General features: G+C 40.9%; 1 protein-coding gene and 1 long non-coding RNA gene across 6 annotated transcripts; both read right to left on the reverse strand.

The window, feature by feature from the left end:
- Positions 1-36767: 36767 nt before the first annotated feature.
- On the reverse strand, positions 36768-47695 carry LOC309441777. 2 transcript variants are annotated; one of them, XR_014184470.1, is made up of 4 exons: positions 47577-47695; positions 46594-46726; positions 45137-45230; positions 44599-44717 (listed from the first exon to the last, which is right to left on the reverse strand). It is a non-coding gene; the product is annotated as an uncharacterized lncRNA (long non-coding RNA). The 2 variants fall into 2 exon arrangements; XR_014184469.1 differs by lacking the exons at positions 44599-44717; positions 45137-45230 and adding an exon at positions 36768-37223.
- A 6774-nt stretch (positions 47696-54469) lies between these two features.
- On the reverse strand, positions 54470-111204 carry UBE2E3 (ubiquitin conjugating enzyme E2 E3). Of its 4 annotated transcripts, XM_082055583.1 has the most exons (6): positions 110959-111204; positions 109561-109763; positions 107384-107434; positions 58124-58256; positions 56206-56353; positions 54470-55107 (listed from the first exon to the last, which is right to left on the reverse strand). In XM_082055583.1, the coding sequence occupies exons 2-6, from the start codon at positions 109752-109754 to the stop codon at positions 55010-55012; spliced, it is 624 nt and encodes a 207-aa protein (XP_081911709.1). In that variant the 5' UTR covers positions 109755-109763; positions 110959-111204; the 3' UTR covers positions 54470-55009. The 4 variants fall into 4 exon arrangements, with proteins under 4 accessions (XP_081911709.1, XP_081911711.1, XP_081911712.1 ...); XM_082055585.1 differs by lacking the exons at positions 54470-55107; positions 56206-56353 and adding an exon at positions 83857-83880 and having other exon boundaries at positions 58122-58256; positions 110959-111093; XM_082055586.1 differs by lacking the exons at positions 54470-55107; positions 56206-56353; positions 58124-58256 and adding exons at positions 82377-82588; positions 83857-83880 and having other exon boundaries at positions 110959-111093.
- Between the last annotated feature and the right edge of the window lie 32975 nt (positions 111205-144179).

Consider the following 144179-nt stretch of genomic DNA (forward strand, 5'->3'; position numbering starts at 1 on the left):
TTAAACCCAAAGTAATAAAGTTAATGAAGATTTACATAATGCTAAGGGCTTGCTTCCTGTTTTAACTTTCTCATCCTCTGAAGCGCATGCCTTTTCCACTGTGCTGATCATCTTTGAATTTCTAAAGGACCCATCACAAAGGCAGCCCTGAGTCAAAGGAGAGTGGCCTTCTCCTTTTTACAGGGTGCTATCTGAATGAAGAAGACACTTTGAAACGTGATCACTGCAGAAGTTTGCCCTGACAGCTCTTCAGGAAAGGGATTGATATCCATGGCCTCATACTGAAAAGATTGTGCAAATGCTGCCATTAAAAATATTAATCCTTCTTAGCAGCTGAATTTATATAGGGAAACAGCCTCTGTGGTAGCAGGATCTCTTACAGAGCTCACTCTTAGGTGAGGAATGCTGACAGGGGGTTTCATTATCACTGCAGTGCCTCTGCAGTGGAAGATCATGGTGTAAGGTAAAAGGCATTCCACTATATGCAGAATAAGTTGGATTTCTTCCTCTTTCTTCTGGTGTGTCTGGATATTGAGGTGAAGACAGACATGTTCATTCTAGCTGGCTCTTACTCCAAGAAGACAGCATTTCTTGGTGACTTAAGGAAAAGCAAGGAAAATTCCAGGGTATGAAAAAGCTCACTCATATAGTGCCAAATCAGTTGGATTTGAGCACATGCATTTACCTGACTCCTTTGAAAACCTCGTCTTAAACTCATGGAGTGATCTGCAATGTAAGAATATGTACAAGAAATTAAACAGAGTAAAGATGAATCCAAAACACTGAAAGACTGAGAGACTCTCATTTAGAGGACAGTAGTTCTGTGCTGACTACTAAGTCACACCCCATGTGGTTCGTTCCCGTTTAACCAGAATTTCTTGCTGACATGGACTTGATAACTTTTTTTGGTATTTATAGGCAACAAACAGAGCACATGAATATGGATTACATTAGATTAAGACACTGAATAAATTCCAAAAGATATTGGTCAATTATCTACTTTATTTTCATTCTAATGGAGCAGAAGAAAATCTACACTGTTCTAATAACAGCTATTTGCTCAGTGGGTTTACTTAATGGAATGATAAGAATTAAGAGAGAAAGTCCTGCTGCCTTAGCCCAGCAAGAAATAATTCCCATGGCTTGAAAAAGGAACTGAGAGGATAAGACTGCTAAATATGTCGATTTACTCAAATACAAGTTCCTAGAAAATCCGTATATTATCAGCTGAAGGCACTGAAGATACAATTACCAATTAAGAATACATATAGTCAGACACTTACAAACTATCTTCAGGGAGAGCACTTGTATTACAACACAAAAATAAAAACTGTGATGTTCGCTTTCTCCTCATCATAATGAGTATTTATCAGTACACACAGTTCTCTTTTATTTTCATGAAGACAACAGCTAAAAATAGTTGCATATAATTAGTAGTCAGTATTTGTGAATTAATTACAGAAGTATAAACTTATAAATGTTTTAGTACTATATTCAAACTCTTAAGGAATCCAGAGCTTAATTGCGCACTTATTCTAGGGGGAAAACAACAGGAATAACTTAATGAAATTTTTGGTTGCTCCGGTCCCCTGTCCCCTGTCCACAATAAACAATGTGGTACTTTGTCCATAGATTTTAAGTAAAGTTTATGGTTCTCTAGTATGAGAGTTTTGTTGTCTATGTACCTGTTAGTCTACAGTATAATTTTGGAGAGTATTATTCATAGCCTTCTTTAACTCCCTGCTGAAATGAAACTTCAGGACAGTGTGTCCATGATTTCTGTGCACTTTCACTGAAAGAAAATTGCAGTAGATATAAGACTGCATTCTGGTTTATCACAGGGAGTACTGTGCCCCAGAACAAAAAATAAACTGTAAAATATTAAAAATATTTACATTGTTGATGCAACTCACAGGGACACACTAAAGTGCCTAGGGCAAATGGTGCTAATGTTGAAGCCAGTGCATTTGAACTATGGAGACCTGAAAGCCAAAGAAGATGCCAAGGGTGAAGTCTGCAGCTCAAGCATGCACCCACAAGCACAAATAATCTAAATCCCAAACCAATGCCATGTGGGAGCTGAGCTGCTGACTCCCTTCGAGACACAACAGGGATTCTTTGGCCAGAAAACCTTGGTGGCTCCTGTTACACCCAGGCACGAGGACCTGAGCTGTCATCACCCAGTCAAATGAGCACTCCTCAGGAACTGTAGAGAAGCAGAAATTTTACATGAAAGAAATGGATGTCAATGTCCAATGATGTATACAAACCCAAGAATTTAATGTCATTGTTCGCCTGCAAAACCCAGGACTTATAATCCTTTCCCTGCAATCATTACAGTGAAGGCCAATGTAACTGATATCTTAGTGTAGGCAGAAAATGCTCTGCAGTGTATCAGGAAAGAATCCCGTAGGAACAGATTAGCAGCTGTTCTAGAAAACCAAACAAGCCTCTAAATTAAATGCAGCTTCACTTTGATGCTGGTGAAAAAAGCACTTTTGGTGCCCTTGAGATGCCTTTCTCTAAACAGAGGTTCCCATTGTGACATTCCTGTACAGACCAGTAACAACGTGGTTTTACTTTCTGTTTGATAAAGTTGCGTGCTTTAAGTCTGACAACATTCATGATGCCTTGCTGCCTATCAGCACTTTGAACAAAGCTCTTTCTTTCACTAGAAAACAGTGCTGATATATTATTAATTTAGGAATAAAATTGCAGGTTGTCAAATGGCATTTTAGAAGGTGTACTCAAACATTCATTTTTAGGATCCAAAATTGAGATTTTGTAACACTTAATAACCTAGTTAAACATTAAACATCATTAGCACAGTACCGCTATTGAGCAGTTGGTCACAAAGCAGTCTAAAGAATATCTAAATGAAAATTCTATTATCTCTGCTAGGCATTTCTCATTATTATACTTACTACTTCACTCTAATTTGTGGACCAAAGATCCAGCAATTTTACCTAACAAATATTAGCCAACAACGTAAGGTTTTCTCTGCAGGAGAGTGTGATAATGACTGACAGAGAGTATAATAATAGAATAATCATCCGTTGAATAGTCCATTCAAAATATTTTTCAAATTATTAATAGACCTTAACTGAGCCCTCTTATTGTAAATTTTCAGTGGTGTTGAAGCTGTCATCCTTGGCTGATAAAAGACATCACATATAAAACACTGACTTCAATGAGATTTTGTAAAAAGAACAGAAGAAAAAATTGGAAATATACTTAGGAACTTGATTTTACATACCCACTTTTTTAAATCCTGGCTTTTTTTGTGACCTACATGAATGCAACTTGCTGAAAATTAGAGTTTCTTAGATCTGCATTAGCTAATTTGATAGATTAGCTAAATCACACTCTGGACATGCCTCTCTCATCTATTAGCAATAGAGAGAGCCAAGGGCAACTCAAATCCTCATTGAAGTGCTTCCTGTAAAAGCCAGATGCTGCGTGGGATCGATCCCTGCCCCCGTCCATGGTGAGGTGGGCCTTCCAGGAGAGGCACAGCCAGATGAAAGATTGTTTTGATGTAACTGTGCTGCTGCTTCTTGACAACAGGCAGCCTCTGCCTCCCCTCTCAACTTCACAGCATTCATCCCTACAGCAGAGATAAGGAAACATTGGCAAGGTCCCCACTGACCCCAGTGAGACCAGCAGGCAGGTTAATGGCAGCAGCTGACAAGATCCAGGTTTGCTTTTGGCTGCAAATACAGTTTGTAATACCTCAAAGACCACAACACAGAAAAAGAAGTACAGTCTCATGGAAATTAGTGAAGTGCTGACTGTTGGCTTCACCAAGTCTCCATTTCATCCACCTCTACAGCCCAGGTTTCCCCACCAGCTGAGATATCTCCATACCTCAGAGAATTGCTCAGTGTAGATATCTCGCTTCAGAGCCTCACCTTGAACCGACCCCAGCACTTACCAAGCTGCTGCCACAGTCTGGGAAACAGCAGGGAGCCAGGGCTCTGATGCACACCAATTGTGGCAAAAACCATTTCTTTCCCTTTGTTTGATTTTTTAATACCCCACTGGAACTTGTTCCCAGATTAACATATTTCACTACATCCACATCCCCGAACAGAAGCTGCAGTGGTTAGTCAGCCTTGTGGGAGGGACATCAGTGTTGCCCTCTGACTTTGTGTCACTCAGTGGACTGAGTGATAGCTCCTCAATTCTCTACAAATGTAGTGATTATGTGCTATCATATATTACAGGTTTTATTATGCACCTTTTTTAATAGAAAGTGCTGAAAATATAGAAATCAGGTCACTTGAAATTGCAGCATGTCTTGTCTTTTCTGAAAGCACCTACCTTGTTAAAATAATAGTTTACTGCTGGTGGTTAAATGAAGCCCTCGTGTTATCTGTCAGCTCTACAGACTGCTGCAAATAAACACAACACCCCATCCTTCTGGAATTTGCTGTCTATATTTTCGGTCTTGGCAAAATTGGACACTTCTATATCTATTAAGCAAAGTTCCAGATGTGTCTGCTGACTCTTAAAAACTCGTAAGTAGAAAATATTTTGCTCATAATAATGTTTACATGATTAGATACATTTTTAATTAAAAGTAGCAGAAGACATTAGATCATAGAAATGAAATAACTGCCTCATTGACTGATTTATTGGAAAGATTTAACAAGAACATTTTACTCCAATAATGGTGATAGCACCAGTTTCCTGTTTAATGTATTTTTTCAGAAATATTTAGTGCACAAATATTTCAGAGCTATCTCAAACATAATATCAAGTTGTTACGGAAGAGCTGAAATAATCAGAAATACCAGATTTGAATTACAAATACATCTTTTTCCCCTTTGAATCTCAGTTAGGAAAGTTAAAAGAGCTCTCATTTTATTAAATGTTAAACATAAATTGGAAAATGCAAAGACTGAACAAATGAAATGGTTTTGAAGCAAAGGTGTTATAAATAAACATAATAAACAGAATAACAGCCTTAAGATATTACTTATGATTTAAAGTTAGCTGCAGCTCACGTCTTCATAATTTTTAAGGTAAAGACATATTTGAAGTGATAACAACAAATTCCAAGAAGAAAGGTTTTCAGTAAATATGAAGAATAGACTACTACTTCACAACTGACTTCCATGTCAGTCTTCTGCATGTATTTTATTCAGGCAAATTATTTAAGTAGCAAAACATACTAAGCAGAATCAAGTTTCTGTCATGATCAAAAGACTCACTAATGTATAAACTAATGCATTACTCGAGTTGAAGAGTTTTATTTTTAAAGGCTTTATCCTTGTGATATAGTTCCTGCTTTAACCTCCTGAATGGTGAATCCTTCAGCAATTACAAGCAGATTGTCCCCAGATGCCATGTAACTTTGTTAGGTTTATCTCAGTTTGCTTCATTTAACCTGCCCCACACATCATCATCTGATTCTGATCATTGATATAAAAAAAAAAAAACAACACGTAGAAAAGAGTGAAATCTTTCTCCCTTCCTTTGAATCACAAACTGACATGAATTCTAAGGTGTTTTGTTGCATTTCTCAGCAGCCCCTGTAAAGCAATGATGATCTTAATGCCAAATGGTTCTGTAACCAGCAGAATGTTGTACAGTCAGTGAATGAAATCACTTGGGCATTACTCATGCTTGTATTACCAGGGCTATTATCTCTTTGCAAGCATTCATTACTGCAGTGCTTCAAAAATAAAACCAACTTCACAGCCTTCTTTTAATTTAAAAGAGATTAAATAACTATCTGTATGAGGAACATGGCCTAGCTTCATAGCTATTTGTGCATACAAAACCAATTTAAAAGCAATAGAGCAAGCTGGCAGTGGTACGATATAATAGCTCCTCATTTTATAATACTACCCAGAAGTCTTGCTCAGGCAAACTAAACCTTCTGCAATGACTGTCAAGTGTTTGATTTTACCTGAACTATGAAAAATTTTGATTCAATATCTCCAGTAGACACTGCAGAGAAGATGGAATAGTTTGTAGTGCATGACAGCCCTATTCTGAGCCAATTCTTTTGACATTTCTACAGTTCCAGTGTGGACCTGACAAATTAATACCCGAGGCAGGTTGTAACTTTGAAGTTAAATGTGCAATTATTCCAGTTGAATGTAAAATGTTTTCATAACATGAAGTGCCTGTGAGGCAGCAATTCATTTACAATACTACAAGATAGAAGATTTAACATCAGTCATGCAAATGGCATTTTAATCTTTTCCCATCCTGAACAGAAATACTTTCAGGGCCTCTTGGAAATCAGTAATATGGCCATTCCCAAATGCTTTGCTTTTTTATAATTAGAAAATCTGATTCTCCTACATGGTTTAGGAATCCCCTAGTGACAATTTCCCTAGTGCTCAAGAAGAGAACAAATCTCTGTTTTAGGGGGTGTGTAGGATAAATAAAATGAATGTCATTTGTAGGCAAAGGGCTACATGTGAATGATGTGTGAATCCAATAGAGCTGGACTTCAGTGCACACAGACTTGACTGTTCTATTTTGCATGTAATATTACATTTGCACCATTACAGGCAACAGCAACAAAAGAGCCCAATACAGACATCTCTCAGCAAACAGAGCAGCTTGCAAAAGAAAGCTAATGATTGAGGCTGAGATTATGTACCAGGAATTTTTGACATGAATGTGAAGCTGATCACCTGTCATTTTTATAAGTCAGTGCCTGTATGTTTGTATACACACTGCATATAATTATATATCAAGATGTGAAACTATGAGCAGAGGGATCCATGCATTAGAGTCACACACATGGTAAGCAGAGCTAGCCCAAGAATTCTGTCATTCTTTCTGTTAAAAACAGTGTGAAATCTTTTCCTCAAAGAAAAGGGTTGGAGACACGTTCTGCTAAAAGAGGTTGTTTGCTTCACTGGGAGACAGGACTATCTTATTGTCTATCACTATTTTCGTAGCAGCATATCTAAATGGATGTTTCTGATTGTTTGGGGTTTGCTAAATTTAGACATTCAGTAAAAATGAATTAGTTGTGCTGTTCTGCATATATTGTGACTCTCTTGAAAAATAATTCTTTACACCCATATTTCTTTGCACAATATGAAATAGAATACTGATCCATTGAAATGAGAGGGAAGTTCCCAATATATACAGAATGTCACTAATAGTGCTAAAAACAGTGTGAAAGGCATCTCAATAAAGAACACTACTCAGATGTAAGGAATAAATATAAATGAAGCAAAAGCTCTTCTATTTCCTACTGTGAACAACAGTGTAGTTGTGCAAGTATGTCCGGGAGTAATAGATTTCAGTTCAAGTTCCCTGAGAGCCTTGCGTATAATTCTCACATGTATATGTTTGTGGCTTATAATTGACAATATCACCTATTTTATTTATTAACAAATTGGGCCTTTTATTACCTTAACATTCTACTTTTGAATTGACAAGGAACAGCAAACCATGCAATTCAGCTCTTGAGTCACAAACCGCACGTGTATCACAATTCTGTGGCCACAGATTCGTTCTTCAGTCAAGCAATATTTAGTATTGCCTGAAAACTCCCTGTGAGCCTCCTGGCTGCTGGCACCAGAGCCCTTTCCCAGGCTGCCGGTCGAGAAACACGGGGAGGAGGAAACCTCCACATCAGCAACCCTGTTCAAGAGTAACGCCAGATGTGAGGCTCTCATCAACACTGAGACCCTGGCCCTGAGGAAATCAGTGACCCCGAACAGATACAGTCCCTGAGACATGGTTTTAGCGCCAGTATGCTGCTAACCATGTTAGCATTGATGTGCATCTAGGGAACTGAAAGTCTACACCTATCAAGACAGTATAGACAAGGTATAGACTGGGGTGTCAAACTCATTTTCACTGGGGGCCACATCAGCCTTGCGGTTGCCTTCAAAGGGACAAATGTAATTTTAAGACTATATAAATGTAACTACTTCTACAGAGAAAATGAGTTTGACACCCCTGGTTTAGACAATACAGTATAACAAGACAGTAAGCTGCATCTTAAAACATATTTGAATCAATTGCTAATATGAATTAATATAAATCATTCCATATTCTGTTGTCAGTTAAGTCAGTGTCTTGAAAATGTTTGGCTGGGTATAGTAAATCAGACTGGCCCTAAATTTCTATTTTAAGAAAATATGTCGTGATCAATCCTATAGAATAATTTTAGAGCAATCTCTCCTTTTGCATGTAGAGTTATTTTTGGAGTTATTTTTTCTCGTTCATATTAATGAAGCAGATGAAAGTAATATTGAAGCAGATGGTTGTGGCAGAACACTGATTTCAGATAGGAAAGCGTGAGTCAGCCTGTATCAAAATGCAGACAGGGTAGATTAGGAAAGAACAGTGACCCTCCAAGCAGGAATTTAAAACTCACATGACAGGGGAGCCTGTGAATGCTTGTGGATATTTTGGACAAAGTGGGAACAGGTGAGGTTGCCCCTGGGAGCCTGAGTGGGCAGCGCTACCCAGAGGAAAGGAAACAGCCCATTTTTCTGGTGCTGGAGAGAGGCTGCAGTGCTGCCTCTTTCTCACTTCTGCTATTCCTCAAAAGGAAAGGCACATGTAAATCATGTCATTTTGTAAGAACAAGTATTGCAGCACCTGAAATGTGGAATGCAATAAATAATTTTGTTAAAATTCACAAATTTCAGAAGTAATACATAAATGCAGATAAGGGCTGCAACTCGAGGAAGAGTCTAAAATGAATCAGTGAGAATTCCTTACCATCTAGAGGTGTGTCTGTATGTATGGCAAACCAGAAAAATGCAGAATTAATCACTACAAAGTCCCACTTCCTGTATCGTTCCTCTGTAAAGAACTTGCAATGAAGTCTGGATCTGGACATGTGAGATTTTTTTTTCTGTGCTTACACATTTGTTATATATTCAGGTTCCTGCATGCTACTGTGTCACTGTCAAATATAATTTGGCCAGGTCAGTTAAGACACTCTGGGGAAAACACTTTAAAATGAAGCAGTTAAAAATTATTGGAAAATAGACTTTAAAAAGCAAGCCTCTGTGTTCAACTTTGTGCATATATTCATGGAGTTTGAAGCAGAAAGGACCACAAGATACTGCTGTCTCATGACCTGCTAAACACCTGTTAACCCAATGTTTTGGGACTTCCGAATATATGACTTGCATTTAATTAGAGCCTATCCTAATGAAGTTCATAGATTCTATATTTGAAGGAAATGTGCGACTGTAAGTACATGACCTCCAAAAGCACCTCATTCTAATAACATCTAATGTTCATCTAAGGTTCATCTAGCGTGCCTCATTTTTATTTTTCTGGCTTCAGCTTCCAGGCACTGGTTCTTTTTACAGCTTTTTCCACCAGTTTAAAGAATCTGCAATATGTGTTTCTTCTTTTTTGTGGTGGCTATTTGAGTATGGTAGTCAAATCACCTCTTTTCAGTGAATAGACTGAATTCTTTCTCTTTCTCGTTCAGAAACATTTCCTTTTTACATCCACTCGTGTGGGGGTTTTTGTACTTTCAATACCCCTTTAAAATGTGGATACCGTAATGGAATTGTTTCCATATCAGCCTTGTCAATGAGAGTCAATTAAAATTGTTTCTCTTTTTCACCCTACCCATGTGTATTTAGTAACAGCATAAGGGTTTGTTTAGTCAGAGCATAAGGGTTTGTTTAGTTGTCCACTTTGACCCTAATTCTTTTCTAAAGTCGCTGCTTTCCAAGATATAGTCCCTATGCCAGGCGTGCGATTTGCATTCATTGTCCCCAGAGGTATTTTGCATTTAGCTGTGTCTGAATCCACTTTGTTTCAACTAGCCCAGCCTGATTGTTGAGGTTCACTACTTGGCCCATATTTGAGTCATCTGTAAATGTTATTCACCATGGTTTTATGTGTACTTTCCGGTTCGTTTATGTGAATATTCAGTACTGGTAGAAATGGTTGCAAATCCTTGTAAACCTTGCATAAAACTCCTGCTTCAGTCCCAGCTGAAAAGTTAATGATACATTGTATCAATAAATCACAGATTATTTTATTAGACAAATCTAAACAAATATCTGTCAATAGGAACACTGTGCCAAATGTCTGACTGCAGCTTCTTACATTTATGCAGTTACTTTTACCAACCACATTTTAGAGATTTTCAGGGACTGAAATCAGGCTCTTGAAGTAATGAGACAACATGGAAAATTTCCAGAAGGCTGAAGAAAGCTACTTTTTTGCTTTGGGACTCTGCCTATGAGTATTGTAATGTTCCTTCCTGCTACTGGCTGGATGATTCCAACATTTTACTCTTAAAACTTCTGTGCAATTAGTGGGTCACTGTAACCAAAGAGATTCCCTGTGTAAATGATGACAAAAAGCCATCTGAAAAGGTGAGCTTTCAGATCAGAGAAGGTGGGAGAGACAAGGAAGAACTGAGCATCCTTCAGTAGGAGGCAGCATGACTGACTCACATGTTTGCTAACACTTACCAAGTTTAATCAGTACTGGTAAATGCCTGTTTCACTGGATTTAAACTATAAGCCTTGGTTACATTTAATGAGCAAAAGGAAAAAGAATGGGAAGCCCAATAGGGGTCTGCAAACTGTTTAAATCACTCAAGTTCCCTCTCATCCTAGCTACGGTGTCTGACTCACTTTCAAAGAAAGCAAGGCCTGAAGGGCACAATCCATGACTAATCATAGATCATCGAATAGTTTGGGTTGGAAGTGACCTTCAAAGGTCATCTAGTCCAAGCCCCCTGCAATGATCATGGACATCTTCAACTAGACCAGGTTGCTCAGAGCCCCATCCAGCCTGGCCTTGTATGTTTCCAGAGATGAGGCATCTACTACCTCTCTGTGCAACCTGCAGACCTATATGAGCACTGCATCTGGGATCCTTTTCTGTGGCACTTCATCTTGATTAATTGTTCAGTTTATTCCTCTAGTGATGCTGGCTAAGCAATTTTTGGAAATCAGCATCTGCAAGCCATGTGAGACACACACAATCCATGCATTGCAGTCCATTCCCTGCAGCAGTGTTTCTTGCGTAGCCCAGCAAAGGCTTGCGGTGATTCTCAACAAAGATGAAGCTGGAAGGAGGAGAGGGAAGGTCACTGGATTCCAACTGGCCACCACTGCTGAAAGACAGTAGTCTCAGTTTCTCTCCCTCCAAATCCCTTTCCTCCGCAATCCCATCTGCTTGCATTCATGATTCACATGGTGCCAGCTATGATATTCTTCTGAACTGCCATGAGATGCAGCAGCTCACTTGCAAAAAGACAAAGTAGCCAGTCTTTTGCTATGCTGTTGGAAGTTGCTTGTAGAAGGAGGTTGTGAGTGTTGGGAGCTGTGCAGAGCCGGGAGCCAGGCGCAGAGGCAGAGAAGAGCAGCAGGGCAGGAAGAGCAGGAGTGGGACCTCCCTCAATGGCTACTGGGTACCAGAGTTACCCCTTGGTCCTGGGCTGCTCCTGAGTCCTCCAGAGCCAGAATGTGCAGTGCAGCTCCTGCCCACCAGCCACCTCACAGGTGTGGGCAGCTAAACACCTGCTTGGAAAAACGTTTTTCCCCAGAGGTTATTTAGACTGGCTGGTTTCAAAATGTTTGTGTCTAAGATTTCTCTTAGCTATAGAAGGGCTGTACAAATGACATAAACCCAAATAGCTGCATACCAAGTCAATTAGTATTACTGTCTTTAACTAGGAATTTCCCAAGGTTATTCTCCTCTGTATTTGTTACAACCTTTGGGCTTTCAATTTAAGGATATGAAAGGGCATTAATTGTGAGATGAGACAGGGAAATATTTTATAAGTGGACATAAAATCTAAGCCTAATAATTTGGAAGGTTTCATTTTGTGATTTACTAAGCTTTTGTTGGAGTTTTGATTTATGCTCTTGTTGATTTAATTTGCAAAATTTCTTATTCTGACAATTACTAATATTATGTGGGTGGAGAACAAGACCTTGTTTCTTCAGTTCCCACAGGAAAACTACAAAGATTAAAGGACATCCATACAGGGAAACCCCTGTCTCCTGGGGTTCTTGTAAACTGGCACCCACTTAAACTTCCTTTAGGCTACTAGAGACCAATTAAACATTAAAACTTCTTTTTTTTTTTCTTTTTTTTTTTTTTTTTTCTTTTATCCTCTGTAAATAAAGGACCTTGCATAGATATTTGGGTTGAAACACTGAATATTCATTTTGTAACAGCTCTTTTATAGGCTACTGTGGATGATAATGATGTAATTACAATCCTTTAAAGCCTGTATTGTCTACATGAAAAACTAGCAATTACCTGATTAGAAAAATTCTGGAGACCAATATTAAGTATACAATAGACCACAAGTCTGGTCAGCCATGCAGTTATGGAACCAGAACTCATGCTGTTCCTAATCAAAATTTATCTAAAAGCAGTGCTTTGTGCATGTGCAAAACACAAGTTTAAAACCTGGCTGTCTTAGTTTCCTTTAATAATATTAAACAGTAGCAGATGTTAGTTTGAGTTGAAATTTGTTTTATTTTGTCCATTTATTTTAAAGTTCATTCTAGTTTTACACTGCCACAAATCTGTCTTAATTTTATAGTTGACACCATTGTGAAATGCCACTTTTAGCCCAACTCATTTGGAGGGATGGAAATGTATCCAGACTTCACAGATGACTTATTGCTGTGTGAAGTCAGAGTTCCCAGAAGGTAGTTCTTGAACAGAGTATGCAAGAAAGTTATTAACATGTTGATCTTTTTTCCATGTTATACAATCAAAAGCTATAAAAATATCAGTTTCACTGCAGCAAGAACATTCACTGTTAGAGAGAGATCATTGAAGTGTTGATAATGCTGAAACCAGTGAGAATGGCAGATGTGGTGAATAACAGAGACACAAATGAGCAGGAAGTTTCACATGCTTGATTGAAAAACATCTGGTAGGTTGGCCATACTTTGAGCAGTTCTGCCCTGCTTTTCCCATGACGAGGAGCAAGAGACAGGTGAGGGGAGACTGGAGAACTGGACAGACCCTGGCTCAGTGCCTTAAACACATGAACCTGCTCCATCAGATACAAAGGTTTGAGGTTGAAGTAACTTGAGGTAATTTCTGCAAAAGTGAAAAGATCTCAGACCACTAAGAACAAGCCTAGAAAAACAGTTACAGTTAACAAACAAACAAACAAACAAACAAAAGTTTCACTCAACTTCCCTGAAAATTAAACTCTCAGAAGAAGTACAGAAATAATTTGAATCACCTTTTGGATCCAATGTAAGCTTAACTGTTTCTATATTCTTCAGTGCCTCAAGGATTTGTTGGATGTGTAGTCACTAGCATCATGTGATTGAAACCTGCAGTAAAGCTTTCAGGACAGGAAGGTTTAAAAGCTGGAAGCTGGAAACAACATTAGACCCTCTCAGTGTGGGGAAAGGTTTAGGTAAATCATTTTAAGTATAATATAGGGGCAAAATAATCAATAAGGATGTAAGAACAGGGGAACTGAAGGAAGAAGTGACCCAAAATTGGAAACAGGGTAGATGTGTTAAAGGAAACAGGAAAGCAAAGCCATACCCACAGAAAGTGGAAAGCAGTAACTCAAGCATAGGATACTGCTTTAGAGTCTGGTATCTGTGGCATTAAAACTGAAGTAGCATGGGGCTTGCCTGAAGAGTCTGGCAGGGGAATAACTGCATGTCCTAGAGACTGGCATGCCCTGAAGAGGATGCAGGGTCTTGGGGAACATCTCCACCCTGGCAAAAGCAAGGCAGCTGTGCTACTGTTCAGACTGGGTATGTGTGGTTTCCCCATGGTGATGGAGCTGAGGATACCTAATGCTGATGGTGCTGGAAGTGGCAGGGAAAAGGTGGCTGGGCAGCTGGGGTAGGAGCATGACAGCTCCTGTCCAAGCATGTCTCTCATATACCTGTGGTAGAATCACCCACATATTTTGGAAAAGTTTCTGTGCAAACACACCTTACTAGAACAGAGATCATCTCTGTCTTTTTTTTTTTTTTTTAAGAGTAAGCAACATCTGTGGGAAGCATAATCATCTAATGCTTACAAATCAAGTATCAGCATCTGAGCTGATCTTACTCAGGCACTGTGTCACTGTTAACAGCTTGTCTTTGTGAAATCTCAGGTCACTGAGGATTATGCATAAGTGACCCCAGTATCCAAAAGGCAGTGTATGCAAAGATTTGGGAGGGAAGTCATTTTAAGTTCCTTTTCTGCACCTGAACTGTAATAATAATAAAAACTATAATAACCCTATAATCCGAGTTTTTAAAAAACACTGTTTCAGGCAGTTTAGTGATGTGTATATGAGAAACTGACATTTACACATACATTTTTGTAAATCAAAATCATACCAGCTTCAATGTCAATAAAAATATATGACCCTATATCTTGAAATTTGTCTGTGTCCTGGGAAGTGCCCCTAGAACTGTTCTTCAGTAACACAATTTCTGGCTTGGATCTCAAGCTGTATTTGATGGCAGTATTTCCCATTTGTGATGGCAACAGGCTACTCTCCTACCATACACATTTGTGAGTTCATGAACTATCAGAGGAAGTTTTCATATTGTGAACATCTGTTTTTTCACCATTCAGCTGAACAGCTACAGCTGGGAAAGACATGAACTGAGCTATTAGTCATTTCTGAAATAAAAATAGATATAGTCTATGACTTTATACTTTGGCTATGAGCCTGAGACAATCATTTAAGGCTTTCTATTCAACTACATTGAATTACATTGAACTATCTAATTACAGGATTCTCACTTAGAAAACATTTGAAAAGAACAGAAGAAAAAACACAATCTTTTCTGATAAATTAAAATGTCTTCCAAAGGCACATAGTTTTTGTAGTACTACTTTTCACTTGTTGACTCGCCAACACATCACGGGCAACATGTGTGGATCCAAACAGCTGAAAAACTGGCACGCTGGTTACTTTCCTGGAAGTAGTGACTTCTGAAAGGTCATTGCATGTAATTATGTAACAGTTCGGGTATTACCTGTGCTCTCTCCTGTAGATTTAGCACTGAGCAGTACGATAATATATAAGAAAAAATATTTAGGAATTGCTTATTATGACTAATTTTGTTCGAGAGCTAATTTCAACATGGTAAATAGAAGAGGTTCATGCATTCTTATGATGAAGTACTGGTATTGGGCAGGTTTATCCAGTGGAGACAAATGGAAAGGGTGCATTCCAACCCATCCACCTCTGCTGCATTACTGCTTCCCTGTTGGGGAGACCTGTGGGTCTCTCAAGTGGAAAAGGTATGAGACAGGACTGCGATAAAGGAGAATGAAATTTTTTCCCCATGAAACCAGCAGAAAATTTCAAGCAAGACTAATTGATTCTAGAATTTGTTAACATTCCTGTAAAAACTTTCAAATAGAGATGATTGCTAGAGCCTTGCTCTGGACTAATTTGACCGTGGTAGCCTGACTCTGCGAGACTGTGAGGGTCTTCTGCACAGAATGTCATAGATCGCACTGGTTTTCAGATGAAACCTCCCTGCTTCTGCCAAGAAAATCTTGCCACCCAACAAAACCATGTGAGGAGGCATGTAAAAGGTATGGAAGAGTCCTTAGAACTCTCCCACTTCCTAGTTGTCACCTGAATCCTTTACACACTCAAAAGAAGCAATTTGGCTAAAAGACAAACGTGAAGGCAGATGTGTGTTTCTGCAACCCACAACATGAAGACTCATCAATGAAAGGTGCTAGGCTAGAAGGGGGTGCCAGCTGAATCTTTGCTGAGAGCCCTACGTTGTTTCTAAATTAGGCAAACTGTAAGCAAGAACCATCCAGGACACCAGAGCAAAAACGCTATTTTTGCAAAGTAACCAAGGGAAATTAATACTCATCTTACTTGAAAGACAGCAACTGTCAACACTACAGATTATCTCAGTAGCATCTTGGGGTCAACATGGATCAACATGCAAAGGTGTCAAAATCTGAATTAATGAAAAATTGTTTTTCATTAATACAATTTTCAAAGCCATTGACATAGCTGATCCTTAGATTACAAGGAAAACCAAAATAACATTTCCAGATATGTAACTGCCTTTTATTTAGTAGTATTCAAGTTTCTAAAATACTTCACAGTTAATGGTTTTCCAAGGCTACATTCTATGCTCCACTTCTCTGTCAATAATCAACCCAATTTTTGATGACTGCGGGTAACATAGGTGTTGCTTTGTTTAGTATACTACTTACCCACCACTAACTCTAGCAGTATGAGTATTTTTACAAAGTTTTACACTGATTAGTGTGCTCTCTAGTGTGAAGCAACATCTTCAACCAGCAACTAAGCAAGCTCATGAGATGCCATGACAGCAAGCACTGGTAATATTCCTGTAAACACAATTTGACAAAAAGATATCATATACTCCTATATCAACAGTCAGTCTCAGTGTTTGGACAAGATCTGATAATAAGCAAAAAAATGGCTGCTTGAAAATGAACCTCAGAAAGAGACATGACACTGATCTGCGAAGGAAATACTTGAAGAATCTGCAGACGTAGCGTTGTCTTTTAATGGTACATGTGTACGAGTAAGTGGTTAAATCCATCATTGTAGAAGTCATTCAAGTAAAACTTTCTGCTGCTTTCTGGCTGGCAGGGGAAAGTGTCCCACCCTGGCAAGCGGTGGCCTCATCTTGGATATGTGTCTTTTCTAGAGGCATGGAAAATAGCAACACATCTGGCTATGAAACTGAGGCTGTAGGAGGCATTGACAAAGAGTGGAGGAGGGCGGTCCCCTGAGCACTGGTCTCCCAGTGAGCCTGTCCTCTTCTTTGCACTTTCCCTTCCTCGCTGTAAAACTCAGGAAGAGGTTTGAGGCTGACAGCAGAAATCCCTACCACGGGGCAAAAGTTCACATATGCAGAAGACAGAGCTGCTCTGGAGTAATCCCAGTTTAGAGAACAAATCCGCACCAAACAGAACTGCTACTGCTGACATCTCCCCCCCCCTCAAATGAAACAGCTCTGTTGCCTGTCTCCTCTCATACAGATGCAGTGGGACAGACCTGTTTTATTTAAAAGAAAAAAGAAAAAGAAAACTCCAAAGTACTCATTTATTCCATTAGGGGGAGAATGGAAAAAAACGAACAACGTATGGTAGATATTAGTCATGTTACTTAGTACACTGCTTACTCTAACTTTTCTATATACTGTGGTGGCAGGCATTGGTGTTAAAACTTGTATAATCTTTTGAAAATTCACTTCAAAGAAGAAAGTGGGGATCGGGCATTTTTTTCTTTGATGTTTTCCCGTAAGTGGGTTAAATGCTGTTTCTATTTACAAAATGGGTGACTAAAACACAGAGCATGTGAGAAGTCATCACAGGAGTGAAATGGGAACTTGGACAAGCTGAGGGTGTGGCAATCATTTCTACCCACTGGCAAAGATCAGCTGTCCTCCCTCCTCCAAATCTTCTTCCTTCTGCTCTTCCTACCCCACTTCCTACTCTCCTACTGTTCTCATGTGGTGAGTTCTTCCATATGCTTCTTGTTTTTACAATTCCTCCCTCTCCTGGAGGCTGGAGTTAACTTAAATCATCATCTTCAAATATCTTCTCTTGAAATACATTTTTTCTGCAATGCTTTCAAATGGGAAATAATGAGAAGTTGCATCAGCGTAAGAGGGCAGAATATTCTGACAATAGATAATTTTCATGAGTTATCCGTTAATGTAGATAAGAAAAGAAGAATTAATTGAGTCTTGCTCCAACAGGGAATTATATTTTGCTGATTATTTAATTGCTTCGTCTGCTTACAGGAAGGCAATAATACACCTATTAACTTCCTATGTTAAAGAAATTAATAGTCATTCATACGCACATTTCCCAGCCAATACATGCCACTGTTTAGATGTTCTTGATACTGATACATCTGCCCAGACCTATGAAACAAATCCAATCTATGTAATTTAGAAGAGACCTTTTTTCTTTCTGTTTCAGCAAGAACAAGCTGCTTCTGTGCTCCTTCCTCTGGCAAACCACAACACAGACCCCCAACCTCTGGCTGAGATATGAACCCAGTACAGAAGATAGTGGAACTGCTGGTGTCCTATTCACAGGAAGAAGTATTCATTAGCAAAATTCACTTTTTTGAAATATGTGGATGTATGTCAGCACTTCTACATTTCTGTACTGTGTTGCCAGCTAATAGAAGGGAGAAGCTGGGTGGTATTGCTGCACTACAGGAAACAGTGGTGAAAGAAAAGGATGATGGACAGAAAATTAGGTGCTACTGCAGCTGTGACTAGTGAGAAGAAAATATGCAAAACCATGTGTTGGTATTTCCTCCGATACATCTGCCTCTATGCCTCCCAAGACTGGAGCATCTGCACAAACTCTCTTGATTTTACTACCAAGATTAAAACAGCTGCTGTGGGAATTGCTTCATTTTCCTGCAGTACAAATAATTAATCTTTATTCAGCCCAGTTATTTCTACCAAGTATTACACAAGGTTCGAATGCCCACACAGATTAAACAGATAGAATTTCTCTGCATATTTATCAGCAGAGTGCACAATGGTATAATGAATGTGTTGAGCTTCATTTTGAACAACCACCCTACTGTTGCAACTTGAAGCACAACAAAGAGCTCAAACGTTTCCTGAGGTTTTGAAAAAGTCCAGATGTCTTCTGTCAAGTTGAACTGCTCCTTTTCTGCAGCCTTTATCACAGTCTTGATGAAAACTAAGGCAGTGGAATGGCAGAGGTAGCACTAGGTACTCTGTGTGAGCCACAAGGATCCAAATTGCTCTTCACGGCACAGTTTGAACAGGTCGTATCCCATATCTGACCCAAAGGGAAACACACAGGAACTGAACACAAACATGGCTTGACTTTTTCTGTTGATGTCATCTCTTCCATGTGCTGAATGTGGCTGTACCTCCTTTGGCCTCAGTGGCTCAGCTCCTGAAATCCTGTTTAGAAAAATATAACTGCAGCCTTTAGTTTATTTATTTATGTTAACAAAATAGGTATATTGAAAGCAAATTGCAAAGTATCTGCTTTTCCAAAGTGTTTCAATTCCTTAGCATCTGGGAGACACTAACAGGAATTGTAACTGGGAGGCTAAGGGATCCCAGACAACCATCTGCAGCCTAATCACACAAGAGGCCAAGAGCAGCCCAGGGCCACCAACAGAACTGCCTCAGGAATCTGTGGAGTAACCAGATGCTTCTACATGCAGGAGAAGTCTTTGCCATTTATGCCCCTGAGGCTTGCCTGTGCTTGGAGAAGAATCTGTACCGGGGCCAGTACACCTGCAGCATCTCTCCTTTAAAAAACACATATTATTAAAAGTCATCTCAAGTTCAAGATCAAAAAATAAATGAGTAAATGGATAAATGACTGAAAAAATATATTACTGTTTTTGGAGTTACTGCTCTCATTTTCTCAATGACTAGCTAAACAAAGAAGCGATAGGGATGACAGGCTCATCTTAAACTACAAAGCAGCATATGAAGCAGGCAAAGGTTCCAGGAAACATTTGGACATGATCTGATTCCTTCTAAAAGAGCAGAGATTGGTGAGAAGGTCTCTCCTTGATTAGTGGAGAACTTTATCTACAATTTAGTTTCAATGTATCAGTTATGCCCATCTAATTATTAGGGTTTGTGCTGGGTTTTTTTATGGCTGTGAATGTCTTATTCCATGAGGATGATTCTTACATTCTTGAAAAGAGCTCTGATGAAAGTAAGAGCTTGCTCCAAGTTTCAGTGTTGAAAAACACCTATTCTGCAGAGCCTTCTAATGTTAATTTTTATATTTGGGTTTACTTTGATTTTGGGTGTTCAAAATCCAATGCATATTTTTATAGCATGTGCCAGCCACTGGACTCCTGCAGCTGCCCAATGACAAACCATCTTTACAGCAATCATTCATCTTCATTTGTTTAAATGCCATCTCTTCCCCAGTATCCTTTGCTATCTCATTCTCTCATATGACTATCAAGAGGTGTCTGATGATGGCACTTACCCTAAGATCATTTGACCTCCATCACATCTTTCTGATTTCCACTGAATAAAGTGCCAAAGAGGGTCTGGGAGATATTGATTTTTTTTCATCTTGACAGCTGTGACACTGTTCATCAAAATATAAAAGTCTTTTCCTAAAATAGAGTCCCAGGAATAGCTCAGATCTGTTACCAAATTAGCAAATCTGATTTCAGCCCAGAACCTCTTCTTTTTGAATGAAGAGGATGTCTTTTTCATTTTATGAACTGCAACTGCACATCTTCTTATGTTTTCATTTTTTTCATGAGCATTTTTGCAGGTTTGTTCAAAATCATTACCAATTCAGATTAGATCTATAGATCAAGCTCAGTGCACTAGTTGTTTCATTTAAATTTGACAGGCATTGATTTCTTTTAACATCTTGTGAAGATCTTCTTCCTTGTGACTGAAGATTGTAATGTTCCTGTTCATGTTTCATCATTCAAAACATAGTTTTCTACAGAAATGTTCTACGATAAATTTCCTGCCAAAACCCCAAAGGTTGATATACTTTTGAAAGGACAACTTTCATAAAATTTCATTTATGAGCTCTGAAATATTTCCTTGAGTAATGTAGAAAAGACTTTAATCCAGAAAGAATTTGGTACAGTAAATTAAATGGAAATGCATTGGAAGCAAAGGAATACATTTGAGTTGTTAGATAAAAGTTCCCTTGAAGAATTTCACAAGACAGAAATGTATAAACATCCCATCTAACATTTGGCTGTGTTGTATCTGATATCCTGAATTGCTGCATGATCAGAGGCTCAAGAATTATCTCAGGACATATGGAAATCAGAATGCCTACAGATCCATATGGGAAACATCTCTGAGAACAGAGCAGAGATTTACAGGCTGATGTTACTTCCTCTGTAAAAAGAAAATCCTTTTAATAGGATTTGTCCTTGTCCTGGGTGTTTCCAAAACTTTGTTTCCAGAGTTTTATGTTGAGTTGCTTATGTTTTCTTGTGCCCACTGGTCATTCATCAGGCTTTCATGCTGATTATAGCATTACTATTGACTAGTTTTCTTTCTTCAGAGAAGAATTTGGTTTGAAAAAATTATCTTCAAAGCATGTAATTTTTATTTCCTTCCCCTGCAGTATCTTTGAAATGTTTAAGCATGTAGAATAAAACTGTTTACCTAGATCAAATCAACAGCAGACTAGAGGCAGTAGAATATGGAAATGACTGATGAAGATTCCCTATGCCTCTCCTCAAAGGTTATCTTAACCACATCAGGGCTTATTTTGAGCACACATAAATATGAGCGTATATAAACCTGCCTGTCCACATGTACAGCTCAGCTTAGCACCACAAGGTCTCAGGACAAGAGCATCACATCTCTGCCCTGCAACTCCAATACCCAAAGTGGAGCTGAGAACATCCAAGGGAAGTGCTCGGAGCCCATTAATCTTAGGATGACGTTCTTTGTTCAGGAGCAGGCAAACACAGTGCAGTGTTTGCTTACGCCAACACATGCATCTATGCACATGAACTCTTTCTTTCCCCAAACATGCAAAGACCAACCAGATCAAGTGACTTTTTGTTTAGAAGAAAAATATCAAAACCTGTTTGAGAGAACTGGTTAGGGTAACTAGCTGTCTTCTGTTCTGAATCACTGAGGTTTAATATTTGTACAGTAGTTCATTAAAAATCCAGGTTAAAAGCAAATTTACCTGAAAATCAGCCACGCAGGTAGCTCCCGGGAAAACAGAGCTTTAAAAACAAATAGCAAGATTTCCTATATAGAATAAAAGAAAGAAGAAAAGACTTCAAAAAAACTTTCAAGATCTCTAAGCTATTTGACATGAAGTAGTTTACAGCCCTCAGCTCTCAACCTGGAGTCACTACAACTCAGCATCTCAGCCCTAGTGAAAATCTTACCCTTTCTCTCTAGCTTAAGTGATTGATTCATTGCAGAAAAGAAAACTATAAAATTTAATGACAAATGGATCTGGGAATGCTGAATTCTCACTTCTTGCAGTAAAAAAAATCCCCTTATACTTGCACAGTTGAACAAATGTATTTCATTGTATAGCAATTAATATGTTTGCCCTTTTTCTGCCTTTAAAACAAAGCAAACAAGAACACCACCACCTACAAGAATTAATTTCCATATGATTCAGGCATAGTACCAGTCTTGTGAATGAAACTTTCATGTGTCTGCACCCACAGCAGGCAGCTGTAGGGTGGCATTGCTCAGGCAGCATTAGCAGGCAAATCTTCAGTCTGAAGAAACAGCCTTTATTATTGCACCTATACATATTTAAGTCAAAAGTGTGACAATTGTTGGCTTGCAAGGAAGGGGACTACAGAGATTCCTGGAGGGGACTGGAGGAGGCAAAGCGCTGCGGCAAGGTCCACTGGCCCACTGCGTTCTGCTCCAGGGCAGCTGTCTGACTAAGGACGAAAACTGTTAGTGTCACTTGCTGACAAATTCAGCTTTGTATCTCAGTACCCAGATGGAGAGAGGAAAGTAGAGTAAGTCATTTGGTTACCAGTCATGCTGTCAGTTGTGCTATCCGCCTTCAAAGCTGAAGTAGAAGCTCCTCCCCGCCCCCAAAACACTGCTGTGTTCAGTAAGAAACAAATACAGCAAATTTACCCTTTATAGTATGATTCGTTTCATATTGCCAGCACTTGTAAAGTCAGTAACCAGTTTCAAATGCTGACAATGGTTTATTTTGCCTCACTCTTTGTACTAAAGAAAATAATACTGCAGTGCACTTCTCACCTCTGTCTCTCAGCTTAAAGTAATGCTTGGTACCCGAAGGAAAAAAATGCTGAGAAGTTTTTCCATCTTAGCACACTCCTGTGGCTTTTTCTACACGTCAGGTAGCGATGCGTACTGCTGAGACTACATCTTTATTGCTTAGGGAAGCATAAACTGGAGAGCAAATAAGTTGTGCCTGCCCCATGCATCCTTCCCTCCCCTCATCCCAGGAACCTCCGAGAACCTCTGCCAGAACCACAGCCATGCCCCAAGGTGTCACTGCAGCCAGCAAGAGCAGCAGCAACTTCTCTGCCTGGTGCCAGCTGTAGCACTGCTGGCTTGGCCTTCCTGCAGGCATGGATGACTGCAGGGGGGAGCTGAACCTCAGGGCAGATGTGGCCTGTCTGACTTCTGTGTCAGGAGCACAAGGAAAGACTCAACCACCTGTGGATATTTACAAATCCATCAAGAAGGAGAAAACTTAAATGCCTCTGCTTTGCTTTATTTCTTGTGACATGTGCATCACATTACATCTGGATGTGTCAAAATGTATTCCGTCACATGATGCTCTGTAACCTGGTGGCACTGAGGGTGTGTGTCAGGCTGCAGAAGTAGTTTACTCGAGACAGACTTAAAATGAACAAAAGAAAAAAAATTAAACAGCAGTTTCCAAGCCAGGAGATCCAGCAGAACTTGCTCTCTTGTCTATGAAAGGTTGTTAGCCGGGACATCTCTGTTCACAGAAATGTGTCCTTAGCAAAACCACCAACTATATTGCCCCACTTGTATCTAATCTCTACAAAGTGATGAGCTGAAGTTTAGTAAGCAAGGGACAGAAAAGAAAAACAATCAAGCAGAAGTAATCCTTTGTTAATTCAGAAGATTTGGGATATCTGAGGTTTTCTACTGCAAACTGTTAATTTGGCTGCATTGCACATTGTACTTCACTTCTGCCACAGGGATGTTAAATTGATATAACCAAATGTACAGTTTCAAAACATTAACTTTTAATTTCATTTACTTTATGTTATGTGGATTTTAAAACATGAATTTTAAACATAGCCTGGTGGTTGTTTTTCCATTCAGCATTCCAAAGAGAACAAGTGTGAAAATTAAAAATATCTGAAGGGTCCCAGTTAACCGCAGAAGCTCATATCTCACTGAAGTAACTGGATATAGGACTACCCAAAACTGTTGCAAAAGACTGACCTAAATGACGGAAGTAAATAGTAATATATTGTGGTTGGGTTATATTTGTGACTGCAAATGGTAAAAACACACCCTTCTTTTAAAAAAGAAAGCCTACTATATCTTGTATATCATGTATATACTAGAAATGGGAAGGAACTCTTAAAATACACAGTGTATATTTTTTTCTCCACTCACAGCTTTATTTTGCAAAGCTTCATGTGGCAGCTTTTGCTTGCGCAGGCTCTCCTGTGTGGTTACGCTGGGAGTTTACAGGCTCCTGCACACAATCAGCTCAGCCTCACCCCACGGGCTTCCCACTCTGAGTGGGGAAAAAAGACACCCCAGTGCCACAGAAGGGACTTCACGGGCCTGTAATGAAACTCCTGTAGCAGTAATGGTGTTACAATCAGCCATGACAGTCTGATAATTCAGAAGCAGGGTTGGTTTGCAGACAGAGCCAGTATGTTTTGTTAGACCAACTAAAAATAGCAAGTGAGAAGGGAGCTGTGTTCAAGCACACAAGCATGAGGTGAAGCTGAACCAGAATACGTGTCCATTTTCATAGTTTTTACAGTTCCTTCAAGGTCTTCTAATAAGATGATAAACTTTCCAGTAAAAACCAAGGTGAAGTGCATACTCCAGTGATTTGAAAAACATTTAAAAAATTCTTTTTTACCAGGATCACTTGAGCTCTTTCAGGAGGCACATTACACAAAGGATCTATTTCTTTCAAGATGTGGGTGAAACAGCCCTTTTTAACTCCATAACAAAAGAAACTCTTGCTGTTCTTGCTGTGGAAATGGAAGAAAGGGTGTTCGTTTCATTCCAAAACAAATGTTCCCTTTCACTTGCAGCTAAACATCAAGAGTTTTACCTTGAAAGATTATTTTTTTCTGTCTCCATGCAAGTGAAAAGAGCATGGTAAGTGTGTAACTGAGTGTGTTGTGCTGGACTGTTTGTCTCTAAACTAGTGCAGATCAGAATATATGGGTTCTTATTGGATTCTAACCATTATTGACTGAGTTTTGATAATGTGAAGATATAGAAACAAAACCACACAAACTCATAAATTTCTTTTAGACTATTTCCATTATAATATTTAAAGAAAATGCAGAAGAAAATGTGATTCTGCTTCTCTTTTTCTGCCTTTACCACCAAGAAGTTGCAATAGAGTAATGATAGTTTTATGTGTTCTTGTGATAAACAGCTAGCAATAAGTTGTGGTCGAGGAAGTGGTTTTCTGTTCCATATAACAGCAGGTACAAGTGGTTCTGCTTGAATTAGGCACAGAATTTCTATACTACTAAGAACGAGAAGTCAAAGTAAGTTCAGAAGCAAGTAACAAGAGTTACACCTTTCACACCATGAGGCATCTACTTGGCCCTGGCTAAGTGAAGCAAGGACAAGAACATTATTTGCTTGTAGCAAGTGCCACCAAAATCTGTCTGGTTCCCAGAATTTACCTGTCCTTAGGCTTGTCATGCCTTCCCCATCCTCAGCATTACCAAGCTCCCAGGCTGTGCAAATGCAGAACTTCACACTACCTGAAAACGTTCACACACATATCCCCCACCATTTAGCCCTAGCTCATCAATATATACTTATTACCTTTCAACAGGATGCAGGCCTGATATTTTACTGCTTCAAGACAGTTTGGCTATGTTGTGCTTATTTGCACCTTTAGCAGGCCACAGTAAAACCCTAATTTGCACCTTTCGAGGGAGGAAATTCAGAGGCAAAAAGAGAAAGGTGTTACTGTTGAAAAGCTGTCAAAACAGAAACTTAATCAGGGAAATCCATATAAAAGGGAATGTGGGGCAGTATGTGATGACAGCCTCTTGTTACAGTGCCTGTTCACAGCATGGGGCTCCAGGATCACGCTTCTGACGCAGCTCAGACACCCAAGCTCAGACACACGCTCTGCTTTCCAGGTGTCTAAGCTAGGTAAAGCAAGCCCTTCAGCATCCCACTTCCTCTAGAATGTGATCAAATCCGTCATTCCTTTTGTTATCTCCTTTTGTGTTTGCTTTGTGATACAGTAATTTGCTAACTGCAAAATAGGCAAGTGCTTTAAAAACATACAAGCCTGATGCAAGTCGTACTTATCAGATGTGCTGGTAGTGAATCATGCTGACAGATTGGCTCTGTTTACCTCAAACAAACTGTCAGAAACGTTCAGTACCCGAACCAAAGCATGGAAAAGGATTTCAAATGCACTCGCAGAGCAGATCATAGCCCAGTGTGTTATATTTTGCATATTTCATAAAGGTATCACATGTACATTTGCATGTAAGAATCCGAAAGTGCTGTTTACAAAGATATTTGGTATCTCTACAAGAGAAAGCAATTAAGACTCATGTAGCTAATGGGGCAGGAGTGGATTTTCCCTCTCTCATTCTGCCCAGCGAGGCTGGCTGGGGGCTGCAGGAGCTGCCGAGCTGCAAACATGGCTGTAGTTCCTCCAGTGTTCTGTCCCTCCGCTTCATACAAGGTCCCCAGTGGTTTTGTGCCACCCTGTGCTGCACCAGAGCTCCCAATGGACTGTAGGACCACAAGGCAACCTGGGGTACAGAAGGGCAGATAGCACAGTCTGCTCAAGTGGCCAGAGAACTCATTTGCTGCAGGCAACAAGCAGCATTAAAATATGTTTGCTTTACATTGCCTGGGAATTTCCCCCTCTATAGGGGTCTGTATATAACAATCTTGCTTTTCTTTCTCTGCTTTAGCCTCACAATTCTGGTTCTAAGATTAGTTTTCTTAGCAATTTTAGAAACATTTTTAAACTGAGTTTCTTGAGAAGACACATTCCTTCGAAATGATCACATTTCCAAAGTTGTAAACACACGTGCCCACAACTGTGATTTCTGATAACAACCATTACCTGCCTGCCACAGAGACCCCTCTGCATGTGGCTGGAGGTTGGGAACCCAAGGTGACATTCTTAAAATAACCCTTAGATTGGTAAGATTGGTGTGATTGTATTTCCATTTTATTTTCTCTTAAAAGAAACCCCTTCTTTGTTTTAAAGAGCTTTTAAAATAATCTACATCCCTGCACAAGATTCAGAATTAAGAATACAATGATACAAACCCTGATTAAAATTTATACTTGCAAAGTTCAATACTGTAAAATCTAGGGAACTAAATAGGCCGTATTAAACAACTTATACATAGCCTTGCTCAGTGTTTAAATGGAAACCGAGTGGGATGATCTGAGGCTAGAGCAGACGGCACAGCAGAGGGTTGTTTTGTTTTTCACTTCTTGTTTTTTTGTGGGTATTGGTTGGTTGGTTGGGGGGGGAGTTGTTTGTTTGTTTGGTTTTGTTTTTCTAGCTGTGAAAGAGTCAGAAAGCCTCCCTCCATGCCTCTGAGGCATCATTTCTAATTTCCATGAGCATGGACCAACCCAAGAAGTTCCAGAACTGCACTTACCCAAAGGGACTGGGAAGTGTTTAAAATTCAAGCAAGGTTTCTCACTAGAAAGAAATACAAATTAGGAGTTTAGAACCAGGTGAGAGAGGCAGCACTAGTTACAGTTTATTTATGTGTGCAGGAATTCAATTAGGATCAACTTTGACACCCACTGACATTGATGAGACAGGATGACTTAGGAGACAAAGGCTTTCCAGGGCTGGACTCTGCCATAACAACTGGCTTGGAGCTGCAGCACCTGTCCCATCCCCAGGGGTCTGTGCTCCCCGGGGGGCGGCAGCTTGTCTGCATCCCGGGCCACTGGATGCAGCACACGGGGCACTCTGGAGGCTGCTGTGGCTCGACTCACAGCCAGTGGATGTGATACTAGTGCCTGTTTTGTGTTTATGATCCAGGCCAGGATTAGAAACTGATGTCTGGCCACTCTAGACAATAATTAATTAAACTTATTTTCCCCTATCTATTTTATTTCTAGTGAAAAATGGATTTGTTAATATAGGAGAAAAAAAAAAATGAGGAGACACTGAATTCTTGACTTTGTAGGGAACCTGGTAACAGTTCTTTCCTGCTAGGTGAACAGAGCTCCTGACTTACCCAATGTGTAGTTTTAAAACCATCATCCTACTTACAAAAGTGACAGAGAAGACCACAGTGCTGTTATTTTTTGCACTTTACTTCCATTGTGTTAGTTTTTCTTTGGTATTACTTTTTTGATCTCCTGCCATCACCACCTTCAGCCATTACTTGTCAACAGCAAGAGAGGAAATGGCAAGGTGTTCTAGCCAAAATACCTCCAGCATCCTGCCTGCTGGCAACTTTGTTTTCCCCACTTTTATAATTATCTGTTACTTAGGGGAGACTAACATTTGTAGATGAGAAGAAGAGCAGAGTCTAGAGAGATTCTTGTGAGTCTTTCAGATCCTTTTACAACTGTTTTTTTTAAAAGGATCTGTGACCTGCAGAAATCCACCAGAAAGACAGAACTACAGGCAGAAACAAAAGCTGCCTGAAAGATTTCTTTACATAGACATTTCTTTCTCTTTGTTTTCAAGGCATTTAGCAACAGCATTTTATTCTCATAAATGTGTCAGATAGACATTTTTCTATTTTTATACAGCTTTTCACCTCCGTAAGTCTGGAAATGATGTGCCACTTGCCAACTCCAAATGAAAATGCAACCTTCTGTTCCCTCTTGAATAGTATGATCTGTATCTATAGTACAGGCTAAAGGAATGGAGGGAAGGAAGCTAATTAAGACATTCTTCTCACTCTATGATACTAAAGCAAACTGCAGATACATTAAAAATATTCCCTTCACAGTACTTTGTATGTTATATAAAGTCCTGGGAATGAATTGTCCTCAGACAGATGATATTTTTAAATGACAAGCTAAAATGCAAAAAGTTTCCGATGACATTCACATAGTTCTGTGAAGCAGACCCTGCTCAGGCTTCAGCTTTGGGCTGAGCATTTAAGTGACTGAATCTGTCAATCGCCAAAGGGCCGTGGGCTCTTTCTTGTCTCCTTGGGTTTGTTGACAGCAGCTTCTCAAGTCCACAGTGCCCTGATGCACCACCTACACAGATGTACACACAACATTTAAAGTAGTAAGATAACTTGAGCTGTGTTTTGGAAATAAACACAGCTTTTTCTTAGTGGGTGAAAACAAAATTGTTGAGGAATATTTTTAATGTTGTTACAAGTGTAATTATTTAATTGTTTCCTCCTGGTTTTCATTTTGCTTGCTGAAACCATTTTTTTTTTTGTTCCCTGATGAAACTACTGAAAGCTCTGTCTTTGGGACACCAGAGTGGGCCATCTTTTACATCAGCAGAAAAGAAAAAAGGCTTCACAGCCAAAGGGTCTAGTGTGAGACAGATAAGTTAACATCTGCCCTCCTAGCTCTCTTTCTTTATAATATCTAATATCTAGCAGTTGCAGTGGAATCTTTCAGTTCTTCTTCATGCTATGAGATGTCACAAGCTGCTTATAAAAATGAAAGATACTGTGAGTCATGAGTCTCTTTTTCCAGTAATAAACCTGAGTAAGCTCAGGGTCTATCTGACCCCTGGTTTATCAGGTTTTATATTGTATAAGACACAGGAGATTAAAAGATTCTGGTTTGTTCGGGTGTGTTACCTAGTTCACTGGAACTGCTTGTGTTTCAGATGCAAACAAACTTTCCTGCAACTAACTGAAGATGCCACATGGAAAATTCCTGCTCATTTACTCATCCTAGAACTGCCGGTTTTGCATGTTCTGTAAACCCCTAGTTCTGCCTCCCTCCCTCATTTCCCCACCACCACCTCTAGAAAGTAGCATTCTGCTTTCCTGTGTTGCTATGACAACATTTACACTTGCCTTTTGAAGGCAAAATATGTGGCTTCCTTCCATAGTTTTGTCAGCGTGTTCTTGTGTTAGAGGGACACATAGGGGAATGAAGGCAATTGCAGATAAACCTTTAAGCAGCAGGCTACAACTTTATTTCTCAACATAGAGTGCATTTATGTGGGTCTAGCATGGATTTACCTACGATATAAAACCTCAGTGTAGCCCTAAGACAGATTAATTCAGTTCAGTCTTCTGAATCTTCTTCCTTCGTACATGAGAAAATTAAAGGAGAAACAGTGAAAACTTCAGACCTGCCTCTCTCTCCTATCTCCTCTCCTGCAGGCAGAAAGAACATGAGCAAAATGCACGGTGACCTCTGCTTTTAGGACTTGTCAACTAATTCCAAAGGAGGAGAGCAGCTAAAAGGAACCGAAGGTTACACAAGAATGCAAGCTACTTTTTAAATTAATCAGGAGGCAGAAACAAAGAGAAAAAGCCCTTTCCTTCGCCCCTCAGCTGCTCAGATGAAGGCCTTTGCGAATGCGGCATATTGCACTGCACAATATAGGAACTAATGCTTGCACCTGATAAGAGTGACAGTTGGTTACAGGGGCAGAGAGGGCTGCTGTGCTCCAGCTCCCAACGGGTTCCTCAGTGCCACTACTTGCCAATGACTTTCAATATTACGAACAGCCTGTCTGTCCTCTGCCCCTTCCCAGGTCGAGAAGCTGGCTGGCATCTCCCCTGCGGCAGGGGGAAAGGACAACTCGAGCGAAAAGGCAGGTGGAGCAGGAGCCTCTCAGTTTGCAGACTTTTACCCTTGCAGAAGGCCATTCCCTCACATGGCCACGTTTGCCCTCATGGAGGGCAGAGAGCAGCTCTGGAGGGGACATTTTTGGGAACAGTCCCATGCGTAGCGGCAGGAGCGCCCTGGGCACACACCACAGACTAATCCCTCTGCGCCTCAGTCCTGCTGCCTCTTTCCCAACCGGCCTTTATGTCTCTGCACAGATTGACTGTGGCGCATTTATATCCAGCAGCATTCCTCTACAGCAAGGGGTTCTTTGTTGTGAATTTATGGCTGGATTATGTTCTTCTTTAAGCCACCTCATAGGACAAGACAGCTGTGACACATGGTCCCCACAGCCCTCCCGCACTGGAAGCAGGCGTGAGCGCCGGGCACTACTCTCACTCTTCATTATGTTTTGTCACAACCAACCCCTCTAATGTGGTAAGATAATTTAGGCAACACCCTTTTCCCTGAAGTAAGCAGTTTTAAAGTTCGTGTTTCAGCCAAGTGGTGTAAGAAAAATAGGAAATGAAATATACGTATCTCCTGAAAGCATATTTTCAAAATTTGAGCTGTATGCGCAGTTTTGGTTTGTGTTGCATCATTCCTGCTTAAAACCCCACTCCATTTTAAAAATCCACAAAATAAGTACACAACAGCCAAGTCTTTCTTATATTTCTTTTTTCTTTCCTGACTCCTGAGTGACATTACTGCATGAATGCAGATAAAAGTATATTTATTTGTCTATGGTGCTCTCTCTCAGCTCATTTTTCTGTCCCAAGAGAGCAGTCTCAGAATTGTAAGTTTCCTAAATCAAATAATACTAAAAAATACTCCAAGCTAGGGACAGTAAGGATTACTAGCTCATGCTAAGTTCCCAAATCAGAAAGGGCAGCTGCTGTACTGCCATGGGGCCACGTTACACCATGTGTGTATTCTTAAAAGACTAAATGGTCTGTACCTGTAGCTCCCATCAAGTACATATAATAAGATATTGCTTTTGTTCTGATCAGTGCAAAATGTCAGTTTGGAGACACACAGGTAGATGCAGAAGCTGCAGCCAGTGGCTAACCCATTTAGGGCATGCTGGTTGCTGGTTTTATTAATAATTTGGTTGCTTTGTTTTCATTTTAAGACACAAACAATGAAATTATCCTCATCAGGCATGGGAAACAGTTCATAGCCTGACATCTTCTGTAACAAGGGATCTCTTATTTTCAGTCTTAATTTTCTTTCCTTTAATTTCTACTTCTTAATTGGAGTAGTGCATGACATGCTAACTAATTTCTCTCCATCGTTAGGTTGTAGTCCTGCACATATTTATGCACATGATTAACTTTGTTATCACAAAGAATCTGAAACGAAGGTGGTAAAGCAATAAATGTATGTACATGCATAGTGTGTTGGGGATCTGAACCTCCTCAAATATCTGTTGACTCAGACAGCTATAATCTCCTTAAATGCTGCATTGTCAAGCTATGTATTTTGTCTAGGTTAGTCTCCTTTCCAAAAGCAATCCATCCAGAGCATTAAGCATGTAGTAACTTTTACCTGTTAAATATCCAGTCTCTTCAGTTAATTAAGTAACCAAATAGGAACACTATGAACACGATATTCCAGGTGTCATTTCTTCATATCTGTCCATCATCATATAAGACGCATTCACACGATTTGGCACAACCATTGATGTACATTCATGTTCAGACAGATACAGCTCCCAACTGGAAATGCTCCCGGGGGTGAACAGCATATGTTCCATTTTATGACACTGGAAAAGATGTGCATTGCTCAAAAATTTTCCATACTTTTTAAAATGCACAGATAAGAAAGAGTAAGAAGATTTGGTAGAGCAGAGCATTATCTATCAGGAGGAATCAGGCAAGTCTAAAGGAGCAGTGTTATTTACAATGCTCTAAACTAGAATTCATAATTTAATGTAATTCAAAGTCTTGATCTCAGAGAAAAGCACGGGAAGTTCCAGAATTTCATGGTGTTTTCCTTATGCAAAAAAGCATAAGGAATAAATAAATAAATAGGAAGTGCAAGAATATTAAATAACACCAGGGTAATCACTTTAAGAATAGGAAGAATTAAATGAATAAATAAATACTTATGTAACCCTCATTCTCACACACTCCTCATGTCTTTCTCAAACACAGATGATCCGACATTAATGTCCAACAAAATCCAGGCTCTCTACAGGTGCAGTGCAAAACTGAGAGCCATCCCTAGGTTTCAGCTGGTATTTACACGAGACAAGAACAAAAAAGAAAGTTGCATGAGCTCTCACCACTACTGCAGCCCCTGCAAGCAGGTGGGAAGTCTTAGAGCAAATTCACAGTGCTGTCTTTTTTAATCATGATTCTTCCACACATTATAATACATTTAAGTGCTGTGCTTGCTCTTTAAGGCGGCCTCATCTTGATAATCAATGTAGCCAGTCTAGCGAAGTGCCACTTTCCTGCTGTGAGAAAGCACAATCCTTCTTACTGCCACAGCCCCCTGCTGACCTGTTTTACAACATTTAAGCAGGAAACTGTTAAACCTTACTTCTCTTTCTTCTCTCTGTGCAGAAAGAAATCTTCTTTCCTGCTGGTTTCTCACTTGGATTAAGAGCCGTTAAGAGATGCCCTGGCTTTTACCATGAGAATTGCCCTAATTTTAACCTTGTGTGACGGTTATCTTAATTTTACTCAGATTTTTAAAAATGACTCATTCAGTAAGACAAACTGTGAAAGTGTCTGGTAGAAGACTGGATTTCCAATAAGCACGGTTAAAAGGTCACCTACACTAAGTTTTTTTCAGAGGCAGGAGGCAGCTTCAGCGCATTCACTTACAAACCACATCAAGTCCGTTCGGGGTGGTCTTGTTGCTGTGAAGAATGCCAAAAGCAAAGAGGCTGGACTTGGAAATTTGTGTCTGCAACATCAAGCATGTGTTTTTGTGCCATGAGCCCCCCTTTTCACCAGCAGCACTTTTGAAGAAGGAAGGGGAAAATGAAGTTTAGGGGCTGATAGCTCTGTCAAGCTGAAAAAGCACTGTTAATAGATGTTAAGGTTTACGACTGGGAAGCTGATACCGGTGCAAGTTTTATGAGTTTTAAACTTTACCTTGACCTGATGAGTAAAGTTAAACCCGGAGGCTTTTATGCCATTATGAGAGGCTCTGTCAGTGAGCACTGTAATCTAATTAGTTTTGATGCAGCAAATCAGCAAAGCCACTACTGGTTATGACCTCTGCCAAGAGCACGAGAGAGCCAGACAAATGAAGCTTAAGATGTTATTAGTTGTTCTGTCACAAAATTCCAGATAAAATATGACAGGATGTTGTTGTTTGACTTCGGCATTGGTTCTCCAGATGGCACTCAGCACTGGCTTGTAGCAAGGCTCGCAGGGAGGCTGCCACATTGTCTCTGTCAAAATGAAACTTTTCCAATTACAAAGAGATAATGCAAAGAGATGCGAACTTAATCTCCTGAACGAAAGGTTGCAAGCTGCGTAATAGCAGTTGAGAGGAGAGATTTCACATAGTTCACTTGCTTTAAATACTGCTGTTCAGGAAAGCTTTATTCTCCTGCCCAGTGAAACAAAGAAATCAGATGCACTTGAGTCTGCGCATTAGGGCAGCTGTGGCTGGACACAGCCCGGTCACTGCAGCTTTGGTGGAGTTAGTGGGGCTGATCCTCCTGAGGGGCTGTTGGTATAAATCATGAACAGATGCCCCTGAGACGGAATGGTGTAAGGTGGATCAAAAAGAAAAATTAAGGGCCTTTGAACTAGTGGAGAGCTGTTCACTTTTATTTAGTAGTAGATCGGGTGACTTCTGCCAGTTTGGTTGAGGGAAATAATGTATTTTCTTTCTCAAATTTTTATGAAATCTTTTGCGGAAAAAAGAAACAGAATGTTATCTAAGTGGTGAGCTCACAGGATTTGACACTGATGTTATGAGATACTATCTTCATGTTTATAGATCTGTACCAGGCATGTGGAAGTAATTCAGTAGCCACAGTAACAGAATGACACGATAATGGCCTGATAACCAACAGAAACAGCATCTCACCTAAGGATCATTTTCAGCTGCTGGGTAGCATGGGGAGTTGTATAATGACTAGAAAATATGGTAAAGAAACTATCCTCCACTTGACCTGTGTACATAAAGAACCCTTGAATGAATGTACCACATCCAATTTTAAAAGCTCTTAGTAGCCTAGCTTTTATATATCACTCAGTATCACTGACTGAGCCATGACTGTGCTTTTTAGGGTGTGAGCATCCTCTTCCATCTGACATTTTTCTGATGTTTGAAGGCAACATGTTTCAGGAACATTATTTTAAATACTCCAACACAATAAATCCCCTTTAAGCATAACAGAAAAACCCGCATCCTGTGAGTGTGGTCAAATGCTGGCACAGGCTGCCCAGAGAGGTTGTGGAGTCACCATCCCTGGAGATGCTCGAAGACCGGCTTGGCTGGGGCTGAGCAGCCGGCTCCAGCTGACTCAGCTTGGGCCAGGGGTGGACTGGACCAGCTCTAGAGGCACCTTCAGCCCCAGCTGTTCTGGGTTTCTATGAGTCTAATCAAATTACCATCTAATAAAAATTATCATCCATTGCCAAACCGATTCAAAAAGAAAGTCACATTCTTTATCTGATTATAGGGGTGTACTTTTGACAGATAGGAAAATACGTAAACACAGGCAAGCAAACAGCAGCATTATTTTAGATTCTCTGATCTCTAACTAAAAGTCACCCGAAACGCCCCACCAGCACAGAACGAGGGTCATTTCTGCCGGCGCACAGGTGAACACCAAAGCAGCCATGCGCGGCTAGGGCCGCACGCACCTTCCCGTCGGGACAATGAGCGCTTTGTGTGTTTCCAGGGAAGACTCCGTCCCGCCGCCAGCCCCGCCGAGGCCGAGCGCCCCGCCAGCCCCGAGCGCCCCGCGCCCGCTCCCTCTGCCCCGGCCTCTGCTGAGCAGCCGCCCGGCGCGGCCCCGCCGCCGCGGCAGCGCCACCCAGCGGGAAGCGCCTCCTAGCGGGCAGCGCCTCCTAGCGGGCAGCGCCACCTAGGGGGCAGCGTCGCGCCCGGCCCGGCGGGGCAGCGCTGGCGGAGCCTGCGCCCTTCTTCCTCCGCATCTGCGCGTCCCGCTGTGGCGTGTCTGTAATCACCTCTGGGGGGGAAAGTGTCCAAAACTGCCCCGCGCAGCAGCGCCCGGCTCACCCTGCGGGTGCTCGGCAGCGCTCCACCGGGCCCCCAGCGGCCGGTTTTTATCTCGAACCTGCAGCCTTTATCCGACGTTTCCGTAGTGCCCTCCGCCCGCGTGCTCTGTGCCGCTGCCCGGGACATGGGGACAATCCTCTCCACGGGGGTGGCAGCAGCCAGGGGCGAGAGAGGCACCAGGGCGGCTTTCCTGCCTGGTGCTCACCGGGCACTGCCGGGGAAGGGAGGAGGAGGCAGAGGATGGGGAGGCTTGAAGGGGCTTTACCCTCTGTTGGGCTTTTCCCTCTTTCTGGTCTAGCAATACTGAAGCTGCATGAGGTGGAGGTAGGAAGACCCTACCCTGACTAAGTGGTGTTACATTTTTCCTTTTTGGAGTACTAGTTGTAAACCTAAGGATGACAAGGGAAAAGGACTTCGAGGGCTACAGAGAAATCTGGATTGTGTCACCTGGAAGGAAATCTCCATGCAGGTCTTCAGGAGGGGCATTTCTGTGCTTTTTTTTCAGCCTAGTCCAAAGAGCAAGAGACAGCAATTTCTGACTAGAGTCTGTTGTTCTAACTGCACCACTCTTGCTTCATGTGCTTCAGGATGTTTGTTTTCTAAAGTCTTTATATCCCTACCACTTAAGATAGTACATAGATGGTCTTGATAGTACACTGGTGACTGTCATAAATGCCGGTGTGTCTCTGCCCTAACTGTTTAGTAGGTAAGAAATATCTCTGCTTACTAGAACAGAGAGGAATGATGAAACACATGCCTATGCACACAGCCAAGAACGGCTTTATTTTCAAAGATTATGTTGTCAATAGTTTGCTTTTGCGTGCTGCATTCTTTTTCCTCTAGATTAGGACAGGACTTTAGCATAGGAACAAACAGCCATGACAGCCACAGTGCTGCCATCATGGAAAATGAGGTGTTAAAGAATTAGGTCACCAAATGGTACAAGGCCTTACCTGCAAAGGGCTATGCACCTTTATTTCCTGTGGAATCCAGTGGGAATAGAATACTTTGAGAATCACCATCAATGGCATAGCTAGAGGTGCTGAAAACTGGAATCTGAAGGGAGATGTGACAGCATTTTCACTGCTTCAGAGGCACATTTATTCAGAGAGCCAAAGATAGCAAGATAAGGGAGGAGATTGTCTTATAATTGTCTTATAATTGTGGGATTTGTCTTCTCTAGGGCCCAGAGTGCAACTGTCCTAGATTTTATTTATACATACAGTTAAAAATAAATAGTACTTTTCACAAAAAGCTGTCCCTAAATGTTGAAAGAACTTTTATTGGAAATCGAAGCTGCACCACAAAAAGTGGATCCAACAAAAGAGCACAAAGTAGATAAAGGACAGCTATAACTCTACATGTGCTCATTAGTGCCTTGTAGGCAGCAGCTTGTTGGTAAGTGCTCAGCTGAGGGATGAGGGTGCTGGTGGATCTCCCCAGGGAGCTTTATCATGGGGATATCTCAGAAGATGGCCTGGAGCTGTTTGCTGGCGCTGTGAGGAATGGCAGAGCAGAGACATGACTGACAGGGCACTGCAGCACAAGCCATCATCTGGTGAATGAAGACACGGGTCGGACATACAAAGCCTATAAAGAGAAGAAAACTCTTTTGCATGTTTGATTTGGTAGAGATGGGAAGGGTCTTTTTCCCTCAGCAAAGTTTAATGCTCTCTCAAGCGAGCAGCAGAGCAGGGCCTGCCACTTTGAAAGCAGGGCTTACTGTTTGAAATTATATTCTTCCTTTCAGACAAAAAGAACTCTGAAAAGCATCTTAGTCCAAACCATACCTGCAAATTCAACATTAATAGTGCTATAGAATAAGAGAAGGGCATTGTATTTTCATTGAAATAGCAAGATGTGAAGATCTCCAGGGCAATTGAAGCAGGACTGAAAGGGGTAGTATATACATGGGATTAAAGAAGTAGACAAATGCAAAACGTAAAGAGAGGAAATTAGAAAGGCACACACAGAAAAGAGAAAATATCTAAAGCAGAACAGCGTGGGGGAAGTGACTCTAGTTTCACATAGGTGTGGATGAAAACAAAACAGTGGTGAAGGGAAACACCCTGTAAGGTGACATCCGCATTTACTGAAAAAATTAGTAGGGCTGTGGGGTTTATGGGTCTAATTTTGCATTGTTTGCAAGATCTGCAAAACCTTTTGCCTCTAACTATTCCTGCACAATGAACTAATCTGTCTTATCTTTCTAAAGAAAACTTAATTCTTGTTTCCTCTTTGAGGCAATATAGGTTTGATGTAATCAAAAGTTTTGCAAGAACACATGATATTTATCAATATTATATTTTGTGGAAATTATTGAGACATCCCCTCTGTATTTTTTGGTCACGTGAACCCACTTTGTTCTGGCTGCTTATCTGGATGTTGATGGGGTGCTCTGGAAGACACACGTGCAAATGGTAACATCAAAGTACTCTGATCTTATCTCGGCATAATGACGGAATAAATTTGTTTTGGTATTCCCAAAGTGCATGTTTTTTTCCATTCCATGAGTTTCAAAATTTCAACTCCTTTTTCTTTCTTGGGGTGAAAGTAAAATCTGAAATGTTAAGCGTGTTGTTTGTTCACATCAATGCGGCAGAAGCAGAGAGTAATCAAGGCTTAAAATTCTCCTCTGCTGGACATCATGTCTGGACAGTTTTTTAATAATAAGATTCTGTGGCATGGTTGAAAACATTCTTTAACAGCTGTTGATGTGTTAATCCAGCATGGGGAAGATAAAACTGAAAAGACATTTCAGCCATAGGGTTTATATTTATATATAAAATCAGTATATGGTTAAAGCCAACAGCATGTTTACATCTGGATCCTGTATGATAGTGGTTGATACATTTAATATGGCATGTGGCATAAAACAGGATTTGATAAGGTTTTCTGCTTAGCCATGCTTCTCTTGTGCAAAATAATATTTATAACAATGTTCTCTACAAATCACATCATAATGTTGAATACTGTTTTGAAATGCCCTGTGCATCAGCAGTATTTTCCAAAGGTTATGTCCCTGTGATTTGTGCTAATTAGCAATGAGTTGGCTCTGGGGCACCAGGCACGGTCAAGGAGGATTTTCAGAGGTTTGGTTTCAAAAACCTCAAATTAGCTGGTGTGAACAGACCTGAAAAAAATAGGCTGGAGCGGGATCTCATATAAGATCAATCATTTGGAGACAGGAGAACTGAGAAAATAATACATCTTCATGTGAACTTTGGGAAAGCCTGTACTCAAAATCCTAGGCGAGGACCCAGGTGGTACTTCTCATCCACATGACTTAGTCTTCAAAGCCTTCCAGAATCTGAAACTGCACAGACATCTTTTTGCACAGTCCTTCACGACTGCTAATTTTTGTGTGCTCCTGTTTCCGTCTCCTCTGCTCCTACAGTGCTGTCCTTCCCAAACTGAACCTACGGGAGCTGAATGTGAATTTTTTGTGAAAAGCCTAACTAAATCATAATAACCTGTTCAGAGGAAACCTTCTCGCTCATATCCCAGTGCTGAGCACCTCTGTGTATGTCGCTACAGCACCTGGCAGCGTGTGCTGGAGGCTGGAGTGTCTGGCACTGGTCTCCAGGAAAACAGTAAAAAACGAGTGAACATGTGAACCAAAGGCAGCTGTAGCAGGTACCGCTGATCTCAGCGCACTGGAACCTGCTACCACTACCTAGAAACGATGAGGGGATGGGCACTGAGAATCCTTTCCCCCCGCAAGTCAACAAGAGTGAGAAATCTTGCCTGTACATGTCCTGTACACATCCAAATCCACTTAAACAGACATAAATGAAGTTAAAATAGATGGAAGATAATACTGCTAGTCATTCTCTAGGCTATAGGTATAACATGGGGTAATGTTTGATGCTGTCAAAGAACATGCAATTCACAGCCCAAAGAAAAAAACATTGCTGTTTTTTCATAAAAATCCACTAAAGACTGGAAAGAAAACTGCACACAATTTCTGTAGTCAGTAGTAAGCACTGCTGGCATCGCTTTGTGTCTGAATAAAAATAAACATTGAATGTTATGAATATGGAAATAAATATAACAGGATTTGTATTTGGAGAGAAAAATGGCTTATTTCAGAATGTATCTTAAGTGCATTTATGAGTCACGTAGTCTAAATGATGAGAGAGTTCAAGCACCACAGACAGATAGTAAATAAAGCCCAAGAAATGCCCAGTCTGGCATGTGTGCTCTATCAGGAAATGGAAGCATTCAACAGAGAGGAAAATTGATCAGCCACTGACAGGAGATAATGGACTTATCTGCTAAGGGAGTTGAGATAATGTAATATTTAATATGACATTCCTGATAACTAGTCAGGAAGATCTACCTGTGCCAGGTTTCCAAGGTTTTATTTGTAATTGAATGCAACTGAATATCACTAGAAAGCAATGTAAAGGGGAAAGAAGTCTCCTGCAATTTATTGCCAAGTGCAGAGCACCTTCAAGTGTAAAGATAGAGTCTCAATCCTAAAGAGTTTACAGGCCCCAGTTTAGGACTGATTTAGATTTAAGCAAGTAGCTAAGCACTTTGTGGAGAGAGGGCAGCTCGTTTTTTTGCCACTGAGAAGGGCAGATGTCTTCCTGTCCTCCCTGTCTCTGAATCTCTGCCCCTGCTCTTGGCTCTGCAGTCTCACCCACACCTGTGTGTGAGCTCTGGCATCTGTTTGACCTCAGACTGAGCTCATGCAGTGTAATGCAGCTGCACAAAACTTGATCTTTTTTCCCCTATATTCCTTGTCTGCTGGTTTAATGAGCTGAGTTGGCCTGTAGTTCATTTCTCAGCTGTTAGAGGGCTAGAAATTACAGCTCCTGGCAGGTACAGTCCTTCGTCCTCTGCACGTGGTAGTAGCTGTCCGGATGTACGGGGGCTGGTGGGGCATCCTATAGTTATTTAACAATGTGATTCTTGACATGTTTGGAATGATTGTGTTTTTTTCTTTAGTGTAGGGTCTGATTCCCCACATCTGCACCACTGTGGTATCTGTTGGTTTCAGTGCAGCTGGTGTAGGGCCAACAGAAAAATTAGGCTGGTAATGTTTGAATCATTTGTGAAAGACATCTGGGCTTTACATATGTATAAAATAAAAAAAACCCTCTTTTTCTGTTCTTGCCACTTTTCTTTTTCTCTATAACCGCAGCAAATATGGAGTTCCTCCAAAAACAAGCATTCACTTCTTAATGCTGAAGTCATTAAGAAAAGATGTAGAGAGCAAGCAAATTGTCAATAAGTGGCGTGTCAACATTTAGGGATTCAGACTAAACAGCGGTGTTGATAAATCACCATAAAAATAACCTTATTTGGGCATTATGACTTGAGCAGAGCTCCTCCTGATGTTGACAGAAGTTTTCCCCTCAGAAAGAATTTCAAATTTGGTTTAAATTGTAGCATTCACTTTTCCGTCAAGAAGATAAGTGCAAAATTAGTCTCCTGCCACATTTCTTACCTATCATGTAATGTAATAACTATTTTCCTCAGACAAAAGCCTGATATTGGTACTGTAAAGTACTCCTGCCGGAAGAATAAAGTGCAGTTCTGAAGTAAGAGATGATGAGAGGGAAATAAAGCATGGAATGATTTGATGACAGCTATGAGGAGAACACAGGTGGAATGGAAAACTTGAAAAAGCCCATATCCTTGTTATTTAAAAACACAAGGTTGCTAACTTAAATGAAGGGAAGAAAGCAAGCAAGCAAGCAAGATCTTGGCCAATGACAGCAGTAGCCTGCAGAGTGCAGTGAGAACCCGTCCAGGGCCGCAGGGCAGCTCTGCTTTGTGCGGTCAGTCCCTGGGCTGGATTTGTTGGTCCCACCAGCCCCCACATGAGCCACCACACTGTGTCACCTGCATTGAGGCTGGTGAGCTGCAGCGGGTCCCGAGGCCACGGCAAGCAGGGCTGGGGCTGTCTGCACCCTCTGGTGCAGGGAAGAGAAATGTTTGAGCAGCGTGCTTCTCTGCTTGGCATGTTTCCCACAGGGCCATTGAAGCTTTGAGAGACTTTTCAGCTCTCAGTCTCTCAGGAACTCTGGTTTTTGGGAACCAGAGCCTGCCTGCTGCAACCGCTGCCTCTGAGTCACTCTGCATAAGCCTGCAGCTGCTGGCGACTTCCCCCACCGAAAGATCTTTATTTTTTTCATTTCTGTTTTCAGAGCTGGGGCAAAACAGCCCTTCCTGGAGCTGGGTGTCAGGAATCACAGCTTCATATCCATCATGCTGACTTGGCATTTGGGAAGATCCTCCTTATTGAGGCCATTGCCTCTCTTTTTCTTGCCTGACAGCAGATGTTTCTGATTTACCCTCATACCACATACAGTTTCAGAAATACGCATCTCTTCAATTCCAAATGATATCACCATATTTGTCAGCTTTTAGATTCATTATTAAACTATGTATTGTGTGTTCATTAAATGGAATGTTTCTTTGCCAGTTTGGGACTCCCTGGATTTGGCTAATTGTCTTCTTGTTTGTTCATTTTTAATCACTATTGCAACCCTCTGATTTCAACTACTAGAAAGAGTCTTGAGGTATGTTCTGGAAATCCACAGATTTCAAGATACTTTTTTCTCTGCTGGCAGGTCTTTTCCCAGGAAATACCCTTTTCTCTGCTTTTCATGGCAGCCATTGTCAGCTGTTGCACTCAACAGAGCAGAACAGGAGAGGATGGGTAGTACTTGACATAAGTTGTGCCTGGAAGCACCAGCAGCTCAAATGAGCACAAGGGCTTACCTGGTGACTTAGGATGGATGGGGTGTCTTGGGTTTGTGTGGTTTTGACACATGGCAGAGTGAAACGTTGGTCACAGTGCAGGATGCTCTCCAGCATGGAAAGACAGAGCAGAAGGAGTGTGTAACTGAATTCAGGCAAAAGATAGGAGCTGAGTTTCACCATAAGACAATGAACTGTCCCTAATTTTGTAGTGAGCCATGATCACTCAGTACATGGACAGTGAGGGTCTCCGCTTTTCAGGAACACCATGTATTAACTTGATTTCTTTGTTAGTGTCATTCCCACCTATGCAACCACTCCTGTCCCAAAACACCTGAGCTGCCATTTAAATCAGCTCAGCATGTAATTTATTTATTGTTATTCGCTGTGTCTTTTTTATTTTTTTTTCTGAAGCTGCTGAAAAATACTGAAGTGGAAGATATACAGACCAGTATCTTGGAGCACTGGTCTCAGTACAGCTTGACGTGGCACAGATTTGTTAGGGGGTTGAAAGTAATTATGACTCTGTAGAAGTTAACAATACTGATCCACTTACAGGATACTTGGAGGAATCTGCAAGAGAATATTTAAGCCAAAATTTCCAAATTTACATTCCAAAAGTTTAAGACATCAATATATTATCAGCACATGGCTTGATTTCAAAGGCCTTCTTGTTGATGTTGATGCACAGGCTGAGGCCCACCATTACCTTCAATAGATAGGAGAAAATAAGATCAAAAATCCTTCTCTCTTGGTTATGTCTTTTGAGGAGGTCAGAGAGATAAACAAGGAACAGTAATTCCCAGATTTGCAATAAAAACCTAAGTGACATGAATATTGGGTCTTGGGTCCAATCTGTCACTGCTCTAACCTGTACGTTTGGTCTGAGTTGAACTGGGGGTGCACGTGGCAGCAGCTGGTGGCAGCTGTCCAGCCTTAACTACAAGGAAAAGTCAGGTATGTAGTCACAGCTCACATAAATACTTTCGTTGAAAAAAAAAAACCAAAACAATCAATCTCTGTTTCAAAGCTGTCATAACCAGAAATGGGTGTCAGGGTATATTTTGTTGTTGTTGTTCTTTGACCTTTTCTAATCCTGCGTAGACTTCCAGCATTCCTAACAATATCCTTGAGGAAAGGAGTTTCCTAACATGCTTCCTCACTGCTTTGAGGAATATTTGTTGTCTTTAGTTTGTTTTGAGGCTGGGCTGTACTTGCTTCATCCTGGCACTGGACGAGACAGTGAGCAATCAGTCCCAGGCATTGCTCTTGAAAGGCAAGCAGCTGCTCAGATCCCATCATGTACATAAAGTCAGATTCATTTCCTCCTGCTTATAACTTTACATCTAAATATAATGGATTTTATTTGCTGTATTAAATCCTAGTCACTGTGGGGTATTTTGATAGTTCTTCATAGTCAGCATTCCTCTTAACCACTTTGAATAACTATAAATCAGCAGCAAATTTTGTCCCCTTAATATTCAGCCCTCTATTGCTTACTTGCTTTCATTAATACCTTCTCTTATCCTGTAGCTAGCTTCTTTTTTCCAAATTTTAAAAAATCTTTCCTGACCTCCAGTATGGATGCTGAACAGAAGTATATTTGGGACCCTATTAAAGGGGAGCTCTGCAAAAGTAGCATTTTGTCTTCAATGAGTAGAGCTGCAATGCTTCTCTGTTTCATTTATGGGTGCTTTCTATAGCTGCTCAATCTTGCATTTCCAGTCTTCTTATATTTTATTAAGTAAAAAGTGCAGTAGTCCCACAGCCCTGGAACCAGCTTCATCCCTAGCGCTTGCCTGGGGCTAAGGCTGAGCCTGGGACCCCCAGTCATGGTCCAGAGGATAAACTGACCCAGGGACCAGTCTTTGGGCAGCACAGCCTCTCTCTCGCTGGTTTCCATCCAGCAGCACTCCAGCCCAGCACTGGCTTTATCTGTCTCCCATCCCTAACCCTGATGGGGTAAGAGCAATGAAGGCCCAGCAGGATCATGGGCATGGCAGCCAGGATGGGGAGATCTGCACCTTCCCCTCCACGTCTTTTGTCTCACAGTCAAATTACCATCCCTTTCCCTAGGAGGAAGACGAGTAGAGCCATCCATCTGTTCATTTCCCACCAGTCAGGCCTAGCTCCAGCATGTCAGTTTTGTTTTCTTCACTCCCACTGTCTTGGCTCCTCTTGTTTATTAGAGAAGTCCTTTAGACCAGTCCAAGCTTTTGTGTTTTATGCAGTCAGGCTTTATTTCTGCCGTTTGCATTGTGCTGGATTTTTGCAGCCTCAGTGGCAGGCTGAGCTGGCCCTCGGTTACCAGCTCTCCGAGGAGCAGAGACCCCACGCTGAGCGTAGCTGGCTCCTTGCCACCTGCTCCTGTGATAGAGGAAGGGTGTCAGAACAAAGCTGGCGGCATGAATTGGCATGATGAGGTGAGAAAGTAGGGTGCATGGTGCTCCAGCTGATGCTTGCCAATGTAATTGCCCTCCAGGCAATAATTCTTGCCAGTGTGGTGGCCTCCAGGGACCCTCTGCAAACCAGCATAAGCCAGAACCACTTCTGCTTTCCCATCACTCAGCTGCCATGAGCGTTAACCTCACATTAATCCAAGACTGAACCTTTAGATTCATATTAGTCAGTTTTTCATAATAACAAATTGAATGAAATTAGCTCTTCTTTCAAAACCCTTAAAGTGGAAGGAAGAGAAAGCAGTAGAAATGTTTGGAAGGATGGCCTTGGGAGAAAAATCTTTTGTACTGCTGCAAAGTATAACACTCTGAGGAAGGTATGCTCACCTAGTACTCGGAGTCTGCTTGGCACTTGCTACAGTAACTTGGCTGTTCTTAAACCAGCAGAAGCAGCTCCCAAAGCCACCTTCCCGATGTGTCCCTAACAGAGGCCAGGAAGGGCAGAGTCAGTTGTATGGCAACAAAAGCAGGAAAATAAGAGCTACTGTAAATTTAAGGCAGAAAAAGAAAATGTGGGAAAGATCTGAAAACAACAAAAAAAAATTAAATCTGAGATTCCAAGACACATCCAGATCCTCACAGTAAAGGTCACCTCTAGCAGGTTGGAGCAGGTAGCATATGTGGGGACTTTTAAACCTTCCCTTCTCCAGAGCGTCACGTTTCCCAAAGGCTTAAGTTTCAGGGCATCACAAAGACCTCATCCCCTGCCACCTTCTGAAGAGCTGGGGCTTGAATACCAAGGACTAGCTTGTCACTACACTTTCAAATTGCTCTCAAATAAGCTTCTTGTTTTGTGAGAGTTTTTTATTGAGTGTGGCAAATGTTCTTCACTCTGGATGACTGCTGTTATACAAATAAATTGGGTCGGGTCACAAAATGTACCTCCTCTCTTTCTAGCAGCTAGAACATCCAAAAAAAGAGTGAGCAAGAAGGTCCCTGGTGAAGTAGCAACTGCCTGTACGGAGCATCTCGGTGATAGATGGGACAGATGGGTCATGGAGTGCCTGCGATGGGGGCTTAGTGCCACATGAGCTCCCACAGTGCTGCCCTGTGCCAAACTCCCAACCTGAATCCTGGCCTGACTGGAAAAAGCCTAGTCATTCTTAACCAGCTTTCCAAGCACCACTGCTGACTGTTTCAACTATTACATGTTTTAAAACTTCACAGCCAGGAAGTACTGGTTCTTCCCAGTGCAGTCTGTGGGACTTGGCAGGAATTTTGTAGGGATTCCAGCACATTTGCAGACCTACATCACATTTAAAGCATAAATCTCAGCAATTTGCATGAACCATCCCCCTTTGCACTTTATGGTTCTGTAAATGTCTTTAATAAAAAGCCTACCACAGGAAACATCTGAAGACCACTGCTATTTCACAGCGTCACTACAGGTTCCCGATGCAAGTTAATAAGGCACACACAAGACCTGATGTTTGTGATGGTAATTGCAGGGGCCTCACTTTGAATGCTGGCTAAATCTGATTGTGCATGACTTCCTTTGCAGAGTGTCTGAATTACAGCATAGGCTGAGGCCTGAAAAATCAATGTCTGCTTTAATCACCCAACTAAAGCCTTTAAAAATCATTAGAAATTTGATAAACTTAAAATATTTATCCATACATCATTTTTAAGCAGACAGTGGCAGACCAGCACAGCTCCATTTGTTAAACTGGGCAACCGCTGCGGGAGGGGTAAAAGAAGCAGAATTAGTGCATTATGGCTGAGTAGGCAACTGTATCACCAAAGCTGAAATACTGAGAAAGTCACAAGTTACCTGTCAACTTTACCTGATTTATAATGTTTAGCTGAGGTCACCCTTCAAGTGACAAAATTCAAGACAAGGGCCAGGAAAAGTCTTGGTGGCTACAGAGCAGTAGTGCCCCCCAAACTGCCACAGGTGTAGATAAACTCCTGCGAGGCCTGAGGAGTAGAACAGAGGGTGCAAAGGAGAAAAGGAAGCAGTTCCATCAAGATCCTTCGTTGCTGGAAGAACACCAGCTGTCTGTGAACCAGTGTTCAGAGTGGGACTTATGGGTCAATATGGCTTATGAGAAGAGGAAGAAGAACTTTCTGATGCCAGTGGCCTAATATTTAATCAAATTAAGAAAACAGAAAGTAAACATGATATTTCAGTCCAACTGGACTAAATCCACCCATCTGCAAAGATTTAACTTTGAAAGATCTGTCTTCTTAACTTGCAAATTTCTTTAACTGCTTCTTCTTTGGAAGCAGTGGCATCTAAGTGCAGTATTACTATTCTAAATATATGATCTCTCTTTCTGAGAAAAAAAAAGGTGCTCAGAGAGGATGAGCACGTAGGTTGAGAGGCACTGACCAGTACACCAGTGCTTCATGTTCCTCTAGGGCTGTTAGGCTTATGTAAGTGATATTTGATTTTGTAGAGCTTAAGGTAGCTTAACAAACTGGGGAGAGATCAAGTACTGGGCTGGCAGAGCTGTTTCAGATAATCTGTTGCAGTTTTGAACATTTTGGGAGTAAAAACAGACTTTAAAGTGAATTGCCTGTCCTTACAGTGCAACACAGTGGCTGTTGAGCAGAACAAGGCAGTACATCACCCTGCTGGCCTCCCCACAAGCAGGGGCACCCCAAGCCGCCGGCCCAGCGCTCCTGTCCCAAGGGGTGACGGTGTCCGCTGGCTGCCACCCCCGCGGCTCTGCCGGGCGAGGGGAAGGCGCCGGGGCTGGCGCACCTGCACCCAGATCCCGCTTACCCCCCAGCTCCGGGGGTTCGCAAGCCTAGAGTCACCCACCTCGGGAGGACAAGCGGCGGCCGGGTGCGTCTGGCGGGCTGCGGCTGCGGGGCAGCGGGGCACGGCCGGTGTCCTGTCCCCCCGACACCCCCGCAGGCGCGTCCCCCGCCGAGCCGGGCGGCGGTACCCGGTGCGGCAGCGCCACCTAGCGGGCTCCGCGCGCGCCACAGCCGCGGGCCCGAAGCACCGCCCGCCGCCCCGGGCACCCGCGCCGCTGAACCCCGCGGCCCGGCGCGTTTTAAACAGCTCTGCTGTCCACCGGCCACTTGCCGGGCAAGCCAAGGCCCGCGTAGCAGAGGAACAGGCAAACAGTCCGGGCCACTCGTGAGCTGGCTGTGGTGGGAGCAGGGGTGGCCACGGCGGGGAAGCTGCTGGCACCGCACTCCCGGCTCCTCCGCCCGGCTGGGGAGCGCGGCCACCCCCGCTCCGCCGGGGAGCCTGGAGAGCAGCTGCAGACGCTGCTAAGCCTGAGACGCTGCGCTCTGCCAAGAAGCAGGCACCTGCAGCTAGCCATGCTTGGCCTAGTAGGAACGACCGCCGCTACAGCTGGGCTTGAAAAAGCCCACTTAAACGAACACTTCTCAAATGCTTTATTGGGCTGTCTCCTTGGCTTGGTATTTATTCGGGTATTTATTACATTTTACTTTATTTTCTGCATTTCCTCATGGAAATGCAGAAACTTAGCTGAACCAGAAAGGCCAGCATATGGTTTGATTTGTCCTAACTTTAGTTTTTCTTTAATGCGAAGTTCAGATACTTAATGTTTTTTTTATATACATGGCAGCTTCTATTTTCCTTCTCCCTCATTGCAACAAACCTCCACAGTACTTCATCTTTTTCATTTATTCTGTCTGCTACTTTATAAATTCTTGGATCCAATATTATGCAGTAGACAAAGGAAAATTGCAGTAAACTGTGATTTACCTGTATAATATACTGAGCTAGGTAACAAAGCTGCTAATAAACAGCATAATCTTCCAAAAGAACTAGTCTGTAATTGAATTTTTACTTTCTTAGTTCAAGAAAGATAATTCAGGTCATGCTACAGTAAAATATCAACTAAATCTATTAATGAAGTTTCAATGATACTTCAATGTTTTTAATTTTTCATTAATTCCATAATTATGAAAAAAATCAGCTGGAAACAGCAACACTCAGAATTTAACAGAATGAAAGATGTTGCTTGTATGTAATAACTGATCATTCCAGCACTGAAAAGATGGAAGTGAAAAGACAGCTTCACAGCTAACAGGGAAACGCAGGCAATGGCAAAAAGGCACAGGATGTATTAATATTTCACATCAGAAACTGACAAAAGATTTAAAATAATTTATCACTTTAATTCCATTACCTATAAATTAAGAACCATAAGTAATGGTAACCTCTTTATTTAGGATGCAGTCAATAGAGTCTCAGCTTGGTTCAAATTTTCACAAATATATATTCAGATTTAAAATGCTGGAATACATAAGCAAAACCATAGACTTCTACACTTGCAAGAAGCTGCCTTCCTCAGTATAAGAAATGCCAGCACGCACCGCTGTACTTTAACAGCTTCATTCCACTTCCATTTATTGCTTCTGCACTTCCAGCCCCACTAGTGCTGCCTGGCTCCGTGAATGAACACTGGACTGCAGATTTCTAACCCAACCGTGTCCTTCAGAGATACATCCAATTGCGATGTTCAGAGGAACAGTCTCCCACAGGATTTGCGATCCACCCCATCTCCTTATATGATATCCCAGAAAACTAATCTCCAGGATGACAGCTCATTCAGCACTCTGGAAAGTATACCCACGCTGAGCTCTTCTTTAAATAATGACCTGACATTTGTTCTGTAGAGGGAGACAAAGCCCAGACTGATGAGAACAGTTGGCAGCTGCTTTCATTTGTGCCACTCAGAAGCCAGCTGATAATTTGTCCTCAGGGACCCATCACTTCTTGGCAGACGGACCTGTCCAGTGCACGTTGGTATTACTTTTGCTGTTACCTCCCACCCACATGTATGTGGCACTCACAGACTCAATATTGAAGGCAGACTAAACTAAAACTGACTGCCAAGAGTCATAAAAGGATTTCATGGTACTAAGAACTGGGGCATAAGATCACAGATGAATTTGGTGATGATAAATACAAAGTAGCGGATATTGGGAAAGACAAATGTGTTAGACCTACATCAAAGATTAAATTAGCTATTGCTTAGAAAAGAGATTCCAGCATCTCTGAGCACACCTTAATGAAGACAATAGCTAAGCAATGGTCAAAAGGGCAGAGTATTACAAATTACTAGGCAAGCAGACCAAACCAGAAAACATTATTCCATATGAATTGTGAGTTCACCTTTTGTGTACAGCATGCAGCTCTTGTTCCTTTAAATTAGCAGGAGCAGAATTACAAAATGTACAGACAAGGGTGACCAGGATAGTCAGAGTGTCTTCCATACAGGGAGAGATGAAATAAGTGAGTGCTTTCCAGCCTGGAAGAAAAGTGGTTACTATGGGCTGATAATAATGATGGTACATAAAATCAAAAATGGGATCAAGGAGGAGAACAGAAACAATTGTTCATTATTTCTCACAGTATAAAACTAAGAGATATAAAATGAAGTGTTCACACAGTAGGTTACATGAAATAATCACATAACAATGTATTTTTTCACACAGTCCATAATTAGACTGTAGCATTAACTGCCAAAGGATGTTGTTGAGGGTAACAATTTAGGATGGTTCAAAGAGATGTTTATGTTGGACAACACAGTCAAAAAATGCTTCCCAATTCTTGGAAACACTACCTAAACAGATTGGGCTGCCCACACCTCACCTGCAGAAGAGCAGTACCAACAAGAGTGAAAGAGAGACAACTACATGCTTGTTATCGATGCACGTGGTCCCACCACTTCTTACATCCCTACAGATGCAGAGCCTGTGCTCAGATGTAGTCACCATCAGGGGATGAGATATGTATCTTTTTCATAGTATGCCTCGTGCTCTATCTATTCCTGGGAGGTTTGCTTTTGTTTTTGAAGGTTTTTTTTTTTAAAGGATCCTCCAAATTGTTGCTAGTATGTTGGATGCTTTCTGTTCTACCCAGCAGCAGAGACAGTCATAACTGTACTCTAGAGAGACACACACGCAGAGAGGTAGGGGAAAACAAGCTGAGGCAGGTTTCCCTCTTTAAGGATAAAGAAGCAAAAGCCCCTATGTGCTCCAAATGTTCCAGCAATTATCTTCCAAGTGCATCATCTGCTCTTCCACGTAAGCTACAGTTGAATGTGTCTAATTATCATCGACATCAGCAAGGTCAGGCAGTGGTACAAGCAGCTGCGCTGTTGTTTCACTTCTCTTTATAAAACATGTTCTCTTTATTACATGATATCTCCTGTTGTCTTGGGATCCTCTCCAGCCACTTTCAGCCAGGTGGTTAGTGAGGGAAGGGAGTGGTGGTTCAGCCCTGGAAGTTACCACGTGATTTGAACACAAGCAGTTCCACCATGCAGAGTTGAAGGGATGCTGTACACAAAGCAGCGTCAAGTTCTCAAATGTATCTCTTTCCCTAGCTATGGCACAGGCTGCAGAAGTACAATGCTGGTTTATGGCTGAATCAAATCTCATTTTAGTCACACTACTGTCACTGTCCTTCAAAGCTGTTTTAGTTCAGGATGCCTGCACCGGCCTTCCTTCTTTCACATAAATATCCAGTGCTGAGTTTTGCTGAAGAAAATGCAGGAAAGATGAAATTCAATCTTCAACCTGGAGACAGGAGTCCTTCCTTTGCCACCTGTGTCCACGCAGATGAAACCCCAGGGCAGAAGACCATGAGATCAATGCAGAAGCTGCTGTGGTCTCCAGCTCCCTCTGCTGCAGTGCCATGGTGACCTGGGCATGGCCACAGGGAAGCTGCGGTGGCAGGGGGGCAGTGGGGGCTGCCCTGTGGCTCAAATGCATCCAGCTGACTTAAAGCCCTTCAGCCCCAATCCCTGCAGCTCCCCCACCATGGTGCAACCAAGTGGAGATGCTGCTACGAGATGACAAACCTGGTTCACGTACAGGAATGTGAAGAAAGGGAGCAGCTTAGTCCCACTTTCTGCAATACCCATGACCACAAATAAGCCAGCACAGAGCAGGAACTGGTAAGCAGCAAAGTGTGGCAGAGTCTCCTATTCCCCCCAAGAGGCAGGGAGGGAGCAGAGCACAAACCAGACCTGTTTCAGTTCCTGCTTTCCTTACAAGGCTGTGTGAACCTGGCCCGTGGCTCAGGCTACCCTGCAGTCTTGCTTTCTAGCCCCATGTGACTCCTTCCCTTCCCACTTCTAGGCTTCAAACAATCGCCAGACAACATAAATCAATAAGTGAGACTGTTTTCACATAAGGCATCCCACACATCTCTAAGACATCACAGAACATCAAGCTACTCACCAAGAACATGTTAATACATAAATAACAAGGCTGATATATATTTGCCTTTCCATTGTATTTATTTATATTTAATATGTTTATTTTCACCCATCGCTTCTCATTTGATATCACAAAGTATTTGCTCTGAAGGTAGCCACCACCTCAGCTGAAAAGCAGAGATGTGACTGCGTTTGGCCATTTGGTTTGGCCCTCTCTGTTCCTCAGCAGTGTCACAGCCAAAAGCTGGGACAGTCGGTTCCCCCACAAGATCATGGAGCCTGGTCTAGGCACCTTCCCAGCCACTGGCACGTGTTCCTCACTCAATCCTAAAGACAACAGCCAAATAAAAGCCCATCAAAACTAGAGAGGAAGGGGGATGTGTAATACCTGTAGCTGGTCTTTTCACAAAAAATGTCATTTCAATTCACTTTTTCTGAACCCAGCAATTGGTGATAAGAAGATGGAACTGAAAAACTGTAAAACCAGAGCAATGCTGTGCTTTGGTAGTGTCCGGTATTCACCCCAGCACAACCAGGAAGGAAATAATTTGAAAACACCAGATGCTCTTTGCAACTGGTATTTTGGACGTATTTCCAGCAGGGATTTCTCCCCTCCCCATGAAAACAGACACACATTCTCATTTAACAACTAATTGATTTATTTAACAATACAAATTTCTTTCTACTGCATGGTTTAGCAGAGAGAACTTGAGAAACAAAATTAGCTTCTTTTCTTTTTTTAAAGTTTAAATGTTTACACAAAAACAACCTTTACTTCAGTAAATATAAAATTTACACACAAAAAAACTACATTAAAAAAGAACAGAATCATGACAAACCAACAAAAAAAAAAAAAAAAAAAAGGATGGGAATTCAGTGTAAAGGATCCAATTGCAAGGAAGGCAAGATGGGGCAACACTAACAAGGCATCCCACTTGTACACCTAGGTATCTGAAGTTGTAGGTACAATACAAAACCAAAATACATTAAAATTAGGATTAAAACCTGTATTTTTATACCATAATATTTTATGATATAAATATCTGTAAATTCTGTAGGCAACACAGTTAACATGTGAAATACATAGTTAGCTCTTCACTAGGAAGTCACTGGAGTGGTGCACGGGCACCGTGTCTCCCACGAGTGCGCTAATGGTCAGCAGCAAGCGGACCCGAGACACCCAGCCCGGATGCGATAGCCCCTGGATTCTTTGCCAATCTGTGCTATTTCTCATACGTCCAGAGACACCATGAGAAACTCTGGTCATCTGCAGCAGTGATTTCCAGCACTTCATCTCCTGGCATGATTCTGTTACCTGACTTAGGCATATTCACCTGCCAGATCCCCCGTTTCTCATTCCCTTTTGCACTTTATAACCTGAACTCTAAAGCTATCTTGTAGCTACCAAGAGACACTGGCTTCTGGTTGAGATATTTGGGATACACAGTTCTTCAAGCCACCTTCAGGAATCTGTAGAAATCTTTAAAGTAGAGTGGACAATTTACGGTCAAAGGTTATGTGATACAAAAAACAGGGACTTATATAGTGATGGCTAACTTCAGATCTAAATCTTTAACATATTTTCTATTGCTTTAATATTTAAACTTAACATTCAGTTTTCATATATTAAATGAGCAGAGCATCTTATTGATGGAAGTGCTACATTATCTCCAAAAACACCATCTAGTAAGGGAGACTGTAAAGTTTAAAATTAAGCATAATTCTAAAAATCATTTAAAGGGATCAAGTCTCTTTTTTATAATCAATATTGTGACTGGCAACTTATAAAAGCTTAAATTATAAAACTATTAGTGACTCTGCTTCTTAAACTGTATGTACTATAAAGCTGTATATCTTTGTTACTTACAGATGTTACAAAATTTCCAAGCCAGAAAGTGAAGGGGGGAAAATGTATTCTAAAAGTTTTACAGATTTCATTTTCACTAACAAAACTGTTTTTACATCATAAAAATCTGATTAAGTTTATTCTACTATTTTTTTTTTTTCTGGACAGATGTCATAGTGTTCAACCATGCTTTGGAAGACCATTTTCAATGGGTAACTGTAGTTCTCTAGGTCAGCAAGTCTGACTTGCTTTGCTCGGAAACAAAAGCACCAGGCTATCTCTAACTTAGCCCTTGTCCTGCAAAAAAAATACACAGCAGGACTCAGGCAGCCTGTTATGAGAGCAGGACTGGCCCTGAAGCAACCAGCTACACTAACTTCTGGAGCAAGCATACGCAATGCTCTCATTCCACCTTGAGAAAGAGTCAAACAGTATTAAATTCAAGGAAATTGTAGAAAAGACATTTGTTCTATAAAAAACAAACCAGGGAAAACTTAATCCACAGGTGTGCATTAAACATTTAATAGCAAGCTTTTGTTTATGTATATTAATTTAAAGATTATCCACAGGGATCTGTGATACGTTGGCCCTGCCTTGTTACTATAATTAAATTTATTCAAATATTAATTTAAAATAGGAAAACAAAGAAACTACTCCTTGGGGAACATGTTTATTGTGTTTGAGATGATACACTGGGTGCTCTCTGAGCTACAAAGGGAAAAAGGAAATCCTTTCATTACAAACTGACAAAGGTAAAAGTTAAAACAGTTTTCACAACAGCATGTACCACATATTGGAAATAGATCTGGGTTTAATACAAATGACATAATTCCTAGTAATCTACAGCTACCTTTAATAACTTCATACAGATAATGAATTAGGCTAAAATGCACTATAATATTTGGTTGACTTCAGGAACAGTATCCTTAGTACATCACAAAATACATTTTGATATCCCAAAGAAGCAAGACTTGCAAGTAGGCATTTTAAACATAACTAATCTACAGCTACAAATTTCTACTCTTGATAGCATTTACCTTTTTGGGGGGCAGTATCCCAGTCTTCAAAAGGATAAAAGCAGAGTAGAATCAGTATAACATATACACAGAAGTCCGTATTGTAAAGGCTATAAAGATTTGTTGCACACTGCAAAGTTGCCTTCTGCACCTTCACACTGCACAAGTAGTTTGTCATTTATGTTGCATATCTCTTGGTCCACTGTCTGGCTATCCTGTCATGTTCTGCTCTGTTGGTCAGGTACTGAGTGGCTATGCTTCCCACCAGAGGGTCAGCTGCAAAAGGCAGGGGAAGGCACATTAGAAAGCATTCCACAATAAAAAACAAACACCAACAAGCAAAACAAACACAAACCATATCCACACATAGTTTAAAATACAGAATCTATTCCAAAATATAGCCTTTGTTAGGCCAGAAAATGCTATGAGATACACCAAGGCTCTTATTACCCAAGACATTTCCAAGAGAAAGCACACAAGGCATGGTGAATAGAAAAAGAAAACAGAAAAATCTGTTCTGGTTATCTGAATCTCTCGATCCTGTCCAGCCGGGTGCGCTGCTTTCCCCCTTCATAAGGGCCCTGGGTGCAGGGGACGCTCAGCGAGCACAGCCTGGGGTGCTCCTGTCACAGCGCTGGACGGACTAGTGGACACTGGGGTATCAGGACTCTAGGACACACACCTGGGGGATCCAATTGGCTTCAAGAGTTATCAAATTTTTGTATCAAAGAGGCTAATCCATTTCTGCCTGTTCATTACCAGTCTTCTGTCAATGAACTGTCACCTTAGCACTACTGCTCAGTTCCTGCTCTGACCGCAGGCAATTAGCACTCATTGCCTAGTGACACTGGTCACACAGTTGCTTCTGAGAGACTGCGCTGCTTCCAGTGGAGCTCCTCCCCCCAACAGCAGCAAGGAACTCTCTTTGAAAAAGGGAAAAATCTGTGTGAAAATCATCCCTCTCACATTCACAAGATTAAACATTTCAATTGCTGTCCTATGAGAAGAGACTTCCTGTGGCCCTTTCCAACCTGCAGGATTAATGAGTTTATAACTCAAGAGAACTTTGTTGCTTTCCTGGGACCGACCACTCACTGAAGCTCCTGCAATACAGACCTTCAATGACATCAGCTTATTTTCTCCAGCATACCTTGGGAAAAAAAGGGCTTAACACTCTTCACTTTCTGCTGTGCCACAGGAGTGAAAAGTGCCATTAAATGTGGGACAACATTGAAGCAGGAGTGTTTCATCCCCAGTTTTAAAATTATTTTTTTTTACTTTAATCTGCATACATTCAAATACACAAATTACATTGCATGGCAACTAAGCCAAATGACTAAGAGTGGACACTCAGCAAATTATCAGCTCCTTTACCTGGGTTGCAGTCTGTCAGAAGAGAACAAATAGACAGCAGAACCTTTGAAATAGTCAAAGCAGGGCTCCAGTTGTCTTTCAGGATATCCAGACAGATGACTCCCTGACTGTTGATGTTGCAGTGATAAATTCTGGTACGGAAAGTAACCTGGAATCACAGTGTGAGAGAGAGTCAGGCAGCGCTGCCCAGGGGTGCTGCCCCTCGTCTCGCAGCAGCAGTGCCCGGGGCACTCCTGGTTCTGCAGAGCTGCCCCTCATTTTCTGAAACACCATCATTTAACAGAAGGGTGTGTATTTAATGTAGTCATGGCTATCTTTAAGAAACCTACCATGGAGATCTTTGGTGCATAAACTGCTTTTACAGAGGCCCTCTCTCTGGTACCCACAAAAATTAGGGCCTGCTTTGTAGTACTGTATGCTGTTTAAAGAACATATTGCATGTCACGAATGATCCAATCACAAATGTAACTTTACTGTGGATTCTGAAGGTGAAGAAGTAGACAGAAATTGGCTGCATGTGCAGTATTAATTGACATTTTCCTTTCCTTCAAAATCCTAAATATAAACCATAAAAATTAATATTTAAAATTGGAATATCGTATTATTCTTGTTCAAACTGGCAATGAAATCTTTGCCTTACCCTTCATTAGGCAGAACACAGTACACAGCAAAAACTATGCTATCACACTAATTAATACCATGCTTGTTTTTAAATTATTTCAGACTAATATTGGTAGAGCATGGAAACATTATTCTGCACAAATAATAAATTAGAAATATTTAAGTGTTTTAATTATATAAAGCACAAGAAGAAGAGGAAATTTCTCCCTTTCATACTAATGCAGAGGGGAAAAATCTATGATGGTTTTTTGAAACTACTGAAAACTCGAAAATGATCATGCTCTAGAAAAAAAATCTACAAGGTTTTAATGAGGAATTTGTCTAAAGCTCTAGATCACTTCATATAACAGTCTTGACTCAGAGAATATTAAATTTTGTGGGTTTCAGAGAAGTATGAAATACATAGAGAGTATATTATTCTTTATATCCTTCTATATTCCTTATATCCTTCAGGGAATGAAAAAAGGTATTTGATGGATAATAACAACATTATAGCTCCAAGAGCCATAAGTTGTAGAAATGTTGTGTGGTAGAATGTATGGAGTCTTTGCAAACGTCAGCAGTGTCCTTACTGGTGACTTGGTCAAGAGCTTTAATTTGACACTAAGGGAAGGAAGAAGCGAACAACCTTAAACTTCCTTGATATCCATCAGTAAATTATGATTTCTTAAGCATTCATACTATTTCTGAGCAAAGAAAGGAAATTTTAGTTTAACTTTAGTTTTATTTAATAAAAAGAGCTTTTTCTTAAAAATAGTATCAAATAAGGTTGTTGGTCTTGCCAGTAGCAAATAGATTGATGTTTTAAAATAATGGAACTTATCACAGTAATCTACCCAATTTGTTACACAATACAACACTCTAGTCATCTGTATATGTATAAGCTTACTTTAGCTTTCCGTTACTTTGGTAAAAATTACATAAAGAGATATAATATAGAATCTGGTTCATAACAGAACAAAGCTTATTATACATATATTTCAGTAGCCTGAAAGAGAAGGAAGAAACATAAGATGATCTTTGTGCTGTTTTCTATTAAAACTAAAATTTATTGCATCTTTACTTTTGATCAGATTTATCATCTCATTTATCACTTGTTAAAGCTTGGAAATCAGTACTGACTGTAGTAAACAGGACATAAATTAGATGCAGGATTTTTCTGAAATTGCAAGCCAAGATTTTGGACCTTGTAGTTTTCAAGAGATCATAAACAAATTCGATATTCAGAAAGCACTGAGCACTCATTCGCTGCAAGTTGCATTCTTACGTGTGAAAAAATGATAAACCTTACCCTTACCTTTGGTGGCTTGAATGGATAGTCAGATGAAAATGTGATATCCAGGAAAAAAACGCCTCCTTCATATACAGAACCTGGAGGTCCTAGTATAGTTGATCTCCATTCATAAATGTTATCTCCTTTAGGACCGGCACTGTGTAAAAAAAGGAGAGAGAAAGAAAGAGTCAGGTGTACCTTCGAGAGGCATTTGATGGATTTCCTTCTACATTATTTTCATTTAATACAAACCACTTGCCCATCTCTGAAATCTGGTTAATTTCCAACTGTTTTCAGTGGGCTCAATGTTTTAAAGAGGCACAAAAACTGGGCACACCACTGTCCCTTTGGAGACTGAGCATCAAAACAGACTGCCCGTGAACTACTGGACTGTCACTGTCAAACTTAACCCAGACCTGCTTTCTCAAGTATGTGGTTGCTCTGAGCATCTACATCATGCCCTTCCAGTGACATCATATCCATACACAAAAGGAGTTGTAAATCTTGACCACATTCATCTTCTCCAGGCATTAGACGGATCATACTTTCATATAAAATTTTACTTACGTGTATATTGATACACATTTATTGCCGCTTGTTTCACAGGCTAGAGCGAAACGTTACAGCCTTGGGCAGGAAGAGAAAACTGGGGATGGGAGAGACAGAATCAAGTAACCTGGAGCTGAGCTTCTTACAGCACTGTCAATTCAAATAACTGTTTTCTTCAGGATATATCTGTGCTATGCCTCCAGGCAATCAGCATTCAGACTTCTAGCCAAAACCAGTTTATTTTAAGAAGTCCAATACTGAACACATTTCTCATTAGGGGAAAGGTTATTGTGTAATTAATTATTAAAGCTTTGAAAGAAGGGATCATGAACAAGCATTTTCTCGACTTCTGAAACATCATACTTAATGCTATGTTACACAGTAACCATCTAACCTCACCAAAAAAAAAAAAAAAAATCAAAGCACAATCTTATTTCTGTGAGTCTCAGAGCAGAAACTAACCTAACCTTCTGCAAGAGGTCCTAAATCTGAATGGCTCAGATGCAGACTGACTGCTATGGAAAACAACACCACTGAGCTCACGCAGGCATGGTGTACTTATCACCTCTATGCAGACAAGTCAATAACATAGCTCTGTAAAAGACCTTTTCAATTCTCCCCACCTCAGCAGCCTCCCAGGCACCACCTACACCTGGCAGACACACGGTGAAGTGTCCTCATCCTTCTCCCTCTGTGGTCCCCAGGAACAGGCACTGAGGACTGTTCTATGGGATTGCACATGAAGCAAGCGACAGGGGACGGCACTGAGCTGTAGTCATGGAGTTTGTGGTTTCTGGCATTGCTCAACACTCCGAGGAGTCTCCCTACAAGTTCTCCAAGTGTTAAAGCTCTTCTCATGTCATGTCACCTCATGTATTTGCCATATATACATCTGTAGTCTGCAACATGGCATGTTGGACGTTCATCCTTGTTATGCAGTCAAGCATGTGGAGAAACTCATCAGAGAAGAGGAAGACGAACAGTCTGCACTACACATCTGCAATTCCTACACCAAAAATTTAGTTATTTTTACATTAAGATCATATTTGAGAAACAACCAAAAGCTGATTTTAATTATGAATTCCTTTTCAATTCATAATTTCCCAACATGTTTTTTATTTTGTGGCCACTTCATGTACCAAATGTTTAAACTGTGGCAGGCCTTTCATTAACAGGACAAAATAATCATGGATTTTGGCTGACATCCTATTTAATTAAAAACAAAAAATCATTTGATGGAGCTGTAGCTATTTCCCACTTCCAAAATGAAAGCAGGTTACAATGATATGCTGGCCTCCAGAGCACAGCTAACAAAGAAAAATTAGAAGTGCTGCCAAAATAAAGTTTAGGTCTAAAATCACAAACTTAACCTTTCTATTTGCAATGCATACACGAAAGTGGAAGAAAAACAGTAGATAAATTTTAGGAAAAAAAGGAAAATCCAGAGGCAAGCAGGTCCATTTCTGATGATGTAATGAACTGTTCATACCCTCAGTCACTCCAGAAGATAATTCCATTCATGCTCTCTAAAAAGCAATTAGTGTAAGAACTGAAAATATTGGGGCAATAATGACAATATTTAAAACCCACACAGGCCACTGAAATGTTTTAATTAATTCTTGACATTCATCAAGCTTACAGCTAATTAGTATTGTGCTTGGAAACCAAATTTCTATGGAGCAATTCAATTTCAGCATTAGATGTCCTAATGACTGTTTTATAGTTTAATGCAGAGGTTAGTGCTCTTGCCTTATGTGTCAGGTAGCTTTCTTTCATATACCTCTAACAGCTGGATGCAATTCAATCAGATTAATGAAAGAGCTGAATTAAATTAGTGACATATTTCAGCCCAGTGAATCAGTCACAGTTAAGTGTGGCACCAGTCCAGTGCCAAACTATCAGGTAATCTCTCCCCAGGTCAGAGCAAGGGCATCTCCCAGCCAGCAGCCACAAGCTACATGCAATAACTCTCTGCCTAGTACTGTCTATTGTCCTCTTCTACACTACCCCTAGCAATACATAAAAAGATGGGGCTACAACATGAGAAGGGGAACCCCTAGCCTTGTGAAAGGAGAATTTGCTGTGTTCGAAAACCCGCCTACGGCTGAGAAAAGATTGCTGGAATGTCAAAAGTAACACAAAGCTGTATCAATAATTGCACTCAGATAAAGGAGAAAATTGTTAAATCGAACAATTTCATTACACTTGATTAAGGCTTGTGAAATTTCTATTTAACAGCTGAAGTGGTGTCTTACTTCCAGTGGTGTAAAAGATATCCCTGCTTCATTAGCAACACGAAAATCCCCACAATTGCTGCATTATTGGTGTGAGGAGACACAAGATTAAAGAGCAGAGACAAAACATCACACTTGGCTTTCTACCACCTGTGTATTTCCAGTGGGGATCACCCTCAGCCAGCCATACCCTGCTTTATCTTTTGTATAAATACCAAGGTAATAATTTTTGGAAGTAAACAAGTCCACGCTGAGGCTCAGCGAAACAAACCAGATCTATTCAGGACAATCTCGGTCTCTGCAGTGATTTCTCCAAGGACAGGACAGTGAGGTTACACTTGCTTGGACGACTGCAGAGAAGAGCAGAAAGCGCAGCTGTGCCTCAGGCAACACCTCAGTTGTGCACCCAGCTGCAAGCAAGTGCCGGGGCTGCTGCCATCACTGCCTTCGCCTCCATCACCGCAGAGCATCGCTTGGCGCTGCTGAAAGCCACGGGGAGGGAACTGCACAGAGGACAGCAACAAACCTGCGCTGAAAACTGGGAATGAGGAAGCTTCACTCTGTTTGAAACTTTCTATTTCAGTGATATACCCAGAAGAAATATTCTTCTCCTTCTGTTGGGTGCTGAAGAGGCTGTACTTCTAGGGTGCTTCTAGGTTGTACTCGAGCTCTTTATTCCCAGAAGTTCTCCTGCTATTCAAAAGACTGACTCTCCTATTGCAAGCACAGGCTTCAAGCATCCTGCTCTAAACCTTGAGAGTTGTGGTGAGTGACAGCCTAAGAATCTCTCTTGCTGCCTGCCAAACTGGACAGAAAACCCCAGGCAGAGCATGACAACGGAGAGTTTCCATGGTTTTCTTCCCTCTCCTTTTTTCATCACTGAAAGTCTCAGCTCCTTCTGAGTCCCCGACAAGGAATACAAGTGGACACAAAATCCTCCTCTGTTCTGTCCTTTAAAATATAAAATCTTGATAGAGCAATAGATTTGATGACAGCTTCAGTGGTTTTGGCTACACAGCATACATGTGCAGTTCATCGCCACCAGACTGCTGCCCTCCTAAATTAGCTTACAGAACATCACAAGTTCAGCAAAGGCATCAGAAGCATATTCTCAATAAAAGAACCACTTAATTATTTTTTTAAATATGGACTAAAAAAATCTCAGACAAAATAACAAAGCAAATTAATTGAAATAACAGCATTTGCAATATAACAATTATTTGCAATATTAAGTGTTTTTTACTTCATACATAAAAGCTGGATTGATTTTTTTATAAATAAACTAGGTAAAGTGACAGAATAAAGTTAACTGGCTACATCTGCTTCCTAAGCAAATATTCATTATGCCACTTCACTGAGGGATATATACGTGATTCAGATAAGACAAAGGATTTACAACCACACTATCCCAGCTAGTCTGCTGAACAGATTTATTTTACAAGTGTGACTTCAGATGGTGAATTTAAGACATTAGGTTAAACTTTAGGAGCCCATGGGGTCACACCAGGTCCTTTAAACCTAGCTCTGCTGAACTCTGGCTCTCAGGTTTCATGAAGATGAAGAACAGCTTTTCCAGCAGAATGTTATGGGCATTCACACGGATGCGGTGGAATTCACACCAGCAAAAAGTCTGACAGGCTCCTTACACATGGTTACGGAAATCAGAATTCAGCATTTGTTACTATTCACTCAATCAAAATGCATTAAAGCTGCCCATATGGAACTAGCTGCAGGATGAGAAACTAGGACAAGAAATTTCCTATCTACATGATGCTAGTAGCATGCTGCTTTATGCACTAGCTAAATGTGCTTCTCCTGTTGGCAGCACTTCTCTGAAACGTGGGGCTCTAAATTTGGTGACAGAATGCAACTTCATAGTAGTGATATTGTGATAATTAAGAAGCAAAAGGGTGAAGGAAAATGTAATTTAGCTAGATTTGATGTTAACTCTGTGTTATGCTTTATTACAAGAAACAGTTTGGGTCTGTAATAGGATACAACTGAGAGGTAAAAAAATAATCTGTTTTTTAGGAAGCTTCCAACAGTGGAGTCTGTCAGAGTCTAAGACTGTCTCATGAGAAATGTCATTGGTACCACAAAACTAAAGGTACTGGTCTATGTCCCAATATGCCCATGGGGGGTGCCTACACAGCACAGCTTTACGTGGTGGAATATTTTCCTACATTCTCCTTTCAAAGGCCCACCCTTAGGTCTGACACCCAGGCAGCTACCACAAGGGCAGCAGCTAAAAAACCAAATGGGGTACCTGGAGTGGGAAAGAGCCCCCTCCACCCTCCTCAAGCTTTTATCTCAAGTAAAATTTCCAAAGCTCTTCACAGACTGTCACAATGGTACAATGGTAATTTTACAGCGATGTAAGTGAAGACAATGCTTTAAGGAAAGAGTAAGATATCTCTTGTTTTTTCTTAATTCCACTAAAGGTACTAAGGAAAGGAAGAATTACTGCCCTTTAGTATGTTTCACAACCTTGTGCTTGAAAAATCCACTGCATAAAGCTACATAGGAAGTTTTGCAAATTCCACAACACAGCTTCAGAAATTGAGTTTTACAAATACTGCTGCAAGAAAGGCCCTCAGCATGTTACCAGCACGAAAGGCTTTGTTTTGCACAGCAAGGTCTCAGCTAAAGCTGTTGGATGATGATCTGGTTCAGCACCGTGGCTCATAGGGCTGTCACAGATCCTCCCAGCACACCCAGCTCAGGCGAATACACAGATCCCACCTATAGCGAGACTGCCTGCCTCAGCATCTGAGCTGGATGAACTCAGGTCGAGCAGAAGGAGAAAGTCGCAGGCTCAGGTAACTTCAAGTTATTGCAGAGGTGGGGACTCATATCTCCCACGTGGGGAATCTAGTGTGGATTCTGATGTCTGCACCTCAGACTTTGCAGACAATCAGGGTAGAGATCAGCGCCTTTCTGAAGCACAAGGGGCACTTAAATACTCCCTGATACCAAGGTTCTCCATCTCCCTCTGGTTACACTGACTTTTCACTGACTGCATGGGGAACTTGGCTCCTAACTCAAGCCTCTATGCTCAGTACTTTGGAAAATCCTCCTCACCATCCAGGCAGTGAGAAAGGCTTGTCTAGCTCTGTATTCACAAGCTACCTTGCAGAACACAGGCTTTTTGTCTAGGCATAAACACTGTCATGCTGCTGGTAATTAACAACACCAAACCAAACAAACACAAACAAACTAACCAAAAACCAAAAAACCTTGCAAGGCACCAAAGGATCTCTGTCTGGTAAAAGGTGGCTGAGATTTAGTTCAGTGTTACTTTGTGAAGTCTGGAGAGAGCACAAATCACATACCAGTAGTTGTATTTTAATGTTAAACGTGGGAATGGAAAGATCCTCGGGTTATTCTCCTGCTTGGATATTTTCAGCATTTTGAAGAAAGTTTATCCATTACCTTTTTTTTAATCCCCTTTTCCCAGTTGTGGAGGTGCTCTTGCATTTTTGGTTACAGAGCACAAGGAAATGAAAATTAAAAGACATACATTTGTGGCTTTCAGTTCAATGACCTTTAAAAAAACAAGAAGCATGGACAGAAATTTCCATTTTCTTTATTTTTCAATGTCTCATTTACAGGGCTTTCTGCAGCACTTATTCTCTGTACGGGTGCCTAAGCACCCTGATTGCAGAATCTGGGTAGTCTGTCATCTAGATACAGAAAGCATACTGGTTGCACTCGCAAAAGCCTCAAGTATAGCTGTAATTTTTGGATTATAGCATTCTTCTAGGATTGGACACATGTGGGTTGTCTACAGCAATATATGAAAACGCTTTTTGATAAGGTACTCACTATTATTAAGGTGCCCAGGTTATGTGCAATTTCTTACAAAGAAAAGTTTCAGTCTATTGTGTTCTTTATATAGCTACAACTGTTATTATTTTACCTGCCACTGAACAATCTGCTACATCTGTCTGCTGAAAAAGGTTATTTACTGCTTCTAGCAGATCCACAGAGGCTGTGTGTAACTGAGGATACACGGATACAGTCTAGTTCACTGTACAAACCTTTGCTGTTGTCACTTCTTTATAGTGTATCATGGCCTTAAGACTGAAATCTAGAAATTACTGCTGGAAAAAAAAAACCCAACAGCCTATTTTTAAGTCACGGATCCCCTGCTAATTCAGCTGGTTGTGAAGCAGTGTGCCTGAGACCATAGGTCCACACAACAGTAAATCCAACTTGAGAGCTCCTCCTCCCACATCAAAAGCAGCACGGGTACTCAAAGCAAAGTGCTGATCCAGCGCAAACTGACTTGGCCAAACCCTACACATTCCAAAAACGTCAATGGATTAGCTTTGTAACACCAGGCTTTATGCTTAATCAGGTGCCATTTGTCCTCCTGCAGCGAGCACCAAAAGGGCATAAACTTCAGATTGCATAGTCCAGCTTAGTAACATAATCATGTGGCCGTATTTGGTTCATGTCAAATTGTACCATTAGGGGAATCAAACTGAGTGCAGATCTGTAATTAATCACCCTAAAGAGAAAGATGCCAGATTGTAGTGTTTTAGGCGATTAAAACCTTCAGCGCTAAACTTGCCATTAGTAGAAGAATATACACTATTGTTACTAAAGGAAGCTGAGTAATAAATTATATGATAATTCCATCAAAGCTGTAGTATGTAGATAACCCAAGTAATGTACTTTGGAAAGCTGATAGTTTTTCCACTGCCAAAAGCCCCATTAGATTAGTTCATTGCTACAATAGCTTAACTTTATTTTCCTCTTTGTATTCCTGCTGTTTCCTGGGACCTTTCTTGCTGCTCTTAGAAGTCTGCTCAGGTTCTCTCCATCTTCCAGAACAACCACAGCCAGTTAGGGAGGCAGAATTCTTGTAATTTTTCTTTTGAAAAATAACTAACCTCAGAACATAGTTTGCTAACTTACAACAGAAATACTAAATTTAAACCAGGTAACAAAACATCTCAGATTGTTTCTGTCTATGCTCTTGAGGGAGGAGTTGTAAATATACACTACACAGGAAATAGATAAAAAGTTTACCAAACATGAATTGGTTTTGAAAACACGAGAAGCCACAGGACTCACAGGCATTAAGAAAGTTTGTGCTCAATGTCTGGTTTATTTTAAATATCCTGAAATCTGCATAGAAGTCCCTCTCACATGCCTACACTACAGAAACTATCCATACTCCCTATTAAGGCACAGAACAGGACAGTCAGTAAAGGGAAGCATTTCTTGCCACTTTGCCCTGTGTTCATATTAACAAACCTGTAATTTAGGATACACGACCAGCTCCCTGCCATCAGTGTTGAAACAGTAGTAGTATAGTAGCAAAACATGTGCTATTTTCTTGGTGTTGGTATAAAACTCAATTTATACTAAAGCCAAATCACTTCTTCAAATAAATTTGTCAACCAGATATACAGTTCACATCTTCCTTCCACTCAAAATTACTGATGAATTTCTGTTTAGTAAACGTGGCAAATTTTTCTTTTCTTCCATGAGAAAGGATCCTCAACTCCCTAACATAAACAAAACTCATTTGGGATATATGCATATTTTCTTTTTCAATATGTTTTAGCCTCCATACTGATGCTAGCAATCTATACTGAAAGAATTACACAGTACCTGAGAAATGGTGCAGCTTTAGTTTAACGTGTCTGCCCACACATACATACAAATGGAGGCACTCAGACACCAGATTGTTGGCCCAGCATCATGCAGAACACGTGTGCTGTGGAGTAGGACTGCAGTGTAAATCTCCCAAACCCCAGGCCATCACCTTACTGAGATCACACTATTAGTTGTTCACTCAATAGTTCTGTGGCACCCATGTGTTTTAGACATCAGTTACCTCCATCATTCACTGCAAAATCTTCGTGTCAAAAAGATAAGTGACACTGAGAAATCCAGTTTAGAGTTCCCTACCAATATTTTCAATGACACTTTCAACATCAACAAAGAAAATCTATTATTCCCAACATCCTTTATGCACACACTTTGGATGCAGGAAGAAAGAACAATTAAAACAATTAATTTCACTAAAGGATCTAATTAATCTAAAAATACAACTGGCTTTAAAACTGTAGTAAACTTATAAAGATTAATGCCTAGGAACAATAGCTGGGCAATTTTCAACAGACTAAGCCTGCAAGTCAACTAGAGCTGTTCAAATGAAGTCCCCAGCAGTCAATCTACCCAAAGTACCTAAACATTAGGCAATTTAAAATACTGACCAAAGTATTAAAAAAAAGTTCCGCTGCTCTGTGGATTCTGTTTTGTTTTTTAAGGAACCCATCTTCAACCAAAAACTGAAAGGAACTCCACCTATGAACAAAGTGCTTTTCAAGACAGAAAGCACATTTGTGAATTAGAGAATCAGAACAGTCTGACAATTCAAGCCCAACGGCAGACTCCGTGATTAAACTTGTGAATGATGGTAATGTTGTGGAAAAGCTTTTTTTCTAATATTGTAAAAGGAGAAAGTGCAGCTTAGTGAACACGCTTTATTCAAGGACTTCATGAAGGACCACGAGAGAGAGAATTGCTGGGAAGTCACCTTCACTGGAACGCGGGTGTGCCCACCTGTCAAGAAGATGAACACCTAAGGTGCCTCGTGCTACCACAGTGGAACCTCCTCCTCCAGGACGTCCAGGATTGGGCTTCTCCACCACTTCACAGCAATATAGCTAAAAGTTGCCTTTCCTCCAACTGTAAAAAATCAGCTTTCAACTTCAGCAACAGAGTTACAGCTTGCCCACACCAAGAGGGGAAAAAGACAAAAACAGTTGGCCTGCCTCCATTAAAGCACTTTCATACTCCCGATAAGAAGAACCTACTTAGGGATTTAATGATATGATACATGCATATTAGTTTCATACTTTTAATTGTTTCATACTAACTTCTTGAATGTTTCCCTGGAGCAAGTACTGAACACTTTCCCTGAAAAGAAGTCTATGTTGTCATTTTCTAAGTCAGTTCTCAGTTCAGTATTCCTCACCTTCCAGCATGGGCTTTCTTCCAAATAGAATTCTATTATTACTTTTAAATACTTCCTTCTCTTGCCTCCATCCATTTCCACATCACACTGTACAGCCTAACAAAACAGAAAATGCTGCACCACAGCTCCCTGTGTTGGATGCCTAACCCGAAGCCATAAAAGTCTGATGGAAATCTTTCTAACTAGTACTTCTCAAAAATAAAATTGACCTTTCTCAGTTCATACACAAAGGCCTTCCACACCTCTGCATGATTTCTCAAGTCCGGCTCCTTTCTGAACATGGCTGAAGTCTCTACATGGCTTTTGTCACCAGCTGCTTCGTCTGAATTGAAAAAAGTCAGCTGTTTTGAAGGGGTCTGAATCTGGTTAGTCAAAAACCAAAACCCTGTTCAACCTAACAGTACAATGTTCAGAAGTCCTGTCTTTAGTTGTGTTCCCCCACTGGTTAACACCATTTCTTACACTAAGGATTGTTTAAATACGATTTTCATTTTTTCACAAGAATTATGGTCTGAAATGATCACGGGAGCTCTGGCTACAGGCTTTAAACTCTGCTTCAAGCAAAATAATGACAAGCTTCACATTCAGTGGAGGGCATGAGTTTATAACTGTTCTCAATTTTTATATATTTAATCTATTATTTTATATTAGATTTTTTACCTTTGTACTTTTAACAACAAAACAATTCCGCAAATCAGCTTTTGCCAATCTGAGCATATAAAGCAAACCTCTGGGGCATAACACATTCCAGTAGACCTGAGTGCAAGGTGATGGGTGCTGTCCCACAACCAGTTAACCCAGCAAAACCAGTTGTAGAGTGACCCAACTGAGGAGCAGCAGCTGTCCTGTACTGAGCACAAGGCAGACTTGATTCAGGTGCTAAACCATTAGCCCAACAATGTACATTTCACTAGTTGAATATAACAGTTTGGAGAGTTTCAAAACAAAAGCAGCTGAGGATAGGAGTCTGTTTTGTATAATGCAGAACTGGAGACAGCTGAAGCAACACTTGGTACAGAGTAGATGCAAGTGTAACTTGTGTATTAAAAGCATTAAAAACCCCCATGAATACCGGCTTTCGTTCAAAAAGCACAGCAATTCAAAGGAATGGAGAAAGCATCATGCATGCAAATAAACAGAAATCAATGTCTGATATGAGATCATTTTACTCCACAAAAGCGTACTACGCTGAAGAAAAATGTGAAAATAATAACCATTCCAGGGGGAAAAAAAGTCAATAAACATCTAAGGAAACAAGTCTCACTCAGTAAAATCTGTTTATTGAAAAAACAGCTCCAGACCAACTATTGCTCCCTCTAACAATGTTAATCTAACAAGTAACTTCCAAACGAACGTTCTGCATGGAGACAGCTGCAGCATGTGGAGCAGAAGCTGCCTGGGTGAGCCAGGGAGAGGGGCTTCACACCCTCCTCTAAGGCAGCTGCCACCACTAAGGATGAGCTGAGAAAACAGTGACCTGCATAGAGCTTTGCTGTAGACCTTGGACCACTGGTACCGGTAGACTAAGATACACTGCAGCTTCACCTTTTTACACCTCTGTCTGCTCAGAACTGTAATTGGAAAGGATAAATTCCCCCCTGCCAGCGGCAACTCAGGCTACTGAAGGCAGCTGTTGGAAGTGGCAGTTCCTGCCTGCAGTAGGACACAGCAACTCAGGCCTTGGGCAAAGCAGAAGCACATGGACAGCACTGGCCTCCTCCTGGGCGCTAAGTCCTGCTTCCCCATAGATCAGGTTGCAGCACCAGTTGCACAACATTCAGGAATTAGATACTGCTACAACATGGACACAGAACGGCTGTAACCTCGAGAAGCCTCAGACTGTGTATGGTTTTTATTCGAGACTATATGCATGATTTACCAGTGCAAAGAATAAACTTAATTACTACGGCTGCAAAATTCATTGGGTTATATACAAATTAAGTACAGTCTCTTCCAACATGTCTTAATACTATATACTGATACATAACTCTACTTCCTTCATATTCTCAGTCATAATTTAGTGAATTCCATTAACATTAACCACACATTTGCAATCTAGGAAAAACAATGTTATTTCTGATAACTAATCTAAATGAAGCTCTTTCTTTGCTGTAAATGCCTCATTTTAAAGTACAGCACTGCTAGAATAATTGAGACAGGCTCCCTGCTCATTTACTTAACAGATTCAGAGCTGAAAGAATAAGCAATTTTACTAGCAGTTAGCCTGCTGGGATTGATTACTGATGTTTAGATTATTAAATACTTGTAATGACGACAACAAAAAAGTAGTGGTAAATGTGTCATTTTTATCTTAAACATTTTTACTGAAAGTGTCTAAGACAAGATGAATATTCTATTTTAGAAACAGAATAATAAGTATGACAGGGCAGTTATCTTGCAAAAAGTGACTGTATAGGTAAGGGACAGAACAGGGTACAGAAGCCAAGTCTCCTAAATCTCTGAGAAATAACTAAAGCACCAGGTCCCAGCAATGCCCATTCAGTGCTTGAAGGCTCATACGCCTGAACATCAGGAACCACACAAACACACCTTATCTTATAATCAGGGTGTGGAAAAGGGCTCCCAAGAGACAACTTACACAACAAATCCAAACGGAAACTTTTTTCTTGTTGAAATCTTCCTTAATGTGTTTTAAAAAATAGTGCTGGAAAATAACAGTAGTCACAGTAGTAATAGTAATAATAATGATAATAATAATGAAAGGATGAAGCTCTGTGGCCTGGCTCTGGGTCCCCTGCACCCAAGCACGCTGTTGTCACTCCCTGGGGAAGGTTCCTGATGAGGCACCTTGCTCCAACACCTGTCCCTGGCATCCCGGGCATTTTGGGCTGGGCGGAGGGAGGTGACTCCAGCCAGTCACACTCCAGCGACCCACAGCTGCTGTGCAGTCCCTGGGGAACACAGCAGCTGGTGTGGGGTGCACTGGCAGACTGGCCCAGGTGGGGAAACTCATAAACAGCTCTTTGGTAGCTTGTTCCCCCTCCCCGACTGCACCGAGCAAGTGCCAGCAGAGGAGACAATCCTGCCATGGGAAAGATGCTGGGCAGATTTTTGTAGGAGGTAGTTTTCCAAAGAGGTACCTAGAGACTCTTCAATAGCCCACTGATAATTTGCGAACACAAAGATCTTGCTGTTCCAGGTTACGCTTCAACTCCCCCCCTGCTCCCCCTCCAGTGCAAGCAGCAGCAGCAGCAGCTTTCCCAGGGCAGGACTCCATAGGAGCTGGAAGCTAATTACCAGATGTCTTGTAAATCTTTCCAATGTGCACAACTACATCCAGTTTGTAATGCTTAACATCAGCTCTTTTGGAACCTTTTCATCCTTATTTTTGTGTAACAAATTTTCAACAAGCCAGGAGTTCTTTGTTCCCTCCTAATAAAACAACCTAAAATGTTAACAGTTCAGCATGAAACTAATGAACTAAATGCACTTTTCTGGAGATCTGAGCAGAAGTACACAGGCATTTCCAGATTTATGTGAAAATTTATTAATTCTGGAAAAAGTGTTTTGGGCTGCTTCTTTAAAATAACTTTAGAACTAAGAAAAATAATATAAACGATGGTTGTAAATTATTTATATGTTTTGCCAAACAGATGGCCACTCAAATGCTGTGCTTATTGAGGATGACTTAAATGAAAATCTTAAAGGAGGCTGAAAAGAGATGAGGATCAACTCAGATGTTTCCTTGGATGCAACTGCTCTGTCCACAACATTTGATTTTGAATAACTGCCAGTGGCAATGCAGAGTTATTCTGCAGAGCGTTGGGCATCCAAGTCTACAATTTACAAGCATGGAAATGATGTTGAATTGCCTCCTCTTGGTGGATATAGTGAAAAAGATGAAGAGTGAAGAGTTAGTCAGTTTAATATTTCTGCTCCTGCAGTACTGCTGACACAGGAGACTGTCAGTTCTCCCTGACCTGTTTCAGTGGGATCCATACCAAGAAACCATATGGATTTAGTATAAGACAGGAATACAGACCTGCACTCACATGAATACTCCAGCTGAGGGAGCTGGGAGAGGTTGGAACCACCCCAGAAGAAGGCTGGTAACATCTCCGTAGGTGCAGCTAACTGCAAAGTGAATACCTGACCATGACATGACATGACTGTGCTGTGGAAGCAAAGATGACTCTAAACTACCTGGGAAACATGTCTTATGCCCAGGGCCAAGAGGAATGGGTGACATATAGCCTTTTGCTAGCTGTATAGCGGGAATGTCCTGTTTAACATCAAAGTTGCTTTATTTAAACTTCTTTGGCCAAAAGAAACAAAACAAGAACATTTACCTCAGGCAAAACACTCCAGCTGCTGGATGCCACCTGCTCTGGGAAGACTGTCATGACTAAACTGGAAGCAGTACCTTCACTTCTATTCTGTACAAATTCTACCCTGTCGATGCTGCAGATTACGTGGTGTAAAAATAAATAACCTTTGCCAGCACTCAGTATTAAATGTATTTAGATGCATGCATATTGGATGATAAGCCTAAAATACACTGTACTTCTTGGTAGTTGAAGACCATCTGCTAAAAGTAGCACCTTTCCCCCCTGCAAAATACTAATTTAAGTACCTAAAATATTGTTCTCAGCAGATTATATTCACAAAAGCATTCAGGAAACATCAAGTTTACAGGAACTGCCACTACAGAAGGAGCAGCTATGCCTCAAACCAAGTGTCACTTAAATTGCAATCTTCATTTGAGCTGCTGTTGCAAGCAAACACTGGTATTAACTACAAAACCTACAAAAAACTAAAAAAAAAAAAAAAAGTGGCAAACATATAAGTAGTGGCTGTGTTCACATGTGCACAGCTATCCAGGAGGACCATGGTTACATGAAGTTCCCATTTTGGCAGGCTCAGAATGGCGTGATCCCTCCATCCCTAGTACAGCCACAGCTCCCAAGCAGCAAAACTCCGTGAGACCTTTCTACCGTGTTACAAACCTCATGCCTTCAGAAGAAAGGAAGAAAGAGGCCTCATTCATTCAAAAAGAATTTGGGACAACAGGGTAGAAGAGTTGGCCCCATTTACAGAAGGGCAAGTGCAGAACCTGAAAGGCAGAGCTGCTCCTGAACTGCATGAGTGGGATGAACCCGAAGCCCATGTGGATATGCCATATGGGAGCCAAAGTCAAGTGCTAAGGCAGCAACAGTGGTGTTTTTTTTTTTTTTTCCAATCAGACTAAAAGCAATAAACTGTTCAAAATATATTCTAGGAATGGAAGTACTGCAAAATCTGGTACTATTCTCCTACTGTAAGTCGATGGTGAAGTGATGACACCAGTTTTTCTATCAGACTTTTTCCACATGCTTTTCTTGGTCCAAGAACAGTCACTCTTGTCAGCTCTAAGGAGCCCACCATAAGTTTAAAGATAAAAAAAAGATTGACAGTGTTCTCCTCCAGGGCACTAGGCTCCCCATGCTATCCTGAATGCCTTAAACACTTATGAGTGCTTCTTTTATTTAAATGTTAAGAAATTTCAGTCATTATTACAGCAATTTTATGAGTGTGGCTTTGTGAAAAGATAAATCTCCTAACATGCTCTCAGTCAATCTACAGCACTTCTATGCACCTCTCGAACACTTCAGAGCAGGCACATCCCTTTAAAGATCTGCCCTGGAGAGACCTACAGCACCTGGCACGACCTCATTAACCACAGGCTCATCTGAGCCCCGGGAGAAGCAACAGTCCACATTAATACGAGGCACTAAACCATCAAAGATATAAAGACAGTGTTTAGCAATATGAAGTGGGGCATATCATGATGATACGCTTGATGATGCTTCCTCGCTTTCTTCTTTCCATTTTTAAAGCTTTATATATATTCTGCAGATTGGCATTTCTGTGATTCTCAGATCAAGTTAGTGGCTATGCCAAGTTTTCCTACAAGCAAGAATTACATTAGTCACTTACACATCAACTGCCTACACGCTCATAAACTAATCCACTCAGCTCAATCATGCTGCAGTTACAAATCCCAACCAGACCTGAAGTCCGATGGGGAGAACTTTGTGGAGCACAGAAAAGGGTGAACGCGCTGGGCTGTGGGGAGCAAGTGCCACCAGGACACACCTCGGACACCCAAGCACCCTCCCCTCTCTGGTTTGGAGCAGAGAAGAGCCATCTCTCAAATACTGGGGCACTGAAAATCTCTAATGGTCTGAAGGTCAAGCTCCACCTCAAATCCATTTAAAAGTCAGGAGGCAATTTTGTTGGCACTCCCAACAAAGTGCTGCCTAACAAACAGGCAGTGGCTGGATTTTAGTTTCTGAGCAGCCTCCAGGCACAGCTGCAAGCAGTACAGTCACGGCACAAGGTGGAGCAGGTACGGATAAGGGCCACGTTCAAAACAACACAGTACACTCAATATGCCAAGCACAAGTAAACTACTCGTAGTTGTCTATTTCGCACCAGGGAGCATCCAACAGAAAAATAAATCCCAATTTTCAAACGCCGACTTTCCTTCACCTTTATCTACTCCCTGTTTGATTAATTTTGACAAGTTAGGTCCACAAAACTAATGTACTGCTTCTGCATACTGTATGTTTCCAAACTCCTCATAGTTCACAATTTCAAGCTCTTCTACACCTTCCCACTCCATTCACAACCTCCCTTCAGGAATGCAAGGGAAGTCTGTGTCTTCCGCTAAAATCTCAGACAGCAGAGACCAACCGCGGTTCCCCCAGAATGCGCCTGCATTTGCTTCACCTCTCTCCCTCCATCCGGCTCAGCCAAATGCCTACAAACCACTCTCAAAACCATCTTCTTTCTCTTCCCTTGAATATGTCCCTAGTACCACTTCAAACTGCTACTCTTCTTACAATGAAAACAATCTCCATCTCATGAAGGCAGAATTCCTTTTCCTTGACAATCTCACACACTCAAAGAAGAAATATTAATTATAAATGACATAGTTATCTGCCTCATATCTATTGAAAATATTCATTAGATGGACAGACAGCAATATCTAAGTATCTTTCACCATGACTGATTTCAACACAGATTGAATTATTCACCTTAGACTCATATTCAAACTGGAGAAGTTTTGTTTATAAAACTTTTCTTCCAAGCACCCCTGAGATAAGCACATAACAACCAGAAATTACTGAAAACTAGAGTATTTTTCTTCCTGGATTTCTAGTCAACTGAATGCAATGATCCTCTTTGTTCATGATAAAAGAATTCTTAATTGGTTTATGTCTGTTACATAATAAGGTAGAAATATTCTATCATGTTTTTACTATAAACTAAGCCTAAAGAGGATGATGAGCTGCCTCTAGCTGTTTGAGTGTTAATCTCTAACAATTTTATTGATGCAAATCTGCTATAGTTACCTGAAATACTTTGATCTGTTAACAGTGCCTATATTTCTACAGTCAACATTTATTTCTCCTTAAAAGTCTTTCTTTTTAATCTGGAAGTATTTCAATAGTGAAAAATGGAAATAGAAAAGGAAAATGACAAGTAAATATTAGAGATTGATTAAATATTCATAAACTAAATGCTGAATTCAAAGACCTTAATTCTAAACTCTCCTCTAAGTTCCTGAAGTTCCCTTTAACACCTGACTATAAACTCTATCTGACATAATTTTTCACAACTTTAGAGCCACTACCTCTAGAGATAAATACTTTCTATCTGTAACCTATAAAGCAAATTGGTTGTACCCAGCTTCCTGCCACACGAAAATACCAAAATACTGGAGAACACTCATGGCTCATAGGCTGGGCCAGGTTCACCACTAACATATCCCCTGAAACAGCCATATAGAAGACTGCCCCACCGCTACAGGGAATTACATGTTATATCATTATTAACATTGACAGGAAAGAAAAAATCTTGGAGAATAGTGGGTTTTTTTCCCTAGAAAAGACATCAAATCAATGCCAGTGTTAAAACAGACGAATTATGTAAATATAAAAGAAAGAAAACATTACTGTACAAGTTTGTATGAAAACAGACAAAAAAAGCACCATCAATTTGCAAAACAACAGTAATTTAAAGGGACTGCACAGTATAGAATGGTTGTATGTACAGTTTTGGAGATACTGCAAGAAGTCTGCTTAGCATAAAAAATGCATATGTATAAACATTCAGATTTGCAATTCTTTTACACTTGGGCATTTGCAATGTTATCCAAGCAGCAGCAGCAGCAGCTGCTTTCCTTCTGTCCTTAGCACTCTGAATCCCCTTTTTTTTGTAAGGAAGCCGAAAAATGGTGAGGCATAAAAAACCCTCTGACTTCTTCAGAGTAAACTTCTTCAGCCAAACACTCTGGGAGTTTGCCTGCTTGCTCTCAGTCCCCTGACAATTACACTTCATACACCAGTCAAGCACAAGACTGTTTCCCTGCCTCCTCCTTTCTTCCAGCTACATGACACTGCTGTTACTTTTCTGCAACTTGTCAATAATTGTCACTACTCAAATATCCACAAAAAAGACAGGGGATTGAATAATTTATTCTGCAGACCTTCAAGAGTGAGAACAACTTTCACCTGTAAAGAAATCACCTTATCTTCCCTCTACCTCAATAAATTAAAAAGTCCTTTTTTTTAAAATTATTTTTTTCCTACTTTGGGACATGTAAACAGAAAACATTTGCTTTAGTTTTCTCAAACACTTTATTTTGACTTTAGCTGAGGACTCGGATTCAGAATTTGTCTGTGTTACTGAAGAAGGAAAAAAATGATCCCAGCAGTGGCACATCTAACCTTAAGCCAGTTCTCCCTGATGGGCAAACAAAGTTATTGATCAGCCTGAGGCCAGATATCCCAGTCTCACAGCACAGAAATGCCCCCAGAAGACAGATTAGCAAAAGCACCCAAAAATCAGTTAAAACCAACAAAAAATTCTCAGGGACTTCTGCACAGCTACTGAATCACGCCTGAAACCTTCAAGAATGAACAGGTTCCAGCAGCAGAAACAAGCAACTAGTAAGAAGCAGGAGCAGCAGAAAACCACCAGCACGTGGTGCACAGAAACAATCTGAATTAATATTAAAGCTGCTTTTTCCCAAACCTCACCTCAGAGCTACCACGCTGCTCTGCTCTGGGAACACATGCCACACCAGGGGCTGTGGGAGACACGAGCTGGCATCGGCCATGGTGACTCCATGGATGAAGCCTGGAAACAAGCCAGCTCACCTCGGAGTGCAGCATCAATCACTTCCCCACCAGGCATAAGACACGTAACGCCGAGGAGAAGCTGAAGCTGCATATCCAGCGTTTATTGATTTGGGCAGTGCCCTCCTCCAGAACTGAGAGAAGTTTTCAAAGTCAAACACCACCTCCAGACTTGGACGGATCTCACAGTTGTAACAACAAAAACCCAACAACAAAAGATCAGAAAGACCCAGTGCCCCAAAACTGAACTCTCAGACTCTCTGTGGTTGTTTTTTTAAAATCACGCTTTCCTCAGAAACACCAAAAATAAAGTCTGCTGAGGTAGGGAGTAATTTGCTTACTTGATGAAGCAAACCAGGCTATGTCAGCAGACTCGCTGCATCCCAAGGAACTGTCATCAAACAAAGGTGCTTACACAGGACTTTAATGAAAGAAAGGTCTGACTTGAAGGGAGTCGGTACTGTTCCCTCAGCCCAGGGGGCCTGGCCCCCTGTATGTCCTGCACTGAAAAGACAGACAAGGTGCCCTGTAGTAGACCCCTTACTGCTCTTAGATGGGAACACCTGTTAGAGGAGAGGTTAAAGATGTCTTTGTCCTGGCAGAAGTACTGCACACACAGCAAAAAGTGACACCAAGTCTGAAATTTGATGCCAAGACAACATTCGACTTCTTTTCTGCATGCTGACGCAACATTAACTTTTGAAGCCTAATTATGATCATTGAAATTTCAATAAACTCACTCCACTGTTGAACAACAAACTGAAACATGTTATCAGGCAGGGATTTGTTCAGAGCCACCAAGGATACATTTGGCACATCCCACTCCTCTCTTCATTTCAGTGGGGCTGTTCCAGAACAAACACACATTCAGAAAAATTTAAATAATCTGGAGCAGCTGGACGCAATCTTTGTTCTTACTTAGGAGAGCAGCGTTCAAAAGCATGTCCGAAAATGAACCAAAAGCCGCGTGCTCAGGTCCAGACTGAGAGAGGAAATTCACATGACTGCTAAGGAGCTGCCAGCTGTGGGAACTGGGGACAGGAGTGGAGAGGAGAGGACAGGACCACTTTCCTGGTGGTTACGGCAAGTCAGTCTTATAATCTGGGAAACATTACAAATGTTAGCACGGAGTGGTCAACTAAAAGGAGCCTTAAAATGATAAAGGAGATCAGCATAATGCCCAGTATTACCTTCTGTTGCTAAAGAGATAGAGTTTGTGTTGGCTGCAATTATTTTAGAAACATCCCATGCAGAACTTACTGCAGAAGGATTTTCTATTCTCCCGTTTCCTGAAGATTTACCAGAGACCTCAACTAGTTCTCAGGGAACCGGAGGGATCTAGATGGAAGAGCTGGTTTCTCACAACCAGCCACTGCCTTTGTCACTCTGATGAGCAGGTTTAGCTCTTGAGCTGTGAATGGCTTTTAGCTGCAAATCCAAGGTGCAAGAGGGCAGGAGAAAGGCAACAAAGACCAATGAAGACCCAAAACTCAGGACATTTTTCTATTTAAATGCCTTCTGGATAGAAATGAAAGAGGCAGAAAACATTTCAGCAAAGCTATTTTCATTTGTAGCATTTCACAGGATGTATGCAGGGTGCATAGCAGTTAGTATATTTAGTTGGTATTGGAAATATTTTGCTGGAATTAGCTATGCAGACCATTATTAAAATGAACAAGTGTACTCAGTCCCTTTGACCAAGTTCTCAGTTTCATCTGAGGCTTGACTAGTGTCACTGAAGTTAATGGAGTTGCTTTATACCAACACAATGATACTTTAGACACTGAGAAATGCTAGTAAGAACTAATTTACCTAATTCAAAATTAAAAAAACCAAACCAAAACAGAAACTTGTGCTTTTATCTATAAACGTATAATAAAAGTACCAAGAATATGTCAACGTATAGTTAATTAATTCACATTAATAATTAACATTTAACAATTAACAATAATTAACATTAATAATGTATAGCCAATGAATTAGTGTAGCTAATGAATTAATAAACAGTGTAAAAAGAGGCAATAAAACTGAAAATGAAACAGACCTCCAGTACTTCAGATAAAAATTGATTTACAATTTTTCCACATTTAACACTTGTTTTACAGAACAGTATCTCTCAGAACCTCTACAATCTCTCCAAACAAAATACAAAATCTCTTAGAATAAGATACAATCTCTTAGTAAAAGATACAAAATCTCTTCAGGTTAAGTCACTGCTCTTTTGAGCAAAGGCAAAACCCACAGTCCTATTATCTGGGTTTCTTGGTAAACAAGTTAGATCCACAGCTGCAGCTCCTGTGTTACACACGCCTGTGACAACCACTGGTATGTTGCTTGAGCAGTGCTCAAGCACACATTTCTCTAACAGTTCAGCAATCTCTCCCAAAATAAACACATCTTTTCCGTTATCAGAAGCCATAAAGTGGTTGAAGAGCCTTGAAATGATCTTTTCATTAGTTTGAGATGCTTAAGCATCTCAGTACTGAAACGTCCCATATAAGCTTTATGAGACAGGAAGAATATAAATCCTACTCTCCTATTCCCTTAATGAGAATGCCTAATAAAAATGTAAACTAATTCTCTTGGTTGCCACTATCCTGTCTACTGAATGAAATCTTCCTTTTCACCCTCATATATATATATATATATATATTTTTTTTTTATATATATATATATATATATATATTAAAAAAAACCTTCAAAGCTACAATATCAGTATGGCTGTTTGAGATTACTCATCCAATGCCACAAGCTGGCACTAGTTTATTAAATTCCCTTATTTCTTCTTTTACTTTTCATTTTGCCTTGTCTGAGGCCAGACAGGATCACTCCCCTGTTAGCAAATCCATCCTCTTCAAGTCAATACTGTAACAGACTTACTGAAGTCCATCCTCCATTAACAAAGAATCACAAACCCCTCAGCTTCCAGCATTTCCCTGCTGAAGGTATACTTCAGTAAATATGAATTATCTATATGATTATAAACATTTATGTGCTTTTAAACTCAAATATGTATTAAATATGCTTAAGCTGTTCTTTCCTTTCTATCTCTGTAAATGCCTCCTTGTCCTCCTAATTCAAACAAATACAGAGGGTGCTTCTCCCGCAGCATTTGTCACAGTTATCAGCTGGGTGGACACTTCTGTCTCCTGTTCTGCTTACATGGAGTTTCTTGCTCAGCCCCTTCCTGGCATCCTCATGGTCTCTTCAGCAAAGAGAGAGTTCAGGCAGGCAACAACCTGATTGTCCAGCAGCTGAAGAAAGAGAGTGGAGATTTCAGCTCATTTTCATGTCTGACCTGGAAGCCAGCCAAGAATGCCAGCAGTACCTGTGGACAATTTGAAAAGCGACAAAAGAAAAAATAATCCTGAAGCCTCCAGCTAAACCCCAGTGGTTATAAGAGAGATCCTAGAAACCCTGGAATGATGCAGCAAAGTGAACTGTCTGGAGAAGGGCTCAGGAAACAAGCTGAAGCACAGGCCCCTCCTGGCCATGGGCCAGCAGTCGCAGCTGACCGCAGGGCAGAGCCATGTCAATGCACCAGCCTGATTTACCACTGCCCGGCCAAAAGCAGGACACAAGGTGCATTTCAAGGCAAAGAGGCACCACAGTGGAAGCTGCCAGAAAGAACATGTAGAAGATGAGACTGTTGGAGAGGTGGCATACAAAACTGGAAGTGAAAGCATGCTCGGTCCTGATCAGACACAAAAATAACTGTTGAGCCTACTGCTGAGGAAGCGTTTCTTCACGCTCACGTCTGAAAGCACACACCTTGCCAAGGACCACACTGAGAGAAGGCTGCAAATCTTCTCTTCCCTTCTGCAGTAGACTGCTGCTCCTGTAGCATAGTTAGCAGGTGAAAAGAAGCACTTGGGCTAACCCAAGATACCCCCAGGGGACGCAGCTGGACAAACTGGTCTTTTAGGTGTGCTTCTGCACATTCCCGCTGGGTGCCCTCCTTTCTACTACCCCGCGTTTGCCAAATCACTGCTTTGGGACGGGCTGGCAGGCACCCCAGCTTGTTCCTGGCTCTCCCAGGTAAACACTCACTGCCAAGGAGATGTCCTTTCCCTGGAAACAGCAATCCTCCTGCTCCTTGTCACCCAAAAGGGTGAGAAAGTGTCCCCCTGGCCAGAGAACAGGCTAACAGGCAGAGAAGGAGCTCAGGAGCAGAGAGAAAGCAGAGAGAACATCAAGAGAAAGCAGAACTGAACACCACCCCTCCTTTGTGGGTTTGTACAACCAGAATCAGACCACTTAGGAGGCAGCCTCCAGTTCATTTGTTTATTATAAGGTGCCTAATGCATAATAAGGCAGGGGGCCCTGCCCTTCAAAGTACCTCTTCTCTCAGCCTGCATTCTAACCTTTTGATGAAAAACAGACAGAAGAAAGGAACCAAGTGTGTTTAGTACATGCAATATAAACAGGTCTGGCGGCATACTGATACTTCCCAGTCTCGAAGGAGAGGATAACAGCTGTCTTGCTGCTTCAATCTCCTGCTCCTGAGTTGATTCACACAGTGTCTGGAAAAAAATAAAGCTACACCACAGTGCCTCCAGGCTGGGTATGGGCAGAAGGTGGTCTCATTATGCAGCCCTACACACAAAATGCCCTACACCAACCATTCTGTCCCCACATAAATCATGAGTGTTTCCTCCCAGCAAGCTCCAGCTGAATCTCCTATTTCTGGAGCACTAGAAGATTCAAGGCAAGGGAAGAGCTTCTCCTGAGAAACGCTCTGCCAGTCTTCTTGCCCCAGGTCACTCCTGTGGTCTTCTCCGCACAAGTGCAGGACATGGAGGGGGTCTCTCTCAGGGGGACCTGTCATCTTTTCTCCCTTGCATTGGTCTCTGGTGTATTCACACAGCTCCTTACAGGACCTGCTGAGATTTCTGTACTGAGCAGTAGCCATCAAGATGAAGTTAGGCCAGCTGGTTTTCCCTGACAGTGTCCATCCCTCTGTGAAGCTCTGTCCTTGGGCAGTCTCTGCAACAGGTACTGTATGGCCGGCAGTTCCCCTGCCTCTCACGCCTCTCACCACCCCCCAGCAGCACAGGAAGGGCAGCACATCACCACCGCAGCCCTGCACACACAGACAGGAGCTCCCAGAGGAGACAGCAAATCGAGACAGACCCTCTGGCAGCTGCCTGCAAGCCTGGTCTACACTTTTTAAATACACATGCAACTCCTCGTAAGAGCCTGGTGACACCCCTGTGCCCCTCACCGCAGCCCTGCCCGCACAAGGGCTGATGCCTCTCTGACCTCCCAGTTTCCAGCACTCAATGTGACTTTCTTCCATGTTCAGAGAACAGACCCAACAAGTGTCATCCAAGTTGTTTTGTTCTGCAACAACAGAAGAGGGATGAAGTCACCTGCAGTCCCACAAAGGTATGTGTTTTAGGCACTGAGAGGAAGCCAGAGGTTTATTTTTATTGCAACTGATTCAAAGCAGAGAAATCCACATGTCCAGCACAGAGGTAAGACATCAGATCTGCTTTAGATGATCTCCTGCAATGCTGACGTTACACTGGGCAGCTCAGCTCTCCACCAAGGAAGACAACTTCTGCAGAAATGGCAGTCACTTGTAACACAGATCCTCAACCCTGCTTTTCACACCACTAAAAACTATATTTGCTTCCATTTGACATTTTTCCCACCCTCCTGAAAACACCATGATGAAACAGATTTTTTTTTTTTTTTACCAAAAAAAGTTGTGACTTAAAATAAACACATAAAGTTTCCTTTGAAAGTGAGAACTTTAGCCTGATATCAGTGATCACACAACTGCTAGAGGAGCAGTGTTGCTCAGCACCCAGGCCAGGCATCCCAGTCATGGATGGGCAAACACACACACAGAGCACAGGCAGACGCCTCTGGACACTGCCCATTCCTGCCTGGTGTATGAAAGGGATGAATCTTCTGGGGTAAAGCACCCTAAGGCTCATCTCCTCCTGTCACCATGGATATGCAGACATTGCCTATTCAAGCAGGAGCTGCCAAGGAAAAGTGAATGAGGAGGATCTGCAGCAGCAGTTGCTAGGGGTTATAAGCTGCTCTTGTGATGGAAGAGGACAGCTCAGAGAGACACTCTGAGTCCAAATCTGACTTTTTATTCCACCATCCACCCCGTTACAGCTTAAAGCCTTCACAGGGTACTCCACTTGGGTCATTGCCCATTTATGTGCACGGCTAACGAACACAACAGCTGCAAATCAGGCAGGGGAAGAGGGGTTTTGAGATCTAGCACTGCTTCATCTGCCTGACACCCGCATTTCTGGCATATGTGCAAAGTGCGTCTGGATCTGACTTTCTTCACCACAGGAATTGCCTACATTGTGTGGAAAATGTACTTAATCGAATTCTACCAAGGACCAAGATCCTCTGTAAGACACTCTCAAAGGGGTAAGTGCTACCTCCCTATGCAGGGTAACAGCCTGAGCTCTGTTTCCTAATTATGTCTGACCTGAAGGTCAAGAGAAGCCATTCAGCCCTCTTTTTCAACAAAGCAGAGGAACCATTAGCTATAGTGGGTAAACCCTTCAGAGGAAAAACTGTCCTTCTGAACATGTTTCTGTTGGGACTAGCACAACAAGGTCCCCTGACAAGCATCCCAAGAAAAAAAAAGGAGGCATTTGCAGAGTTGAGGAGGCCTGTATGAACTGACAGTGCAAATGAACAAGAGCCCATGTCACCTTTCAACCCTCTTACTTACTGGGTAGCACTAGGGGTTGCCCACCCTTCTCCCACATGTGAGCCCAGAGATGCTCCTGCCCTGAGCATTACGGCCTTCAGCACTTACTGATGACAAAAGAAGGTGCAGTTTACACTTACTTTTACAGCTCCATTAAAGGTGACCTGCAAATAAAAAAAAAATCAACCACATTTAGTATTATGTGCTGAATGCCCCCAATAAACAGGATTAGATGAGCATTCAGCCCTCATATAAGAATTAGGCAAAAAAAATGGTACTGAGTGTTTACTTTGATTTTACATTCATGAAAGAGTCCTTCATAACAGTGATGTAGCGACCAGTTCCTGACAACTACTGGCTTTACATTTCCAGCTCTCGCTGCCTGCAGACAGCGTGCTGGGATGGAGGTGTGGCAGAAATGCTGTTCCTTTGAATGGCATATTCCTGAAACCGCCACAAGAAAGCTGGCAAAGGCAAGGGGACAGCAGGCAGGTCCCACCTTCCCTGCTTGCCCCCTCCTCACCCTGCTCAGGCACCACTGGTGGCTTTGAAGATGAGGCATTGAGATCTGTTAAAAGTATTAGCAATTCATTGCACAGCTAGAGGTAGAGCTTTCTCCTGTAACATATTGAATGCAACGGCTATTCCTGACTTGCGATTGTCACACTGCTGTCCCCTCTTCCTTCTGCCTTTGGCCCCATTTAACTGACCCCACTCCGGAAAGTGTTTCTGCATGGGTTTGAACCCCACTGACTTCAGAGGGAGATAAGCACATGCTTCAGTACTTTACTGAATGCAGTGTTTAAATGAACATAGACTTCTCTCACCAATGCTCTTCCGTACCAAATTTTGTACCTTTATTATCTATTATCCTGTAAAAAGTGACAAAAAATAGCCCATAGGTTATTTGATTAGTCCATAGCTACTCCCATTCATTCTGACCTATACACAAATAGACACATAAAAGAGGATTATGGTATTCTTATACTGCTCCCCTGGCACACAAGAGGAGGTGGTTAAACACTGTGCTGCAGTTCTCAAACAACTTTGCTCTCCTTCGAATTCTTATTTGTCATTTCTCTAATGTGAGCCTTTTCAAAAAGCTACATTAACCTACAGAAATACACTGCAGTGGTGTTCACAAAATTGTTCCAATAAGGTCTAGCAATCAGTTTCAAATCTCTTAAGTAAACAGTAGCATTGGTGACCTACTGTCATCAAAATATGTTCTGGTACACACTTACTTTTGGTTGGTTTGTTTAATTTGGCTTTTGTATTTCTCATTCTTTTGCAAAATCTAATAGTGCTTTATAGGTGTCCAAGCTGTTAATGCAACACTATCCTACAGCTAAAACTCTTCTACAAAAAATGTTAACAGTACTGTTTTGTAAATACAAGTGTTAGAGCAACCAGAGGTGTGCACACTCTCTACATCTAAATGTAGGATTTCAGGCAAATCAACTGACAAGAACCATTAGTTAAACTAAGAAACCCAACAAGTGAATGATACTAACTCCTGCTAATAACAATTGTTCATTTTTTAGTAGACTGACAAAGACACCTGCAATGGGTTAAGAAAGAATTTTAAAATAACTATAATTTTAAGCAGGAGATCTCTTAAATTAAAAGTGCTGGTGAACCAAGAAAAGGAAGTGGGTTACACCAAATTCTCACTTACTTGTTAGCAGAGGCAGATGATGGAGCTGAACAGACAGCACTGGACAAAAGCTGCTTGGGTTCATTATTTCTCCTTACTGTCCTCACTGAATAAACCCGCCTGGCTAATGTCCTCCTGCATGGAGCTACATCCGCTGCTGCCCAAGGCAGGTTTCCTCCTGCCTTGCCTGGGACAAAGCCACCAGAGCAGAGTGTGCAGGCACCATGCTGTCCTGCCCCCGCTGCAGCCAGGGGTGTGGCAAACCACTAACGAACCAGAGGAAAACAGCCAGAAAAAAAATAAACAAACACAATAAAACTCCCAAACATCACTTTTGTTGATGTCACATCACCTGTGAGAACAGTGGTCATCACACTCTAGAAAAATACGCCATCCCAAGAGCTCGCCATAAAGCAATACTGGCATGGCTTTTTGTTGTGCATCTGATGTAGAATCTTCCAATCAGCCCTTCCACTCGTATTTCAGCTTACAATGAAGAGAGGCTAATTGTGTATAGGGTCTGTCTGAGCCTCAGTACCTCAGCAAGTAACTTCAAGAAGTTTTCAAGCAAGCCAAGGAGGAGAGCAGAACGAGAGGAGAAACTACAGCAGACTACTTGCCTAAGAGCTATACATGCAGAAATAACACTTCAATGAAACACCCTCTCCTGAACGAGTAGGAGCATGATTCAAAGGGGGAAAAACCTAAGATGCACACACTGAAAGATTTAAATATTTTTGAATTACTCTATCAATTTACATTAATTTCAGCTATTTTCAAACTAACACCCAACTGTTAGACTACCAGGCAACGCCATCTAGTGATGCTAGTTGAAAAAAATCATGCACCATCCCTTATTACAAAGGTTCACTCATACAAAATTCTTGCTAGTGGAACTGCAGTCTCAAGAGGTGCAAAATTTTCAAACCTACAGCATTAATTTGGAAAAAAAGTCTGAACCATTTTATTTACCATGAAGTAATTTACAGAACTGACAGCACAGAAAATGAGCTGGGTTGATCACATCGGAATTTAAACACGCACACCATGCAGTCTTGAAACGACATAGTGATACAGTTTGGGAATAGCTACAGATATTATTTGTGTGATAAAATAATTTATCTGATTTTTGAAGATTTCTGTTGGTGTGTAAAAAATACCGGCTTGAAAAATTCTACCCCAGCTGTACAATCTCAAGGGAAAAGAAACCCTGTGCAGGTTTAAACTCTTTTCTTTAAGAGGTGGAACCACTCAGTCATCTGCTGGCAATGGCTGCTAGCTGTAATTAGCTTCTGCTGGAAATTGCCAGCAGACGCAACTATAAGTTTAAATCAATTGGCTCTGCTTCCTTCTTACAAGAAAATCGGCATTTCAGGGCTGCATTCCAGCGTGATGGATCTAAGAAACCAAAGCCAATTTGACAAGAAAGGGAAGTGTCCCTTTTCATGGCCTGCTTTAACCCTGAACACGCTGCCTGGTCCTGGAGAGGATGTCTCATTTTTTCTTTTTTTTTTTTTTAATTCCCAAAGAAAGTAGCTACAAATATACAACAAATATTCCTCCAAAAAAGCCAGCGTTCAGCCCCAATTATTTTCACTTCACAGCTGTGAAGATGGGAGAGGGAGGGACAAGATATGAAAGTCAAAAACTGGCAATAAAGGCAGCTCGTGTAACAGGACATTCAAGGGGCAGCAGAGCCCAGTGTGGGGAAAGCCAAGCAACACCCCTGAGCACCGTACTGCAGCTGGGTCACACTCACCCCAAACACCATGGGCTCACAACCACACTGCACCTTTCCACAGCAGCACAGCAATTGCCGCACAGGTCCCTGCTCTCACCCTGCTCTGCTGCACTCCCTGCTTTCCACCAGTTTTCTGCGTTTGATCAATATTTCATTATTTCAACATTCAGAGCTTCATCAGCCTGTAGCAGCGTACAGGCTGTGTATTCTTGTGACCTGTTCTGACCTTGTCCTCCTTCATATGAACTTTGTCAAGCAGATACCTAATGTTCAGCTGTGATAAGTACATGGCATCATTGCTTTGCCAGCTCTGGGCTTTGTGTAAGCCTCGTTGGGATTTAACTTCCTTGTACCTAACTCATGGGGCTCCCTGAAAACCTCAGATGGTAATAAAACACTTCCCCAAGGCCACCATTAATTTGCAGTGAATACGTCTAACACGTAAGAAATTGTTTTCAACAAGGTCAGTGTTTTAACTACTCTTCAGAAATAACAACTTCTTAACAAATCTGGTAAACATCTACATCAGGGAGCTGCCCAAGTCTCCATGTCAACAGCACACATGCACACCTGCTGTATCAAACCAGGCGACACGCACACTCTAGGATTTCTGTCAGCCTACCTTTCAGCACCCACCATCTGTATACTACAAAACGTAGTCAATGATGTCTTCAGACTCACCCAAAAAGAACATGATTTGAGACATATAAGAAACTCACATGCAAAATATACTAGAGCACTTACAGCTTAATGGAACAGGGCAGAGTTTAGTCAAGCAGAAACTCATGCATGGCCTTTTTTTGACACTAGATAGACTGGTCACGTTGTAAACTACTGTAATTATGTAGATCCTGCTACAACAAAGTGATGCCAGCGACTGTTTTGATGCATTTTCTGAACAGACATGCAGTGACAGCACAGCAGAACTGCCACAACCACTCACTCTCCAGCTGCCCCATATATGCACAACTCCCGCCTAAATATCTTTTAATAGTCACTTTGTAACCCTACTTAAACAGGTCAGCTTCTGGAAAGGTGGTGTGGGGGGATGTTTACAAGAACTTTTCTAGCAGATTAACCAGAAAAAACGTGCCTGCACACACTTGAGTATATTGCTCACCCGCGACATTACACGTTTCACAAAGCAGGTTTAAGAGCACTCTAACAATTGTACTTCCTTTACATTTTTTTTATTTTTAATATCGAATCTCTTCCAGCATTCTGGATGGCTTTAGCTAGACGGGATCTTTTCTCCTCCAATTAAGAAAAAATTCTGTACATTTAACCCTACCTACAGGCTTTTTCTTTCCTTTTTAAAAAGCCAACACTTGCTACTTAATTATAAAAAAAACCCTGGATCTTTCTTAAGCTCTCTTCTGCTCTGCGTTCCTCAGACCTAAAATTGCAATGATGTTTCCCAAGACATTTATCATGTCTTTCTTGTTAAACAGTTATTCTTCCTTTTAAACAAGCACTAGAACAAATCCTGATTTTTTCTTTAAGCAGTGGAAAAAGCAAAGTTTCTGCCAACAAATCGACATAGCCAAGAATGTTAGCTAATGTACATTCATTGCTTTCAAGGCAAAAGCAGTTTGCACCAGATAGGAATCTCACCCAGGAGCTGAAGCTCTCCAAGACACACGCTCTTCAGAGAGAGCGAGCAAGAGACTAAGAGCTGTATGAAGAGGAGGATGCAAAACTGGATTCATGCTTAGCCCAAGGATTCCCTGCACACTTGAGCGCTGCGGAGCGCTCAGCTTTCTGATCTCCTGGTTCCACACCACGGGGCTCCATCCCTCGGGTGCTATGGGCTGTAGGACACAAACCAGAAGTTCAGCTCTCCCAGGAGTAACACGAGCCTCAAGTCTTTCCTGATGGAAAGCAGGCAGCTGCCAACCCAACATGCTGTGTACAGCTCCTGCATCCTTCTCTGCCTCTCTAAGACAGCATTCACTCAAAACTCAATGCCATCTTCACCCAAACTATTTATCTGAGCCGAAATACGGCCCCTAGGCTTTGCTAATCCCATTGAGATCTCAGCTCGGTTTCTGCATGCTTGCTCGTTTCTAAAGGGCAGAACAAAGAGAATATTTGGTTTTAAAAATGCCTTGGAAACTGCAAATGAAAAATTACACGAAAAGTGTACGGCTTTAATTACATCTCTCAAGGGGACAAGAAAGCATTTCTGTGTCCTCATCTTGTCTTCTCTCTGCCCTCGAAATCCATGAGATGACCAGAGGTATAAATGTTTCTATTTGTAGGGGAAAAAATTACTTACATTACATCCTCACCAGATCATGTAAATAACAGGACGTAAAGTCTCACAGAATTAGTTTACATTTGAAACATTTTCAAAATATTGTTTTAGCTGGGTATAATAGTCCACCATCAGACGTGACACACAGCAAACACAGGGCTTCAATTAAACAGCTGGCAAGCAGCCAGGAGAAGATAAAGGCCCAGGCTGTCACTTGCTAGACAATATATATGGCTATTTTGGCAGCCAAAACCAAATGTGATAATTGAGCCACGACACATTAAAAAGGCACGCAATTTTCAAGGAAAGAGTTCCCGAGCACTAAACAGGGAGCATCTATAGTGTGCTTACAGCGAACCGCAATTTAAGAGTGAGAATGAGATGGGACTGATTACAATTCAGTGGTGCAAAGCCAACCCTGTTGAATGCACTGCACCGCTGAAAGCAACTGTATACAACCAGACACAAAAATCCACGTGTGAAGCCCACAAACGCTGCCAGAAACAACGGGAATCTAAGGAGTACGTGGCACTGTCTTAAATTGTTTTGCTGCGTATTTTTTATCTTAATAAGTATTTCACACTGTACCATTCTTATCTCCAGAAATTACAGTGCATTCAATTTGACTTCCAACACCAGGAAAAGCACCAATCTATATAATTCAGTTTTAAAATAAAAAATTATAATAATACATGAGGAGTAAATAACTCTTCAAAATCACACTTTTGCTGTAAAGAAAAATTACTGTTTTGTTTAAGACATGAAAAGCCTTAACACTGACAGCAATAGCTGTTTGGAAGACAAAGTCCAGGAGCTTTTCTAGGGTTTCACTGCATGTTTTATTAAATAACCTAAGGACACAACAAACGAACAAATGTACCAAATGAAGACATGGTTTTAAGTTCACACCCAACAGTTATATAAAGCCTCCTATAAATGCGCTCCCCCAAACTAACATGCTGACACCAATTGCACTTCCTTCTCCAGTAAAGGACTTGAAAGCCTGTTCACTCTCAGGTCCCGGTGCATTCGTTCACAAACATCCCACAAAGTGTAGGTACTTCACGATCTAAAATTATGCTTACATAAAAGAGAAGCTAAATTTAGGCTCTGTAATAGGAAAATCCCTATGAAGAGTTTACTCCCTAATCTTATTCTAAACTTAACCACATTAAAGATATATTCAAATTAAGGAATTACATGTATACCTTCCCTAACCAAAAGTTGCAGTGTATCAAGAGAGCTTAAAACAATTTATAAGAATCCACTTTTAGGCTCACTAGCACCAGTGATATCAAGATGAACGTTGCACAGCTCTTCATAATGTCAATACCAATGAACCAGAACTGAGTCCAGTGATACTGGGTAAACATTTGGAAATGATCTCCTGCACTGACCATCAGAGAAAAGGGGGAAAATATGGAGACACTAAGAAGGGGTGTTTTTAATTTAACTTAATTTCTTATCTCAAATAAAAATATCCAGGTGCTCTAAAACATGCAGATTTCCCCAAAACAAAGTCCTCACCCACGTCAAACTCAAACACCCATACCAGGCCAAAATGAAGAATCAGCATCAACACTTGACTTTGTACTAAAAACAGTACAACAAGAAACTGTAATAATTACATAATCTACTATTACAAAATGATCTTTAATGGCTGTGATATTAACTTCATTAAGTGTCAGTAAAGGAAATGAAAAAGCTGAAAGATGAGGTCAGAACATGCACTTTTGGCTGCTTCCTCAGAAGACACATCAAATACGTTATTTCTGTGCGAGGAGCCGCAGACTCCTGAGTGGAGCTGTTATGCAGCCCCCAAAAGAAAAATGAAATCTTTACACAAATTTTTCTGATTCCTAAATCAAAAAGAGGGGACAACTGCAAGAATAAATTAGTTGGTCTTCATCTGAAAATTTCATACTATTGCACGTATAAATGGCATTTTTATAATAGTGAAATACATTAAAGAAGCATAGTCTTTAATTTTTTTGTCCCCAGTACTGCAACAGACACACATGCATATTATTCCACAGGCTTTGCCAAGTGACGTTTGGTGGCAGCTGAAACAGGGCCAGCTTCAGAAAGGCATTTAAACATACACACGTTTTCCTGAAAAAGGTAAGAAATGTATTGTGTGCTTTTTCTGACTGAAGGCCACAAAGCAGAGAGGCAATAATTAAAAAACATAGAAACAAAAGAGGAATGAAGTCCCAGTTAATTAATATAGCTCACACATTTGCCCCTTGCTCAAATATCCTATGAAATCTCAGTAAAAAACCGAAATTTTTCATGGATTTTTATTACAGCCTGACTGAACAGCCAGTTATGAAGAGCTCTCATGGAATCAAATGTCATCCAAAATGTAAATTTCATACAGTTTAAGGGAAAGGAAGATGGAAAACTGTTTTAGGACAACAAACAAACAAACAAACATAAATAAGTAGCTTTGTGGTATGAGAACATTAAGGGACTGTGAATGAAACTGTGCCAGGCAGAAAAGGAAAGACTGAGTATCACAGACAAAGAGGAATACTACAAGTAGCAGATAGTTTATTTACACCTATCAGTGAATCAGGGAGTGTTTCCGGTTATGACTATGTTAACTCCACTCGTAATCAGCTGTAACTGCAAAAGAAACTTTGTCTGAAAATGCAAGGAATTATAGGTAAAAGTTTTTAATCTTCTGCTGCATAAAGTAGTAGCTGTAAAAAGGTGTGTCCCAGTATAACACAGAGCACTAATCCTCCCCACAAAGGATACCCTGCAGTAGATAACATTCTCTGCAAAGCAAATCCTTTCTTTATTTATACTCTGGCACAGTTTCCTGAAGTTCATATTTACTCAACAAGCCAAAAAATTAATCAGACTTATTTTTTCTTTATATTTCAAATTTAGAAGAACAGCAAAGCTCTGAGCACCTGGACCATAATTAAATCTATAATTCATCCAGCAGCATGAAGACTAATATACAAATAAATTAACTCCACCTGCCAGAAAAATTAAAAATACCAGGAACAACTTATTGCAGACACCAAAAATGAGAACAGAAAGGTTTTATGGTAAAGCTTCAAACTTCACTTAGAAAGATCTTTTTCCCCAAATTCCTATTCCAGTGGCAATCCAGACTCCAACCCTGAAACTTCAGAGGCTAGAAAAAAATTAGAGACTCTACTAACAGCCTGAGGGGCACGATACCAGCCAGCACACTCATTTTGAGTCACGCTACCTGCAGAGCACAGCTACACCACCAGCACACTGGGCCAACACCTTCCTCCCCGGGACAAAGAGGTGCCCTGGATGGAGCGGAGTTGGGGCACCCCAAGAACACGCTCACTCCTAACGAAGGTTTCAGCCTCTTGGGACCATGTGCAGACGGTGCAATTGCAAACAGCACCCAGATGCTGCAGTTTTTACAGCCGCCCTAGGACAGCAGAGCGCAAAGGTGTGTTTCTCTGTCCTGCACTGCACACGGATGGGATAAAATCCAGGGTCTGGCTTGCGCCAAGCTCACAGCCTGTAGTCACACACTGCCGCAGTGCCAGGGTGACTCACGGCACTTTGCACTCTGCCAGCTGACTTTGTACTGAGCAGAGATGTTGCCTATGGAAGGCACAAGCAGTTGCAGCACCTCACAGACACTGCTCCTCAAGCGTTCATTGCTAACGACATCTACTGCAAAACTAACCAAAACTGACCCCTCAGTTTTGTGATCAGTGAGTGACTTCAGAAGATCAACAGAATTACTTTCAGGAATAACATTCAGTGCACTACGCAGGCCACTCACTGCACAATTTAGTGTTGCCTTTTCTCTTCCTTCAGGCTTCAGAAGTCAGTGTAAGTAAGAAAGAAACCTGGAACGCTCCTCGGCATAAATGGATTTGGACTAAGACCTGGGGCAATATGGTCTCTCATAACTACACGTTCTTTCTCACGTGCTCTCAAGAAGCAGAAAAGCAAAGTGATATTTCTATTGGTGCAGCAGTATTTTTCAAAGAGCACTTGTCTCCACACCTCTGAAACTAGCTGCTATCACATGGGTGGGCGTGTGTCATCCTTAGTGGAAAGCTGCCCAGCCTGAATGGAGGATTCTAGTGGAGAGGTACTCAGCTTATCTCAGGTGTGGGAAGAGGTAGGTTCACTGTCACTGCTGTCTCCTTACTCCCATGTTTAAAAACAAAAAGAAAGTGCAAGCACAGCTGAGTCTGACAATCCAGATGAGAGATTTTACTTACATTTACTCTTCAAAGGTCAGAATCTGAGTATAGGACTAAAGAAAAATTAAGCACGCCAAATCTGTATGTAACGCCACTGTTGCTGGTGAAATTTTAAAGTCTATTTTGTAGTGCATTTGTCAGAAAACAAAGCAGAGGGTTACCAAAACCTCTCTCAGTCCTGCTTGAGTAAAAAGGAGACAGTAGCCATTTGCAGCACAAATACCAAGCACGGCCTGCTCCTCAGCTAACAACACAGAGCAGCACACAGAGCAATTCAGAGGCGACGCAAATGGCCTAAATAGCATCCGGCAGGATGAGGAGTTGCATTCATTCACTGAATGGCACAATCCTGTACTGAAGCAGCCTGCAGAGCTGCAGGTACCGCTTAGCGGGGAACGACGCGCAGGCACACAGCCCCACCACCTTGCTGGGACTCAGGCTATTTCAGTCGGCAGCGCTGTACCAGGGTGCTCAATGATGCGATGTGCCACAGCCATGTGAACCCAGCAGCCAAGAACTCTGGAAAGCTGGGTCCCAAGTTCAAAGATTTATTTTTCAAATGTTACCCACAGCCTAGGTATTTGCAAGGACAGATTAATTTTGACTTATGATTTCTAGGTTAGCAAAGCTTTGTCTGCCTCAGACTGCCCAACTCCCTCCCATACATAAACGCGACAAAGACCCAGAGAACATGAAATTTGCTAATAAAATCTCAGTGTGAGACCTAAAATGTCAGCACGTAACTGTTTCACTAGCAATCACCCAATAAAAGCGGCCAGCAAACACATTTGACCCATTCCACAACCCCCAGCCTAACTCAATCCTTTACGTGCTTCAACTTTTCTCATCGAGCACCAACCCAGATTCAAGCGTACAAGGTACAAGATTAACCTCACTCCATGCAAAGGAGAATGTACCACCATGCAGATTTAACAACAACAACAACAAATTTTGTATCACCTTCTCCAGCATTTGAATTATACTGGAGCACAGAGACATTTCAGGCCACAGAGCCCAGGACCTGGTGGTGCGGGGATGGCACCAACGTGCTCCGTAGGGCCTCTCCGCATCCACTGCCCAAAACCAAGCACCGAGCCAGAAAACCTCCACAGCTTAAACAAGAGAGAGTTTGTTGCAACCACCAGTTCCCCTCAGGAAGGGGCTGGAAAGAAACTTTAAGGACAATCTGAAACCACCTGGTAACTGTATTAACAAGCCAACAGTAATGTGATTTCTCCCTCGCTGTGTCTGAAGGGATAGAAGACTAAAGGTGAAGATTAGCTAAAGCAGAAGAAACCTCTTCCATCTCTCCAGCTGACAAGTGCCCAATGGAAAGTGCCTGAAGTAGGAACCCTTTTAACTGTTAAAAAGGAGAAAAACAAGCTTGGGTCCCCCCCTCCCCCAACATTCTAATACTTTTTTAAAGAACCTGCTACAGCTTTACATATTTATCAACTACAGCTTCAGTTCTATAAAACTCATGGATCCACAGGAAAAGCTCAAAACGTCTCACAGGTGCATCAACTTGCGTATCTTGGCATCAACTTGCAGAGCCAGCTCCTCCTTTTCACCTCCATTAAAACCTTACAGAGAGCAGTTAGGATCACCATCACACAATGCCAGGCCAAATTAAGTTTATTAGACCTTCAGTAAATAATTATTTCTAGCTTTATTTAGACATTCTATGTAAAGCATAGAAAAATCACATGTAAACAAGTGCAATTCACAGGAAGCAACAGTTCCCAGTTCTTCCTGCCCAGATCAGAATTATTCAAAGTCTAACTGAAGGCAGGTTCTTACAGAGCTTGTTTTCTGTACAGAAAGAAAAGTGATAACAAAATATCTGATTAGCACAGCTCACATCTCTCTTTATTTCCTTATTTCCTCCACCCCTGACCCCACCTTCACTAATTTCTAGGAAGGCACACTCCCCATGGTACAGGGAACTTTGCCCACAATGCCCTTTATATCTAGGAGAACCACACAATGCTCAGTCTGCAATAGTTGTTATAGTATCGACAACCACCACTGTTAGCTTGCATTCTAACTGATAAGAAATTATCTTGTTTCTTCTATTCCTAAGACAAAAAACCCAAGCAGGCTTAATAAAAACCAAAAACTTAACATAATCCTAGTCTGCAGTTTTACCACGAAAAATAAATAGCCAGCCAAAACACTAGAAAGAAAAATGTTGTTACCATATTTGTTCTCAGAGAATCTAGAAAGCAATTGATTTCTCCACGTATTGATCTATTTAAGGTTTGGTGCTGTATATTATCAAACAAATCACTGCTGTCATACTGCTCTGTTTTAGTAATGTCCCTTTCACTTCAGTAAGTTGTTTCTTTTTCAAAAAAACTAAGTTATGGTGTGTTTGGTCTGGTATAAGTAAGTACACCAGCTGTACTTCTGGCTTTCAGATACCTAAAAAGAGGCAAATCAAAATCAGAAGACAAGGTATCCAGGTTGCAACTGCAACTCTTAACACTACTCCAGCAATCCAAGCACTCTGCAGAGGAAGAGCAAATAGAGCTGTTGCAGAGAGCCAGGCACTACCTGGCCGTATAATATTGTATAGGTATCACACAATATATCTCCTCCAGACAAGCAAACGCTTTTGCAGCCATAGACTGTGCTTCAAATAGTTTATCACGTGAAGATGACCCTCTCAGATTTGATTACTGTTTAATCACACTTGCAGGATTTAAGGTTGCATAGTGTTTCTACCTTTTGCATAACAAGTTTGCTTAATGACTCAGACTATGCTTAATATGCAGTGGGTTGTGCTGTGTAACTTAGATCACTTAAATTTGCTTCCACGGGAATATAGTGTTTGTTACAGCATTCATTACAAGTTGATTTTAGCCTCTTAAGACCTCTCTTTGCTTTTGCTTTATAGGCTAGAAATTAAACCAAATCTCATTTATTTTTTCCCCTCAAGATGTCGAAATCCAAAACTCAAAACACAGAACTGAGCTTTGGCATAATGGGTTTGGTTCATGGGGCCCTTAAAGTAGCTGTAGCGGGAGGTGTCGCTAAATCTGTAATGTCCCACTACAGCTTCTGCCATGGATGTTAATGAAGCAGATACAGACATGTCCCAGGTATCTATGAACAAGGTAGGATGAGCATGGATGTACAATGGTAACATAGAGCTCAGTGTTAACTAACCACCCCTGCACCATTTCACTTGTCCCGTGGATCCTCCAGCCTGGACAAGGTCTCTGATGTTGGGATACCAGGGAGAAGGACAAAAGCAAGTTACAGTATGAGCATACCCCAGGTGGTGACTGCAGAGTAGACAAGTCCTTTGTTTGTTAGAAAAGATGCCTGAGTGTGGGGAGGAATCTGGCTGTCCATTATCTGCTGCAATAGCTGCAGCTTCACAGCAAGAATCACCATCAGCTGAACGTATCTCCTATTGCATACCTACTGAACTACTGTAACACGCTTTTTTTTTTTCCCCAAACTCACTCTACTCAAAGCACTTACAGTCTAAATGCTTTACTTAAATTGCAAACAAAAACAGCTTTCTGATGCTAGCCTTCTGTTACAGAAAGGAAACCACCAGTGTTTCTCTTTGCTGTTCATTCTCCATTTGTCCCATGGAATCTGACCTGTTGATGCTCTACCAGTTTACTCTGTCTTCAATATTTTGATGACTTCCATGTCTAGACTTCAGAGTGAAGTGATAACCTGAGTTCAAACCTAAACCCCTACAGCTTCAAGCTCAGTCAACTGACCTGGCATGACTGAGAGCCCCTGTCTTTCTGCAGCACTCTGTCCTGCTAATCCAGCCATGGGATGGCTTGAGAGCCGGGTGTAGCTGTCTTGGCTCAAGCTACGCTGAGCATCCACAAGTCAGGCTGGCTTCCCACTGAATGTGCACATTAATTTGCTTACTGATTTGCACTGAAGCTACAGGAAGGGTTTCTGGCCAGGGAGGAACCCACCTCCAAGACAATTCCATTGTGAATCCTTGAGGTTGGCCTTTAGTTTTGCTGTCTGCTCTTTGCCTTTGTTGGCCACCTTCCCAGTGCCTGCACCCTTCTGCATGCCTCAGAGAGGAACTACTGAAGTTTATAGCAGCATTAACTCATCCGCTGGAAACCTGCCAGGCTGCTTACATTTTCGCTACAATCTTCAGAGCCCTGACTCCAAGGGGTGCTTAGAGATAGGATCCACAGTCAGAGGCAGGATGCTACACAACTGGTGTCTGATGTGCTCAGATCCATTTGGCGTGTTGTGCACAAATGCATTAGGGCTTGCATATCTACTGCAAACTGCCCCTGTGAAGCAGGGGAAAAACGGTCCCTTGCTTTTGTTTATCACAGTGTTAGAGGCACTCACATGCTTGTGGAACAAAAGCAGAGAACCCAGGCAGAGAGCACACGAAGTATCAAAACCAAGTATCTACTGCACAACCAGTGCTATTAGTTTCTCACAATGATACACCTCTGGAGAACTGATGACATGTGCCTGGCTTATTTCTATTTTGCAGAATGTGACAACTTTGTGCAAGGAAAAGTAGGATTGGACCCAAAATGAAAACAAAGTCAAAATGCCAGGGAGGGAAAAAAAAAAAAAAAAAAAGAAGGCAGAAAAATAATAAATCAGCAGGAAAATCACTACACGTTTGCTTTTTCACTTGACAACAGGACAACACCTGTGTGCTTTCAGTGACTTTTTTAATAATTGCTGTTACTGTTGTTGCTTGAAATCATAGAACCTGTATATTTTCCACGATGATTATACTACAAAATGCTAATTAAAATACAGTTTTTAAATTAGTGGAAAAATCACTTCCTGATGAACTTTCCTTTAACATTGTCATTTAAATCCAGTATCACAGATAGCTTGGACAGACTGGTCCTCAGAAAGTCCCTTAGTCTACTTCCTGCTTAAAGACAGAACCAACTGTATCTAAACTGCTCCTGCCCATCATTTCTGTAAACGTTGTTTTTAAAAACCTCTGGTGATGCAGATCCACTATCTCCTTACACATACTGTCTTTATAGCTAGGTACTCCTCATGTCTAAAGCAGTTCTTCATTATGGCAATTTAAGTTGCTCTTCACAGCCACCAGACAGGACTAGCAACAACTGCTCGCTTGCTCTTTTTCTCTTTCTTTCTTGCAAGCCCGTGCCACTTCGCAGTGTTGTGCTTAACACTGGATAAGCTCCTCCAGCTGGCCTTTATTAGTGCTGGACTGAATGGGACGGCTTCATATACCATGTGTCTTACATGTGGTTTTTTTCTGTTTTACTTTTAAATACACCCCCCTATTGCGACTGCTGTTCTATTTATTTCTCTTGCTGTGGCCTCATATTGGTGATTCCTGGAAAGCACATGATCCTCAGAGTGGCTACACCTTTTCTGAAGAACTGCTCCTCATCCAGTCTTTTTTTGTCCTCATGGGTTTGTGCAGCTGACTATGCCTAGCAAAGTGCTGTCCCTTGAAGTTCTCATCATTAAATTACATGTTATTTTTCAGTTCACTTCTTATATTTGCCCACATCACTTTGCATTCTTGTCCTGTCCTCCAGTGTGCCTACAGCTCCTTCCTTCCCACTGTTACCTCCAAATGCAATATTTATACACCCTAGTCCAGTATCCATGTCAATAATAAAACCACCATTTACTGACGACTGCAGGATGGTCCTCTACAGACCCTCGCTACAGATTCTTCCAGCCTGAAAGTGACCCACTGGTAACTGCAGCTCACTGGGGTATTTCATCAAGGCAATCTTGCCCCATATTTGTTTCTGAAAGTGACGCTTACAACAGTCGTTTCAACACTGTCAACTAAATCTGTATTGAGTTCCTAAAAGATCTGGCCAGTCTGTTTTACAGTAAGTGCTATAAAATTAACAACTTCTTCAGCCACAGTTCTGAACTAGATAACAGTATAGTGCACTCTCTGCACAGGGAAAATTAATCCAAATTAATGCAAGCAGTCTCGTTTATCACTAGCAGTTACTGACTGAAAGCAAGGCATCAATTTTAAGTTACAGCATAGTTCCTGGCCAGCTTAATGGGATGTGTGCTCTTGCCCTAGATGGCAGCTGAAGATCCTTGCTCTGCCTGTTTAGCCCTGAACTCAGAAAACATGCTCAAAGTATTTTTCATGATGTCTTTATTACCTGTTTCAAAATATCCCACATCTATGCAAATCCTAGTTACACCCGCTCCATGCAATCTCCACACACCAGTTTTATATGAAGCAGTCAACTCATTTTAAATACAGGGTTTAATGTAGTTTAGCTGACTCTCTTTGCACTTTCTTCATTTGAATTAAAATTAGGTGTCCCAAGTCTGTAAAAGTAAAGATCAAATCAAAAAAGAGTAAGTGACACAAACAGACAAATCAGTCTGTTGGGGAAGTATTCGGTGTGCCAGGACCTTGCCATACATACTCTTTAGTACAAACTAAATATGACAGGCTGGCAGTGGTGAGCAATGCACAGTTTGAGTGTTAAAAGAAACATGTATATGTATATACACATAGTGTATTTTAATCAGTTTTATCACAGGGCCTGAAGGGCCTCTCTACAGTTATGCAAACGGATATTTGTAAATATCAGTCTAAGGACACATTACTTCACAGTTTGTAGAAATTTGTGCATGACAGTGCTTAAAGAATTGTTTAAAAAACTGGTCTGTTTCGGGCTCTTCTATTGTTTCCAGATAAAATTTAGACATCATAAAGGTCGGTTCTCTAATGCCAATAGCTGACAAAAAAGTATTTGAAGTATTTCCACAACTTTAGAGTAGATAGACAGCCATGACTTTTTTTTTTTTTTCATTTTGACAGTAATGGTAATGAAAACTGCTGAAAGATTTATATGACCTTTTGACTAATGCGCAGACATTTAAGAGCATGTACGACAGCACTGTGCACACTGCTTACACAAGTGCCTAACATGCAAATCTGGAGGCATGAAAACTTACTCCCGTGAGCAGATACGTTGATTTGTGTTGCATAACCCTGCCTTAATTATGCCACCGAGATTACTTGCATGAGAAATTCACTCTGTGGGGGTTGGTAAAAACCCCTTGGTTTATAGCTTGCAAGAGCTTGGTACTAGCACAGAAAAAAAAAAAAAAACAACCAAAACCAAAACCAAACAACAACAACAAAACCCAAACTTGAGGCGTTTCCAGTTAGTGGATCTGTCACCTACTCTCAACTGAAAAGAAAGCAATTTAAATATTCTCACAATTCAAAACATTCAGGAGTTACACAATATTCCACTGTTGCATTTTTTTAATAAAAGCATGTTAAATAACAGCGCACTCTAGCTCTTAACACTTAAATGTTTTACCGAAGTGCCTTTCTAAATTTGTTTCATCCCTGCTCCTTAAGCAGTTTCACTGACTACTGAAAAATAAGGCAAAACCCACAGTGCACACATAAAGATGGTAGAATCAGGCTGTTAGTACAAACGGACAGAAATACAAAAATACCAGACTTCTGATTGCTGTGCTAAATTATACCACTCTTTACTACCCCGACCTAGACTACGCTCTTCTGGCAAGAAAGAGGGAGGGAAGAAAGAGAACGGAAGAAAACGCTTAGTAGAAATAATTCTGGATAAATCAAGACTATCACTAGATACAGGTATCTTTAAAACACTGTGAGCCACTGATTTGCCTTCAGCAACTAACAATGAGGGAATTGCTTCAGAAGGAACTGCAGGACTATGTTCAGAGCTGGACAATGCTAAAAAGTAGTATTTCAATATTCACTTGAGAGCTACTTCAAATGTTCTTAAAAGAGTTGTGAACCCTCTTCATTGCATTTTTGTAACTGCAAACTTCTGTATAGGGAAGGAAGTGTTCAAAATAATTGTGCGGGTTTGTGTTCTCAGAAAAATTCTGCAAACTTCAGCGTTCTTTTCCTGTAGAACACATTTATTGCAATCAGCAGGGAGAAAGTGTTGGATATGGAGAACCAATAGAAAGTATAATGTAACTATCAGAAGATACATTATCAAGTGAGTTTGGGTGATGTTTTTAAAATTTTGCTCATTCAGCTTCAGCACAGGCATTTTTGCACACACTCCTAACACACTGTCTCTTACACACCTTAATCAACTTCTGCTTCTATAGGGAACTATTTAGTGTTCACAGTTGGGGTTTTCACTGCAGAGGTGAAAAGCAAAACTGGCATGTTTTTTTTTTCTCAGTGGGACTCAATATTTAGCAATATGAAGATGTTTGCCTACTAAGAAACTAACAGAATAAACACAAAACTGGGGGACTGCCATTGATCTGAAAAGTCAACAGTTTGGAAAAAAAAAACCCAAACAGTACATGTGAAGACCTGGGCACACGTTTCTGCTACTGTACAGGGGTCTGGCATTTGACTGCATTCAGAATATTCTTCCTCCTACTGATTTCAAAAAAGCAACAGAACTAATGCCTGGCTTTGACAAAGGAGAGATGGAAACTTATTACACTTGAGAGACAAAGGGATGGATTGACTTATTAATATCGTGGTGTGTCTGACAAAATGCTTTGTGAGAACAATGCCTACTCTGAAGGGAGGGAGGAAAAATCCAGTAAAGTGAGTTTGAATCACCTATTTAAACCATTTAAGCAAACTCAGATGACGTTTTTTTTTTTTCCTCCTTTTTTTTCTCTCCTCCCTGGGGAGCACTGTGGAGTAATCACATGAATCTGCTTCATTTACTGACTGGAGCAGTCACCTCCATGGCAGAACTGGAGAACTGGAGCAAACCACAGCTGTGCAGTAACATCTTCAACAGGCACAACTGTTTGCAGAGTAAACATTTGCCTATAGCCTTACTGTAGATAGAGTATGCTAAGAGAAGGAGGGCTTTTACCAGCTTAGCTGCAGCACCATCCTTGCTAACACAAGGCTGCGTTAGCTCGAATCCAGCACTACCTCTGCAGGTGGAAGACCCTCCACCACCAGCACAATTGTTCATTGCTCCTCATTGTTTCAGACAGCTCAATTGAAAGAGCTTAAACTGCTGGTCTGAAGAATACCTTCACAATATTGCTTTAAATACATAACTGCAATGCTTCCCCACTGATGGGGTAATAACCACAGTGAGACAGTTACAAACATCTGGATTCATGGGTCCATAACTAAACCAGTAATAGCGCTCGTCTGCCAGGGGTTTGCAGGCATTTTTCTTTGTGTCACACTCCAGACCATGGGGTTGGGTTGGCAACACTCTGCAGCGTAGAATTAGCCCAAGATGTGGCAGTAATGAAAGGGACAAATACAGTCCTTAGGAAGCAGAAGAATCCTGTATTAAAACAAAACCCCTACATGTCTTGCTCCCATTGAGCTCAGCAAGCATACTTTGGACTGCTATTTTAAAATAAGTAATTTTAAAATTATCTACTTGCAAGCCTAGGAGAGGCTACAAACAGCAAAATCATCAACCACTACCTTTTGTAGCACTGCTCAGGAAATCACATTAGTATACATTAGCATACAAGGCCTGAAATAAATCGTAATCAAGATAGTAATCCCTATTAAGGAAAATCTTTTCAACAGACCTGTTGGGTCAGGCACTCAGTAGCAAGAGGATAAGAAAGAGCAGGGAGCCTTTGGGACAATCCAAGCAGCTCTCCCTTAGTAAGAATTCCCATTTCTCAGCAGCTATGACGGAGGAAGTTTGTCTCTCTGATCAGTGTTCTAAGGCATGTGTTTTGTCTGGCTTTTCTTTTTTTGCTTGTTTGATCGTTTTTGTTTTTAACCACTTGCTTTCAGATGTCTAATCTTTAATTTGACAAAGAGAAGATATTAAAGCCAACTGACAGAACAGACTATAAATTGCTTAAATTCTCCTGCCTAAGGGAAGGATGTACTATCTTAACTCACCTCTTTTTAAACTACATGAATTAAGCTCTGAGTGGATATACTGGTTTTGGTGTTTACTTTCATTTCCCACAAAGTTTATACCAAACTGGATTTGTTGTAAAATGGGTTGTAAACTATAAACTAAGCTGGCATGGGTGTTACTAAATTTACTTAATACTGGGTTGAACTTCAAAAGCTTTCCCATGAAGATGAAAAATGATTAATTTTAGAATGGAAATGAGGAGGAGTGAGGAAAGAAGGCAGGGAGTACATATTTCTGCTATTGTGCATTAGCAGGGCAGCCAGAAACAGCTAAAGGAAGCTGCTGTAAATCATGATACTCCTGGGAAGGGGCTCACTTGTGCCTGTCCCAAAATCCATGCAGAACAGTGAGTGTCAGAGCCGGTTGAGTCCCCCCCAACCTGAGCCGCAGCCTCCACGTTGGGCAGGTCAGAACAGCAACCTCAGATATAACCCCAGCTACAGACTGGTGACCTCTGATCTCAACAGTTTTCTGCCATGAACTGAAAATAGTTATTCCAGATATGTCAAACCTGTTTAAGAGCATCTCTGCAGCCCAGATTTACCACACATTATGTGCAAAATCTTTGCAGCATTTTCCTGAGAATGTATAACTGTGGGGTTTGGCACTCTTCCATACCTTGAAGTATGTATAAGCGCTTGGCCATGGTTTGAAATTGAGCTGCCTAGGAGCAATAGGGCCAAGACCTTTTTAGCTTTGCTTTATGCTATTAAAAGCACAAAAGAAATTAAATACAGAACACTGCACCAAGTAGCACAGCTTCAAGATAAGCCAGCAAAAGCAAGAAAAAACAGGATCAGATGCCTATGTCCTCAGTTTCTCTATGTGTGCTAGTGCTACAGTGCATGTGGGACAGTAAATACCTCGTTTCAGGCTCTTCTGTTGGACAGGAGAAAACATGAGGAGAAATCAGCACAAAATTTCCTGCCCCTTCTCCTATCTTCAGTGGCTTTAGATCAAATCTAATTTTATTTTTCAATGCTTTATCTTTCTTGGAAATCACACCAGAATCACAGGAATTTAGAGTGTTACAGTATGTTAAAGAATAAAGCTATCATCATTAAGGTATTAAGCTTCATATTTGGTATTTCCCAAGATGCAGCCCCTCTGCTGCTCACAAACATGATGAGATGCATGACAATGTGATTTTTCTAATAGTTTGTTGCCCAATTAACAGAATCAGAAACCAATCTCTACTGTTGGGACAAGTAAGCAAAACCTGCTATTTAGACATTTTTGCTATGGTCTGACACTCTGCTATCCCAGTGCCTAAAGTAGAAGTTGATGTGCAGCCCAGGCCTGCTAAGAACACCCAGGAATGTGGCTCCCTTGGGGCTCTGGCATTTTTATAAAACAGATGTTATAGCAGTAGATGTGAATGTGGGAAGTGTAACTGCTGGGGAAACCTACACCTCTCCTGCATAAGCATCACAGTGCAACCAGACAGTGTCATTTTAAAGTAGGTAAATCAGCCCTGGATCACTCTGCTGGAACTGGACTAGGGAGCAACTCCATGTGCAGTTACACTGGCAGCGAGAAGTGGCAGCAGCCATCAGTGTTTCACACAATACGGGAGAGTTGAACGTGCTCTTCAGTATTTGTACTGCATCCCGTTAAAATAACTCTTACTGTTTTATATGGACCATTATCATATTTTAAAAATTGCTGACTTTATCACTTATGTAACTGAGTAACCAGAAGGATTATCAATGTCCAAGAGCATCAGTATTCCTGTGAAGTCTGCAACATGTGGACTACAAATGATAAGGGTGCTCTCTAGAACCAGAGGAGAAACAACTTTGCATGAAGAAATCTCTTTGGGAGAGTTATGACACAAGGTTTTTTATTTTTAAAGCACAAGTGCATATGCTCAAGTTATACAGACTTTTAAATGTTCTTTTGCAAATTAATTTTCTTTTACCAGAAATGCATAAGTAGCATTGCGCTGCTTGTTGGATGACAAGCAATGAAGAGGTGTCACACGCTGTGTCAGGCTGTTGCCTAATCTGCGCTGCTGCACCCCCTAAGAAAGCATGTTACAAGCTTCAGCTGCTTTGCACACAACACAGCTGCATTTACCTCCTGATACCAGAAAGGCTGCTTCTAACAAGTGAATTCCAATGTAATGGTAATCCTTCAGGCACTGAAACTGTCCAAACTGTTCATCCTGAAAACCCAGAATTTCTGTTACAGAAGCCAATGTCTCTTGTAAATATCTTTATTTTGCAAAAGGTAAAACTGCACTTGTCATACAGTTGGTGTTGAGTAAAAGGGTTAAATTCCTCTTCAAAAACTCTTATGGGAACAAAATCACTGTCTTCCTCACTGGCAAAAAATAATATTTTCCCCTACGCTCTCTAGGAGAGAAACTTGAATAATTTCAGACACATTGTGGGGGGGAGGGCAGTGTTCATCCTTCTCAACAGCATTCCCAGGCACCTGGTCGTTCCAGCTCACAAGAAAAACTCTGCAATACTCCTGTGCTAATAGGGGAGGAACATGCTTTCCTAATGAGCTATTGGAGAGTGTGAGGGGGGAAGGCTTCTCCTCCTAAAAGCCAAACTGTAACTTGATGTACTCGAAACTGCTACAATTATCTTTTTAGCAACTATAAACTGTTGGTGTCCTATTTCATTTAAATACTTTCTCTACCATTGTATCCCCTTCGAGGGTCTAAGTAAGAACACAGAACTGGATCCCAGTAATTTATTAAAAGTTATTTAAAACAGTTATTTAAAAACAAAACAAACCAAAACCACCTCCCTCCCGAAAAAAACCCTAAACCAAACAGACATTTGCTGTCACCATAGAGCTTGTCTCTATTGAAGGGGGAGAGCCACCAACCTCACATGCACACATTATACATCAGCCTGACACAGGCAACACCCAGCAGAGTCCTCAGGGTAAGACCTTCACCACAGACTCAACAGAACACAGCTCCAGTTAGTCCCTGCCCTCACCAACTACTCAGACAGGAGAACACCACACATTTTACCGAATGCACAAGACCTGCACCAAACCTCTCCAACAATTCAAAAAGCCAAACAATTCCAACATAAAATCAGAAAGCATTTCCAGCATTTTTAAACATGTACGAGGCTCGCTCTTACACACAAGCTATTAATCGTAAGATACCTTGCAGTCAGAAATCTTACTGAGATGCATCAAATGAAAGTAACAGTATTTAAATGTAGCTTTACTGCAAATATGCACACCGGGTGCTCACAGCTAATGAGAACTTTCATGCATCCTTTAAATAAAAGTAAAACATGCGAAAGATTTAAAGAAATTAGCCAGCTATGCTACTATTTAACTTTGAAACAGATCGAGTGCTCCAGTTACCATCACTTTAAGACTAAATCACTCAATCTTCCACGCTTACAATTTCATTTTCTAAAACCTAACAGAGGTATGTTCCCAAGCTGGGAACTTCCTTAAAAATATCCTCTATCAAGAGACTATAACTCTGACCAACATAAACTTATATGCAATACTTTAGTTTATCTGACTGCCAAGCAACACACTGAGAGAAAGCATATAAAAATCACATATGGATCTTTACCTTCGCTTCACAATTAAGTGATAACTGTATACCTGGCACTCAAAAAGCCAGTTCAAACTACATTCTGACATTAAGTCGAAAGCTTCAGTGTATTTTGAAGTTCACATAATTAATGCTTCACAAAGGCAGCGACCAACTATGAAAAACCAAATCCACTGTCCTATGTACATCAATCCAACATGCAGACAAAATAGCAAACTTCAATATCAAACGTTCCCTATGCTTGTTCAATCTGCTATACACGATTTTTGTCTAACAGTCACCGGTCATAAGCACTAAGTTTCCCATTCGTTAGCCTGAGCACATTAATCTCCTGCCACCATCCAGAATTTAAGAAGCTGTTACATACCTGCAGTTAGGAGGAGGATCAAGGGTTATTTCAGCTAGCTCCTTCTGGATTCTGTTGGTGAAATGAGAACAGACACAAAGCATTTGAGATAGTCTATAGAATAAATCAGGGAATTACACTGCCCTCTACCACCATGCAGTTAAATGCAAGATTGGCTTTGCCTTCAGTAATGCTAACATGGCTGCTTCCTCTTTGTTCTCAGAGGCATAACCCAAATCCCACAGCTCAGAAACTTTGCAGCTTTTTTCCTGCTCCACTCTGCACGTAAACAGAACACTTACAACTCAGTTCGGTAGAAATTTCCCACAAGTCTTCAGAAAAGTAACTCTTTTTCACATCCGAGCACTTTTGACCAGAGAGATTTTCTTTTCAAGCTAATATGCAAATGAGGCGGGGGGGCTGTACAGGCGGATTTGACAATGACTTTAACCCAGCACTACAGACCTGTGACTGAGGCTGAGGAAGGGGCCCGCGCTGGCAGAACACACACTCTTTCCACGATATTTTACCTACTGCTTTGCGGTGTGTTTAAAAAGTGGATTTGCAGAGCTGCCAGGCTGTCTCTGTTACTGGAATAATCTTTCTGGATCAACTTTGCTTCTCTCCACACCTTCTGCTGCCTTTCCTCCCCCAACCTTATACAGTAGCTGTATTTACAGGATAAAAAGTGATATAATAACTTGAAATAATCTGTGCTCAGCTTTACTCTATTATAACCATTCCCAACATGCTAAGATCCAGAAGAAGAGTACTGAAAACTTTTTGTCAATTTGACAGTTTATTCCATACTTAAGAGGCGGGATTTCAAAAGACGCATGGTAAATTCCTCTTAAAAATATCAAATAAGACTTCTCTTCAGAAGAAGACCCATATGAGAAAGGTTGTGAATTTCATGTGAGTAGCAAGTGTTACAATACAAACTAACAGAAACCGCTCTGCACACACTTGCACTAGTACCAATAAATTCAGTCAGGCTACCGAACTATTTGAGATGTATGGAATTACACTTGCAACAATTAAGTGAAATAAAGGTAAGAGGGGAAAGCTCAGTCTTGAAAGCCTGCAACTGAGGCTTTTCAAAAAAAGATAAGTAATAACAAATTACAAAGCCTACATAGTAGTGCCAGAACTTTTCTTTCTTTAGCCATCCTATTTCAAAGGGTTTCTGTAACAAGCCCAAAAGTCATGAAAGCCACCCAGTCATACTCCGCAGCGATTTTAACACATTTCAAAAGGTATTTACTGAATTTAGGTTTAATTCAAAATGACTCAAGCGTTCCTGAAAGTTAGAACTACGGTGTTCATGCTGAATAAGCAAAACTTGAAGCCACTACAGCTACTCTACAGCATTTTTTGCTAAAGGATATTTGTAAATGTTTGTAAAGAAAAGCAACTGGAAGGAAAGGACTGGAAAGTTAAATCTCCAAAGACAACTGGAATCACGGGATTTAAAATTCGCTTATTTCACCCAGCTAAACCTACAGAAAATTACCAGAGTGTGTGTCTTGAGAGCCGACTGCCAGAAACCTTATATGCAAATAAAAATGCAACAGATACAACTAAAGAATATTTCTGAAGATTTTAATATTTAATGGTAGAGTCTACCTACAGAACCCCACAGTTTGAATCAGCACATCCCAAGGGAGAAAACTTGCCTGAACTGCAGGACGAACCCATTAGTTCAAGGTGTGTAAGGCTCTCCCATACACTGACAAGAAAAGCTATTCACAAGGCCCACAGAAACCACTGGGGTTTTGTGACTTCTTTAATTAAAGAACATTGCTTGTCATCAGTCTACAGACCATAATAAAACACGCCAGGAGGACTCCACCCTACACCAATCAGGCATGGAAACCTAATTCTGAAAAAGATACCCGAAGTTGACACTCTCACACATTTTTGCAAATACGAAACACATTTAGGTGCCCCTTGCATCCAGCCTCTAAGCTTCCAAGTTCTCAAACAACTCTTCAAAAGAAGTATGACAAGTCTGCATAATTATTACCCAAACAAGACTTGGATTAATGAAGGTACTGCCTGGTAGGCTTCTGTCCTACAAAAGTTGGTCCTTCACTCCTTTCCACATAGCTTTATGAGGAGAACCCTTCTGCCTTGAAAATACTGCAACTCAAAATACCATACACAAATAATACAGAATGCTTTACTGTTGCCTTTACCTTTTAGCACTAGTAGATAGCTTAGCAGTAGTTTTGCTCGATAGTTTGGTGTTCTTCTTCTGTTGGGTGGCAGAGGGTTTCCTCTCCTCTTGCTCTTCAGGTTCAGGTGCAGGTGGATCCCTCTGATCAGCATCTGAACTACCGCTGCTGGTACTTGGACTTTCATCGTCTGACCTCTGCCTATCACTGGACATCGTGGGGAACTTTTTTGGGGGAAGGAGAAGAGATGAGGCAGAGTTAATAAAACAGGCAGGACTCTCTCTAGCCATTCCCCAAGCTCCAGAGAACACTTGAATTAGTGACAACTCCGTTTCACCGAGAAATCATCCGAAATATACTTCTTTGTCTTGTCCCCAAAGGCTGCAGTTTGACAGCTACAAAGCAATATTTACACTTCTGAAAATACAGATATTTCCAATTTTTAAACCCACTCGCATTTTTTTCATACTTTAAACAATATGCCAATTGTCGACTTTGTTCTAAGGCATGAGACAGATTTAGCAGGGTACTTAGGCAATGAACATTAATAACTTATGACACATGGTAAATAACAGACCTCACTGAAAATGTTTTTTAAAAAGTCACTAATACCCTGTAAATATTTACACTGGAGCAGAGCATTTTATTGGGTCCAAACGCCAGATCCCCCCACTCCCCCTCTCTCCGAGAAAATATATTGCCAATAACACTTGGGTTGATTTCAGATGGAAATGTACACTTGCTCTGTGCATTTAAAGGGCTGGGCTGGGCGGGGGGAGAACGAGAGTGTTGTTTTTTGTTGTTTTTTTTTTTGGTGGTGGTGTTTTGGGGTTTTTGTCTAAATGGGAAAAACCCCGAGATGCATTTAAAGCAACTCGGGCAGCAGCAGCCCTGGTTATTTACATGGCCAGCAGCGAGAGCTGCATTTGGCCACCACGGAGCTGCCGGAGGGGGAAGAAGCATAATTCAAACTGCACCTTCTGCTCAGCTCTGCTCGCCGCCGCTCCCCGCGCCGCTCCGCCAAGCAGACCGACATTTTTCCGCCGATCGGGGGAGGTGGGGGGGGAAGGAGGGGGCTGCCCCGGCGGCCGGGGGGGCCGCGGAGAGGCGCGGCGGGGAGCTGCGGCAGGGCTGGAGGCGGCCGCCCGGCCGCGCTTTGTGGGGAGAGCCCGGCGCGGCGCGGCTCGGCTGGGCTCGGCGCGGCGGGCGGCGGCGGCTCGCCCGGCCCCGCACCGCACCGTGCGTGTGCACCAAGTGAGGCGTGAACTCGGGCCGGCTCCGCGCCCCCGGCCGCCGCCAGGCAGCGAGCGCCGAAAACAAGAACAAAGCTCCTCTACCAGCCCCCCCGCCTCCTCCCCGCCTCCCCCCACCGCGCTCGCCCAGCCGCCGCGGCAGCCGCCTCGCCCGCCTCTCCCTTACCTTCGCCGGCGTCCTGTCCCGCTGCTGGGTCGGAGGGGCGGGATGGCGGGGGGCCGGGCCGGGCCCGCGGCGCCCGAGGAGGGGACGGAGGCGGCCGGGGGGGCTATACGGCGGCGGCGGCGGCTCTGTGGCCGGGCAGTGTGGAACATTGAGAGCCGGAGCAGGGGGGGACGGGGGGAGGCGCGGTGCGGCCCCGCGGCCGGCGGGTGGCGCTGGCGAGCCCCGCTCTGCGGCGCGGGCTCCCGCGGCGGGCCGGGGGGCCGGGGCGGGGGGCGGCGGGAGCGCGCCGGCGGGGGCGGGGGAGGGGGCGCCGGCCGCCTCCGGCCTCCCGCCCCCGCCCGCCGCCGCGGCGCCGCCGGCGGAGCTCCCGGCGAGCGGGGGGAGGGGAGAGGGGGCGCTCGCTCCCGCCTGGCGGCCGCCGGAGCGCGCACCGCTCCGGGCCGGGTGCGCGCAGGCGCTCTCCCGCCGCGGCCGAGGGCGCGCGTGCTCCGGGCCGGGCAAGGACAAAGCGGCGGCGCGCGGGGGGCGGCCCTCGACGGGCGCACGGTCCGGCCCGTTCCGCGGGCTGTCGCCGCCGCAGCCGTCGGCCGGGCCCGGGGCCCGCGGGCTGCTGCCTCCGGCCCGCCGGCGCCTGCGGGGCACTGCCGGGACTTCGGCAGGCCGGGACCACCGACGGCTGCGTCCCCGTGGCGGCCCTGGGGCCTCCGCAGCCTCCGGCCGCCCCAGCCGCCCCGGCCTCGCACCTCGGAGCTCACGCCGGGTATCAGGCTGGGGGCAGGCGCCGGCTGCCGGCTCGGGAGTTGGGCCGTCGGTGGTTTCTCAGCTGGCCTTTACCTTCTTCACCTGCTCCCCTACAGAAAATCTCCACTCTTGGCACATTTTCACGCGTGGGCACTGGAGAAGCTCCGGTGCCCGGGGCAGTGTCTGCGGGAGCCCGAGCGGTGCCCTGGCTGTCCTGCCAGCCCAGCCCTGCATGCACACCCGGAGAGCCCCTGCGGCAGGAGAGCCGCCCCGGATCCTCGTCCCTCCTGGTGCTGTTCCAGATTAAAAACAGAATTAGGAGTTGTTCCTTGAGCAACCAGCGTGCCAAATTCTGGATGTTTTCAAGAAGAAAGGGCATAATAAATAGCAGTTGGCGGTACGTGTCACAGGAAAATGGTACACGGCGGAGATTTAGTTTATGTTCTGACCCATTGTGAGTGCGCTGTTCTGGTGTGTACTTGAACAGCTTTACACACAGTACGCCTAGAGTACACCGTGTGATAAAAGAAATCTGCCAATTGAAATAATGTAAATATTCCAAACTTAGAGTCTGATCATACTGGCAATAAAATCCACTTGTAAAAGAAGATTTATTCTATCTGTGAAAAGTAGATGAGGTTGTGGATGACTGGCTGCAGCAGAGAAGAAATGTACAATTACTGTAAATGTTTGTGCAATTTACATGAAATCTCAAGCTGGCAGTTGCTGTCCAGCACAAGGGCTTTCACCTTGATGACTTTTACCTCAAGGGCTTTCATTATCAACAGCCTAATGACTTAAAACCACCGTGTTTTCTTAGCTTGCACAGGATCAAGGGGTCAGAAAGTGTATCTTGTGCTCTAGAGGGAATAAACAATCGTTCTGTCAGGGAATACCCTTCTCTGGGCAGCTGAAGTTAGCTTGGTTGAAAAGTATGCTGAAGATTTGGCAAGAGAGTTGAGTGATGTGATGTGATCTGGAGAAATACTGGAGGTTTGTTTGTTAAAGTGGGCTATGGCTATAGACAATTCCCAGATCACCACTACAGGCAATTTGCCCCCAAGGTATGCTGTAGAAAATTCCTAGCATAAACAGTATCTGACATGATGAGCAATCTGGGCATAATTAGTAAAAGGGAAACATGGCAATATCAAAAATCTATCAGTCAGCACTGCGAGTCTTTTTGTTTTTCCTTTTTTTCCCCCCATTCTGTTGGTGATGCTCCAGATGAGGCTTGCTGGAGCTCTGAAAGTCAGGATTAAGTGTTTAAATTTTTATTTTGTTTGAGGTGAAAATTAACACAGGCAGCCAAAAAACAACAATATTGCTGGAAGAGTGTGCGTCTACAGAATGAAAGTAAGTGGATTGGCCAAGGGCTGCACACCACATCAGCTACTGCACGGTGTGTGGCTCCTGTGGCTTTCAGGATACAAAGTGGAAATCAAGCCCTTTTAACAGAGGCTAATTGAAAAGCCAGTCTAGATTTTATTTTTTCCCAGCCTTTTGTACCTGATTAAAACAGATTTATTACAGCAATATATGGGTACAACAGATGTTTATTTGAATGAATATTCATTGATTTGACATGAGGCCTCAAAGGATGACACTTTCTTGTTATGATGTTGTATGTTCTTTGGATGTTTGTTATGTAGTCAACTATAGAAAAAGTACTGCACTGAGATGTACAGTGCAGTTTGAAGTGAGGGAGAGATGCTGATTTTAATAGCCATTGTTACAAAGCTATTGTCACAATCTCTCTGGCTTTTCATATTCCTCGCGACTTGACATCAGTGTAATTTGAACTGATGTACCCATCATGAATGCTTTTTCTCCACCAGTTCATTGGGTACTTGAACTGTGAAAAGTGCAACTGGTGTGGTGAAGTGCGAAGCCTTCAGACTTGTCTGAACAGTCCTGGGCACTCAGGGGTGAGTGAGGCCTGCATTTTTTTCCCCAATCAGTTGCCTCTGTTGTTCGTGTTTTGTTGTTTTGGGGTTTTTGTTTTGTTTTGTTTTCACAAGCTCTGCTCCCAAAGGCAGTTGATGTTTTTTTCAGAAGCCCAGTGTCTTTTTGGGTATGTCTTCATCCCTGTTGTCAGAGCCCAGGTATGAAGCTGCTGTCAGCATACGGAGGTTTAACAGCTGCTTTGGGCTGCACAGACATCTGAAAATATTTTTGTAGGTTTAGAAATTCACAGTTTGGTCTCTTCCATCTGACATGAAATTCTGTGATAGCAAACAACTCAATGCCTGGCACCAGAGCTAGGGTGAAAGGCATTTTCCACTTCTCACAAGAAAACTATGAGGCATGGAAAAATCATTGCTTGATCTCCTTGCCCCTACCATTTTAAGGGTGTACAGATGGTAAAATAAGGCCAGTACACATTTTTCATTATTAAGAACAGCTCAATTGAAAATACTACTTAATGTTTACAGTCATATACTCCATCTTCTTTATCACAAAATCATTGTTTCCTGACAGTAAATACATCTCCACCTAGCAATGCATCTTTCTGTTCTATGTATGTTCCCATACCAGGCTGTGTTGTTCAAGCACCTGTTAGAGCTCTACTATTAATACAGTGCCACAGCTGGGTGGGCACAAAGTGCAGAGCCGGGAAAGGAACAGCATTTTTTTTTAAAGTAGATGGGGTAAAATGTAGATTCTGTTTTTATTAGTATTTGTAGCAATTAGTGCTCCCCGTAAGATAGATCCTGTACAAATATCCAGCCTGTCTTTTCCTAAGATAATTAATAATATTAACAGAGAAAGCTAGGAAAGTAGATTAGGCAAAAACCTTGGGCCAGGAGGAGAGGTGGTGACTTACAGAAGCATGTGCAGGAAGCCTGCTGCAGAGGCAGTAATTGCAGTTCATCTTGTTGTGCCTTAACCTTAAAATCACTACCATAAATAGAATTATTTTTACATTGTGATACTGTAGTTTCATTTGTGTTTATGAATGAAAAATAAGCCCTTAAAGAACAATGTTCCTACCATGTTTCAATTGATTTGTGTCCTCAAGAACTTACAAGAAAAGCAGAGGTATTTTTTTTTGTCCTCAAACTGATCAGTAAAGTAAGGGTGGTAGTGGGCAGGCACCAGCCAGTAGGAAACCACCTCCTGGTCCCTTTGTCAGCTGGTGTTTAGCCCATCTGTTGGGTTTGCTTTGCCACCTTACAGCTCCTGGCACGGGAATAGGGTGGAGGAAGGATGGGGAGGGGTAGGGGGAACAGTGGGAGGCAGGAGCCAGGGCACTGCTGCGCTGCAGTTGTTTCTCTTTGGAGAATGACTTTTTGGAAGCTATTGTAACTCAGCAATAGTCTTGAGACTGCTTTAATGCAGACTGTCATGAGGCCTGGAACTCACGATGCTTCAAGGAGTTTTCAGGAAATCTACTTTCTCTGAATCCTCATGTGCTTCAATAAAGCCAGGAGGAGAATTTTACCAACTGTATTTTAACACAGGAGTGAGCTAGTTAGCTGGGGTTCTTTGTAGTGTTGAACAGTGCTGTATCTAAATCCATAGAAAAATACTTAACATACGATAAGCCACTACAGATAGTGACTAATCTTCATCGTAATCCTATGAAGTAGATAGTAAGTTCTACTGTATGGTATACATTGCATTTGACAGTTGATTTTCACACACACTAAAAGACTAAATGGTCAGTTGGGTACTAGTTTTTAATGGGCAGAGTAGTGTTAAGCACTTAAAAATATAACAGGTAAATCCATGTTTTTGAAGCACAGTGTCATGTGGAAATGTTTCTATTTCAGTGTTCCCATGGAGTCCTTGTATTCTATTGTGTAAATTCTTTCCTTGTGTGTAGATTATTGATGCAAGAAAAACCATAATGACCCCTTTGGAGTTTCTGTAATCATTCATGTGAATCCAGTGTCCGTGCATGTCAAATGAGTGTCAGCGCTTTAAAAGAGTCCATACTTTTTGTTGTTGCTGTTGTTGAAAACATCTTGTATTAGCCCGCTTTTAGCCTCTATAATTTTCATTTTACTTGGAAAGCTGTTAGGAAAATGAGAAAAATTAAACAGATAAAATTCAGGTAGGATTGGTCTGTCTACTGGCAATAATGATTTGTACTTTGTAAGGGCATTTCCTTCTTTAAATAAGCATTATTTCAGTGAGTGTTCATCTGCAAACACTAGCATGAAGAGATTTTTTTTCCTTTAAATTTTAATTTTAAAAGTATCTTTAATGTATATATATGGGTAGTTTCAGCTTGCCTTTAACATAGGCTTAGTTTTTAGTACAGTATCATGGCTATTTGACTACAGTAGACTAAAATGCAAATACCAGCAGACTTTTACCTGTAGCAAAGTGTGAGAATGATGGGTCTATAAGCAACTTCATAAACTCCATAGAACAATTTTGTGGTATATATTTGACAGCATAGCATTTAAATAATAAGTTAGGAAGAACTTGGCTCTACAGATACAACCGTGACAGACCAGCATTTTCAGAAACTTTCAATGGGAGAATCCAACCCTTTTCTGAATGTGGGGCATGGTAAAATAACGCTGTCATTCTCGGCATGTGATATTCTGCTATGAAGCAGCAGCTGTTGTAGTGAATAATGTCAAAGACCTAGTAAACATCCCATTTCCCTGCTACAAGTAGAGATCTTCTACCCCTAAACTATCTCAGATTAAATTATAAGTATATATACTAGCATATATATTAGTGCTATCTACAGACTGCTTAGATTGGAAACCTTTGGCTCCAAACAACCAGTCTGTGCTGTTTGAGTGAAAGCAGAAAGTTAATAGGCTGGTAGTAATGGAGCTAATATCCTCTTTCATGCCAGCCAGAAGAAGGCAAGATAATTATAAAGTCAAACTCACTTGACCAAGCTGAGGTCAGAAAGGAACATGCACATGGCATGGGGTAGGCATTATTCATAAGCTGAATGATGTTTAAAAAAAAAAAAAAAAAAAATACATGGCTAAATTGGTCCATCCTGAGAGTGTTATTAAAAAAAAAAAATAATAAAAACAAAACAAACAAACAAACCAACTAAAACAAAACAGGATCCTGGACAGCTCCTTACTGCTTCAGTGTGGCTAACCTATCTCCCTGGGGTGAGGTGGGTAAAAGATTTCCTTCATCACCTTTAGGGCTGACAACTATTGGCACAAACAGCTTTATCTGGCTCATCAGCAGTTTGACACATCAGCCCCCAACTGGCTCTTCAAATTCTGGTTTCTGACATCCTATCGAAGAGGAAGGATCTGATCTGCATTTAAAGAAAATATTACAAATCTGTGAGCAACCACACTCTTTAGTGATGAGTCATGATACTTTACATTTGCCTGCCTGGAAAGCCTGGGACACTTCTGAATGCACCTAATTATAGGGTAAGGCCCATACATATTTCCCATTATCATGTCTGCAGTGGATAAAAGGCCAGCTTGGCTGATTGCCTGTTCTACAATATACCTTTTTTAGTGTATAAAGATTAGGATTAGCAAAGACTCCTGTGGGATTGCTTTGTGGCATCTTGCTTTTGACTAGGAACCTTACTGTCTGCATTTGTCTGCTCCCTTCCTGCAGTAAGAGCCCTCACCTCCCACAAAGGGACAAGAAAGACAGGTCAGGGCCTGATCATGGTAAATCACAACTACAAATAACTGGGCAGGGCTGATCTTCCACAGCCTGGACTCCTGAGCTTGCTGTGCAGTCTCTGCAATGGGAGTCGGTGTTGCAACTCCCAGGAGTCCTCTTGTGCCCTGGTCAGAGGGAGTTGTTCCCATGGGAGTCACAGCAGAAGCAAATGTGTGTCAGGAGTGGGTCTCTACAGTGCTGGTGAGGGCTGAGAGGGGAGGACAGCCCTGGCTGAAGAGCTGCCACATATTTGCTCTGTTACCTCCCTTGCTGGAGCTGTCACCACAGTGGAGCCTGGGTGTTGCTGTCTCAACCAACTGTGGCTAAAGCCATCTGAGAGGGGAAGTCAGGCACTGGAGATACAATGGAAAAACTCAAGGGCAAGAATGGGTTGAATCCTGCAGGGTAGGTGGAGGGTTTGTGTTTGTCATTGAGCATGTTGAAAGGCTTCTCTGAGGTATTTGAGTGGTGAAGTGGTGCAGACTTAGAAACAAGCTGCTTGTAGTATTACAGTCATTTTTATCACCCCCATCTGTGTGATGTCAAGATGTGACTATCTTCCAGTAGCTCTTTTCAGTATCACCAGCCAGAAATCTTTGCATAGGAAAGAAGTTATGATTAGCAGGTGTGAGACCAGTCTGATTTTAGTCTTGTCCCGTGGTTTCAACAATAACCTCTCCTTTCAGCTTTTGAGTCTCTTTATAATGAGCATTTCCATTTTACATTTTGGAGCAACACACTCCTTCCAAGTGAGAACTGAACTGGGTTCCCTCTTGAGTCCCTCATGCTGCTGGGCAGGCTGCGTGGCAGCTGATGGCCACATGTGCTGCCTCTCTTGCACTCCCAGCAGAGAACGAGTGATCGAGGATGTTCTCTATGCCCCTGCAGAGCACAGCTGCACTGTCAAGTGCAGTTATTTCTCAAGTTGCTTTTGTCTGAAATACCTAATTGTGTCATTTCCCTACCTTCATTCGCGTGTATGTCAACAGACTGACTGTTGTGTGTTTTCCAGTGCAGTAGTCCCAGCCCTCCTTCACAAAGCAACTGGCACTGCAGTGTGTGCTTCTACTTAAAATGTTTAATAAATATGTAAATTAACATTCTCTGTCTCCTCAGGTAGGAGAGTTGTATGACTGCACTTGCATATCACTGTATATGCTATTCATGAGGATGGCACAGTGTAGAGGGGCAGGAGCTTCAGGTGGAAGTTTGAAAGATAATTAGCACAGTAAAAATGTCAGTTAAAGCCTAAGTTTAAAGTGTTTCAGTGTTTCCAACTGGAGTTAGGCTGGAATGGTACTCCTGTGTTTTGTGCAACACTGGTGAGAAAGGCCAGGAAACGCCAGCTTAATACATGCCAGCTCTGCTTGGATCAGTCTAACTACAGCATTGCCTATGCATACTTGGGTTTCTAACAGTTATCTTTTACTACCACTTTACTATGTTCTCACTAATATTTAATGTGAATATTAACATACTATGTTTTAAGAGTGCTTTTTGGTTAAATAAAAATAGAGGAGACTGTACTATGCCAGAACAAATAAGAACACAGTGCTAACTTCAAAACAGCAGAAAAAATATGCCAATGAAGTTGCTTCCACTCATCTAACATCAAAAGATTACTTTGCTTTGTACTGTATCCATGATCTTGAAAGTCATGAAAAAATCTCTCAGGGGTATTCTTATTCCTAAGTTACCTTATGTTGTTTTAATTAATTTGCTAAATGGAGATCATAATTCCTGAGGTCTTCTTATTTTTGTCCCTGTTTCAACTATGTGTGGGAATGAACTTTTGGCTTTTGCTGTCAGGCTGATCATGATTTTAAATAAGAATGTTCTTTCTAGTAGACTGTATTAATCCTTCTAGTGGAAATTCTAAGATAGAGAATGTCTTGGTCAATGGAATCAAAATAATCTAATTTAGTGTTGGACTTGGACACAGGTATTTAAAGTTAAGTGTTTAAATGCCAGCACATAAACAGATGGCTTTTTTTTAAAAAAAAAAGCTAGTAACTCCCATCAATACTTTACATATGGTATATTCTAATATCTGGTATAGATTTCTGACATATTAGTGTGGTACTTTTGTGTTTCAGCATCAAACCAAGGATAAAAGAGATGTAGAATGGTTCTGTTAGTTGGTGAAAGCATATCCATTTAATAATGGACATTTTGCAATGTGCATTTTAGGTCTCCAGAGTACATTTTTCCTATTTGATTATCTTTCTCAAACTTAACTTTGAAATAGTTTGGTGCTAATATAGCTGTGGCTGAAATACTTATGTGCTACTTTCAATTAACAAATATGGTGACATTAAGTTTCATTTTATCAAATTAATAGCTATTAAACTTTGATGACATGGATAAGTGACTCAGAATGTGTAAAATCCTGAAAAAAACAAAAATCTTTTAAATTATACATTATTTTTCATTGTTTTCTTGTATCAAGGAAGCAGTGAACTCAGTCTTTACATTCCCAAATTTGTCTTTCACAGAATTTTACCCAACAAGTAGACATGTACATGGAAAAATAATTTTAAAAGTGCATAGCAGCTCCTTTTCCTGTCATTGTTTCTTAGCAGTTAAAATGCTAGTGATGGGATCATTCTGAACTATCAAAAAGTACAGTTCATACAAGTAATGTCTGGCAGAATAGGAAGAGGCTGAGGGCCAACAGGTGATAAGCCATGGTTCTGCTCCAGGGGGGGGGAAAATTGGGAGAAAGCACCTATCTACCACTCCACAGTATTCAGATATATAGATCTCCATTAGCATTGTCCTTTATTACACATTGATGAAAAAAAACTTATGAAGGTGAATAAATGCACCTTTCTCTTGAATAATTATAGATGAATTGATTATGTCTGTTTTTCTTTTTTTTGTACTTTGTTCACAGAAATCTCATGCAAGATCCAGAACTGTTGAATTTTGACCTCAGAGGTGATCTACAGCCCCACCCTGACCTTCATTAATAAGACCAGACCAGATGATCCCAGCGAGCCACAGTCAGTCCACTGGGCTGTTCAGAGCAGCAGGGAGAGAAGGTATGGTCTGCCATTCAGCCACAGATGCTCACATGGTTGTGGTATCATTATAATCTATCTACCTTCAAGCCAGCTCTCAGATCTCACAAGAGAGGGTTCCCAAGACTGGTGCCTGTAGGTTTTACATGCTGGTGAAGCTCATTTCCTGAGGCACAGACTGTACTCAGACATTCCCAAATTGTCTCTCCAATCGGTCACATGATTGTCACTCAGGTAACCAGCTTGGCCCGTGTTGGTCACATCACAAACTCAATTACAAGCATAGGTGTGGCCTGAAAAGTAAAGTTGCTCATCTACCCTGGCCTGTCTGCCCTTCAGACTGAAAATCTTTCAGCTCAGATACCTTAAAGCACCCACTAAAAAGAAAACCTTCCTTTTTTTTTTTTTGAGAATGTGGAATGTGGGGGCTCCTGCAGGTGAACACCACTTGCAAAATCTTTCACTTTTCTTCCCATCTCTTCTTTCATTTTCTTAACAATGTTGTCAGATATAACAGGAGTGAAGCAAATCCAATTTCTTTTGTAGTTTGCAGGTAATGTCATACTTGCAGATAAACTTGCAGATAAACTCTGTCACTGGGGTTTCCACAGTCTGAAATTCATCTGTCTGTAGTATCTTGAGGCTGTGGATTAATTTCTCACACTGGGCTGTGAACTGTGGAAGAAGGACCATAGTGTAAGGAGACATGCGCATGCTTACCAGAGCAGGTCAGCCTTCTTTGGTGGGCAATAATCATACAGCAGCAGTCACAAAACTCTTCTTGGTCTGAGTTTCATTATCTATAAAATGTTGAAACCCTCCTTTACATTTCAGGGTCCTCAGAAGCATTGATTGGTGTTTATTGTTAAGGCTTGTTGAGAGCACTGGTTGGAAATACAGAATAACCTGTGTCTTCTGGGCTGTCATTTCCATCTCTTTGTATTCTAGCCAAATTCATTTAAAAGACAGGTACTGTCAGTTCAGAGTTTCTTGGAAAATAATCAGCTTTAAAAATGAGAAGAAGGAAGGGTTGTTGTAAAACACACGTCTAATTTTAAAGCAAAGGAGCACTGCTAATGCACTCTCCTGTCTGCTGTGGTACTTTTTCCCCACTCCCCATTCCCACTAAGCACAGCCAAGCCTCAGAGACTGCTTGGGATCCTCATGGGACCTTTTTCTGGAGACAAAATGGACAGTTTCTTTTGAATGCAAGAGAGAATTTATTTGCAAGAGCTGAAAATAAGATGGCAACCTTGCCTCTTCCCTCTATACCATGTACTTTTCTTACCTCCAAAAAAGAGGATTGTTCAGCAGGTGCTGTCATAAGGAAGGTCAAACTATGGCATTTCTTCTGAAGAAGGTGCAACAGAGAAGTGGAGAGGTATCACCTCTGTAGGGGTAGGTGAGGCAAACAAACCTGTAGCCCTTGTGCTCCTCTCTTGATGCCTGCCTTTCCACAGTTATGCAGGATGTGATTTACACCAGTGTTGTGGTTCTGAAGAGCATCATGGGCATGGGCAGTTATGGAGGGGATTGCCTTTTACATTTGTCCTGGTTCTGGCTGTGAGAGAGTTAATTTTCTTCCTAGTAGCGGGTATAGTCCTGTGTTTTGGATTGAGTATCAGAAGAATGTTGATAATACACTGATGTTCCCACAACTGATGTTCTCCACAGGAGAATTCTTCAAACTCTTTCTTACAACTCCAAACAAGATTCCAGTGGATCACAGGAGCTGTGAATTTTTAGGCTCTTGAAGGAGCAACGAACTACTTCAACTTCTTGGCAGTCTACATCTGCAGCTGATACAGAAAGCCAGTTTTCACTTCCTTGCTTTTTGGAAGGGCTGAGCAGATGCTGTTTCCTCAGAGAAGTGGAAGGACAACATCTCCTCTGAGATGCCCTTCTCTTTTTCCCTGAATAATTTGCATGAAGGTGAATGATTTTGTGCTTGCAAATAATTTGAGACGATGTCCTCCAGAGGGGCTAGCTGTTAAGCACTGTCAATTGTTTGTTCCCAAAAAGCCAGTTTTTATTCTCCATGTTCTCATCCATTCTCCTGTTCTTCTCCATTTATTCCTCCCTCTCTTCTCTGACTTTTTCTCTCAACTTTATCTCTCCTTCTGTTTTCTGTTTTCATCCCCTAATGTTCTCATTTGGCTTGCTACCTCACTTAACCTTTCATTCTAGATCAGCTCTTCCCATTCAAATACTTGCTTGTCCAGCCTTGTCACCTCTCACCATAAAAAAGCAACTGCACCTTGTTAGTGCTTCCTTCATCTATTTTTAGGCCTGGTTTCTTGAGGAAACAAAATTTCTGTGATTATACTGCATATATGTACTTGGAACAGAAGTAGAAGTATTTGAAATCTCTCCAAGTTTAATCAAAAAAGACAGCCACACAGAAGGAGTTTATTGCATGTTCCTCTGAGAAGAAAGAATGCAGTTTGAGCTCATTCTTACTTGACAATAGAAAATCCACACAGAGGACTGTGGGACTCCCGTTGTATTAGGCGTTACCATCTTAGAGATTATATTGTTAGAGCCTTGGTCTGGGTTTCTGTCCTCTGTGGACTCTGCACATGCAAACTCTGATTTTGATTTTTCCCACAGTTGCAGCCTTCAAATTCTCCTGTGTGTATTCTTTGCTCTCCAATAACAAGTGAACTCATGGTATATTGTTGATGTTATTCAGTAACAAAACTGATCAATCACAATGTACAACTCCAACAGAAAGAAGACCTCATGGATTCTGATAATCACAGAACTACTATTTTCTGACACTTGTTTCTTAATCTTGTCTGTGTATTGTTTAGGTCATAAATATCTGGGATAGAGATAAACTCTACTTTTTTGACCACTATATTTTATTGGAATATTAAGCAATTATTACAGTTAGAAAAATGGTTCCCGTAGTTTTTAAATGTTTCCATACACTAAGCCTGTTTCAGGAAGATTAAAGAGAACACATGCTTTCAGTTCACTGCCTTTTGACAGTAGTAAGTTGAAGCTTCCTTAACACACGCTTGGAATATTTCAGTCTCAACTTGGTGCTATGGAATTCTTAATACAGGTGTTTTTCAGAAATAGCGTTGGAGTATGAAACACGCTGTAAGAAATAATCAGCAAAGGTAAGTAATAAAATCCCAGTTGAAATGAAAGCAGAAAACAGCTAAATCATTTGACAAGGGATGAACTACAGTAAAGTAGCTGTGCAGTGTATGAAGATGAGAAGTAACGGCGGTCTACAATAGAATGGACTCATTGTACAGTGAGCAAGCCCAGGTCCTACAAAAATGGCAATGAATCACTCCTGGCCAGAAATATGTAATCAGACAGCATCAGAAAACATGTAAAAAAATCTCTCTCATGTAAAGATAATTTTATGCAATTATGCCTGGAGGAATCTTGGTGCACCTGTGTAACTCACCCTATTTTATCCTGAATTATGTAAGACTAATGCACACAGAGTGATATTTTTACACACACATACATGAAGCCAAAACAAAGGATACAAAAAAAATTGGAAATTGTACTTAGGTGGATTTAGTGACAGTTGAAAATGAATTTGAGTTAAAATGGGAACATTTCTGCATCCTATGCAGTCTGCTGTACACTCTGTGTCCTGTGTGTAATTAATCACTTACACCTGTGTGGAATGACACAATTCTTATTTGGTAACATCTTGCACTGGGATAAATAATACAGTAGCTGCAGGGGTTTGGTAAATAAATGGCTTTCCTTATTTACTTATTATCTTTTCCCCCACCTGGAATATGTTAAACACGTTTCAGACCTGACTTGTTTTCAAGTATGAATAGTTTTTCAATAGCAACACCATATATCTTACTTGAAGGTGTGAAGAAAAGGAATAAACAAAAATGTTTTGACTCTAGCACTCTGTTGTCATGCTTCAGCATACTTATGTCCCCTAGGTGTTATCTAAGTGATAAATGAGCACTTTTGATGGCAAATACATTTCTCTATAACCTTCTTCACAATAAGTGACTAGTTATCAAATTTAATTGCTAATTATTCTCTGACTTTGCAAAACTTCTCAAACACCATAGAATTTCAGGGACAGGCTGGCAGGGAAAAGGCCTGAGTAGACCCTAAAAAGGGGGAAAACACATGTATTCTGATTCAGTGTTAACTAAGTGGTTAATATAGGTATTTACAAATATAACCAGTTCGTTTATACAGATGTGCCACATTGTCAGCCCTGTCTCCAGTCAATAGATTGCTTTCCCTTCGAGGATTGCTTTTCTATGGAAAGAGCTGTGGGAAATGTTCCATGTAGAAAATTAACCCACAGCATATTACTGTTACGTGGAGATCCTGATAGACTACGGTGAGAGCTGAACCCCTAGCACTTTTCATTTTAGCCAGGAAACAAAAGTAATGATGATGCTGTCACCAATTCAGCACCTTCACGAGCAACACAGAATTGTTAACAATCCCAAAGTGGCTGTTACTACCTGTCATCTTTGCACTTAGACCAACTATTGTTATCATGGGGAAAAAGGAAGAAGGCTCATTTGAAACTGGTGTAAAAACCAAAAGATTCAATTCAGACATAGTTTACACAATTTAAATGGTTTATTTCCATGGAGCTGCAATTATTATACACTGCAGCAGGTCTGCATCTGGATATGATTTCCCTGCCAGGCGCTGCTGTACTGGCGAGGGTTCTCTGAAGCAGAGTGTGTCAGCCGTCTCTCCTGCTTTGTCAGCTTTTGGTGGCACTAAATTGCCAAATTGCCTCAATGCAGAAACGGAACTCTGTTTCTTTATTTTTCCTAACTATATTAACAATATCTCATGCCGTTATCACCCCTTTGGACTGCTGAGACAGTGAATGAGTTTAGACCTTCAATGACAGCAACTTCAATACCCTTATTAAAAATGAGATTGTGATCGCCACGTCCCCCATTCATCCTACATTGGTGTCTTTGATGACATCCTCTGTATCCCAACCAGGCCGATGTCACTCTTTTATTTAAAGACTGATGTGCAAATGGAACTCACTGTTTCTGATGTAAAACTTACTTTAGCCTGAGTTGCTTTCTGTCTTCAAAGTTTGAAATCTCTTCCAGTCCACAACTGAGCAGTGCTGAATATTCTCTACATTTCTCATCTGTTGTTTGTCATCTTTAATCAGTATTCAAAGGTATAAAATGCAGCGGGTAGGAGCTGTACAAAAAGCATTTGGCCAATTAAATGTGGTCATCTCTTCCTGAAGAAAGTCAGATATTTTGATAAACTACTCACTTAGCAGGGAAGAAATGTAATCTTTCGGTTGATGTCTTTTCCATATGTATTTCTTCTCTGATTATGCCAGAAACAGCTGTGTTTAGGAACCTTTAACCTTAGGAAATGTAAAATCTCTAACTTACCTAAAATAGGAAATAATCATTTTCTGTCAACAAATGCTGTGAAAGCAGTGTCTTTGCTAGGTGTGTTCTGCAACAATCAAGGAACTTGTGCAATGTGAATTTTTCAGAGACGTCTGAAAATATTCTGACCATTAACGTCTATGAGTGTATGTCTGCTGCTTATAGGGCACTTTTTTTGTAGCCTGTTCAGCACATATGGAAAAAAGTTTTTAAATGTGAAAATAAAACCCCTTACAGTTTCTCCTTCAAGATCTAATTTATATTATATGCAAACAGAAAACATTCCATGAAAAAACCCTTCACAAGATTGTATATTTGTATTGTATACAATATCGTATATTGTATCCTGTGTAAAATTGAAAACAATTAGTAGTAGGAAATTAAATTTCATTTAAATTTGGACTTTTTTATTTCCCCCAGGTGAATGTGCCTTTTTCAACTCAATGATCTCTTGTGAAAATATAAACTGCCTGTCCTGTAAGAATAGCACATTGAGGAGTGATGATGTAGCTTCACAAGTCACCACATCATCATTCACACATCATCTCCTGCTGAATACAGTATTTTATCTTCAAGAGATAAAATCAACATAATTGCAGGAAGAGAGATTTATGTTAGACATAAAGAAAAACTTCCTAGCCCTAAGCGTGGTACAATAGGGCAGGTTGTCTTCTGAGACTGTGGAATCACTGATGATTTCTGAGATGGTGTTAGAGGAAAATATCCATCAGAAATAGCTTAATCCTATTCTGCAGTAGGGAGATATATTCCCATGATTCCAGTCATGATTGTCTCATCATGAACAGAACAGCATGATTCAGCATTGGCTCAAAAAATGAAAAATTGAAGCATTTGCCTTCTGTGAGAAGATTTCGTTTTTCTCTTTTAACCTGAAATGAAAACGTCACATGTGAGAATGATTTTTTTTCACACTCTTCAGATGACACTTACAGAAAAGAAAAATAGTGCACTTCCTGGAGTAGCCCACCTTGCCTAGAGGCTCCATCATGGTTGGAAGAACAGAAGAAATCTCTGCACAGATCTGGCTTCCTCCAAGAGCAGTCTAGGTCTTGAATGGCAAACAGCCAAAGCAGAACTGCTCCACTCGCTGGCCAAGAAGAGCTACAGAGCTCATCTGTAGGCCCTACATATAGGTCTGTGAGTGAAAACTGTTGTTACTTCTGAGTGGAAACAATCTGTGGAAAGGAGAACTTCCCAATGACAGGCTTATGGGCTTTCTTCTGGTCTCTGCTGCATTTCTACCTAAGAGCAAATATGGGACTATGTTAGTATAGGGTTTTGTACACACAAGTGGAGAAATTGTTTCCGAAAAGAGCCTCAACTTGTGCTTACATGGTGCTTTGTATTGCTGTGTATGCTGCTTACTTTTATCATTTAATGTGTGCACTTCTCAGTATGTTAATCTCTCTGCTCAGGGCAGCATTGCAGGTGTTGAGGATATCATAATTTTTGATTTGCTGACTTATGTTTGTATAAACTTACAGCCATACTCATCATATCAACATCTTTTGCCTTTCATTTCCTTTTCATTGAATACTGCCTCATCCTTGGAACATACTTCTTAATGCAAGAAGTATAATATTTATACGGGCTGATCCATCAAGCATGACATTTCCCCTCAAAAAAAAATTCTGAAGTGTTTGCACTGAAGGTTAACAACAGACTTGAAATATTTAGGCTGAACCGCTGAGCACTTTAAAGCATTTTTAAAAGCTTTGAAAGTTAGAAGCACCTGGGTAGAAGGGCTTAGAAAATGTCTTCTCAACCTTAACTCTAGGGTTGCTATAGCAATGTTATGCTAGTGCCTTATTAACAGAAAACTACCTAAATATGCCTTAAAAAAGTTTGTGCAAATTTGTGCAATTATTTTTAATGTCAGTCCTGGTACCAAGCTTAAGACTCTGAGGACAATAGCCCTTTTGGTTTGGGCTGCTGTAAGCCAGGATGGGGCATCCTGGTTTTATCTCACTGTTTTGCTTTATCTAAGCAAAGTGGTTGTCTAAGTTTTGTAGATGACAGAAAAGGCTGTTTCTGTCTTTGTTTCCTATTTACATACATCAGCTCCATTCCCAGCTCTGTACATCCTCTTTTGTGCACAGTGTTCTCTAAATAGTTTTGTCGCTTTAACTGGTGCTTTGCTCTGTCATCCCCTTGTCAGAATGTCAGTTGTAAAATGATCCGTTACCTCTGTGCTGTGTTCTGCTTTTCCTTCTTTTGATTCTTCTCCCTCCCAGTGTGTTGGCGGCTATATAAAACCCTGGAATTGATTTGAACCAAGCCATCGAACACAACAGTATTCCACTAACTTTGGTTGAAGGATCTATTAGGTTGGGTTTTTTTTTCTGGTTTTTGGTTTTTGTTTGTTTGTTTTCCCCATAGCATTTTCCACTCCTGTTACTGAATATAATAATGAATAACAGCCAGTGAGATGTCACACTGCATGAGAAGTTAATACATTTTTCATGCTCTTCACAAAAACCTTTTGAATATCTACCATTGCTTTGAGGTCATGTCCTTTAGAAGGACAAAGGCCACAGTGACCAGAAAAACAGTTTGTCCTGAGCCCTTAGAAGAGTTAGCTCCGTCATCCACAAGGGTTTATTCATAGGAGCTATTGCAATTTTGATTTTTGCTGTTGTGGCCATTGCAATATAATATTTTGTGAGCTAGGCTGCTTTTTCAAGATTTTCATTACTTCCCCTGTTTCATACTCAGTGTTTCACCTGTAGGAGAGTAAAGCAAACAAGAAAAGTAGGGGAAAATGACAAAAACTGTTGATGTTATGACTCACTGATTTACTCGTATTCATAAAGCTCTTTGGTAAAGGGAAATAGATTTTTCTCTTTCTGTACTGAAAACAGGCAGTGAGAATATAGTGTTGATGGTAGGCTCATTCAGACTACTTAGTATTTAAAAAGTTAACAAGTACTGAATAAGATAAATGTCTTTAATTTTATCTCACAAGATTTTTACCTATTAACCAGAAGATATTTTAATCTCTTCCATAGAATAGGACACCTTTTCAGGAATGTCCTTCTGACTGATCAGACTTCTTAAACATTGCCATCCTTTTAATTTTATAGTAAAATCATTCCACTACTTTTCTCAATGTTTCTGTTTAACAATTTGTCATTCAGCTTATTTTTTCCCCTTCTGGCTTGAACATTTTCACATGGTTTCTGAAAGTGATGATCAAACACTAGAAAAACAGCAGTGCTGGTATGTACAATAATTGTTTTCATTTTCCTGGCTTTCAAGTTAAGATTCCAAATAATCATAATAGGTGATGATTAAGGTTGATTGATGATTAAGATCATTAAGGTGATGTATCTTTGTGACTGAGGACTGAGAGAGGGAAGAAGGAAGGATTTCTAGCTGGCAAAAACTAACTTATTTTATGGTAATTTTTGACACTTATTCTTTCGAGTTGCTATAAAAGCTTTCTCCAAATTTAACGTTCCTGGATTATCAGTAAATTCTGGTTCAGATAAAGTTTCTTGTACTAATTGTTCAATTGTCTTTCTGCAACCTCTTTGTCTAATCTCTGTAGTTTCTCTGTAGTAGGCTGGCCTTTTTCATTTCTATGAGGTATGTTTTTTAGGCTGTGGAGCCTAAATTATTTTAGCTTGCAGAGAAGTTAATTTTATCTTGATTGGCTTAAGATTTTCAGAGTTGTATTCTGATGCCTTGTGCATTTTATTTTTTTATGAAGCTTTTTATTATGCCATTTTCTTCTTCAAGTAATATTTCAGTTAATTTTTAATCCAAAGGCTACTCATTACATTCAGCATTGTTTTTTTTTTTTTTCTTCCTTTGGGGAAATTTTAATACTTCTACATGGTTTTTCTGTGAAATTCTTAGAATTAGAGCTAAAAAACAGTCCTTAATTATTGACTTAATCAATGAGCACCAGTGTATCCACTTTGATTTTTTTGTCTGGTCTTCATATTTGCCCTGTTTCTGAATATTTGCTAAAGTTTCTCAAATTTCAGAAGATACAAATATTTATCCAGACACACATATCAAACGTGTAGTTTTCATTGATATTTCATCTCTGTTTTATTTGGACACTCTTAAGTCATCCTCCAAGAATGGAAATGTTGGCTTGTGAGCTATATGATCAATTCCATGCTATAAGGAGTCACTATGAGTGATTGGCAAACAATGCAGAAGATTGTGGTGTGCTTACATGGAAGAAATTTGGTGTATGCCTACAAATAAAGAACATCTGTTCACAAATGATTCATGAACACTAAACGTATAGTAAATCTTATTTGCAACATGTAATTTGACCCGATACACATGAAATCAAATTTCAGTTGATGTTACTTAGCCTTTTTGTCAGATTTAACATTCCAGCTTCCTGTAATGACAGCAAAATGGATTTTATTTTAGAGCTCAACCTTCATAAACTGTTTCCATTTTAACTGAATGAATGCTCTATCCAGCTGCATCCTACATGTTCTTCACTCACAGCATGTGTAATTCCTATCCTTTAATAGAATTAACTCCTCGACTGTTATTTCAGAATCCTCTGCATTTTCACTTTCAGTCATGACACATCTATGTCCTCCAGCTGATTATATGCAAGGACCTAATGCAGCCAAAGCTCTGTGCTTGGACTGCACCAAGGACAGCAGAGCAGTGTAAAGTCTGTGTAGGAGGGCTCTGCATCTGTAGTTGTTCTGCACTGCAGCACAGAAGTGTTCTGATGCCATGTGGCCACCTGGACCCACACAAATCTCTCTCAAGGGAGGGTAATGTTCTGCATCTGATTCTCCCTCCCTATTAAAAGCTGATTATGAGGACAGCTAGGGACAAGTAGGATGTGTAGATATCTTTCCACCAGCCTGTAGGACCTCAGTTTGTGATTGAATTTCCAGGCCAAATTTGCAAAGGAAAACTGAAGCAGGTAGCTGTCTCTTTATGTAGTTTGGCCTGTGACTCTCTAAAAATGCATTTGAGGATATTTCTGTAATTAGGGGACAAAACTGCAGGAAGCTATCTGGAAGAAAATGGAATTTTGTAATGGCCAATAAAGCACTCTTATATGCTGTAAAATGGCTGAATTTATTATGCTACAAATTATATATTTATTAGAATTATTGTATTAGTATGAATATTACTTTTTAGGTATCATAGAAGATATTTTATATTCTAGTAAATAGTTTTTCATTAAAGAAAACCTACTGTTGGTAGCAGTTTAGCATAAATAAATACAGTGCTTTGGAAACCAAAAGTACTTGGCACCTAGAAAATTCTGATCAGAACAATACTTCTTTGTGTAGGATAACGTTACCACCATGACTTATATGCTAATAGTAGCATTTTCGGGACTTTTTTGCAATCACGCTGTACAAAATGTTGGCGATGGCATTTCTGACTTCCAGATATTTCAACAAACACAGTCCTTGCAATCATTTTGTGGTGTACCTAGACATTCTCTGTTTAACATGTATGTTGATCAAACACTATGTTTATTCCCTGCAAGTGATTTTTTGTTGTTTGTTTTTTGTTTTGTTTTGTTTTAATGAAGCAGGCAAACCTAGAAACTACATACTCTTTGAAGCAAGTGCTTCCCACCTTAGGGAAAGAACATATTTGCTGCATCTTATACTCACTTGTTCTGTGGGTGTCAGAAGGCAAAGAGGAGGGAAGAGAAAGTGAAAAACAGTCCCTTTTTAAAAATTTTAATTTAAGCATTAATTATCTTCAAAAATTAAGAGGGTTCCTCTGGCAATAGCTGTGTAGAGCCTGGTGCTCAAAAGGGGCATGGTGTGGCACCGAGACATGAGAAGCTGTGCATTTGTACTCCTCCTCCTTCTCCTCCTCTGTACCTCCCACTGAATATCCTTAGCAGACAAACAAAAAACATTTCAGTTAGCAGTCTTTCTGTGTCTGAAGGGAACTTGCTGTTATGTACATAAGCACACATATATGCCTAGAAAGAATAGCTATAGTGCATCATTACCTACCAGTAGAGCATAGAGAAAAAATGCCACCCTGAGATATAATTATTATGCAGATATTAAGTATTTGTATTAAACCATTGCCTGTGTTCACCATGTCTCAGCAACAGTTAGCAATGTACATATCAAAATCTAGAGGGTGATAACAAGTTAAAAATAATCAATAGTAATTTATAATTTAATTTATTACTTCTTTCTCAAATTCTGGAAGAGTGCTTGATATAATCAGCTGGAAATATATCAGGATAATTTAATACATTAATAGTTAGACGCTCCAATTGAAGCTTCAATTTCTTTCTGGGCTTGATTATAGATCTGTAAAATATTTCTTTCCAGATGCATTAATTGGTAATTTGGCAGAAAAAATTACAGCAAATTAACCTCCAAGAATTATCTTTTACTAAATGTATTTGTATCTTCTGATTTGAGTGCAGAAAGACAGAGTATTTAAGTGCATTAACCCTGGCTCACAGAGGCTATTGAGACCGTGCCCTTGGGACTGCTGTCTGGACCCCAGCCATGGACCAAAATACTGTGCCCCATAGTGTTAGCTCAGTTAGGCAACTTCTAAACTTCATCTAACAAAGACTGTTGCTGAATCTAGCCTTGCACTTAGTTGTTTGGCTTCTTCTGGACTTGCATCTACCCAGCTGGAAAAATTGGCTGGTGAGTCAAACGATGTGGCCACAGAACAAAAGACCTTAAGGAGTAAGGCACTCGCTGTGACTGTCTTTTGGTCAGTAGGTGGAGTTTGATAGGTCTGAGTTTGAGACTGGGTCTGTGGATCCAAGCACTGGATTAAGTTCTGCTGGGTACTTATGTAAGAACACAGTTCTGACTGACTAACCTGAAGAAAGTGGTTAGCAATTAAAAAGTTAATTACCATTACCCTTGTGTAATAGGTGACCACAGCAACACTCAACGTGCTATGGGATTTGAATGAACTTTCAAAAAGAAGTTTAGGACTATAGTTCTCCATTTGAGAGGTGACAAACAAATACCATTTCTTCCTTCCCCTCCTTCTGTCTTTTCACATACATATAAAAGACAAAGATCCCCAAAATAGTCTGGCAGCAGGTGAAGGAAGGCCTGGAGATGAGCCTCCCTCCAGCAGCTGGAAATGATTAGGGAAGAAAAGACAACCTTCACTATTCTGTATCTGCTAGATGGTTACTGGGTAAGTTAAAGTGGCAAAGTTGCAGCTTAATAGGTCACGTTCTTCTTATTTTCATGTATTTACATATCTGGGGCAACACAGCAGGTGACAATCCAGACAAACAGTGTGAGGCAGGTGAAAGAACTAGATCACAGGAACACAGCAAATATTAGGCCTTGCTATTCTTGGCAAGTTTTAAAAAATAATAACCAATTTCTAACTAACATATTAAAAAACGTATAAGCATATAGCTATATGTGAATGATATTTACACTGTAGTGAGATATTACTGTCTAAGTATCAAAAGTCTGAAGTAAGAACTCAATTATTTTTATCTTGTCAGTTTATTATGTTTTATTTTTCCTACTCCCTGTATAATCTAAGTTAATTCAATGTGCAATACATAATTCGTAACAGCTTTAAAGTATTTGTACATCTCTTTCATAATTGAATGTGGCCTTTTTCATCTGCAGCAAATTCACAGCTTTTCTATTATGGAATCTTACAGTATCACATAGCATATTATTTTCCCAGATCTGATGGTATTTACACTAGAGTTTGGAGTATCTAAAGTGAGTTTAATGTTTAGAGAAATCAGAAATAGTTATGTGAAAATACCAAACCTGAGAAAAGCAAGGAAATCCAGGGAAATGTCTTTGCATGTGACATATAACTATGCAGCAAACCCCGATCTCCAGGCTGTACTTCTCAGGGGTGTCATACTGAATTTGAGTGAACCGTTTTACTGGATGACAACGTTTGCTAGGTCTTTAACATGTCAGATTTTGTTAATAGTCTTTAATATGTTCATTATTGGCAGTATTTTTTTTCATTGAATTTTACAAATAGTGCAGTCAACTGCATTGTGATTGCCAGTGCTTGGTGTGAACTTTCATTGGTTAGTTTTGATGAAGCTCAAACTTCCTCACATGATCACTTTCCCTGACTAATAAGCATACTTCACAGAGCAAGCATTCTCATATAGATAGCACTACCAAAAAAAAAAAAAAAAAGTTGTTTTTTTTTTAATCTTATTTTTAAACCTAATTTTTTAGGTTTAAAAAAAACACAGCAACTTGCTACCAGTATATGGTAATATTCTCTGCCTTCTGAACTAGTATGCTAGTACTGCCGGTAAGACCATCCATCAGGCCCACAAACAGAACCAGTAAATGTTAAAAATATGAATGACTATTCCTAGAAAAACATTTGCACTATTTATATTAGGTCTAATAATGAAAACTTTATGCAGCAAAAACACTCCAATTCATACTGAAGCGATTCACACTGAAGAAATATTTCTGTGGAAAAGATGAACAGAATAGCCAGAAATAAATTTCTAACAGCTACAAAGCCTGTAACAAAAGCCGACATTGTGGCAGTAGAAAACAAATTGCAAGCTATTGTAAATCCTATTATTTTCTCAATGTGCCTAAATAGCATACTACCAGGACTCCCACTGACATTACTAGCGTGGAAATAGAATATCATTGTGAATGCATTTTCAAAATATTATAGAAGCCAATAGGGTCCACATAACTGTCTATAGAATATGCAATGTAAGCTATCAAGCTCTCCCTCTCCTTTGGTGTCAAAAAGCATGTTTCGTGCACAGAGTGAGTCTGATTTTTGGTAAGGCCTCTATTTTACCACAATAATGTAAACGTGATTAGCGCCTTCCCAGGTTTAGAAGACAATTTGCAACCTGATTTCCATTGACTCATGCAATCTGCTACAGTTTTGACATGTTTTGGTTTCGTCACTAGACTTTTCCCTACATGAGGCACGTTGATGTCACAGCTGAGCATTACGCGCATCTCTTCACAAGCACCCATGAATGGTCAGAAATGATTTCAGGTCAGTTGTTTCAGGTACAAAACAGTTGACACCGAACACTACAATGACATCGAGGAAAATTTTCCCCAAAGATCTGTACAAAAAAGAAGTATTTTGCCCAAATCCATTGTATGTATCAAAATTCTTTCCTCCCCCCATACTAAATTATTGGTTTATGCATAGCTTTCAAAAGAAGAGAGGAATTTTTTTAAAATCCCATTACTCTTTTCTACTCTATAGTTATATTGGAAAAAGCTCAGTCATACTTTGCAAGACAAACAGTTAATTTTGTTGATGATGCACTGGGGAAGATATGTTCACACACACTCTTGCCTGTATGCACACACACACACACACACACACACACACACACACACACACGTTCTACACATCCATACTCCAGAAAACTAAGCTTACATCCTAACATTTCAAAAAGTTCCTAAGTGATTCACAAGCTTTAGTGGACAGTTTGGAGATTCAGATTCTAAAGCAATCAAGAAAATATTGATTTTTGCAATAAAACCTGAAGTCTTAGAACACTGGCAAGTACACAGTATCATAGAATCATAGAATGTCCTGAGTTGGAAGGGACCCACAAGGATCATCGAGTACAACTCCTGTCCCTGCATATGACAACCCCGCAGTTCACACCATGTGTCTGAGGGTGTTGTCCAGTCTCTTTTTGAACACTGTCAGGCTTGGGGCCGTGACACTTCCCTGGGGAGCCTGTTCCAGTGCTCCACCACCCTCTGGGGGAAGAACCTTTTCCTAATGTCCAACATAAATCTCCCCTGACTCATCTTCCTGCCATTCCCTGGGGTCCTATCACTGGTCAGCAGAGAGAAGAGATCAGCACCTGCCCCCTCTCCTCCCCTTGTGAGGAAGCTGTAACCACAATGAGGTCTCCCCTCAGTCTCCTCTTCTCCAGGCTGAGCAATCCAAGTGACTTTAGCCGCTCCTCATATAGTTTCCTCTCCAAACCCTTCGCCAATTTCATAGCCCTCTTCTGGACACTCGCCAGTAGCTTAGTATCTTTTTTATTCTGTGGCCCCCAGATCTACACACAGTGCTCCAGGTGAGGCTGCACAGTAAGACTTGGGTTCACCAATGTAATTGTAAATTCAGTTATTTCAGCTCAATTGTTTTTGCTGTCATATAACACTAGTTTATATGTGATCATTTCCCATGGGAGTTTCAAAGTGTATTAACTGATATGATAAGAAATAGTTTGCTTCAGACGTGTGACTTTTAAAAAATAAAACCAGCAAACTGCTACTTAAAGTGAAATGTACATTAATTCTGATTATTTGTACACTCTGATACTGGTTTCTTACATGATACCAGGTTAGATTTTTCAGCTTTTGAACTTAACTTACCCTATAAATTCAATGGAAAAAGCAGCCTCTTAAAGTCATTCTTTTGAATAACTGGATAACTTGCTTGGGATATCTGACTTTTAAATCAATGGCTTTAATATTTCAGATTTCTCCATCATTTCCAGTGTGGAAGCCTTATTGTCATTGTCAAGTGATTTAAATAAATTAGTTTTCTGTAGTAGTGGTTGATTTCTGTTTGGTCCATGTACATAAAGCCTTGTGTTTTCAGTTCTTGCTTTGCAATTTTAACGTGAGTAATTTATTTAAATTAAAGTTTAAAGTCTTCCATGAGTGTTTGCTATTGGGAGCTGGGGCTCTATGAAAATACCATGTAAAACTTGTGAATGTTGAGGACTGGCAGCACTGGGTTTGAGTTTATAATTTTTACTATGTATGCACATAGTATGAATTTCCAGCATGAGCTCCACTTCTAAATCTTTCAAGCTCATAAAAAGTTTCTCACACAAATGTACCTAAAATCTTTTATGTGAGACTATGTCTCCATGTGGAATTTTATGTAGAATTACACGAAGATCTGAGGAAAATTCTTGCTGCTATTTTTGGTAGTTATAATTTTGGTAAAGTCTGTAATACCTTCAAGATCCTACTATCTGTGTTTGCATCTGTATCTATGTGTTCGTGTAGCGAGCACATGATTTGTGATTTTTCTACAGCACTACCTTCCTTTGCTTTGGTAAAATCTGATCTCCTGTATACAATGAAATTTCACAGAATACACATGTTGTGAATATCTTGTGGAAGAGTTAATTGGTACCCTCATGGTAAACTCAGCACAGATTTCTCATTGTGTAGCTGGGATTTCTCAGCATATATGTATAATTTGGAGCATATTATACAGTCCCTACAGCAAACCAGAGGGAAGTGCATGTATTCACATGGATAGCAGGGTACAATACCAACTTCACAAGAGACAGAGAACAGATTTTCACTATGCAAAGTGTAATACATTTTAACTTGCCTGATAAAAATTTCTCAGCCCAATCAAGAAAGTAGCGTAAGTTTCATGTTGCGTGCAAAATTAATTGCAAACCACACACCATTAAACTTTTACAGCAGATCTCACACTCCTTTATGTTGCTTAAACATTATGAGCCAGGTTACATACATTCTTTATCGTGTTACACATTTTTCCCAATGTACACATTATATTGCATCTTAAAAGCTCTCATGCAGAAGGAGTGATAAATCTCATAATACAAACTTCAGAGGATCAATATGAATTTGAGCAAAACAAGCTGCATATTGTAATATAGATTGGACACTCTACAGCTAAGTGAAACCTTAAATGTCTGTATGGATTCAAAATAAATTACATGAGAGTATGTCATACTAGTATATCTAAGAACATCAAACAAGTACCAACAATTTTCTCATATACCAGCTGCAAAATTCATAGATTTAACATTCTTGCACATCTCATACCTGCATGTGCACACACACATCTACCCACCTGCATTTCTTTTTTAATTTAAAAACAAACAAACAAACAAACAAAAACAGCCAAAAAAGATTGCCCACAAATACAGAGTCATTATTAGAAATTGAAACGGTTGAGATGACAGACAAGGAGTGGTTGGATTAGGGAGTGGAAAGCCACTACAGTACACTTAAATACAGTGGTTAGACAGTTAATGTATCAAGCAAATTCCAGCACCTTGGAAGTGCTGGTAAGAAACAATTCAAATTCAACAACAACTGCGATGAATAATTCAAAGCATACCCTCAGTGCAAGCTTTCCTAAACAATTTTCCAGCTTGACACACATTCAAATTTTATAGTGTTTGTACAACACAAGTTTCACAGCACACAAAACTCATATTCAGTAAATGAAAATTATCTGAAATGGAGAATTTCTACACAATGTGGCTGAATGTGCAAACTGAGTTTTGCAGGGCTCACATGTATAACAGCCTCAGCTTTAAACCTTGACTCTAGCTCTCTATTGACATGATCTAGTAAACAGCATTAAGAAGTACCCACTGGAGACTAATGTCACCTGTTCACTACCACATGTTTCACATGCGTGCTCTGAACTTGTCTGCTCCTCCTGCAGCTTCTGCAGTCTTGGTAGACAACAGGTTTTGAAGAGGAGATCGTGAAACATGAGTTGCAGAATAAATTTGCAATTTATGTTGCACAAATTTCTTCATGACTTGATGCCAATTTGCTAGCAAACAGACACACTAAACGAATAGTAGAAAGAAAGAGAATGGCATGTATTTGTTACTGGCATCCACTTTAAGTTTGGAGGGACAAAGCTGTCTCATCAGTACATAATCTCGCCACCTGACTCGCTTGCTCGCTTGCTGTTTGTTCTCTCTGAATCCTAATAATTCTGAAGGGGCAATGAGACATACTAGAGCGCACTTCCTCCTCATCAGCCACTAAAGGATTAGAGCAGGAGCTGCTGTTCACTACCCGACCTTAGCACCAAAACAAGAACTTATTTTTCTTTTAAACTACAGTTTGAATTTGCTAATGACAAAGGGAACTCCCAGTGGGTGTGACAATCATGAGATAATCAGCTTTAGAGGATTAGAGGACCCCAGGGGTGTGATTAGCTCAGGTTGGCCAAGCCCTCTGTCATGAATTAATTCAGAAATGAATATTTGCATTCTAACACTGCATCTGAGTGAAACCAATTTCCAACCTAAGAAAATTTTTCTTTTTTTTCTCTTTTTTTTTTTTTAAATGAAAAGCAATTCACATTGCACAAGACAATTGGCAGCTGTGGCTAATGAAATGTGAGATGATTAAGCAATAAGGATCTGAATTTTGTGCAATTTACTTCTGCCAATGATCTTTCAATGCAAAGAACATGTTCATTGTTATTTTTAGTCGGTCTTTTTCCTACACTTTCGTTAAATGCTTGATGGAATATTTTAAATTCATTTGATTCCATGGTTGACAATCAGATAACGTTTCCTTCCATAATTAGCCATTATCAACTGTACAAAAATACTGAATGCTGTTTGGTTTGCATAATAAACAAAAAGCAGAAGTGATGGTGGCAAGTTTGCTGAACTGAAAATACATCTTTTGTGCATTTGACAGCTATTCGGGAATTTGAAATGCTGTTACATACTTATGGATGTGCTGGTGAAATGGCCTATATGTCTGACAGTTACATTAAATCCAAGCAGGCAAAATTGTTGCCTGACACAATTTAGCCAATGCATTTGATAGAATAGGCCAGAGAAACATAATCTGACAGTGCAACAGTAATTTAAACCTGTTTTATCAAATAAAGGAAAATAATTATGTGCAATAAGAGAAACAGATAGAGACTTGCATGGCTAACTTTCTGCTCTAAGAGAATTCATTATATGTACAGAAGATAATAGATGAATTGCAACCACTTGGGCTGCTTAGTATGGTTTACATGTGCACTGTCTCTCTTATTTCCATTTGCCTGCTGGTTCCACAATCTGTTCTTCAGTGTTGGCAATTTCTTGGATACATTTTTTTTGTAATCTACTTGTTCTGATCGTGTATCTCAATTTCCTTGTCTATAAAATGAAGGTGATAAAGATGAACTGTCTCTAAACAGTGCTTTGAAAAGCACTGTCACAAAAAGCATTGAATACTGTCAGTAAAGACAACTTTGCTGTTTTCTTACCTGAACTTACTTTTCTGTAAAAATGCTTATAGTACTCTTTGGGGATAATTAAGAATAATTCTATTCCTGTATTGCCTGTGTTCCCATCAGAAATATTTTTATAACAACTGAACAAATGTATCCTATGGTTCTCATTTCTGATTTTCTGCTTTATCGGTCCATTCTTCTGTCATAGCCACCAAATCTTCTTTAATCCGATTTTTTGTTGTTTAATTGTCTGCCTAATCTAAACTTGTATTTCTTCACCAGTAGCGACAATAGTTGTAGCTGTAGCCCTGATGACAGCAAAGTAGAAACATTGTGTAAAAGCCAATACTTAAGTCTCTTAGCCTGAGTATTAAGTTGTCCTCTGCTGTGTGGACCTGGAGAAAGGCAAGGAATAGAGACTGGAGCTGATGGGCTTTCATGAGCTTTAGTGAATTGTAACATGTGTTAATCCAAAACCTGAAGGTTTTTGCTGCTACCTTGTTCTTAATATTTGCAACCTGTTTTTCGTCCTCTATTCATCTCTCCTTGAGTACGGTTTCAGCCACTGACATGTTTATCTATGGGTTGTATGGTTTGAGGACTGTGCCTTAAAAAAATGAAAGTCTAAGAGGAGTGGTGCAAATCTTATCTTATTGTTATATACTGCTATAAAGCACTACATATAAAGTAGGCTTCTTGTGGTCACTGGAGTCATTAATAGCCTGACGGAAAAAATTTTAGACATAATTCCCATTTGATTTTAGTGAGTACATAAGCACCTCCATAATTCTGGCCCCTAAAGACAGCTGAAGGAACAGTTTTTAGCTGTGAATGATCTTATGTCCTGCAATGCAAAGCAGTCAGCAGTGAAGGCAACTTCATTGGTAACATTGCAGTTCATCCATACTCAATATAGCACACTGCCAACAAAATTGCATTATGTATTCTGCCTAATAAATACTAACAAGCCCACCTCCATTGCATAGGGTGGGTGCCTTCCTAAGGGGTGTGTTACCAGTCTCAGTGGGAGAGAGCAAAGGAACAAATGGGCTCCTTCCAATATGACTGCAGCCAAACCAGTCACTGTTTGGGGTGATATTTTTCCCCATAGCCACAGTTCACAAATCCTGCAGAGCCACTGGCTGTCAGAAGACAAGTGGCTGTGTACACAACTGAGCAAACAATGCTGCAAACGGAGAGCGCTTCGCACAGCTGCCCCTCTGCTCCCTCAGAGCGGCCGGCGCTGAGCCTGCCCTGAGCCAGGCAGGCACTGACCTCACCAAGGAACTGCAGAGTAAGTTTTCTGCTGCGTTTTCTATATTGGTTATTTCTATGCAGGTTTATTACATCAGAAACAAAGGAATAGGGGAAGCAAAATGTTAAGATGCAGACAAATGTGTCCATCACAACATTCATACTGACAGACACAAGGGTTAAATGTGTGCATGGGGACTTCTGAAATTCCACAAGGTGCCTTTACATATCTTCAGGTACTGATATGCCTGAAAACTGTGGCCCTTCATGTTGCCATTTCAGGTGTTAAAAGTACTTTGCAAGTTTCATTATTTCACAGTTCTAATTCTTAAGTACTGCTTCTCTTCATGGAAAGTGAACAGATTATTATTTTTTTTCCAGCTTGGATGATTCATACTATACCATTTTAGGGTGATAAACAACTGCATTTCAATGTATCTCATATTTTCCTTAAAAGGGTAAAGAAATGTTTAAAATCTTTTTGAGCTGAGTTTTATCCAAGTACAAAAACATTGGCTGTGTCTCCTCAAACAGCATGGATAACAGGTCACTGAACTGGATAGATTCTTTTCAGGCTCCTAATGCTGTGACAAGCATGAATGTGAAATTTCTGCTGTACATGTTACAGATAATAGATTTTCAGCAATCTCTCAGAGAAATAGCCTTTCATACAGTGTATTTTAGTTACAACAACAAATACATTTTAATCTTTTTATGGCATTTTTAAATTAGGTTTATTCTGTAATCGACTTCCTAAGCTTGAAATCCTTGAAGTCCTCAGCTTGTGTTCACTCCCGGCAGTATGATCCACATCTAGTTACTGTGATCAGCCATCATTTCTGCACCGGTTCTGTGTCCACCCTAATCCAAATGTTAGAAAAATTTGACTCGTGCTTTCATAGAAGGAGAGGGTACAGAGAAGGACATTTGCAGATGACCTGGAGCCAGCTCACAGGAGATGCGTCTTAACTCTTTGATACAGTTTCTGTGTCCAGGACTGAATTTTTCTTTGATGAGGCAGGCATTGACCAGGGGTGCTTCCTGCAAAGATAACTGTCAATATGAAACCCCTTTGTAAAGCTTCTGTTCTCAACAGGGGCTATAGAACCATGAAGAAAACGTCCTCTCTTAGCAACAATACAAAGGCTTAACTAATCCACACATCATTTTAGTTGTCAGTATTTTCCCTGTAAATTTGGTAGGAAGGTCTTTCAAAGACTCCTTTTTAGCTGTAAAAAGTCGCTAACTTTGTATTTTGTGCAATATTTTTGCACTGTTTTTCTATTCTTCCCTTACACAAAATAGGAATTGATTAAGCACCATGGACACTTAACCGTCTATCCAACATGCAACAGTGCTGCTGTGCAGTAAAGAAGTATTTTGGAAAGTAGTTGCAATAGCTATTTTCCAGATTTAAGTATCCAGTCCCTCTCATAGGAGCAGAAGTAATTATCCTTCTTTTAAGTAATAAGTGCTTGCTAACTAGTATTTTTTTCCACTAAAACCAAAAGTTTTAGTTTAAGAACACAAAAATAATGACTTTGCTTGGTATTAATTAAATAATTTGCTTTAGAAAAAGCTTTATAGAAGTTTTTATATTTCTGAAAAGGACATTCAAATGTTTGCTTCGATGATAAATCAAGACACCTTTCATGAGAGGCACATTGCTGGGCATACACGTCTTGCAAAATATTACAGCTTAATATATGCATTGCACAGTAATTTCAAAAGACCCCCTCTCCCTTCCCAATGTAAGCCTTCTTTTAAAAAAGTAAAAGTCTTTGAAGATGTATGAGCTAAGATAAGATATAGCTATCAGCCAACTCCCACTTCAGAAAAACAGGCAGATTCACCACCTGACAGCAAGGTTAAAAATGAGATCTGATCAAAAATGTTCTCCAGAATTAAATAACTGAAGGTTAAAAGCTTATTTTTCAAGGCTAGACTTTCTTAGGTTCTTCTACATTGACTTCCTGTGTTTTAATTGTATGATGATAGCTGGCAATGCCCAAATGCCTTTGATTGCTTTTTGGAAGGAGCAGGGTGACTGCTTAGCAGGGGAGGAGCAGAGGCACAGATCTGCCCGCTCTCTGCTCTGCCTTCTTTGGATGGGGAGACAGTCAGCTGTGGGTCTCATAGCTGAATTTTGGATGTTCGAGAGTGGAAACTTTCAAGCAATGTCTTCCCAGAAGAAAAAGATGTGATTTCAGTTGTCTTCTTACTTGGCATTAAGTTTTCTCCAAAATCATGCACATTATTGATTATTTTCCTAATATTTGTAAAGAAAATGAAGGTACAGATGCAAACTTTGCAGCCTAGGTCTGTCTCTAATCTGTGCCTATTGGAGGAAGAATCTGTTGCAAATGCATTGGATACTTGGGATTGAAAGTTTAATGGTAAAAGTCAAACACAAAAGACTTATGCAATTAGTAGCAACATATCTGAGAGGGAAGAAGAGGGGTATTTCTTGACTGAAAGCAAAAGGTGAGGTGAGATAAATGATGCTACAAATTTGCATTATAATTAAAAATTCTTATTACTGTGTCTATATCCCGAAACATGCTTCTAGGCAAAAGTATTGTTTAAAGACAGGTAGTCATCTGGTTAGGGCTCAGAACAGAAACTCCTTAATGAGTTTCTGATTTTTAACTATGTCTCTACTATTATTGGGTGATGTAATAAATTAGTACAATAGCATCACAACTTAATAGTTATTATCTTACTGATTTATACTGCTACCTTGAAAATAACCAGTGATCTAACTTCTGTGAATGAAATCCAAAGGAATTATACAAAAGGTGGTTTTATATCTTGCAGTTATTCATTAGCTGAAGTAAAAAAAAATCTTCAGAACAAAATCTGTATCACTCTAAATCGTCAAACAAAATTCAGGGAACTGAATGAAATATCTGTCATCCTACTGAGGGAGCCTGAGCACAACTTTATGAACATCAGGTTTCTTTTGCATCAATTTATCAATCTTCTTAGTGAATGAAGACTGATTTAAAATGGTTAAAGTTTCTAATGGCATTAATCTCACCAGTTAAAAAGAACAACAGAACAGAGCCTGCTTTGAAAAAATAAAATAAAAAATCAAGCAGTCATCAACATCCAGGAAAAAAAAGCATACGAATTTGAATGTCACTGAATGATTTTAGATCACTCTGGCATCTCAATTTAACCACAAGTTTTTAAAGTTTATTGTACATACAGCTTTGATTTAAAT

Source organism: Streptopelia decaocto (genome assembly GCF_964273445.1).
Source record: "Streptopelia decaocto genome assembly, chromosome: 6".
NCBI lineage: Eukaryota > Metazoa > Chordata > Aves > Columbiformes > Columbidae > Streptopelia > Streptopelia decaocto.

Coding starts and splice junctions, on each gene's coding strand:
- UBE2E3 (XM_082055583.1), bottom strand. CDS start 109,754: ATGTCCAGTGATAGGCAGAGGTCAGACGATGAAAGTCCAAGTACCAGC. Junction 56,354..58,123: donor ATCCATTCAAGCCACCAAAG/GTAAGGGTAAGG, acceptor CTGTGATTCCAG/GTTACTTTCCGTACCAGAAT. Junction 55,108..56,205: donor TCTGACAGACTGCAACCCAG/GTAAAGGAGCTG, acceptor TGCCTTTTGCAG/CTGACCCTCTGGTGGGAAGC.